At 31.6% G+C, this 122,385-nt stretch overlaps 9 protein-coding genes and 1 long non-coding RNA gene across 22 annotated transcripts; 8 read left to right on the forward strand and 2 right to left on the reverse strand.

Annotated features, from left to right (window-relative positions):
• The first annotated feature begins 2,232 nt into the window (after nucleotides 1-2,232).
• LOC123908946 (LRR receptor-like serine/threonine-protein kinase RGI1) lies at nucleotides 2,233-6,820 on the forward strand. Its single transcript, XM_045959696.1, has 2 exons — nucleotides 2,233-5,668; nucleotides 5,993-6,820. The coding sequence occupies exons 1-2, from the start codon at nucleotides 2,755-2,757 to the stop codon at nucleotides 6,481-6,483; spliced, it is 3,405 nt and encodes a 1,134-aa protein (XP_045815652.1). The 5' UTR covers nucleotides 2,233-2,754; the 3' UTR covers nucleotides 6,484-6,820.
• Nucleotides 6,821-10,058: 3,238 nt separating this feature from the next.
• Nucleotides 10,059-14,567, forward strand: LOC123908947 (39S ribosomal protein L41-A, mitochondrial-like). The gene is made up of 4 exons (XM_045959697.1): nucleotides 10,059-10,195; nucleotides 11,028-11,191; nucleotides 13,370-13,434; nucleotides 14,305-14,567. The coding sequence occupies exons 2-4, from the start codon at nucleotides 11,047-11,049 to the stop codon at nucleotides 14,341-14,343; spliced, it is 249 nt and encodes an 82-aa protein (XP_045815653.1). The 5' UTR covers nucleotides 10,059-10,195; nucleotides 11,028-11,046; the 3' UTR covers nucleotides 14,344-14,567.
• A 4,851-nt stretch (nucleotides 14,568-19,418) lies between these two features.
• LOC123908524 (GATA zinc finger domain-containing protein 8-like) lies at nucleotides 19,419-21,382 on the reverse strand. 2 transcript variants are annotated; one of them, XM_045959192.1, is made up of 2 exons: nucleotides 19,760-21,382; nucleotides 19,419-19,708 (listed from the first exon to the last, which is right to left on the reverse strand). In XM_045959192.1, the coding sequence occupies exons 1-2, from the start codon at nucleotides 20,955-20,957 to the stop codon at nucleotides 19,620-19,622; spliced, it is 1,287 nt and encodes a 428-aa protein (XP_045815148.1). In that variant the 5' UTR covers nucleotides 20,958-21,382; the 3' UTR covers nucleotides 19,419-19,619. The 2 variants fall into 2 exon arrangements, with proteins under 2 accessions (XP_045815148.1, XP_045815147.1); XM_045959191.1 differs by having other exon boundaries at nucleotides 19,419-21,382.
• Nucleotides 21,383-25,670: 4,288 nt separating this feature from the next.
• On the forward strand, nucleotides 25,671-29,869 carry LOC123909023 (protein spinster homolog 3-like). The gene is made up of 3 exons (XM_045959794.1): nucleotides 25,671-27,504; nucleotides 27,599-28,356; nucleotides 29,016-29,869. Exons 1-3 carry the CDS (start codon nucleotides 27,217-27,219, stop codon nucleotides 29,488-29,490), a joined length of 1,521 nt encoding a protein of 506 aa, XP_045815750.1. The 5' UTR covers nucleotides 25,671-27,216; the 3' UTR covers nucleotides 29,491-29,869.
• A 3,055-nt stretch (nucleotides 29,870-32,924) lies between these two features.
• LOC123904497 (pumilio homology domain family member 4-like) lies at nucleotides 32,925-36,851 on the forward strand. Its single transcript, XM_045954156.1, has 5 exons — nucleotides 32,925-34,495; nucleotides 34,937-35,099; nucleotides 35,626-35,789; nucleotides 36,153-36,408; nucleotides 36,747-36,851. Exons 1-5 carry the CDS (start codon nucleotides 32,925-32,927, stop codon nucleotides 36,849-36,851), a joined length of 2,259 nt encoding a protein of 752 aa, XP_045810112.1.
• A 1,950-nt stretch (nucleotides 36,852-38,801) lies between these two features.
• On the reverse strand, nucleotides 38,802-41,689 carry LOC123909865. Its single transcript, XM_045960793.1, has 4 exons — nucleotides 41,668-41,689; nucleotides 40,177-40,700; nucleotides 39,357-39,670; nucleotides 38,802-38,992 (listed from the first exon to the last, which is right to left on the reverse strand). Exons 2-4 carry the CDS (start codon nucleotides 40,675-40,677, stop codon nucleotides 38,863-38,865), a joined length of 945 nt encoding a protein of 314 aa, XP_045816749.1. The 5' UTR covers nucleotides 40,678-40,700; nucleotides 41,668-41,689; the 3' UTR covers nucleotides 38,802-38,862.
• A 1,526-nt stretch (nucleotides 41,690-43,215) lies between these two features.
• On the forward strand, nucleotides 43,216-61,325 carry LOC123906911 (uncharacterized ATP-dependent helicase YprA). Of its 9 annotated transcripts, none has more exons than XR_006809052.1 (29): nucleotides 43,217-43,353; nucleotides 43,423-43,698; nucleotides 43,830-44,540; nucleotides 44,787-44,892; nucleotides 44,998-45,095; nucleotides 45,772-45,927; nucleotides 46,394-46,462; nucleotides 47,114-47,236; nucleotides 47,314-47,463; nucleotides 47,600-47,731; nucleotides 47,817-47,896; nucleotides 48,007-48,101; nucleotides 48,199-48,266; nucleotides 50,132-50,233; nucleotides 50,336-50,409; nucleotides 51,750-51,857; nucleotides 52,727-52,802; nucleotides 54,075-54,211; nucleotides 54,317-54,476; nucleotides 54,568-54,741; nucleotides 56,929-57,045; nucleotides 57,134-57,289; nucleotides 57,963-58,127; nucleotides 58,232-58,344; nucleotides 58,994-59,117; nucleotides 59,700-59,795; nucleotides 59,959-60,021; nucleotides 60,116-60,201; nucleotides 61,029-61,325. XR_006809052.1 is itself a non-coding variant. In XM_045956930.1 (29 exons), exons 2-28 carry the CDS (start codon nucleotides 43,531-43,533, stop codon nucleotides 60,177-60,179), a joined length of 3,675 nt encoding a protein of 1,224 aa, XP_045812886.1. In that variant the 5' UTR covers nucleotides 43,217-43,353; nucleotides 43,423-43,530; the 3' UTR covers nucleotides 60,180-60,201; nucleotides 61,029-61,325. The 9 variants fall into 9 exon arrangements, 6 of the variants coding, with proteins under 6 accessions (XP_045812890.1, XP_045812886.1, XP_045812887.1 ...); XM_045956930.1 differs by having other exon boundaries at nucleotides 60,126-60,201; XM_045956931.1 differs by lacking the exon at nucleotides 61,029-61,325 and having other exon boundaries at nucleotides 60,116-60,431.
• A 13,370-nt stretch (nucleotides 61,326-74,695) lies between these two features.
• On the forward strand, nucleotides 74,696-78,494 carry LOC123908740 (hexosyltransferase GAUT11-like). 2 transcript variants are annotated; one of them, XM_045959458.1, is made up of 2 exons: nucleotides 74,696-75,118; nucleotides 76,965-78,494. In XM_045959458.1, exons 1-2 carry the CDS (start codon nucleotides 74,960-74,962, stop codon nucleotides 78,417-78,419), a joined length of 1,614 nt encoding a protein of 537 aa, XP_045815414.1. In that variant the 5' UTR covers nucleotides 74,696-74,959; the 3' UTR covers nucleotides 78,420-78,494. The 2 variants fall into 2 exon arrangements, with proteins under 2 accessions (XP_045815414.1, XP_045815415.1); XM_045959459.1 differs by having other exon boundaries at nucleotides 74,696-75,114; nucleotides 76,964-78,494.
• An 8,635-nt stretch (nucleotides 78,495-87,129) lies between these two features.
• Nucleotides 87,130-89,233, forward strand: LOC123909203. The gene is made up of 3 exons (XR_006809849.1): nucleotides 87,130-87,717; nucleotides 88,686-88,780; nucleotides 88,956-89,233. It is a non-coding gene; the product is annotated as an uncharacterized LOC123909203 (long non-coding RNA).
• A 22,152-nt stretch (nucleotides 89,234-111,385) lies between these two features.
• Nucleotides 111,386-115,491, forward strand: LOC123905497 (squamosa promoter-binding-like protein 13A). 3 transcript variants are annotated; one of them, XM_045955121.1, is made up of 6 exons: nucleotides 111,386-111,495; nucleotides 111,874-111,990; nucleotides 112,174-112,563; nucleotides 113,141-113,277; nucleotides 114,248-115,079; nucleotides 115,245-115,491. In XM_045955121.1, exons 2-5 carry the CDS (start codon nucleotides 111,953-111,955, stop codon nucleotides 115,063-115,065), a joined length of 1,383 nt encoding a protein of 460 aa, XP_045811077.1. In that variant the 5' UTR covers nucleotides 111,386-111,495; nucleotides 111,874-111,952; the 3' UTR covers nucleotides 115,066-115,079; nucleotides 115,245-115,491. The 3 variants fall into 3 exon arrangements, with proteins under 3 accessions (XP_045811077.1, XP_045811075.1, XP_045811078.1); XM_045955119.1 differs by having other exon boundaries at nucleotides 111,417-111,495; nucleotides 111,874-112,563; XM_045955122.1 differs by lacking the exon at nucleotides 111,386-111,495 and having other exon boundaries at nucleotides 111,800-111,990.
• The last annotated feature ends 6,894 nt before the right edge of the window (nucleotides 115,492-122,385 follow it).

The following is a 122,385-nucleotide window of genomic DNA, read 5'->3' on the forward strand; positions in this document are numbered from 1 at the left end:
GAGTTGTAACGTTACGATGATATTTTTTTAAATTATAGTTTTGAATTTTTAAATTGGTTGCAATTTAAATTGAAAGAAACAATTAGATAGAAACATATTTATATAGAACAATTTAAGTTATAGTTTTGAATTTTTACATTGGTTGCAATTTAAGTTATAGTTTTGAATTATAAATATTTAAATGGAAAGAAACAATTACATAGAAAATATTTATATACCGGTTAGAATTTACCCCGCGTAAAAACTTGTCTTGCATATCATAATTATTTTGTATTTTTAATCGGTGATAATTTATACCGTATATGATAGTTAAAATTTATATATCAGTTAGAATTTACCCCCGTGTATTTTTTGAAATTTTTATTAGTAAGAACTTCTGTCACATATGATAATTATTTTGAATTTTTTATCAGTGAAAATTTATCCCGTATATGATAGTTAGAATTTATATATGAGTTAGAATTAACCCCGTGTAAAATAGTTTTTTGTGAAATTTTTATTAGTAGAAAATTGTGTCACATATGATAATTATTTTGAATTTTTTATCAGTTAAAATTTATCATGTATATGATAGTTAAAATTTATATATTAGAATTAACCCAAAATAGATTTTTTTTTTTGAAATTTTTATTAGTTAGAACTTGTCTCATAACTATTTCAAATTTTTATCGGTGATAATTTGTCTTGTATGTGATAGTTAAAATTTATATATTAGTTAAAATTTACCCGTGTAAAATAGTTTTTTTTTAAAATTTTTATTAGTAAGAACTTGTCACACATATAATAATTATTTTAAATTTTTTATTGGTGATAATTTGTCTCATACATGATGGTTAAAATTTATATTAGTAAGAATGATCAATTTTAAAAAATATTTTACATACTGGTTTTTTTACGGACTATATTTGTAAATAAAAAAATATTGACTTTTTACATACAATTTTATGTATTTTTATTTATAAAAAAAATAGTATGATTTTATTTCTAATTAAAAAATGCAAAAAAAAACTATTTAAAAAGATTTTTTTAGGTTGCCTAATGACTAGAAATGCAACCCTTAACACATAAGAATAGTTTCTAGGTCATTTCAATGTGAGATTCTTACACTCGAAATATCAACAATCTCCTCCTAAAGTGAGTATCCATTAATTCTTTATGTGTATGCTCCTCTCAAACCGAAGTTTTTCTATCTACTTACACCGCCGTTGGGGATACATCAATGAAACACACACCTGACTACCATTGTCATGAATAATTTTGACACAAGGAGTTGGTTTGCCATCGACTCTAATACCACAGTTGAATCATGAAGGGAAGAAAGAATCTTGAGATTATCACAATGAACTTTTATAAGTGACTTGCACACCACATATCCAAACTCTTAAAGTATAATCATTGACCGAGAGTATGTTTATATTTTTGTCAATGTGCACAAAGAGATTTTGTTCTTTCATGCTATGCTATGCTATGCTTCCATATTTTTGGAAAATAAATTTCCACTTAATAAACTAAGATTTACAAAAAGTTTGGATATATTTATGTATAGGTCGGGGGATTTAAGGATAAACAATTGTTCATAAGAATTTTGAGCGAGACTTTGTTATCATCTTATAATTGAGAGTTAGGTTTAATACAACTCTATAAAATCAGCTTATAAGATAAAAGTTATACTCACTTATAAACATATTTTCATGTCTAAGAACATATATTACCAATATTCGGGGACAAGAGGCGGAACGACCTCTCGATCTGCTTACTGCAGCCTAGGAAGAAAAACATCATCTAGACATTCCTTGTTGCTCTAATATCCTCGATGCCTAGGATGTTGTCCGGACCAAAAACTATCTCACAACCGATGTGAGACGATGAGAAATTTATTAATTAACTATATATATGTACTAGCATTTATGAAGTTTGGACTCAACAGTTGAATTACTGTGTCAATAAATGCCAAACACCAAAAAAGAAGTTCTGCTGATCACAAATTAATTTTGCATGACCAAATATCAAATCAAACAGATGATACATACATGAAATAAAAGTATCTCTAAATCTTATGACATACATAGCAATTGAAAATATTTTCCTCTACAAAATTTTGTTAAACATTAAATATGAGAAAGGGGGCCAAGAAAGTACTAAACTGAGCAATAAACAATCACAAAAAAAATCATATTCATACACAATGCATTGCAGAGAAAATTAAAATAAGATACCTCTCTTAAGTGCAAGAAACACCACCTGGCAAAGTTTCATTATTCTAATGTTTTTGCTTAGCCACAAAGAAGCATCTTTAGGTGTGGTGGTGTAGTGCTATTTCTGCAGGTTTTCAAATCTCTAGGCAATTAATTTTATTTTAGTTTACTCTCAACCAACTTCATGTGGTCTTTTTTTTAATCAGAATCACATTGGCTGCATTTTAATGGATCACACATTAATTAATCTCAACCGTTTAATCTAAATCAGTGGTCCAGATCAGTTAAAATTAATACATTAATACAATGAATCTATAATCTAAATCGTCTGACTTCAAATCAATAGTCGAGATTCAAAACCATACGAAAGTATGTTGAATAATTACCGCAACCGATCCGAGTCCTTTTTTTAAGCTTTGTTTAGAAAAAGAGACTAAACTAATTGCTATTCTGAGTTTGAGTTCAAACAAAGAAAGCTCACTACTGAGAACACAAGTGAAAGAGTGCACCAAAACCCAATGACACAAACCCAAGAAGAAAAGTTTGGAATTTGAGGCAAATGTTTTCATTGTTTTCAATGCTTAACTCATCTTCTTCTTCTTCTTCTTCTCCTTCTTCATTCTTTAGTATCATTATTCTCATCCAAACAACACTTCTTTTTAGTTTCTCTTTCTCTTCTTCTAACAATGAAGCCACAATTCTCTTCACATGGCTTCATAGTTCATCTTCACAACCACCTTCATCATTCTCTAACTGGAACATTCATGATACTAATCCATGCAAATGGACCTCCATAACATGTTCATCACTCTCTTTTGTAACTGAAATCAATATTCAATCCATTCCTCTTCAACTTCCTATACCTTCTAATCTTTCATCATTTCCTTATCTTAACAAACTTGTCATTTCGGATTCGAATCTCACTGGAACTATTCCTTTTGACATTGGTGATTGTTCTTCACTCACTGTTATTGATCTTAGCTTTAACAATCTTGTTGGTTCTATTCCTTCAAGTATTGGAAAGTTAGAGAGTCTAGTGAACTTGTCTTTGAATTCTAACCAACTTACCGGAAAAATTCCCGATGAGATAAGTACTTGCATTAGTCTCAGAAATCTTCACCTTTTTGATAATCAGTTAAGTGGAATCATCCCGAATTCGCTTGGAAAGTTGTCGAAACTCGAAGTCCTTAGAGCAGGTGGAAACAAAGATATAATTGGGAAGATTCCAGAAGAGATTGGAGAATGTAGTAATTTGACAGTTTTAGGTCTTGCTGATACAAGAATATCAGGTTCTTTACCTGTTTCTTTTGGTAAACTTCAAAAGCTTAAAACTTTGTCAATTTATACAACAATGTTATCAGGTGAAATTCCTAAAGAGTTAGGTAACTGTTCTGAACTTATTGATTTGTTTCTATATGAAAATAGCTTATCAGGATCTATACCATCAGAGATTGGTAAGCTAAAGAAGCTTGAACAGTTGTTTTTATGGCAGAATGGTCTTGTTGGTGCTATTCCAAATGAGATTGGTAATTGTTCAAGTTTGAGAAACATTGATCTAAGTTTGAATTCTTTATCTGGTACTATACCTTTATCTTTAGGAGGTCTTTTAGAGCTTGAAGAGTTTATGATTAGTGATAATAATGTATCTGGTTCTATTCCTTCAACTCTTTCAAATGCTGAAAAGCTTCAACAGTTGCAAGTTGATACAAATCAGCTTTCAGGTTTGATTCCACCTGAGATTGGAAAGTTGTCAAATCTTTTATTGTTTTTTGCTTGGCAGAATCAGCTTGAAGGAAGCATTCCTTCAAGTTTAGGAAACTGTAGTAAGCTTCAAGCACTTGATTTGTCTAGAAATACACTCACTGGTAGTATTCCTTCTGGATTATTTCAGCTTCAAAACCTCACAAAACTGCTTCTGATTTCAAATGATATATCTGGTTCTATACCATTAGAAATTGGTAGTTGCATGTCACTTATAAGGTTGAGGCTTGGAAACAATAGGATTACTGGAAGCATTCCTAAGACCATAGGAAGTCTTAAGAATTTAAACTTTTTAGATCTCTCTGGGAACCGGCTTTCTGGGCCGGTTCCCGATGAAATAAGAAGCTGCATACAACTCCAAATGATTGACTTCAGTACTAACAACTTGGAAGGCTCACTTCCTAATTCCTTGTCGTCATTATCGTCGCTTCAGGTATTGGATGTTTCTTTTAACAAGTTTTCAGGTCCGTTGCCGGCGAGTTTAGGTCGTCTTGTTTCTCTGAGTAAGTTAATCTTAGGGAATAACTTGTTTTCTGGGCCAATTCCTTCATCGGTAAGCTTATGTTCAAATCTCCAACTTCTTGATCTTAGTAGCAATCAGCTCACTGGAAGCATACCGGCCGAATTAGGCCAAATCGAAGCTCTAGAAATCGCTCTCAATCTTAGTTGCAATTTACTAAGTGGAACAATACCACCTCAGATATCTGCTCTTAACAAGCTTTCCATTTTAGACATTTCACATAACCAGTTAGAAGGAGATTTGCAAACTCTTGCAGAGCTAGATAACCTTGTTTCCCTCAATGTTTCTTACAACAAGTTCACAGGATATCTTCCAGATAACAAGCTTTTCAGACAGTTAACAACGAAAGACCTTACCGGAAATCAAGGACTTTGCACTTCAGGTCAGGAACTATGTTTTGTAAAGGATTCTAGCAAGACCGATATGGCGTTGAATGAGCACGAGGTAAGGAAATCGCGAAGGATTAAGCTAGCAATTGGACTGCTGATAGCATTAACAGTTGTAATGATACTTATGGGGATAACTGCTGTGGTCAAAGCAAGAAGAACCATTCGAGATGATGATTCGGAATTAGGAGACTCATGGCCATGGCAATTCATACCATTCCAGAAGCTAAACTTTTCAGTTGAACAAGTACTGAGATGTTTGATTGATAGGAATATAATCGGCAGGGGATGTTCCGGTGTTGTTTATCGAGGTGAAATGGATAACGGCGAATTCATTGCAGTGAAGAAACTGTGGCCTATAACAGTTGATGAAGGAGAGACATTGAAGGATTACAAAAGTGGAGTTCGAGATTCATTCTCGGCTGAAGTCAAGTGTCTTGGCTCGATTCGTCATAAGAACATTGTTAGGTTCTTAGGTTGTTGTTGGAACAAGAAAACAAGATTGCTTATTTTTGATTATATGCCAAATGGAAGTTTAAGCAGTGTACTTCATGAGAGGACTGGAAATTCTCTGGATTGGGAACTTAGGTTCCGAATTCTGTTAGGTTCTGCAGAAGGACTCGCGTATCTACATCATGACTGTGTTCCTCCAATAGTCCACAGAGATATTAAAGCCAATAACATCTTAATTGGCCTTGAATTTGAACCTTATATTGCGGATTTTGGCTTAGCTAAGCTTGTTGATGATGGTGATGTTGGTCGTTCTTCCAATACCGTTGCTGGTTCATATGGATACATTGCTCCAGGTTAGTGTGACTAACTCGATATCTTTGTGATTTCTACTTGTTTGTTACTAAGAGGAATCACGGTTCTATATTGCGGTTCTAGTTACACTGCAAATCTTTATTTTGCTGCAAAATGTGGCCAGTTCGGCCGTAGTTGCAATTGTGATGCCGTTGTGTAGACCTCACGAACCATTATATTACAGCTGCAACTGCGGTTGCGGACCACAAATTTAAACAATTTGTTTTAAAAAGATTCATATAGTTGCCTGCACATGATTGAAATCTCATTTGACAACTTCCAACACATTTTAGATAATTTTTTTTAACATATTGAATTTGTTTCAGAATATGGTTATATGATGAAGATCACGGAGAAGAGCGACGTTTATAGCTACGGTGTAGTTTTGCTAGAAGTCTTGACTGGCAAGCAACCAATAGATCCAACAATACCAGATGGTTTACATGTTGTTGATTGGGTGAGACAGAAAAGAGGTCTTGAAGTACTTGATCCTACCTTACTTTCAAGACCGGAATCGGAAATAGAAGAAATGATCCAAGCATTAGGAATAGCCCTATTGTGTGTAAATTCATCTCCTGATGAAAGACCAACAATGAGAGATATAGCAGCAATGCTCAAAGAGATAAAGCATGAAAGAGAAGAATATGCAAAATTTGATGTGCTTTTAAAAGGGTCTCCAGCAAATGATGCAAAAGTTCTTGCAACATCTTCAAATGCATCAGTGATGCAAACTTTGAATACAAAAAGCAATAATACAAGTTTCTCTGTGTCTTCACTGCTTCATTCATCTTCAAGTTCCAAGCTGAGTTTCAAATGATGAATTAGTGATATGATATGTTTTTCTAGCTAGCTAAGAATAGTATAAGCTTCTTGTTCTTCTTATTATTATTACTTTCTTTCTCAATGATCCTTCTGTTATAGCTTATATGTGTATGTAAATTTTGTTATAGTTGAATTAAATTCAACAAATAGATCCAGAAACTACAAATGTGTGGCTTTTGGGAGTGTGAGTGATGTATGATCATATCTAAATAGTTTGAACTTACCAATGTAAAAGTTCAAATTATGATCATGTTAGCATAGCAATGAAATGTAACCAATGTTGTGCTATTATTATTGATTTCAAATAATGAGTTTGATACTTGTTTGTAGTATCCATTGTCTCTTAAATTGGACTACTGACTTTACAGTAGTCAGTCGATCTAATGTGTTTGGCTATAGTATAGTTGTTATTCTTCCACACAACTCACAAGAATTCTCTCACTTTTCCATAATCTAGACTTTAGTTTATGAACTTTTTGTTAGAACATGCAATATTTTGTTATATTTTGGTATATGGGCTTGCATGAGTTTTTTTTATAGAGAATTACTTTTGCCACCCTACCAGTTACTCGCGCGTCCTACGACTTTCTAATTTTTCGATACTTTAAGTAGCGGATGTTATAAAAATAATTTTTTTTTGAAAAATAACGTCCGCTACTTAAGTAGCGGACTCTATGAAGCACGGACACCTGACACGACACGGACATTGACACGTCGACACCGATAAAAATTTGAAAAAATGACATAATTTAGTGTAATCATAAGTGTCGGTGTCGGACACGTGTCCGACACGGACACGCTTAATCTGAGGAGTGTCGATGCTTCCTAGAGCGGATGTTATAAAGGTATGGTGTTTTGAGGGGTGTCCGCTACCTAAGTAGCGTCCGCCTCCTAAGTAGCGGACAAGAATATTTTGGTAATTTCCTAGGATTGACTGATTTTGGGATTCCTTATAAAAATTGATTTTCAATACATTAATAAAAAAATATTGGATTTCGGTTTTCTCTTGGGATAAATCAATGGATTGGCTTCATTGATTATTTTTTTCTTGTAATGGACGTGTAGGAATTTGTTTCTTGTTATTGAGTGGAATTAGTTAGATGTAGAGATACATATAAATCCAACTCCTTTTCTGTAAGGGGTGAATTCAGACCCTTAACATTTTCTTTGTCCTCCAGGTCTGAATTTATTAAAAATTACTGGTTTGAGCTAAGGGTAAAAGGAGTTAAGGAGTTAAGGAGTAAAGGTTCAGGGTTCAAGTCCCGGTGAGGTGAAAAAAAACTAACACTAACAACTAATTAATAACTTTGGCCGTTTCAAAAAAAATTAATTTTCTGTAAAATAACCATAGATTATCTTTCTATTTTATCTTCAGTTGTTGTATACTTTTTCAAACTTTCCCTATTTATAAATTAATGCATAGTGCATAAATAACAAGTGTTCCTACTTCTTGAAGTAATGTATTTAGCTGGTTAGCATGTTTATGGACATGTGTGGATAGACAACTATTGACATCTTAGTTGATCTTGTTTGATTTTGGCATTTTTGTTAATTAGTAGACGTTCTTTCTTTTAGATCAATTCTTTTTCTTTCTATAAAAAATCTCAGGTTCCTTTCCTTAGTCTTTTCTACTCTTTTCTTTATTAGCTTCAGGCTCCTTAGCTCCTTATTTCCAAGTTCAAATTATGATCATGCTAGCATAGCAATGAAATGTAACCAATGTTGTACTATTATTATTGATTTTAAATAATGAGTTTATACTGAACAGAACAGTACAGGACAGTACAAGACAGAACAGCACAAGACAAACGTTTAAGGTATTGTACAAACTTTGTGTTGTACGATGTTTGGTGGACAAAAGGTTATTTTGGTATTTTAGACAACTTGTGCTGAGGACAAAAAGGTGTCTCGCGGTTCTGTGGGGGACAAGAATTTCAAGTTTTGTCCTGTCCCTTGGCCACCAGTTTGTCCAGTACCAGGAACAGTTTTAAAATCAAACACAGTACAACATGAGTTGTCCTGTCTAGTCCCTTATTTTTTAGCAAATCAAGCGCACCCGTAATATCCAATGTCTCTTAAATTGGATTATTGACTTGACAATAGTCAATCTAATGTGTTTCTGAGATAATTTTCACACCATTGCTATATATATATATATATATATATATATATATATATATATATATATATATATATATATATATATATATATATATATATAGTTGTTATTCTTCAACACAACTCACCAGATTTCTCCCACTTTTCCATAATCTAGACTTAGTTTATGAATTCTCTGGTTCATTTTCTTATTGGAGAAAAAAATCTTTTGTTAGAAGTTAGAACATACAATATTTTGTTAGCATTTGTGAAAAAAGGTACTCGGAAACTGCGTAACTCAACTTAGTTATAAGGTCTTTTACCTAAGTTAAGTACATATATAGTAGACCATTCTCCTTCTAATTCTTTCTAAGTAAAATTATCCCCTCGTCTGTCTAACAAGATAGAAGTTAAAATGGAGTTTCCTTTTCATTAGAAGTGTGGAATGAGTATTTGTGTAGTTTATTATCTCCGGTCTTAATTTTAAACAAATATTCATTTTTTAAATTCATTGAATAACGGATGAATTTGGTTTATAAAGACGAGATATATCAGTTTATTCAATGAATATAAAAATAGAATATTTACTTATAATTAAGGCTGAAAGAAATACTAATGCAATAAAATAAAAAGGTCAAAAGGCTCAAACAAATGGCTACGGGGGCAAACTCCGAAACATCTTTAACTATGGACAAGAGTGGTGGGGACTCAAGCCCTACTTGTTACCTGTAAGTCCAATTTCATCCTTAATTCATAGCTCTCTATAAATTTATACTCTATCAATTAGCTTATCTGATATTAAATATATATTTGATATCACAGTTAGTATGTGAAATTTTTCATGTTAAGTGTTTTTACCAAATAGAGTTTTAGTAGAAGTGACAAACTTAAAACACGTGAACACAAATAACCATTGACAACACTATTATTGAATGAAATAAAAAATCTTTAGAATTTAATAAGAAACTTTATTAAAAAAAATGATAGTTTTGTAAACGAGTGTTTCTTGTAGCGCCCCAAAGTTTCTGGTGCGCCGTAAACAGTGTCAGCTGTTTAAGTAGCAGACGATGTTTTTTTTTCTTTTCTTTTCTCATTTTATAACTTATGCTCCTTAAATAATTGACTAGTAAAAAATGAAAAAGAGCTGGGCATGCGAGAAATGATGTTTTCTCTCCCCACCCCCCGTGAATTTTTTATCCCCTGAATTTCCAATTTTGTCCTTGAAAAAACTTCGGTTCGTAGAAACCAAAGTTTTTATTTGCCTTAAAAACAAATTTCGGTTTCTAAAAACCGAAATTTACTCTGAATTTGCACTTATTAAAAATTCGGTTTCTGCGAACCGAATTTTTCTGCAAGGGCAAAATTAAAATATTGGGAAAATAAAAGATTCACGGGAGGTGGGAAGAGAAAACATTGCGAGAAATACTCTCTTTGAAAATTGTAATGCGAAGCCCAACCTTTTGAAGAGGCCCATTACTCAACTGAGAAGGTCCATCAAAACAACCACTGAACTCGTTGCCTTTTTTCTTCCAGAATCAAAACCCACTGAACTCATACAACTCGCCGGAAAACGCAGACTTGTTGGTCCCCGTAGGAAGAAGAAACTTCAGGTTTTCCTTCTTTTCTTCCTCTCCTTTTTTGTCTTCGCGAAAATGCTATTCCATCGATATCGTGATTGACTGAACTCATTCATGTATGCTTCAATTTTAATATCATTTACCATCTCTGTTGTCTCCTTTCCTTGTTCCACCACCAACTTCCATAATGTTCAATCCTTCATCTCTATTATGCATTGTTTTTATCTGTTTTGTATTGTGTGTTTAAGTTTAGTCTATTTTAAGTTTGCTCTCATGGTGTTTGATGTAAAGCCCCAAAGATGTCTGAATGTAATGGAAAATGTTTTGAGCACGGATCTAATAGTGGCTGCACCAAACCAGTCTCTCTTCTTTTCCACTCAACAAATGAATCATTCACATGTGGCGAGTTTACCAAATTTCGAGAACCCGTATAGTGGACCTGTGCGTCCACAAGCCAAAGAAACGATCCATAATTGGATAGATTTATTGAAGACTGTGGTTCCTCAACCCACTTATCACTTGTGGAAGAAATTTGCTTGGGTGCTTGGATTAAGTTATTGGCTTGTTATTGCTCTTATGGTTTCTATTTTCTCAGTTTATTGATACTCAAATCTTAGTTGGCTTAATTGTTTGTGTTATTTTTAGAATGTGGATGGGGAATGTCCTAACACATTGTGTCTCTATGTGTGTACTTCATTTATCTTATCTAATGCTAAATATTATTTCTGTAAAAAAAAAAAAAAACACGTTTAGGATGAATGAGTTTTGATTGTATTTTCATAAACTAATTTTATTATATTCTGTCATATCATATGTTACTTGATTGCGCTGTGTCTGTGCTCGCTGATGGTGATGGTATTTTCAGTCTCTCATAGAAGAAGAAGATGCCTCTGGGGCTAATTTTAGGAATAGGAAGGGCATTTCGAAGGAAGCGAACATCTTCACTTGATATTCTATCACCAAAACGCGCTCCTCGAGGTTATTACAAGGGAAAGAACTGCAAGCCCACTGGTTTCAACACTCGCAAAGGTTTGTTTCTTCAATTGAATTCGTTTCATCTGTTTTTAAATTCTTTTAGGAGCATTTAAGATTGAACTATAGAACATGCTTTTGTACTAGTCCAACATTTTATTACTATCTCTAAACTCTATGTCTTAGGCTTACTTGATTGTATGACATACTTGTTTTTGAACAAATGGGGCAGATTTGTTCATTTGTTGATTGTGCATACTGGTCACCAATTTTTATTAGGAAAATGCTTAATCTCCCGAGAGTTAATATCACGAGAGAGTTGCAAATGAGTTGGCAGTGCAACTTGCGTTTCTTGCTCCTGCGTTTTACATTCCAATTGATTTCATTTTCTTCTTCCAAAATCGATACTTCCAAAACTATGATCACCTCATCTTCCATGGTAGTACCAGCACAGAAATTACATGAAGATATAACATCATGATGAGAAGCAAAGTAGTTAAAATAAAGCATATTCTTGCAGAAATGTAGTTAAAATAAAACTCATTTTAATTCCTCTGGTGAGGTGAATGAACTTTTGTTTGGGCATATGACTTTCTTCCTTCCTGGACATTTACATGAAATCTTTTTATTAAAACTTCACCTCATTTGGAGAATCATTTTTCTTATTTGGTTTCTGAATTCCTCCACCGCTTGACCGATTTTGTTGACATGTCCACTAAATCACTCACTCTATTTGTGGAAGGAGGGTCTTTAATTGTGTCAGACATAAACAAAACGTGGTTTATTTTATTTTTGTGAATCATTTTAGGAAATAAGTATAAAATATAGTGTTTCGTGAAAATTCGTGAACAATTGTCTCGCGAGATATAGCATCGCTGTTTTTATTATTATCCTCTTCCTCACAAGTAGAGAATCGAAATGGTAAATGGCTTCTGGAAGGGGCGTTGTCTTCATTGACGATGTTTGCTGATTAGATTAGCCAAAGTAGTGACTTCAGTGTTAAAACTTGGTGCTAGAGATTGTTGAGATCTTGATCTGCTGGCTTACATCTTTTTTATTGTTGTAATTATAAGGTGGAGGGGTTCACTGTTCAATAAATATTATACATGTTTTCCGGTGGAATTTGTGTCTTTTTCAGGGTTCAAATGCATTTTACCCCTCGATATATGGAGATTGCAATTTTCATTGTAATTTTCTAAATTAAGCATATTACTACCTAAACACCATTTGTGTTGTAACTTTCCCCCTTAATAAATCTAGTGTAATTTAAAGATAAAGGAATAAATTAAAAACTTAATGCAATATAATGATAAAAAAGATATATTTTTCAAAAACTTTCAAATTCCAGTGCTGTTATTATTGTAATAATCTTATATTTATTTGTTGCATATGAATATCTTTGAGGAGTTAGAATATGGCAATTTGTTAGTCAAGGGAAAAACTATTTGACTCTGGTTCCCATCTCTTTAGTGGAGGAAAGCCAGATGAAGTGTTGCTGAAGTGGCCAAAGTTCAAACATAAGGGGTATAAATAACTAGGCTAATAATTTTTTTTTTTGAACGGCATAACTAGGCTAATATTGTTGAAAATTTATATCAGAAAAAATTAATTAGCTATTTTAATATATACACAAAAATACATTATCAATGAACTCGGCTACCCATCAACCTTCATTGCAAAGCTAATTAGACTTGCTTTTGATCTCGCTCTAAAATAGATAAATTCAATCTCTGACTTCAATAACCCATGAACTAAAGGTATTTCCTGAGAGCTAAAGGACTAAAGATGCTTACTTGCGTTTCACTCTATCTTACTGAGGAATGATAGTCCTTTTTATTTTTTTTTTGAAGAAGCCAAAATAGGATTGATAGTCCTTACCCTTACCCTTACCCTTATCATAATTTTGGTTTTGTTTTATCATAATTTTGGTTTTGTTGAAAGAAATTACTTGCATTTCTATCTCAAACTTTAGGAAGTTGCAGACCTTGAAAGCTGTAATAATTTACGTTGCTTCTCATGTTCTGGATGTCCATAGTTAGTAAATGCGACTTTATTAAACAGTAGAATCATTATTTAAGGCTTATCTAGAAAACTCAGCATTGCTTTTCTATGCTGTTTTGTTGAACCACGAATCACTTTAGGTATTGTTATAAAATAATTTGCTAAGTTACATGTTTGTTATGTTAAAGTGTTTTTATACTATTAATTCAAATGCAATCCTGCATATTGTTGCAGGTGGGTATGTGATATTGCAGGAAAAGTTACCAAACTATGTAGTTCCTGATTTGACTGATTTTAAGGTTTGCATCTTCCACTTATTTAATTTATCACTATGTTGCCTTGTTTTCTTTCTACTTATTTACCGTATCAACATTTACACGGATAACCATTGGTATTTGGGGTTTCTGCTTCCTTGATAATATAATTTGACAATGTTCCTTTAATTCCTCTCCCTCTTGTGTAAACTTTATAACTTAGTTTTAATTCAGTTATGACTTCTAATTTTCTCTTCAGCTTCCTTTTTTGACAGTCGAATAGCAAGAATCTAGATGTTCGATTCTCGTTGTGTTATTCTGTTTCATTGCATTGTATCATCTCTTTTCACGCACTTGTTTTTGCTTTTGTTGGCTCAGTCTAACTTAAAATGTCTGCTATAGTGATCTGAAAATTGAGTCATTGTTCTTTGCCACAGTACCCTATATAATTTAAAGTATAGGAATTAACTAATTTTTTTACACAATACTCAGAATTTAAATTATCTTTTGTTGTTAGAATAATAGGAATCAACTAATTTTGAAAGTCTTTGTGAATATCTACTCTGCTTAATAACTCACAATAATCATTTAATGTCAATGAAAGAGTTCATATAATATAACACACAAGATCATTCCTATTGGTTAGGAGGCAAAGAAAGCGTTCATCTCAATATAAATTACTATGAGCTATGTACAAGATCATTTGCTTTTACAAATGCTTATGTGTTTAGGATTTTTGTGAATTTGGAGATGAGGGTAGCAAAGGGTTTTGGGAGTTTGGAGGGGAAGGGTTTTGGGGGAAGAGGAGGGAAAGCAAAAGAGAGGAGAGTTTCTCAAACAATAAGATTAAAAACTATCATGACTGTAGTATATATGTTTGCTATTACTGATTTGTACTATTCGTCGTTTTTGCAGCTCAAACCATATGTATCCCAATGTCCCATAGAAGCGTAGACCTCTGAGGCTTCATAGCTAAATCCAGTAGTTTAAAATACTTACCTGTTCTCCATGAATAATTTGACTTGCACAAACAGCTGATACTGTGATTGGATATAAACTTATCAATTCCGTATTTGTAACATGGTGAATGATTTTTGAACTATTCTTTTTTTTTTTTTGCTAATGATTTTAACTATTCTGATGTTAGTTTTCAATCATTTTGGTGGTTTGGGATAGCACATTCCTTTCTTTTCCCTGTGACATTTACATTTTAAGCTCGAGGAATCCCAACACATTTATCTTAGTAGGGCTTAATAAAATATTAAAATCATTGGATTTCACTTATTCAATTGTTAAATCTCGTAATTAGAAAAATGCTAACTAGTGCCATTGGGGCATTAGTTAAGAAATACAAATATAGTAAATACTAAATAGTGCGTTGAAATTTGTGTAGTGAAAAGTCTTAAAAATATCCAAAATACAGTGTTGTTGTCAATATAAAATAACTTTTTTTGTTATTTTAACTAGTGTTTTGCGTAAAAAAAAAAAAAAAAAAAAAAAAAAAAAAAAAAAAACTAGTGTTCCTTGATAAAAAAAAATTAGTGTTTCAGAAGAACTAATTAGCAAGATTACTTTTTTATTTGTGATCAAACACAGTTCATATGAGTTCTCGACAATTTTAGCTATGTGATTGTGTAATCAACAACATTTTATTTTGACCACATGTAACCAGCAATTATTATTTGTACTTTAAAGCATATACTCGAGGTTCTTTCTGCATATCAATTTTGTCTCAAGAAATTCAATTGAAGTTCTTCAATGAATTTTCAAATTTTATAAAATAATGTAGAGTAGTCTACAATAAGAACTTGAGTAAATTACACTCCTCTTTTTTTTTAAAGAGATATTTAAATTTCACTACAAACCCCTCTTTTGTGAAAATATTCACTACCCTATTGTTGATCAATATTTTTTTTGTTCTAGTAGTCTAGTAGCTAGAAATTCCACCATAAATATAAATAAGTGGAGTGTTCAGAATTCAAATATCAGTTTATGTATATATAATGTGATACCCCCATAGATTTGTCCCCGCTATGATATGTTAGAGCATCTTTGAAGTGTTGTTAGTCCAAAATGTATTTTTAGTAAGTAAATCTCACTTTACAAACTACTGTAGTTTCGTAAAGTTTAGCAAAGTTCACCCTAAATTCTAAGAGTCATCAATTGAGCATTTCCGTTAACCGATAAGCTAGCATTTATGATAAATAATCCATGACACATACTCCCTCCCTCCGTGATAATAATATATAAGCGAAAAATATTTTTCTAGGTTCATTGTATATTTAATGTATCTATCTTATGATATAGATCAGATACATTAAATATGCAATGAATCTAAAAAGTTAATTTTTTCTTATATATTGTCACGGAAGGTGTACCTACTTAGCTTAATAAACCATATCACGTAACCGATAGTACAATATTTACGGAAACTACTATCATTTATAAGTCTTAAATCAATAGCATGTTTGGATAAACAACTTATACGAATACTTATAGTATCATAACTTCACATACGAGAGCTTACGTCATAAGCTATTATGCTTAATACACTATTTACGTTTGGATATATTCGTTAAAAAGTATGTACATAAAATGAAGTATTTGGATGTCTCATCACATAAGCAATTATAAATTTAAGATTGACTTTGCATAAAAATAGATAAATTTAATATTGACTAAAAAAGATAAATTATAAAAAAAAAGTGGGATATCTTTAGAAAGATAAGTGTAAAGAAAAAAAATAACCTTAAAAAACAAGAACATAAGTTTAAGATTGACTCAAAAAATAAATTTTTAAAAATATGTTAATATTATGTAAAATGGAGCAGGCGAGATTTGAAGCGGGAACCATTTTCATAAGCTCCATGTCAAGCCCAACGATAAGAATATTATAAGAGTTTATTAAAATATGACATAAATAAGTTATAAAATTGTGATAAACATTTTTTTTATTAATTTACCCAAACATTAATATAAGTTTTTTTTTTTGACAAATCATTAATATAAGTTAAATAACGACTTAATTATATTTACATAAGCTTAAAATAAATCAATTTAAACCGCTCAAAGAATTCATCAAATAATTTAACCAAACATTCAACAATATTAGGCCATCATCATCAGTTCATGTTCCACGGCCATGGGTATGATAAAAAAAAGAGAATAACGAACAACAATAACAAATAAATTGTACTACCTTAATCTACAGTAAATAAATTAGTTACACATTTGGTGGTTTTTGGACAACAAAGACGGAAAATTAGCGTCAGACGAAGCCAAAAATAAAAGTATAAGAGCACGTGTTAACAAGACTCTACATAAATTTATTTAAATGATTGATTTTCTTGTTCTTATATATGTACACCCTCAGTAACATTTTATAAGTAAAAATATATTTTCTAAGTTTATTGTATATTTAATTTATTTGTTCCATAATATAGACAAAATACATTAAATATGCAATCAACATATTGATTAGTATATACTTAAGTACTTTTGTCCTTAGTTATCTATTAACCATGTCACACACCTTTAAATTTTTAAAGATGATTCTCTCCATAGTTGATGGCAGCGCTCGAACACTCACGGACTTATTTATTTATAAATAAATTTCCTTATTATACTTGATGAATGATGATATATAGCTGCTGTTCAATGTTTTTTCATACATAGCGATAGCATAGCAGGCATTCAGGCAAGCACTAGACAAGGGTTCGTACGAGGAACAAATTTTCCTATTTGTCGAAGATTTTAGCCGTAGATTCGCATTAAACCATTGGACATATCATGGTTCCCAATGAGTTTTGTCTATATAAAAATTCGTGGATTTGATCTACTCAATGAGATATTTGAATTCAACGGTTAGATTAAAAAAATATAATGCCGATATCAAGTTATTAAGCGGAATAAGTCAATGGGGACTTACTCCTTGAGTCAACGGATCCCTCCTCATATATATATATATGGGTCAGGATCAAATGACACCAACTAGTTTGACACCAAATGTTACACCTCTCAATAACGTTTTCACTTATATAAATTTTATAAAATTTACCGTTGGATCAAAAGTTTATATCATATAGATCATTTATGTAAAACTTTCAGACAAATCCAAAATCATTTGATATGCTATTGCGACACATAAAGGTTAACGACATATAAAAAAAACACAAACCGTTAATTTTGATGTATGTCAATAATATATCAAATGATTTTGGATCTGTCTGAAATTTTAAATAAATAATCTATACGATATAAACTTTCAATCCAGCGGTGAATTTTATAAAATTCATATCGATTAAAACGTTATTGAGAGGTGTAACATTTGATGTCAAATTAGTTTGTGTTATTTGATCCTGACCCTATATATATATATATATATATATATATATATATATATATATATATGCTCAACTAAAATCTTAATAGAATTCCGAAGAAGAAAGAGACTAAGAGTGTGTTTGACCGAGGGATTTTTATGAGGAAAAGTAATGTTTTGAAATAATTAAAATAATTTGAGTTAAAATTCATTGTTTGGATAAAATTAAATTTAAAGGATTTGTGAAATTCCAACTATTTTGAAAAGGATTTGTTCCTTTCAAAAATGAGAAATTTTAAAATGACACCTAATTAGAGAGAATTGACAATTCTCTTGTATTTCTAATTTGATTTAAATATAATATATTAATATTTTGGAAAAAAAAGAATTTTTAAATAATTTAATTAAAAAAAACTATAGTTTAAAAAAGTCAACGCCGGACCACCACAGTCAACGCCGAAGCTCCGAAATATGTCAAAAATCATAAAATCGGATACAAACCCTAAAATCGGCTGAAAATCCTAAAATCGACACTAAACTCGACTAGAACCCAATATAATCGGTAGAAAAATCTAAAATCGACCTGAAACACTAAAATTGACCCTAAACCCGGCCTGAACCTTAAAACCGGTCAAAAACTCAAAAATTGTATCAATTGAATTGCCTAGTATTTTAAAATACCTTGAATTTTCTAGAATTTCTCATTCAAACACACTTTAAGCTTTTAGAATCGGAGCTAATTCCATCTTTATCTTGTTTTGCCTTTGAACTTTAGTTTTTTCAAGATAAAGGGTATTTGAAGCAAAAAAAAAAAAAAAACTACAACACTACACGTGAGGGTAAGAATTTTGTTGGATATGAAATTCAATATTATTTACAATTATTTAAATTTTGAATTATTTTTTGTTTGTACTGACACTCAACAAAATTCTTGAGTATCAATAGGGTTGAACGAAAAAGCTCACACTAAAAGGATCAAGGAAAAAATATAATTTGAATTGATAACAATAAAATAAAATCTTGATTAAAAAAACAATAAAATAAAATCAATACAAAAAAATTTCTCTTATATAATCTGAACTTAAAATCTAATACAACACATATTACTCAAACAAAAGGGGATAAAAAATTACTGTATTAATTATAAGAGGAAAAAAAACTAGAAACATTGAATGATGCCATGTCGGGGGATCGAATCCGGCATTTTAATTAGTTAAATTATAAAAGACTATTTTTTTTTAATGGCAAATACATAAATATACAAAACGAATAAAACAGTTAAAATACACAGTAGGTGTACCAGAAATATTCAAAAACAAAATAGAAATTTACAAAAGAAACATAAGAAAATAAACTCGTATCATCTCATCTAAGCGTTCTTGTGTAATTTTCAATGAGTTTGGGCTCAATAATGAAAATAAACATGTTTTTCAAAAAATATAACAATTAATTAATAACACATGCAATAGAATTATCATCATACTTATTATAGTTAGTACTATATAGTTTTTTATTTTGACGGGAACTATGCTATATAATAACATTTCTGCAATAACATTAAAGATCATATGGTCATCAAGTATAAATTAAAAAGGAGTATTTTAATTTAATAATATACAAATCATCATATTGTACCAAAAAAAAAATTAATATACAAATCATCTATCTATCTATCTATCATACTACATGATTAATTAAATTGATTTCATGATTGACTAGTTATATATATTTAAAATAATAAAAATAAAGAAAGAGAAAAGTAATTTTGTTAGCTTGAAATTGTAACCAACAACAAACAGCACTATGATGAACATAATGATGATGATGATCTTAACATTCATTGAAGTATGATATTCCACCAAGTAATGATAACAAAGTTTTCTGTATCGGTTTAGTCTCATCATCGATCTTACAAAATATTCCTATCAGAAGAACAAATCCAAGAATCAACACCACCACCACCAGCAGCACCTTCTCCTCTATTATTATCATTATCATCATTATTATTATTATTATTATTATTATTATTATTATTATTATTATTATTATTATTATTATTATTATTCTCCATTGTCTTGTCATGGTTTAACGTGGTTGATACAGTACCTGAAAAGTTAACCTTACAATTACTACCTACACCCCCACCACCACCTGAAGAAGAAGAATCAACAATGATTTTACCACCATAACTATTCTCATGATCCAAACACCTTAACGCATCTCTTCTACTTCCACCATCCTCATCATCATGACCAAGATGTCCTTGATTCACACCAAGATCTTCAAGAGAATTTACTGATAAACTTCCATGCTGTGATTGTGACTTTGCACCAAAACCTCCTATGCTAAAAGGATGAAATTGTTGTGAAGAAGATGAAGGGTTGAATGCATGAATAGGTTGTTGATTTTGCATACTAAGCATGAAGTTATGTTGTTGATGATGATTTTGATGACTATAATAAGGTAAACCCAAATCAGATATTGGTAGTTGTTGATAATTACTATTATTAGCATCAACCATGTTATTATGTGATGATGATGATGAAGAAGATAAAAGCAATGGATTTGGATGATTATGATGATGATGAAGTTTTTGAGGTGAAGGACGAAGAGGGTAAAATAATGGACTTGTTGTATTATCAAAGTGAGATGAATTACTTGATCTTAAAGAAGATGAAGATGTGAGAAGATCAAGACGACGAGAGTAAGAAGAACCTGAAAAAGGCGGTGCAGGGATACCGGTAAATTCTTGAACCATAGCTCTGAAATTTGAAGTGTCGGTTGTTAGAACTGTTGTAGGTGCTCTTCTTGAAGCTCTTGTTCTCTTCTTTGTATTTCTTGATGATGACGGTGGTTGTGGTGATGAAAGAGTCGTTCTTGCATTGTTGTTAATGTTATCATCATCATCATGATGAAGTACTCCAAGAGTTTGATGAGGAGTTGTTAACAAACATTGATTGTTGGTATGTTGTGATGATGAAGAAACTCCTTGTGATGTTGGAAAGGTTATGTTTGGTGGTTGTGATTGAGAGAGATTTTGAAGGTAGTTTGGTGAAAGATCAAACAAAGAAATGGGGGAAGAGCCAGGATTAAATGATTGTAGTGGGTTGTGTGATATGGAGTTAAATTGGAGGAGGGTAGGTTGTTGATTGAACAAATTTGAAGGGAGAAGTGTTTGATTATGATTTCTTGAATCATATTCTTCATCACCACTTGAAGAAATACTTCCACTATTGCCAGAATCCATATATAGCTTGTAAATTAAGCAAAAGTAGGTAGGGAACAAAAGCTAAAAAACTAAAAAAAAAGTGATGAGAGGACCTTAGAGTTTGATAAAGAAGCTATGAATTTTTTTCTAATTCTGATGAGAAGAACCTTTTGTAAAGAGAACCATATCTTTTGAAGGAATCCCTTGATCTAGTGATTTGCAATGGAAGCACAGAGATCTTTTCCTAGCCTGTCTTTCAGTTGGAGGAAAAAGTGTTTTTTTCTATCAAAAGAAGAGAAAAAGAATACATACATAGGGAAATAGATCTTGTTTATGATTTAATAAAACTGGCTAGGTACCGTAGACGTAGAGGTTGAGGATGGGAAAGAAAGGGGAAAAAAAAATGAAAAGCCTTGAAGAGGTAAATTACAAAAAGGCCATGTGGGGTGTGTTTGGATTAGGGTTTCATTTGACAAGGAACAAGCAAAAGTTAATAACAAGAGAGAGAAAGACATGAAATGTTACTATATACACTTTTCGTCTTATAATTTACTTCCTCCGTTCCAAAAACAAGTGAACCATTTTGACTATATATACTATTTACATATCTTTTTTTAATCACATAAAAATAAATATTAGCATATAAGAGGTTGTTGGATTCATCTCGATGAGTATTTTTAAAATATCACATTTTTATAATTTTTTCTATTATACGATTGAAAATATTAATCGTCAAAGTTATGCATTGGCATGCGTGACGCGGTCAACTAGCTCACTCATTATGGGACGGAGAGAGTATTAAGGTTAAATACTCCCTCCGTCCCAAATTATGAGGGAAAAAAAACCAATTTTCTTGTCCTAAATTATAAGAGAAAAAATCATTTTCAATAATATTTTTTTCTTATTTTCATAAAATTAAATGCAAATTGCATTTAATTTCTTCTCTCTCATTTTCTCAATAAACAACAACCAATAAATTTTTTTTAAAACTTAAAAATTATATTTTTCATCTTATAAAATCACTAATAATATGTTTTTTGGAACTACGTTTATGTGCCTGTCAAAGACTCGAGCATATGAAATTAAACACTAAAATTTGTACACGAGTTTAAGGTGGAAATGCATTGGGATATAGAGAAATTCTTCTATAGGCACAAATACAAATAATATTTATTAGGCACACACATAAAATCAAAAATTAAAAGAAAAATAATATAGTCATATCAATCATTATGGTTTTAATTTTTTTTTTGTCATTTAAGTTAATGTTTGTGTGAGTGTGTCTAACACCTATTATTTATATTTGTGCCTATATTAACTTTTCCCTAAGTTAACATGTAGTTTTGAATGATTTTATAGAAGGCATGTTTAAAATATTTATAAAATTTACTTGGTTAAAACTTAAAAATGAGCAACTCACCAAAAAAAAAAAAAAACTTAAAAATGAGCTCAAAATTCAAGCTTTAGATTCAAATTTTCATTACTTTTATCTCAAATTTTTTTGTGTTTAAAAAATTCATATTTAATCCATTTCATGTTAAATATTTTAAATTTTGTAATATTTTATAATGTTCTAAATTACATGCAAGATAATTAAGTGTTGGTTTTAGCCAAGACTAAATTTAGTTTTCAAAAAAATAAAACTACATGCAAGAAATTTAAAAGTACGAGTCTTGCTAACATGTGTCCAAAAGTAGAAATATTTTCTTAAATTTTGTATAATTAATTTGTGATCAAGTTTAAAAAGTAAAGTAAATGCATTAATTATGATAAAAGTTTGAATCATTAACATGTGTTCTTATGACACATTTTAGCTTTTCCCTAAAAGGTATTGGCTTTAAAAGTGTTGGATTTAAAACTCTAAAAACATTACTACAAAATTTAAAAGTTTAAAAATAATTAAATTATTTTGGTTTTCGCTTAGACTAAAACTAGATGCAAGAAAAATTTGTGAACACTAAAAAAGATGAATTTTCATGGAGATGAAAAATGATTTTTTTTTTTTTTTATAATTGAAAAACGAAAGTTTGTGATCTTGTAGAGACGAAAACATAGATAACCAAAATTAAAAATATCACTTTAAATTTTTAATATAATTTTTTTTGGGTACAATAATTTTTTTTTAGTATAACATCTAATTAATATTATATGCATCATTAATTTTTAGTTTAGAAGATCGATCCTCTAAAGAGTGTAAGGTGGGGTAGGCATTGGAGTAGAGAGAAAAGTTTTGCCGGTGGCTGGCAACGGGTCAAACTCAAAGTGAATGGTGAGAGAGTGTTGTGAATGTGGGATCCGGATTCCATGCAATAGAAATTTCACGCATTATTAGATTATAGAGTTCCATTTTAGATCGGACGATTTTAATCTTACACACAGTTTTATACATCAAAATAATCTCAACCACCGATTCTAGATCGTACGACCCAGATCCATTATTGCGTGAAAACAGTGTGTAACTTTACAGCATCAAATCTAATTCCGTGAATGTGAAAGCGGTGAAAAGAATGTAAGTTATGAACTATTCAAACTTTTGTGATTGGATCATCTCCTTCACTCTCCTCTCCATTCTCTCTATCTCTCTTAATTTCAATCTCTCTCTCTTCACTAAAAAGTTTTAAAATAATAATAAGAGAGTGAGATTAAAAGAGAGATGAAGAGGAGAGTGAAGGAGAGAATCCAAATTAGGGATGACAATTTGACTCATACTAAGAGGGTACCCGCAAAAATTACTCACAACGGGTAGGGTAAAAACCCGCATTTTGGGTACGGGCACGGGTATGAGTAATTATCCGCAAAAATGAACGGGTATGGGTGCGGGTACGGGTACCTTAGTACCCGGCCACCCTGTCCCATACCCGCATAATATATATTTATTTATTTTATTTATATTATTATATAATAATATATGTAAATCAATTTAAAACAATACAACACTATTAAACTATTATATATTTTTAATAAAAATATTTATTTATAACATAATACAAAAATAATGTGAATATTTAACATAAATATGATCTTAACATAAGGTTAATACTATTTTTTTTAAAAAAAATTCACAAGTCAATATTAAAATCTTTGAAATTTTTTAAATTCTATTAAAATAATATGATATTTTATAATTGATCAATTTATTTTTAATAAAAATACGGGTAACGAGTATGAGTATGAGCACTTAAGTACCCATAGGGTATGGGACGGGGGTAAAAATTGTTATCCGCATGGATATGAGGATGAGTACAGATATTTTTTCAATCCGCGAATATGAGGATGAGTACTATAATACCTACCCATCGTCATCCCTAATCCAAATCCCAAACTTTTATCCGGCAAAAAAGATCTGGATCCTCTGCTTCCTTCACTCTCTCTCCTTCTCCAAATCTCAACCACTAGATTTAATCCAATGGAGAGAGGATGACTTCCCAAAACAAAATGTCCTATATCTTTTCACAGCAAATTTTTTCCTCTTCTTCCTCAACAAAATTTCCTGTATCTTTTCACAGCAAAATATCTCTCTTGTTCTGGATCAATTTACAAAATCTCTCAGTGCTCACTGTATAATTTCTGATCTTGCAACCTTTTATTTTTTAATTAAAAACAGTATACTGCCATTGTGAATTTTCCTGCTCTCGCGTTAATTAAAAACAGTATAATCTCTGGTTAGTCATTCACCTGCTCTGTCGAGTGTTCTGGATCTGCATCGTCAATAGCCGTATATCCCGCCGCGCCGATTGCTGCGTATCTCGGTTCTGTGTCGCCGGCGTATCCCATCGCTGTGTTACTAACCTCTGGGTATCCCGCTTCTGCCTCGCTGACCACCGCCATTGCATCGCCGGTAACCGTTAACTAGAGACTTCCACTTTAGTGGTGGTGGTGTCGTGGAAGGCAGATGCATCGAAGACTTTTCAAAGATTCAGAGTTAGGAATTTAAATATACATTTATTTAATTTTATTTTCTTTTAAATTTTGAACCATGTGATTGATCTAGTGGTTGAGATTTGGGGAAGGAGAGGATCCAGTTCCGGCAAAAAAGCTATTTGGAGATTATTATATTTGATTGTTATTGTTTTTTTTACAAGCAAAAATTAAATGATAAGGAGTACAAGGTGTACTCGATCCTTACAATTCAAGGAACACCATTAGATGTTTTTTTTTTTTGATCAACAACACCATTAGATGTTTTGAAAACACCTTAATGGATCATTACACCAATAAGAAAAAACAAGAGAAGAAGCATTCCTTATTATACTGATAAACCAAATCCAGGAAATATTGATAATCTAATTAACTATAGAGGACAAATTTGCAACTCCTCATCGGAACAAAATACTATTACATAGTCTCCAAATACTTCAAGTAATAGTTAACTAGATCAAATGACGAGCCTTCATTCCTTTCTTGTTCCTCACCAAATCACCAAATGAATTGGAAATGAATCCAAACTATCTCAAAAGAAATAAATTTCACGTTCAACCATTTATAATTACTCATCCAAACTCGAGTCGAAAAAGAGCAATTAAAAAATAAATGTTGAACGTCTTCGTCCTCCCAAAAGCAAAAAAGCACAACACATTTCGCGCGGATTAACAATGATACTCTTGCTTGGCAAGGCCATACTTGTTGGTAATCTAGCTAATAATAATCTCCAACCAAAAATACTTGCCTTTGATGGTACATCGTTCATCCATAAATTTTGTAACGTACTCACAACATTATCGTTTAAAACCATTGAGTCGTCTTGATTTTGAAGGAAGATGTATGCTGAATGCACCGAGAAAATGCCGGACGAATATGGAATCCATCTTCTTCTATCTTCCTTATCCTTCACTGGATGCACATTTGCCAACAACTCAAACAAACTCGCTACTGCTACTTCTTCTACAGGGAGCAATTCGGCAGGCAAAAGTAAATTCCATGACCATCTACCTTCATTCCATGTGCCCATATCCTCAATCATAGCAAGTGGCCTCAACGTTGAATTATACAGGGAAGGAAAAAGAATCTTCAAAGGAGTTGGTCCCAACCATTTTTCATTCCAAAACTAATACTATTCCCTTTACCCAAGACATTGCTTATGTTATGGCTGAACCAACAATTGTTCATCTCTCCCCCAACCTTCATGAGATCACGCCACCAGATTGATTGGCCACTTACTAAAATTTTCTCAGTGGACAGAAAGTTAGCAGTCATAGAACCATACCTATGGACAAGTAAATCCGACCACAAGGTATTTGCTTCACATAAACCTCTTCATTTCCATTTGCTAAGTAAGGCTAGGTAACCATGTAATTGAGATATCCGAATTCATGTATCATATTTTACTCATTTTTACATATTTGTTACCTCAAAAACTTAAATGAAATACAAGTACAAATGTATCCATAGGGTATGGAATACATAGGGTATGGAATACAAGTACAAATGTTGTTTATCCACGCAGATATGAGAATGGGTACGAGTAATTTTTTAAATTGCGGGTACGAGGATTGGTACTCATACCCTACACATTGTCATCTCTAAATCAATTAAAACATTGGGCCTCAATTTGCCAAACCAATTTCAAAGTGTGGATATCGTTTTAAATTGGGTTTTTTTTCTTAATTGGTGCGGCACGGTCTTTTTATAAAATAGATTTGGACAAGTAAAATTGGATATGATTTGGGAAAATTGTTTTTTAGGCCCTTATATTACTTTCAGGCCCCCCACCTTGACCATTTTGCCTTGAAACCAGTTCGGAAATTGTAATACGAATTTGTCTAAGTTCGTATCCTAACTACCGAAAGAACATGACATACAGAACATGCTATAATTACAGGAGTAAGGTACGTTCGGATCCTAAGTTACGAATTTGTCTAAGTTCGTATCCTAACTATGATTATTCAACACTACTACTAGTTTTAAATTAGGATTTTGAATCCGGCAAAAATGTAAGCACCTCTTTGAAACACTCCTTAATAAATCTTTTGTGATAATCCAAAGAAAATTGTTCCAAACCCAAGTCTTTCTCGAGCAATCTAAGAACTGCATTAACCAACGTGTTCTGTGTTCTTATGCGTAAAACACCAAACTTTTTGGATTTCGGAATATAGGATCCAAAGTGTCCTGGTCAAAAATTTGGGTATTTTGGTATTTTTTGGGGGGGGGGGGGGGGTGAGAGCAACTAAGGAGGCCTAAAAAGCAAATTTGATGATTTGGACCCCCAGGCATAAAAAGCATTGACATTTGACACAAAGTGGTGAGAGAGAGATTGATTCCCAAATCAAGCATTCAATTCAATTGAATTCCAATAAGAAAGATGAAAGCAGAGACGGTTACAATTGTGTTGGTGAACCTAGCTGGGATAATGGAAAAAGCAGACGAGTCATTACTTCCAGGTGTTTACAAAGAAGTTGGCGCTGCTCTACACACTGATCCAACAGGACTCGGTTCACTCACTCTTTTCCGATCCATCGTTCAATCTTCTTGTTACCCAATTGCAGCGTACCTTGCCACTCGTCATAATCGAGCTCATGTTATTGCTCTCGGTGCTTTTCTTTGGGCTGCCGCTACTTTCCTTGTTGCCTTCTCCTCCACTTTCTTTCAGGTTACCCTTCCTTTTTATATTGTTTAATGTTTATTCCTAATATTATACAACTGATTGAATTCAGTTTGAACTTTCAAGTCACTTGTATTTTTAGGTAGCAGTTTCGCGCGGATTAAATGGGATTGGTCTTGCACTTGTAACTCCTGCAATTCAGTCCCTAGTTGCAGACTCAACTGATGATAACAATCGTGGCATGGCTTTTGGATGGCTTCAACTAACTGGAAATCTTGGTTCTGTTGTTGGTGGCCTATTCTCAGTTATCATAGCTCCAATAACAGTTTTTGGTGTTGCTGGTTGGAGAATTTCATTTCATGTTGTTGGATTAATAAGCATTATAGTTGGTACTTTAGTTTACATTTTCGCTAAAGATCCACATTTCCAAGATAAGGGTAAAATTGCAAAGGATACCAATCATGTTCAAAAAGAAACATTTTGCTCTGGTGTAAGAGATTTGATTCAGGAAGCCAAGTCGGTTTCTAGGATTTCAACTTTTCAGATAATTGTTGCACAGGGTGTCACTGGCTCCTTTCCTTGGTCGGCTTTATCGTTTGCACCCATGTGGTTAGAGCTTATCGGCTTCTCCCATCAGAAAACTGCTTTCCTCATAGCTTTGTTTGTGGTTTCTAGTTCTGTTGGGGGTTTGTTTGGAGGTAAGATGGGGGATATCCTTTCCAGGATTCTTCCAAATTCTGGGAGGATAATCCTAGCACAGATAAGCTCTGGATCTGCAATCCCTCTGGCGGCGATTCTTTTGTTGGGTTTACCAGATGATCCATCTACAGCATTGTCACATGGTTTGATGCTCATCATTTTGGGGCTCTTTATATCTTGGAATGGTCCTGCCACAAATAAGTATGTATTTCAAAGTAATAAACTTTTTATCTGTTCCGTCGATCATTTTTCCAATTCATTATCCTTAATTTGTTTAGTAGTTGCCATGAACATATTTGAAATACTTTTTTCACCTTCCAAGTTTTATTTAGATGATTAATAACTGAGATTATATATCTATGAAGCACCGACACTCACACAATACTGACACGTCGACACCGGTAATAATTTGAGAAAATAGAATAATTCTAAGTAACCACGTATGTTGGTGTCATGTCGGTGTTGGACACTGATACGTGTCAGACACAGTAAATGCCTTCAATGTGTAAAATGCCTTCAATGTTAGGTGTCGGTGATACATAGTAATATATTGATCAATGCTTGTTGCAATACATAGGCAATCCCTTATTATGGAACACTTGTAATTACCAATGCGTAGTCTTTGCAAGGCTTGTGTTGAAAGGGACTTATAGAACTCTGTATATATGTTCCTTCAATTAGCTCTTTTTACACATTCATTTTATTCAATAGTTTTTGTTCACTTGGTGGCTTTGTACAAACAATTATGTGTGTGCGTATGACAGATAAAGTTGACTGGGACATCTCTTTCTGGTTGTAATAAAGCTTCTTCTAGTTATATGTTTCTGCATAATTTAGATTGACAACTGTTTGGACATTAGTCCCATTTTCGCAGAGATAGTTCCAGAGAGGTCCCGAACAAGTGTATACGCGTTGGACCGGTCATTCGAGTCTATACTATCATCATTTGCTCCTCCTGCAGTTGGGATTTTGGCGCAACATGTTTACGGGTATAAGCCTATTCCTGAAGGATCTAGCATGTCTCAAGAGATTTTAACAGACAGAGAGAATGCTGCATCATTGGCAAAGTCTCTTTACACAGCAATAGGAATTCCAATGGCTCTATGCTGTTTAATCTACTCATTTATTTATAAGACCTATCCGAGAGACAGGGAACGAGCTAGGATGGAGGTTTTAATAGAATCAGAGATGCAACATATTGAATCGGATGGCTTAGTCGTGGATAAGCCCGATGAGTTGTCTATTGGTGATTATGATGGTGATGATGTTGATCTTGACGATGAAGAGAATATATTGCTGCAGAGGCAGTTGACATTATGCAACTTAGGTGAATAGTTAATTCAAAAGTTTATAGAGAAGAGAAAGAAGTTTCAGGTTTTCTCAGTGGTGGAGAATTTGAGCAATATTGGGAATCAACCGAACATGAATAGAAATAGAACAATCTTTACACACCTTCATAGTTTTATCTTTAACTAAGCTGGAAGAAATGTTTTTGCTATATGCAATTTAATTATTATGTACACTGTAATACATATAGGATAGGATGATAATGAATGTAAATTTACATGGTCTGGCTAATTGTGTGCACTGTAAGTCTGTAATACATATTGGTATGTTCTGCAAACAAATAAATTTAGGTTAGGGGAGATGCATGTAAAGCCAAAGAAAACTACAGACTTTGACCATGATTTATTATAGAATTTTTGTACATAAACTAGATAATTTTGAACTTGATCTCTGGTCACAATCTAGTCACAATACAGAATAGGCCTTGCCAACTATTTGAATATGTTGCAAATAATACAAATATGAAGTTAGCGAATTTTGGTTTATCTTCTATAATAGTATATATTTTTCGATTACCCCGAAGTGTGAAAATTTTGTCATTTTAATCTCTCATTTCATTGCTACATTGTCAATTTGGAGTCACTTGCAAAATATATTAAAAATTGTCTTCTTACATCAACTTTGTGATTCTGATATTGCTAGTTAAGGCAGATGGTCATGGAGTTATACTTGTTGATAACATGATACGAATTCGGTAAGCCTATAAGCATTCAAACCCAGGCGGATTCTAACGTGGGTCAGTGAAACATGTCTCTCTTAGATGAACGAATTATGTGACTATGCTTTAGGATCTATCACTTGTTGGTTGGATTCTCCTTTGTTTATTTTTGACGGTTTGAAGAGGAACAAACTAGGCATGCCTAGTTTTAGATTTTGCTCTTCTTAATGGAGTTTTGGTTTGATCCCCTCCATTTGTGTTTATTCTTTAATCCTTTATTAATATATTTTCGGTGGCTAGCTCTCAGCTTAGTTCAGTTGGTATTGGTAGGGACATCAACAAAAATAGTTACTGTATTTAACATGTTATCTTACGTGTAGATCTTCAATATCAGATTCATTAACATTTTCTTGGTTCGAAATAGTTAACTACAAAAAAGGGATGTTACACTCGACCTCCAGTTTCTCTGTTTTCAAACACTTCTCCTATCCTACTCTCTGAATTTGTTGCTGCTATTGTTTTTTTGTTGAAATAGGTTTGGTAAAAATGGCGGAGATTGTTTAGAGATAGTTTCTTTAATGAAAATAAGAATGGGTTATTTACAGAGGATGGTGATATGTTTAAGGTTTCTCTAACTCTAAATTTTTGCTCTGTTTTGCCTTTTTCTCTCCTTCATTATTTCGGTTCTGCCTCTTCTTTCTAGCCTCCTCCTTACTCTGAAATTTTAGTCTTATTTATACTCAAAAATTAGGTTAAGAGATCTTTGATGATATTAATATGTTTCGTTGCTATTTTCATGAGTATAGATTGTTTTGTTTTGTTCTAATCTATAACCGGTTTAGTACTTATTTTATACTTCTTTACTTCTTTTTGAAACAAAAAAGAACTATAAAAGTAAAAAAATTGTGTTTGATCTTACTTCTCTCTTTATTTTCTATTTTTTACAATTACTTTATTTCTCTTATTATGTTAAGGAGAAGTAGGGTTAGGGATGAGAAAAAAATCAAACCCGAGAGACTCACCTGAACCCAAACTCAAGTCAACGGACGAAACCCGATTTGACTGGGTTTGGGTTTAGTTTCGGGTGACACCCGATAATATGGGTGTGAGTTTGGTATCAGTCAAACTCACACCTGAAACTCATACACCCACCCGAAAATTTTTATAATTACTTAATTATCCCCCTTAGTCTCCCTTAATTTCCTTGGAAGACCTTAATTTTAGTTGTAATTTATTTTTTTGAAAGTCTATGTTGTAATTTCTTGAAAGTCTATGTTTGAATTTCCTTGGAAGACCTTTAGTTGTAATTTAATTCAAAGTCTATGTTGGAATTTAATTTTTTGAATTTGCAAATTATTTTCAAATGTGCTGCGGGTTTGGGTGGAAAAAACCCGAACTCAATGGGTGTGAGCGTGGATGTTGTTTTGCCACCCGAACAGTCTTTGGGTTTGGGTTTGGGTGATGATTTCGGGTGTAGGTTTGGTAAGTGTCAAACCTGCACCCATGGACGCCCGTTGACATCCCTAAATAGAGTCAAACACAATTTTCTACTTCTCTATTTCTTTTAAGAAAGAGAAGTAGAAAATAAGTAGGTTAAACGGATACAAAGAATAGCCAAAAAAACTTAAGTGCATTATTAGGTTTTTTTTAAGCAACTACACAATACATTTTTTTAAGGAGTGCATTTTCTTTCTAAGAGCATCTCCAATGGTGCACCTATCACAAATGTATTTTGTGGGTTCCATTAGAGCCACATCACTTTGAAGCAACTCAGTCATTTTTTACTCCAACGGTGCAACCCTTAAAAACTCGTATTAGACCCCACCATTTTACCTCATATATTTATATTTTACTTCTATTTATTTAAAACAAAGAAAAACAATATTGTTTTATTGCCAAAGATAGACAACACTGTGTAGCTTCAGCATGCAACCAAGTTACAGCTGGCGAAACTCATTTCATGTCAAAATAATGAATAGCGAGAATGAATTCTCTCAATTTATTTTCCTCAATTTCCTCATTTTCTTCAATGTCTACATTTTAATTCACCTTTTTTCTTTTTTTCTTTTCTCTCTTTTCACAAATCAATGGCTCAAAACTAATTGAGAGATATCTTCTCCTCGTGAATAACTATTTTTTCTTATAACATGTGGCAAAAACAATTCAAAATCACCTCCAACGGAGGTGCTCTAAGCAACTCCCGAATACATTAATAGTTTTTTTTTTACATTAATAGTTAGAAAAGTTAAAAGTTATTATTATAAAAAAAAAAATAAATAATAATAATAAAAAGGTATTGCGCAGGATTTGTTCATAGTTCCGAATAAGGAGTGGCAAAGAATATTGTTTTGACTGTAAAGATGATTTGTTGGGGCTATAGTTGCGCACCGGGAAACAACAACACACCCACATACTTACTCTACTCGATCAGTAGTAGCGCCACCTCTGCTGATTTTGTGGGATCCAAATCTGACATTTTCGTCCTTACACCCAAAACCAAAACCCTGCGTAACAAATTCATATTCATCCACACACATACACTTTCTTTTTTCATCTCTCTCTCTCTCCCAAATAAAAACAAAACAAATTCAATTCAATATTGCTTGTTACTCAAACACTAGCACACACACACTACTACTCAATACTGACACTTCCTATTCTCTTGCTATCAAATCGCACACTGTCACTCTCTCTCTCTCTTGCTTGTTACCTTATTTTGAATCGATCAAATATCATCAACCCACACAACAACAGAATCATCATCATGAACAACAACAGCAACAGCAACAGAAAAGATAATGAACTTGTTGGAAAAAGAACAAGGTTCATCATGAACAACAACAACAACAACGGGGTTTCTGATGATGATATCACTGTTCCATCATTACTCCATCAACAACAACAATCATCTCTCATGTCGTCTCATCAGGTTCAACAGCAGCAGCAGCATCAATCTTCTCCTTTTAACCCTCAACCTCAAGGAGGGTTTCCTATTTGGGGTGATGAAACAATGATCAACAATAACAACAGTAACAATAACTGGAATCATCATGATCATCATCAATTGTCTGTTGATCTTTCTGCAATGACCATTTTGGATGAAGATCATCATCAACCTAACAACAACAACAACAACATTACTAGAATCAGAGGTAATAACAATCTTACTGACTCAATCACAAACATGAGCATGAACATGCCTCCTTTTTGGGAATCTCATGCATACAACAACAACAACAACAGCAATAACAACAACATTGTTGAAGATGAAACTGTAACAGTAACAGGAACATACCCACGTTATCAAAACATGGGTACTCCAAAATCAACTTTTGGCGTTTCACCTTCACAAGGTTTAGTCTCTGATATGAAATGGGGTATGCAAAAAGGTCACGCCTTTGGTGGAGTTTCCCAAATGGGTTCTTCCATTGATCTTGGAAACAATGTTTCTTATGGTCATGGTCAAGGACATGCTGGACTTGGACATGGACTTTGTTATGGACATGGTAGAGGTAGAGTTGTTCCGGTTCAACTTCAAAACCCATCTTTCTATTCATCTTATAACCCTTATGAACAACGTCCTACTGTGTATCCTTCACCAAGAGGATCTTCTTTTGTTATGGAAAATGATTTAGGATGGGATGTTGCAACAAATAATCCTATCATGTACACTACTCCAAATGTAAACAATGCTGCAGCAGCAGCACCACCACCACCACCTCCTTCACCACAACAACTTTATTATCCTTCTAATAGGTATTTTCAACTTCCTCAATCTCTTTATCCTACTAGACCTATTGAGGAACCTGTGGCTTTTAAATGTGATAGTAGTTTTATCTTTCAAGAGAATGACATGAAGAATGAGTGCAATAACTCATCATTGTTGGGTGGTGCTAGAAAGTATCCATACTCACAAGAGGGAGTGATTCCTCAAATTTCTCATTTTCCTTGTAAAATTGAAAACAGTAGAAATTTTGTAACTGATAACGATGATGATGATCATGATGATGATGGTTATGATGATGTACAACAAAATTTGATGAATTTTGGTACTTCTAGTTTTCCTGAGCTACAAAGTTATATGCTTCATATGGCAAAGGATCAGAATGGTGGTCGTTTTCTGCAGGGGTTGGTTGAGAAAGGGAGAGTTGAAGATATGGAAGTGGTGTTTAATGGAGTTATTGATAATGTTGTTGAGCTTATGATGGACCCTTTTGGGAATTATCTTGTGCAGAAATTGCTTGAGTTTTGTAGGGATGAACAAAGGTTGCAAATTGTTCTTATGTTGACTAAAGAACCTGGTCAGCTAGTCAGAACCTCTTTTAACACACATGGGTAATTAATATATATATTAACATTTCAATTAAACACTATTCTTGTTATCTAATGTTATTAGTTTTACTTGAATTCATTTTAGAGTGGAGAATTGATTTTGCCACCGTAATTAATCTGAATTTGAAGTTAGAATTTAGAGCTTTTATCTTCAAAATTGATTTTTAGCTTTTGAATTTATTTTACATTTCCTTCACTTTTAGGCATTTTTTTATCACAATATAACTAAGATAGGTAGAATTTTGGACTTTTATATTAAGACCTTACAATTTATTGTTTAAGTCACTTTTACATTCAACTTACTTTTAGGAAAATGAATTTTACAAAATCAATTTCATGAAAATAAATTTTTGTGACTTAACATCCAAACAAACTAATATTATTATTTTATTCTGATTTTGGAGATTTTGAAACATTGAATTGATGAAATTGCATATGTTTCAGCACAAGAGTGGTTCAGAAGCTGATTTCTACTCTCAAATCAAGGAGGCAAATTGCATTAGTGAGGTCTGCAATTCAACCTAGTTTTCTTGATCTAGTTAAGGATCTGAATGGAAATCATGTCATACAACGCTGCTTGTCATCTTGGAGTGTTCAAGATAATGAGGTATACTACTTATTTTCTCTTTTGTTTCTTTTTAACATGTGTTATTGATGATTCCTTTACACTTAATAATTGAATAATTATAATTTTATATATATGGAAATTAATATTGATATGTGCTGTAGTATGGAAATTAATATTGATATGTGCTATAGTATAATGAAACATTTCCCATGTATGTCACACTCTAGTACCTCACACTTCAACTGTTTCCAAATGTCACTAATTTTTTAATTTGTATGAGTATTACCTTTATTTATTACTAGCAGAATAGTACTTTATATCCAAAGGTTGGATACTGATTAGGAATCATATAGTAGTTTGGTACAGGTGACCCTTTTAAGTTTTTCATACAATTGTCACAATTTTTTTTTTTTAAGTATTTGAATATTTGCCAGTTTATGCTAAGATTGTTCTGTTTTATTTATTAACCAATGTGGTGGAAAATATTTACATACTGCAAAGTGACTAAGATTGTTCTTAACTAAGAAGTTTGCTGATTTTTGTTTCCTTCTATGATATATGGCAGTTTATTTTTGATGCTGCAATAAAGTTCTTACTTGATGTTGCTACTCATCAACATGGCTGCTGTGTGCTTCAACGCTGCATTGATTTCTCAAAGGGGAAAAGTTTAGAAAAGCTTGTCAAAGAAATTTGCAAATATGGCTTTTCCCTAGCTCAAGATCCATATGGGTAATTTTAATTTTTTACCTACATCTCTGTTTGTGTGTCTTCATAGCAAACTAGTCTTAATATATTAAGGTCTATCTGGATAAGCAGCTTAATTTAATATTTATAGTATAAGTTATTTTTATAACAAAAAACTCTTAAGATGTTTTCACAAGCTATCTTAGAGAGCTTATGGAAATAAAATTAGTTGAAAATAGTTTATGGATATGTTATTTTCATAAGTCATCTTAAACAGTGTCATAAATACTTATGTAAGCAGATAATTGCAGTTAAAAAGTTTGAAAACATACCATAATAGTGTTTTGCAGAAACTATAAATTTGTATGCTAGCACTTGAAGATAACACATTCAATCATTGTTTTGCAGTAACTATGTTGTTCAGTACATTATCCAGATGCAAATTCCAAGTGCCATAGCCAAACTTACTCCTCAGTTCAAAGGGAACTATGTACTCCTCTCCACACAAAAATTTAGCAGCCATGTGGTTGAAAAGTGCCTCGAATTTATTGTAGAGGCTAGAGCAAGGATTGTACAAGAATTGCTTTCTGTTCCTCAATTTGAGCGTCTGCTGCAAGACCCTTATGGCAACTATGTCGTTCAACGTGCTCTCGAATTCACCAAGGTATGTTATACTTTACACAAGCGCACGCACACACAAATCACGCTAATAATCCACTTTTTTTGAAATACTCTTTAATGGGTTGATATTCACCTCAGGATCAGATAGATTCAATAAAATGAGAGATAGATACTACTAGAACTATTTAGAACTGGAGATAACCTTAACTCCTCTTGAACACAATCTTTCGTCCGTTTATGCACACACATATACACATATATTCCGATTAAATCGAAACATCCTTTATGTGGAACATATATACTATGACACAATGTTTAATTGTTATTAGTAATTTCTGAATTGTGATGCTTCTTTTTCTTGTACCTTTTGTTCTGATACAGGGCTCTTTGCATGCATCATTGGTTGAAGCAGTTAGAGCCCACAAAATGTTGCGTACAAGCCCATATTGCAAGAGGATTTTCTCAAAAACTCAGTTTAAGAAGTGATGCTCTAACAAGACACTATTTGTTGTTGTTCCTTATTATCATTCTCCTAATTACATCCAGTTTGTTTTCTATGTGTATCTTAGCTACTATAAGCCTAGCATAAAAAAAAAAAAACCTACCTACTACTACTACTACTACTACTAGTATATGTTGTTGTGTATGTGATCTTCAGAATCTGAGCTTCCACTACAAAAAAACAGGGGAATTGTGGCGTTCAACATGAGAAAATCGTGGTGAAACGGCGTCTTCTGATTAGCCACAGTTTCTTGTAGTGTTGCCAGAATCCAGTTTGCAAATTGCCTCACATTTTCCTGTCGGAGCTAGAGCCTGAAAGTTTAGAAGACTATGTTTAGTTTTCTTAGTGCTTGTTATGTTGTTGCTGTTGCATTTTGTATTATTCAGTTGCTGCCTTATGGATGTATTGTGTGTGATACATCCATGATGGTGTTGTTATGAAACTTTGTAGATTGTGTGTACATTTTCCTGGATGTTCTCTTTGATAGATAATAAAATTAGGAGATTTTATTGATATTTTTTGCAGTATAATTAGAGTTTAAGACTGTCAATTCAACAAGAATGATCTAATCATTCATGTCATATCAAGGATTATATGCACTTATTTATTATGTGCAATAATGCCTGAGGCAATTTGGCAACATTTTGGATGGTGGAACCTGATGAGGCTCATGTGCATGCCCAAAACCATTTTGCTGCTACTGTTTCTATTTTGCAGGTTTTGAGTGGAGAGCATGCTTTCCGTTTTCATGTTGTTTTGGAGCATATGAATAGATGATTGTAAATGCATATATAGTTCTCATATTACAAACTCGCGTGTTGAGGCATTTGAGTTTATTATGAGACAAGTCAATGAGGTCACCCTTTAGTAAGAGTGGCCACATCTATTGCTAGTTTCCGGTTGTTTATTGATTATTGGTACTCCCACATGTATTAGTGACATTATTGATGATGAAAATGCTTTTTTTTTCGTCAAAAAAAATTCTGAGATCAAAATTAATTAACTGGATCAAAATTAAATGTTGAGCATATCCAAAAAAAATAACAAATCTATATATAATAAATCGATTAATTAATTCATGTGACCATGTTGTGATTCTGATTTTTCATTTGCACTAGTGTAGAGATCTAGTGTTGTCTGAATTAGACATTAAAAAAGGTTGTATAGACAGACAAACATATAAGTATATTAAACTGAAATTATTATTATTTGTTATAAAAAAAAACTGAAATTATTTAAATTTAGAAATACAATATCTTAAAAGTAAATATAATAAATGAGTTGAATATTCGATGCAAAAAAAAAAATTATAACAAATAAATAGACAATAGATATACAAATTATACCCTAATGTAAATTCAAAATATTTAGAAGTAGTTGTTGAAACCGTAAAAGATTTAATATATATTTAGAAAATTAAAGTTTTTTTTGGTACATAATATAATATAATAAAGTTAGTTAGTATCAAACTTACTAAACTATCCTAAATATTCTTAATAAAATTCCAATTTTTGATTAAAAATATACACGGATCCATTATTTGTCACTGAAACAAAAAAAATTGAATAAATAAGTTTACAAGAAATAATTAACACTATAATTCCACTTATATTTTAACAATATTATATAACAAATTTTTAAATATTTAATCTTAAATAATTTTTTTTTTATGAAGATTTTAAATAAATTTTTTACATTAATATATTGACAAACTCAAATATCGAATAAAATTCAATGGACCTGTGCGAATTAAACTAGTTCTTTAAAAAAAAAAGTACAGTCCCATTATAAATCATTCACTCAAGTAATAGTACAATGAAATTTTATAAAAGTATGTTACTATTTTATAGTACATTCATTGTCCCCTCTCTCTATTGAAAAATTCAAGTCATTGGATAGGATTTCTCTCCCCTATATGAAGCTATGGAATCATTTTAATCACACACAAAAAATCCAGACCAAAGATTTGGATGAACTTTCCATTCCCAATGTATGCTAAACTGCAAAATTTTGGTCATCAAAATCACAGCATGGCATCAACATCTTCCTCCATCGATGCTTTCTTGATCGATTTTTATTAGCTTCCATCATTCTCACCGGACTTCCATTCCATTCCGCCGGTAATCTGTTATTCATTCCCAAGCTCAACTACTACTTATAAAAACGGCTTGTGAATTTATTTTAGGTTTCAATATGGTCTCATAAGTTTAAAAAGTTTCAAGTCGTTCCTTACGTTACTAACATTATAATAAGTTAGTCCATTTAGTCAAATTTCCGTTTAAATCATCCACGTGGGTAATAGAGTCGCATACGAGGTGCGACGTGGAAGTTTAGCCTGAATTAACTCAAAATTTGACGGAAAGGACAAACTTATGCGAACATCGGTAATGTAAGAGACGAACTTAAAACTTGTAGAAGACCAATCTGAAATCTAAAATAAACGTAAGAGACCAAACATGCAATTAAGCCATAAGAAAGTAGAAACTTACATGGGAAAAGCAAATGAGTTTGAACTGCCTATGCTATCATTAGATTTATGAGAGGCAATGCTAAAGGTGTTTGCATGACCAATACATGAATGAGGACCAGATAATGTCTCTTGAGGATAATCAACTTGTCTTTCTCTTGAACTTGCTGTTAAACTTTGTAAGTAACTTATATCAGGTCTATAAAAATTTGTGTCAGTCACTTGTACACTGTCTGTGGAATGTGGAAACTCCACTTTGCTTCCACTTGTTCCTAAAAATGAATTTCTTTGCAAATTCTCCACGCACCTAGAAATGTTTCTTTCCCTTTTGAAAGCCTGAAAATTTAAAAATAAAAAAATGGTTAAACAAATTTTATTGGTATTACTTGACATGGAAGCCTTAAAGTCTAAGTGGAAGTTGTGGAACTAATTGCTATGTCCTTCACCTTCTGTGATGGTGTAGATGGCTGGCAGGGGGCTAACTCCCTTTCCTGGTGTATATGTGTATTAAGGCCATGTTTGGACAAACAGATTAATTAAGGGCTTATCATATAAGTGATCATGTATAAACTCTTCTTATAACAAAAGATAAAATAAAGTCAAACTGGTTGAAGTTTTGTTTTCATAAGCTATCATATCATCTAAATAAGCTCAAAATAACTTAAGGACATACATATCATAAGTTGTTTGCTATACTCGCCCAAATAGCCTAGCAAGTACTAATTTTATGTAGCAGATAAACTCAAATAATTCAAATCTCATCTAAAACAGTTATTAAAAGATCATTAATATCACTTTAATGGATAATTAAGAGATAAAAATGTAGGGTTAAAATGTCTAACCTCTCTAAGTGTCTCTGCTGTCTTCTTTGTGAGGTGTAGATCATTTGAAATCTTGTTTCCTAAATCAAGCTCCATTTCACTTTTCATCAAGTTTCTGAACCCATGCACTTTCATAGCTTCCTTAAAGGAAAATTGCTGAGAGGAACATTCTGATAATGAATTATTTGACATGGTTTCCATAATTCCTAAATTTAAATCACTTTTTCTATTCATGTCACACTTTCTTTCTCCTTCTCTATCAATGCAAATGTCCTTCACATATTGCTGCTGCTGATGATGATCCTCTTGAATAAAAACAACCAGCTCAGGCATATCATAGTCTATAGAATAATTTTTTCCTTTAACAAAATTATTATCAGTACAATGATCTCCATTGAACAATTTCTTTATTGGAACCTCCCTTATCACAAAATTATTACTCTTCTTATTGTTTTGACTATTTTGATCTTCACATTGGAATAAATGTGTATGTTTCTTGTTGTATACTTTTGAACTCCTCATCTTGTCAGAATTATCACTTGACACTGCATTGAAAAAGAGTGATGTTAAGTTTTTAGGTTAGAATGAGATTTGGATTCCCTGCAGCAAGAAAAACACAGGTAGTAAAATGTCTCGGCCGTTATTTTGTGATCAAATAATTTAATTTAATTATATTACACAATAGCAAAATCAAGTCTAGACGACCTCAACCGTTAATTTGAGATAGAGAACTGTACGACGCAAGTATAATGCTTAACAAGATGAAAAAGAAATTTGGTTATCTATTGACTATTGTTCAAGAGACTTCTATATACCAATAACATACAAAATTGATGAAAATGCAGGTTGAACTAAAGATAAATTATTTTATAAAAAATGGATTAGGGATCGAACCGTTGAATTCTACCGATCATGGTTCAATTGATTCAATTAAGGTTGTACGGGATGAAAATTAAATAATAATTACAAAATATTTAAAAGTAAGAGAAAATACAAAAATTCATAAAAAAATTGAATGAACCAAACCTCGTCCATCTGGTTTAATCTAATTCAGTTTAGTTCAATTAGACTATAATAAAATCTAGATTAAACCAACCGGTGAAATATATACTACCTATTAGAGAATGATAAGCAATGTATTCAAGTATTGGAAGAAAATTGAAGATCTGAGCAAAGAAAAAGAACAATTGCAAATTGAATAAATTTAACTTACATGATTCAACATAAGATTTAGGGAGATGACGAAAAATTATAGTATCTCTCATTTCAATAAAAAATATAATTCTAGTATAATGTATGAATATTTAGTACATTAATTGAAGGATTAAGAAACGGTAAAAAAACACATTCCAAATCCCAAAAGAACAACATATGCACAAAGATTTTCAAAAGCACAAAAGCAAATAATAGAATAAAACAGTTAAAAAGAGATATTTAACTTCAATTTACTACCTTATATTGATAATTCCAAAGCACAATTCAAAAGTCAAAAACTAACTCTAAATTTCTCACCTGTTTAATCTTTGAATCACTTTGTAACAACAGCTTCTAGTAAATATCTGCAAGAAAAAACGCAATTTTTTTAGGCCAATGTAGTTTCAGATAGTACAGTACCAAAATGAAAAAGAAAAAAACAGTGTACAACATTAATTGGGCAGTTCAATCTAATTAATAACCTTAAAACATAATACCAAACAACAATGTGCAACACAAATGTTGATTCAGTTGTAAAAGAATAAAAAACACAAATTTTTCTTACACACTCTTTGATTTTTGACCAAGAAATTTGCATGACAATAACAAACACAAGACTCGTTTTTTATGTATATATATTAGGTGTGAAATTCTCATTAGGTGTGAAATTCTCATTAATCATTCATATATTAGGAGTATGTAGTTTGGAATTTAATTTAAAGCATTAAATGTCAAAAAGAAATGGATAAAAACATTAATTTAATACTAGTACTCCTATCTAATTTCATTGGAAAAAAAGTTGACTTTCTGTAAGAGGATTTGGGGACAAGATGAATGGTTACTTCAATAGATGCATCACTCTGTCTATATACCATCATCAACCTTAGGCATTGTTATCATGGTTTCTTATTTGGAAAGAAAAATAAAAAGGCTTTCGCTTTAAATTGGGATCCAACAATACTATTTTTTTTTTCTCAACTTCAAATTTCTATAATATTTTTCTTTTCAAATATGACAAGAAAAAAAAATGCTCAATTTTAAATGAGATATTAGAATGTTAACCAAAAAAATTAAACAATTAATTAAGGTTAAAATAGTGCTTAGCTCCGCAATGTTAATGAATTCTAATTTACTCCTCGTAATGTTAATATTTTGTCATTTTAACTTCTTATTGATGACGTGACTTTTAACTAATTTAGTAACGAATAATTATTTATCGAGAACATTAGTTAATTGAACGAGTTTAAGAGGCATTTATGAATATTGGGCTTTGAGGTTTAGGCTTCTACCCATTGGGCTTAGGTTTGTGAATTGGGAGAGGTATAAATAGATAAGTTAGAAGAGAGATAAATTACTTTTCACAAACTTGTGAACGAAGAGAGGAAAGTTAGGGCAAGGAAGGAGAAGAGATTCAAGATCAACTATAAAATTGATTTTTTTCCCAGTTTGGTTGGTTGGATCGTCCATTCAATTTGATTTTTTTTTGCCCCGTTTACACCGCTAACTAGACCAAATCTAATGACATATAACACTTAACTCTTATGTATTACTCCCTCCGGTCCTATATATAAGAAAAAGTTGAATTTTTAGATTCATTGTGAAATTAATGTATCTAGACAATAATATACATTTATTTTACAATGAATTTAAAAAGTGAAATGTTTCTTGTATATAGGACCGGAGGGAGTATTATCGGGAATTGATTGTCTCCATTGAATTTTTCACTGTATTCCCTCAAGCGGTAATCTCAACCATTAAATTTCTTCTCTCTTCAACTTTTTATTTTTTTTTATTTTTTTTGGATGGTTGTGATGTTATCTGATGATCCGGTGACAGTAGATAATCCATTTCCATTATTATCATGTGTGTAGAAACCCAAAGAAGGAAATTTGGAAGGCTTTCGTGTTTTTCGCCATTTTAACCTAACAAAAGTAACATAGAAAGATAAAGGGCACCTTGAAAAGGAAAGGACTTTGAAGTCCTAAGATTGTTTCCCCACAACAAGTAAATTGGGATGCCACGTGTTTTGTGAAGCTCTCGTGAAAGTACTTTTCGCGACCTTCAGCATTTCCCCTAACTAAATTCTCCAAAGTCGTCAGGGTGACGTTCCGGCGTTAACGTCACACAATCCTATCCTAGATAGAAAAGAAAACGAAGAGCGCCGAAAACATTTCAAATGAAATGGAAGAAAGCAACCAGAATGAAATCCAAATCCAAATCCGAACCCTAACCGGCGAATCTATCATTCTTCACATCACTCCCTCTGCCACCGTCCAACACCTCAAGCTTCTACTCAACAACTCTTTCCCTCCCGCCACCAATTCCCCCAATTTCCATCTCTTTTTCAAGGCACTCTCTCTCTCTCTCTACTTTTCCACTAAACTTCATATTGCATTTTCATTCTTCTTCATCAATTTCATAAGTTTGTAATTTTATCAACTATTGTACAAACAATAGTATTCATACATTTTTGGTTTCAGGGCAATAAATTGCAATTGCATGATGAAATTGGTTCTTATATAATTCAATCTGGGGAGTCTCTCGTCTTGATTCCATTTGCCAAGAAGGAACTAACTCAATCGGACAAACCGGATTCAGTTTTCTCTTCTCCAAATGTTGCTTGCAATGCTTCAACCTCTAATCTCGCGGATACAATGTGGTCTAGTATAATGGAAGATTTGTCTGAATTACGCGAAACCGCTGAAAAAATTGATGATAATAATGTATCCAATTTGGAAAGGAATAAAGAGAGAACTGCGGAGGTTGAAATCAAAAGGGGTTTGGGTTCTGAGAAAGAGATAGAGCTTCCTTATCATTTGATATTCAATACATTGGATTGCACTAATGAGAGTGCTCTTGGAGAGAGTAATTGTGAGGTTTTTTCTAAGGTTTTGGACTCAGTGAATTGTTTATCTGATTTGCCTCTTGGACATTGCAAGTTGTTCAAGAGAGCATGTTTGACGAAGCGAACTTCTGGCAATGATGGTGGTGGTGTTACTTGCTTGTGTCCACCGTGGTTGAAGACGGTTGTGAAGTCGTTTGCTTTCGTAAATATTTTTTCCGCATTTCTTCATTTGCAGGGTAGAAAGGTCACCACGAGTCTACTGGAAGAAGGACTTGACCAGTTTTCCAAGTTTGGAGTCAAACTTGGTCTCCATGAGATGAAGCATCTTTCCCTTCTTTGTCCTCATGTAATTTTATTGATATTATCTTAATGTTTTATTTAATTTTGATTTGTGAAAGTTTATTTCTTTTATTTAAAAGATTAAATGTTGTACATGCTTAGTCACCTTACGATTCATGTTATGATGTTGGTATGCCTAATATAGTATAAACGAAAGGTAAGGCTTTTGGAGTAATAACACTTGTTCTGTTAAATAACATTTTTTGAGGCTTCCGTTATGTGCTCTAATTTATTTGGTTTGAATCCATTGCAGCTAGTAAGTTTTGTAGATGACATAGAAAAGGCGAGTTTTGGTGATGTCATTATTGTAGTAAATCATTCAACTAGCAATGAAGATCAAATTGAAGATCCTAAAAGAGGTACATCTAAAATGTGTGCTGTTGTTGTTTAGGAAAGTTCAGTGGTATTCTTTCACGAGGGTGGTTTTTTTCTTTCTATTTTTCTTGACATGTGCTGTTTAATAGCTCGCAAGTCATTGTATATTTCAAAGATTGTCAGTACATTAAAGCGAAGGGACAGTTCTTTCCGAAAATATCTGGGGTGGGCTTTTGAGCAGATTCAGGTATTTTTTTCTTCAAAACTAGCATGAATGATCCATTGTAGACTCATTTATATTGACTGCAAGTTTGCATATAGTCTTATTGTAGTAATTTATTATAATAACTCAACAAATATAAATTTACAACTTTCACCAGCATAGAATTGGCTTTGTATAATCAGGTATTAACTTGCATCGGTAGGGTAGTTGATTTATGCAACTCCAGTTATTGGGTGATATATAACATTCTTTCTGGAGGAACTGATGCTGTAAAAGATGCTAGACAACACCTAAACCATGAAATTTGGGAAGTACCGAAGTAGGATAAATTGAAGTGGATCAATAAATAAAGAGTGGGTTCTTGGGTTTAAAACCACTTGGTTCTGAAATTGTGATATGGTATGACCGCCTAAAGGTGTTAAGTACATGTCCAGAGGACTAGGGTTATTTTATTTATACCAGGTTTATAAGTATTTACTAAACTTAGCCCAATTTTTGAAGGCTCGAAAGACTTACAGTATGTGCAAAGCTGAGTATAAAGTCACATGCTAGTTATGTGAGGGTGACCACTTTACCTAAAGAACATTGTGTTAAACTCAACTTTAACAGACCAAAATAAAAACATAACATCAAAGAAACTGCTCATGCCAGTGATATTGTGATGTTGAATAATGTGCATTGCTATCGATCTCATTTTCAGTTTGAAATTGGAGATGAGATGAACGTGAGAATTTCTTTCGAAGAACTGCTCGCAGCAGTCGAGGACTGTGATTTTACCAGAAAAGGAAACAAATCAAAACGTGTAAAGAGAAGCTCAACTTCCTCAAGACCTGACATGGATCACTTTGGGTGTCATGTGTGTATTCATCTTGTGACCTATTCATTTTAAATTGTTTAGTTCTAATGAAAGCTTATCATATATTAGAACATATAGATAAACAGCATTAGCGTAAAATAAAATGTTGGTTTTTATATTCTAAATCTAAAGCATTTTTTAATCTTTTACTAATTCAAAGGTTTTCCTTTTCATAATTCAAAGCATTTGTTTTTGTTAATTTACATTCAATGCAAAGTAATATGGCTAGGTAAGATTTCAAAATTCAAACCTCTCAAGTTCTTGCATGTTATTGCATGTCAAAATATATTGCTGGGAAGCTAGTTATTGATCATGAGAAAAATAAACCAACCATACTTTTTAGCTTCTTTTTGTTGGGTTGCTCAAGCTGTACATACTTTTCTGCTGCAACCCATAGATGGTTAATTTATGATGTTAGGATAGAATGTAGAGTATTGGTTTATATCAGTTATTCTTGGCTTGGCAGGACACAAAGTCATTAATGGCTGTGGACATGGTTGAACATCTTAAGAAAGGAATTGGATCTGAAGGACAGGTTTTTTCTTTTTTACTGTAATAATCAGTATTTCGTGCTTTTGGAAGTATAACACGTGAAATCCTTAATTTCATATGATTTGCCTGATCTGGCGCCAATAGTCAGTCTACTGTAAAATACACAACCAAATTATAATTTCCTAAATTTTTGTCGGATTTTTATAAATGCATAAATACGCTATTTACAAAAATTCTAAGACTCTTCCTTAAAATGGAGTGTATAAATTATATGCACCAACCTTGTTAGACATATAATCAATCCGTGGACCTCTCAATGACTTAGTGAGAACATTTTCTAGTTGGTTATTTGAATTTACAAAACTTCTCATTATGTCTCGCTAAGATCTACTCCTAAATGAAATGTCAATTTATCTAAATGTGTCCATTAGACCTGTCCTTTCATGGTTGTTGGGTTCACCGGGTGAGCACTTGGATTAGTGTTTCTCACCAGGCTTTAGATACCATATTAAGAAAGTGAAAACGAGAGAACACGAGTGAATCTGTTCGTCACAATTTGATTTCATTGGCCAGTTAAGCTACAAAGTCATGATTACAAGGACTCTAATGGCTCTAATTTTACTAATTACATAAGATGTATCAAGGCATGACTTACTTAGCTCAGTGCTAAATTATGAATGTGTGGTTAATGCAGATTGTGCATATTGAAGACATATGTGCCAGAAAAGCCATTTACAGTGAGATCCCAGCTGAACTATCAGAGAAAACGAGATCTGCACTAAAGTATATTGGAGTTTCCAAAATGTATAATCACCAGGTATGAGTTGAATATGAAAAAATGTGCCTTTGTAGATAATAGTTTCTAAAATATTTTCTATTGCATGGTTTACATAGGCAGAATCTATACAAGCCTCCCTTCTCGGGAAGAATGTTGTTGTGGCTACAATGACATCTAGTGGAAAATCTCTTTGCTACAACCTGCCTGTTCTAGAAGAGTTGTTTGAGAATTCATCATCATGTGCTTTGTACATATTTCCTACAAAGGTTTGTTTTCAGTCTTTTATTTAATTTCTCATTCTAAATTCTAAGTGCTTGGAGATAGTCATACACTCCCTCCCCCTCACTATTTTTCGCCTGGAGGTTGTTGTAATTAGAAAACTAAATTATTTCATGCTGGCAGGCATTAGCTCAAGATCAATTAAGATCTTTGTTACACATGACGAAAGAATTTGATGTTGACTTGAATATTGGTATATATGATGGTGACACTTCTCATAGTGAAAGGACTTGGCTACGTGATAATTCTAGACTGGTAATCTAATAAGTAATAAGTGTTTTCTTCTTTAGACCAAATATGGTGGTGAAAAATGCTTCATTTTGTATTATATATACTGCAGCTAATCACAAATCCAGATATGTTACACATATCAATCTTGCCCCACCATCGGCTATTTAGTCGGATTTTATCGAATCTAAGGTATTTTATATGGAATATTTAATCAGATTATCAAACCGTATAGTTTGGTTTTTATATCGAATGTTGCTTAATCGTATTGTGGAGAAGTTTACTCACTCTTAACCAATTAGGTTTCTGGTAATTGATGAAACTCATACCTACAAGGGAGCATTTGGATGTCATACCGCTCTTATATTAAGGAGGCTTAGGCGACTCTGCTCACATGGTTTGTGGAGCTTCAGGAAATGTCGTCAAAAAAAATAATATTATATTTAAATTTTAAATTGAAATGTGAATGCAGTTTGTCTCCATTCCAATTGCAGTATATGGAGCTGTTCCTTCGTTTATTTTTTCTACTGCAACTTCTGCGAATCCTCATGAGCATTCTATGGTAAATAAATATTTCTATGAAATAGTAACTTTTTATACAATTAGTTTATTGATAGAAACTAGTATCTAATATCTATGTGTTAGTAGACCTCCTATTAAAAAGGTGTATGTAAGGCATAAGTTCAAAGGCCCAAGCAATTAGGCCCAATTTAGGCGGATAGTTGTGTTTAAATAGAATAAGAGTGACATTTTACTGTCATTGGTTTTTGTTATTTTGGGTGTGGTTTGGGAGATTCTAGGTTCTCTAAGTCCTAGAGGTGTTCGAGTGAGTTTATTGGCAATTATTACTTTTGTTACTGTTGCTGTCTTTTGTATTCCAGAGTCTGTACCTGTTCTTGGTCTAGTGGTGTTGGCTTGGGTCCTTGGAGTATGCTCCTCTCAAGGTCTCAGGTTCGATTCCCGCTGGTGCCAATTTCGGTGGGCTAAGTCCATACAAAGCAAAACAAACTCTGGCTTTAAATGGGGCCCCCGCAAGTGGGCGGTTGGATTGGTCCCCTTGGATTAGTCGGTCCTAAGGCCGGATACCAAGTTTTCAAAAAAAAATAATAAAAGTTATTGGTCAGTTACAGTTTCTACCCTTTACAATTTCTACTAGTATCTATCACTATGTTGATAAATTTAAAAGAAAACAACAATTTTAATTGCAACAATCTCTCACTGCTGTTTCAGAGTTAGAACGAAAGATGAGTTCTTCACAATAAAAAACACTAGGAAATAACTAAAGTTTTTGCAATGAGATTCAAACTCGATACTAGCATTCTATTCCCATCATGCACGATGATCATACAATTTTTCTTTCTTCTTCTCCTTTTAATAGTTTTATGGCATCTCGCAGCATGATCACCAATTGATATGGGTATTCTATTCGTACCCTGTTAATACATGAAAATGCACCCAATTTTGTGAAAATCGAGGATCTACATAAGACCAGGAGGGGGTCGTAAGATGGTAACTCGAGGGTACTAGTTTAACCCACTATCCTCTAAAGTCACCACTTGTTTGAATTATTGCTCAACTATGTTAATCCATCAACAAGTACGGTCCCTAGAGAAAATCGAGACCCCTCTTCCTTCCTCCTTTGTCACATATTGTAGGGTGAGTCCCCCTCGAAGAACCCCCTTCCATATCTGGTTGGTGACACATGGTATTGAATGCGAGTTAGAAACTTGACTTGAAACCAGTTAGCTCCCTTGGCCCTCTCTTCGTCTCCTATTCTCACTCTACTCATCTCTATAGAAGTTTCTAATCTCTTTCAGTTTCATTTAAATTTTTGTTTCTGTATTGACCAAGTTCTTCTCCTATGCATCCATTTGTGATTACATTGCAGCCCGCATAGTGTCCACCCATAGTCTCTTTAATTGGTATATTTGATGCAGAATAATAGGTATCAGTTAAATAGCGAGAAATGAAATAAAAATTCATTATGTTAATGCTTGATTCTAGAGTCTAGACCTGTATCAAGGTGATAATAGGATTTGAATATGGAAAATGGACAGAAAAGAAATAGAATGCGGGGAAAGAAAAATATCCAAAGCTGTTAGAGAGTGCCTAGTATCTTGCAAAGGTTCTACGTGATTCCCACCCTGTTTTGTGCCCACCCCACTATCAGATCATATAACCAAAGAGAGTAGAATGCTCCCATTCTCTCCATCCCTTGCCAACTCAGCAATTAGTTACATACTTACCCATAGGTGGTGATATTAATAGCCTTCACTCTATCTCTCTCCTTTCTATCATTCCCTATACTTCCTTTGACTTCTCATATTACATACACCGTTGTTTATGTTGTCTTTTCTCTTGTTATAAGTTTGTGATCTTCTCAAAACTGCTGTACTGCTGCACTGACCATTCATTTTTATCTCCCAGGAACTTGCAAATTTACCCAAAGTGGAGTTATTTCAGAAAGATGGGAGTCCATCTGCAAGAAAACTTTTCATCCTTTGGAATCCTGTTTTGCGCCCAAAAACTGTGAGTTGAAGTTATGTTGTTTTAGTTAAGCAATATAGCTCTAGTAGTGCTAACTGAAAACATATTTTTAACAAACCAAATGCTGTTGCTACTTGATTGCAGATATTCAATAAAGCTCGGTTTGCTATGGATAATGATGAGTTGGCAGATGAAAGTGCTAATTTTGTTCGTTCAAGGTGATAATTCCCATATGTTTAACAATATGAAATTTTGCAACTACTGATTTGATGCATACATCCATATTACGTTCTTAACATAAGCAAAATATGTTTTACTTGTCGGGACCCATTTTGAATTTTAAGTTAACTCAAGTGTTTCCGGTATATTTAAATTATTTTCTTATATGATATTTTATATGTATATGTGTGTGTGTGTGTGTCTACATATATAGTTTTGAATTTTATGAATCTTACAATATGTTTTATGATCCCATGATTTACGATATTGTCTCCTCTTCCTGACTGTAGGTAGGATCTTGCACCTAACTATTCAATACTGTCCCATTTGTCATCCCACCGATCACCGTCACTCAGAGAAGCTCTGGCCAAGCACTCTCATGCCATTAACTTGTAAAAAAATTCAGTAGTGCATATAAGCTACATGCCACGCTCCCAACTGCTGTTTCAGTCTATTGTCGATTTCAACAAGTTTGTGGCACCCCTTTGTCAATTCTGGGGGATCAATAACCTGAATCATTCATCTTGTCAGTCACCCGCATCTCCTCTCCTCTTAGGTCTTTCATGAATTCACTGTTAGAGAAGCAGCACCTTTGGTGGTCCTACACCAACAACTAGAGATCCCACGTTGTTTTTATTCTATTTCCAATCCATCAAAATTTCCAGAGACTCAATGGCAAAATTACATGTTATGATTTTCAGAACTTGGTCTTTCTAATCACTTGACAAAGATAGAAGACATTACGAGATGGTGGAATAGGACTAGTTATCAGTTGGTTCCTCTCCTAGGGAAGTCCATTAACCCAAAACTATTGGTTCATTTTTGTTCTTATAAGACACATTATGTATGTTATAGAATGCTTGAAGTAGTCCACAAATGATGTATAACGTCTGCATTATGTCATATACAATGTTGTGATGGGTGACACTTAAACTGATGGACCATGACCTAGTATAGTCCACCATTGAAAAGTTAATCATGGCCACTGATGTTCTTTCAAAGATGCTAAACAAGCTTGATAACAACTCTATGATGCCTGTTTTTCGCGGTCTCAAAAAAGGACATGGATTTTTTTCAACCTTTCTAATTGTTTTATTTTTCATGTTACTGGACCAAGTCTCTTTCAGATTTTCATCTTCAACTTTAGAGTTAACCATGAGAGTCATGTATATTTTACAGTGTGCTCCAGATTAAATGTAGTGCTTACCATCAAATCGACTTAACATACAGTGAAAATTACAATTGTTGATACTGAATAAGTTTAACTTTTGTACACATTTCCTCAGTTTGTAGCATTCTTACGTATGTTTTAATGCATTGTTCCCTGGTCCTTATGCAGCCCAATCGTGGATGTTTCCCGCCTTCTTGCAGAAATGGTTCAGCACGGTCTTCGCTGCATTGCATTTTGTAAATCACGGAAACTTTGCGAGCTGGTTTTATCCTATGCGTATGTAAAATCTATTCCATCTACTTGTGTAGTTCGGTAGAATTGATGTTGGGATATAATTGTTTGTTTTTCCTAAATTCTGTTTGTTATCAGATATCCAACTTGGAATTCAAGTTAATGGCTATCAAGTTAATTTTTCTTTAATCTGACTTATCAAATCGACTTGTACACATTTCCTCAGTTTCAACTTTTTTTTACACTATGATGATATACTAATACTAATAAATTAGGCATATTAGACATGTGAATTCTTTATTAGCTTCTCCTATATACATACCTTCTTTTTACTCTTAAAAAGCCTTCTTTGATCACATAAAAAATCCTTTAGGATTGACACATTAAAACATTGAAAGATTACACTCATTTTTATCATAGATTTAATTTATATTTATGAATAGGGAAAATAATTTTTACACCGGCAACAATCATAATTGTTTGATTTTTAAAAGGTAAATTTTTTAGTGCCCATAATATTTAGTTAGGTACCAATATCTCATAGACAAAATTCATTTAAAAACGACAATTTAATATAAATTAATATAAAATAGACATGACATTGAATTTTGTCTATGAGGGTACCGGTACCCAAACTAAATTCCATGGCACCGGAGTTTTCACCTTATTAGAAACATTGTATCAAAAGGAATCTCTTTTTACTATAATTTTTATTTTCTCTTTTAAAGTTTTTTTTGTCTTTCAACGTAATATATTTCTTTGCACCGCTAAATTCTAAATTTAATTGAAAGGATCAAGTTTAAAGATGGTTAGGGAAGAAAAATTCACTTGTTTGATTTGCTTATAAATGCATAAATTAGTTGTATATACAGAGCACCTAAAATTTAAAACTTATTTTTTCTCTATGGACACAGACGTGAGATTCTTCAGGAGACAGCCCCACATCTCCTGGATTCCATATGTGCATATCGTGGTGGCTACATTGCAGAGGTCAATTATACTTAACTCTGTCTTTTCTGATAACAATAGTCTGCATTTAATGTGTTTGTGCATTTGCGTGCTTCTGTGCGCACATACAATTTGTTCGCATGTCATGTTCATGTAACTGGTACTTGAAACTGCAGAGGTAATTATTATTTACCCTAGGAACAGGTGTCTAATATGCTTTCCTCCAAATGATGTAGCACCTTTTCTAAACAATACTAAATGCCCATCAGATGCATTTCTTGCAATTAGTAAAGCTTATGACTGATGCAATATTTTCAACATTTCCTTAAGACTTCCTTATCTGCACACTTATACCAGGTGTGTTAAATACCTCAAGAACAATTGTTCCATCACAAATGACTTTATTATGTTAAAATATTAGAGAGCCAGACTTCATCATGTGTTTCGTTCTCCAACAAGTTCTAATATTTTGATGGAATACTTGTGTTTTGAGAGAAAGACTGAAACTGGTTCTGAATGTTAATTTATGCTAATATGTAAAACCGAAGATTAGGATAATAACTATCTCTGTTCTGATCAAAATATATTATATTTTGTTACAACAGAATATCTACAACAATAGTATCATCATCATATAATATGTCAAACTTAAATATCTCTACAATTAAAAATGCAGTGAGGAAAACATAGGTGGTTAATGAATATTTTTGGGGAAAAGGTTTAGACAACCTTAGTAGCTTGAAGGAGGAGTCATCTTTTTTATTCTCTAGATTTCTGCATATCTATCTTTCATACCCAGTTTTACAGAGGAACTATTTGTTTTTATGGAGCAAAGCTCCATTACTACCTATTTCTAGTATGGATATATCTGGTACCTATCAATTTCTTAATCGTGGAACTTGGCATTGTTTTTTAGATTCCAGGTTTACCGTTAATTCAATGTATTTTTAAAATCATTCTCCTCCATTCAAGTTAGATTCATGATTTGAACATTTCTCATTTCAATCCAATAGCAGTTCAGTGGTCATTCTTTTGTTTTGATATTGTTGAAAGGGAAAAAGTGAATACAAGAGGCATATGGAGAAAACCATGTGTGTAAGAACATCGCGGACATTCTATTATATAATTGATTCTACAATTAAGAGCATTAATTACAAAAGGAATGTGTATTATGGAATATGCTATGCTAAGAATAATCAAGGATATTCTAGAGTATATTCACAAAATATTAAATATCAAATATATATTAATCGGATGTTCAGTTTTAGTGATTAAATGGTTTGAAACTCAATACTGGCATCTTCACATTGACAGGAAAGAAGAAAAATAGAGAGTGCATTTTTTGGTGGTAAAATTTGTGGTGTTGCTGCAACTAATGCTCTTGAATTGGGCATTGATGTTGGAGAAATTGATGTCACTCTGCATCTAGGATTTCCTGGTAGTATTGCAAGGTGTTGCCCTTTTCTTTGATATCCTAACGTGTCTTTTTAATAGCTTCTTGTGTGCGGGGTTTTCTAATTTCCTTTTTATTTTCCAATAAATATTTTGTATTTTAGCTTGTGGCAACAAGCCGGTAGAGGTGGGAGGCGAGCTAGACCGTCTCTTGCTATCTATGTTGCATTTGGTGGACCACTTGATCAATACTTCATGAACAATCCTAGAAAACTTTTTGAAAGACCAATTGAATGCTGTCATATTGATTCTCAAAACAAGCAGGTTCTTAATTATTAGAAATAGTATTTTCAAGATTATTTAGAGTTTTTAACAAATGGAACGGTTTGTGCTAATTATGACAGACTCTCTTCAGGTTCTTGAACAGCATTTGGTCTGTGCAGCTCATGAACACCCTCTGAGTGTGCAGTATGATGAGCAGTATTTTGGTGCTTGCTTAGAGAGTTGTTTGAATTCTCTGAAAGATAGAGGATACTTATGTCCTGATCTGTCTGATTCTTCTAGAATTTGGAACTATATTGGTCCTGAGGTATGTGTTACGAACCAAAAGTATGCAGAAACAATTTAAACAATAAATAAAGACAAAACAGAGGAATCGAGCTTTATTATGATGATCAATTGTAAACAGATACAGAAAGAGGAATATGAATCCTAGATCTGACAAGAGCAGAGCTCCTAATATAGAGAGTCAATACTCTCTATCCATGCTAGAATATTACAATAATAATGAACTAAACTAGACCACAAAGACAAGAAAAACAATTGTTGTCCATCCGATTCCGGATGATAGGCAGTACTCATTTTAAGTTTGGTTCCCTGCATCCTAAACAATTCCTTCCAAAAACTACTAATAAAAATTGGATCTCTATCACTGACTATGGATAGAGGAATGCCATGAAGTCTGACTACTTCTTTGCAAAATACTCCAGCTATAGTCTTAGCCGTATAAGGGTGTTTAAGAGGAATAAAGTGAGAGTATTTTGATAACCTGTCCACCACCACTAAAATAGCTTCATATCCTTTTGATTTAGGCAGCCCTGTAATAAAATCAATGGATATATCTTCCCAAATCTGATTAGGTATTGATAATGGTTGTAGTAAACCTCCCGGAGATGCTGCCATATATTTCTGTCTTTGACAAACGTCACATTGTCTCACAAATTCTTGTATGGTGCCCTTCATGCCAATCCAATATACGTTAGCAGCTAATCTTCTATAAGTCTTGTAAAAACCTGAATGTCCTCCCTGTGGTGTGGAATGGAACTCTTCCAATAATTTGGGAATTAGCACTGATTTATTTGAAAGAACTAGCCTTCCTTCATATAACAAAACACCATGTTTGTACTCATAACTAGGCCATGTTTCTGGACTTTGCTGTATTTCTGCCATGATTTGTTGTAGCTTATCATCTTGTTGATTTTCTGTTTGAATTTGTTCCCCTTCAGGCCACCTCAAATGAGAACTTATGGTATTCATTTCCATTCCTTCATGAATTCTGGACAATGAATCTGCGCCTTTATTCAATTTCCCTTGCTTATACACAATTTCAAAGTCATAACCAAGCAATTTAGCAGTCCAATTCTACTGTTCCGCAGTGACTATCCTTTGCTGCAGCAATTGTTTAAGAGATTTCTGATCAGTAGACACCACAAACTTCCTTCCCAACAAATACGGACGCCAATGCTGAATTGCCAACACCACTGCCATCAGTTCCTTCTCATAAGCAGACTTAGTTAGATTCCTTACACCAAGGGCTTTGATGAAATATGCGATAGGTTTCTTTTCTTGCATCAAGATGGAAGTTCCACCTTCTTGGCGGATTGGCGAAATTCAGTCACCGTATCCACTTGTGAACCGTTCGATGTATTTCAAATCTCCTTCTCCGGCGTCTTCTGAATTACCGGTGCCGTTTTGGTGACGACACAGGTACTTCCTTCATCAACAGCCACCGATTTACCCAAACATCTCTCCATCATCGCGACAAGACTCGTGTGACTCTTTAATCGTCTTTTGAACATCAACCAGTGTTGATCGGATTTCCGTGATATCTCCTTCGAGATTTTCAACTCTCGCTTCCATTTTGGAAAACACTGCGGGTGTTACTTTCTTCGTAGGCATTCACTGGCTCCGCTGTCGTGAATCCGGTAGGTCGGACCACTTGTTACGATCCAAAAGTATGCAGAAGCAATTTAAACAATAAACAAAGACAAAACAGAGGAATCGAGCTTTATTATGATGATCAATTGTAAACAGATACAGAAAGAGGAATGTGAATCCTAGATCTGACAAGAGCAGAGCTCCTAATATAGAGAGTCAATACTCTCTATCCATGCTAGAATATTACAATAATAATGAAGATAAGATCTCATTCTCTTTCTGACTCCTTATATTGTGGAAGGGAAATGCAATGGTGCTCTCTCTCTCTTAGGCACGTCACTTCTTTTGTAACTAACTAGTCACCAATCTCCTTTCTACCCTTTCTTCTAGAATAAACCTGCAGAGGCTTGGGTCCACTTGCTCTCTTGTGAATCAGCTGCTCATGTGGCAATTCCTCTTCAACTAGCAGGGTCCTATCAGTATGAGATTCTTAAAAAAAAAAATTAGGTTTGATGTCTTTGTGGTCTAGTTTAGTTCTTTATTATTGAGCTCTTTGAACTATTTGGATATTACGATGACAATTTTTTCTTGTTTTTCATGGCACCTTATTTTTTTCCAGAAATTACCTTCACATGCAATCAATATCCGCGCAATAGAAACTGTTAGATATAGTGTCATAGATCAGAAAAAGAATGAAGTCCTTGAAGAGATAGAGGAAAGCAAGGCTTTCTTTCAGGTATTGACTTCTAGCTATGTGGACAAAGGACTATGCTACCTTTCTAGATTCATAGTATATTTATAGTTTTATACTGTACTCTATCCAGGTATACGAAGGTGCAGTGTACTTGCGTCAGGGAAAAACCTATTTGGTTGAAAAATTAGATCTATCTAGCAAAACTGCTTTCTGCAAAGAGGCTGATCTGAAGTATTATACAAAGACTCGAGACTACACCGATATCCATGTCATTGGGGGTAATATTGTATGTGATCTTCAGTTTTGTAGATATCCTTTGCAGTAGAGATCCTTTGCATTATCTTTCCAACCTATTTCTCTTGAAATACGTGACAACCAATTTTTACTTGACTGGTTGTTTCATGAAATAGGGGATTAAAGAATGTATGAATTGTTGTTTAATTATCAAAACAAAACTTCATTCATTTGTTGCATATCTCCAAATTTCAACTATTAAAGTTGTGTTGTGCAAATAATCTTACAAGTAATGCTAGCAAAACACACTGACAAATTTCATCAATTGAAATTCATGTGGGATCCTCTAACTAATTTCACCACTTCAAGTTGTGTTCTCCAAATAATCTCTTAAAATGGTAGTAAGACACTAACAAATGATCAGGAATTTGATCTTTGGACCTTATTTTACTTATTATACTAGCATTCATGCTTGACATATTCTGATAAAAAAATATATACTTATGAAACCAGTATCTCTCACAAAAACTTCTAAAATCAAAATCAAGCCGATTAAGGCTCGGTCATTTAACTGGAATCTATAAAATCTTCAGGTATATCATCCTTAAAGTCAGTGAAAAGTCTCTATATTCATAGGATTTAAAGCTTATACTTTCACCTTATATCTGATGGATAATGCTAGTGATATTAAGTTGTTTGAACACCTATTTTCCTCCTATTCTCAGGCTTATCCAGTAATTGATTCCACCATGTTTACAAAAACAAATGTCCGTGCTAATGCATGCCAAGTGGCAACTACTTGGTTTGGATTTTATCGTATTTGGAGAGGAAGCAATCAAATCATTGATGCAGTTGATCTAGCACTTCCTCAATATTCATACGAGTCCCAGGTAAAATTGGGAACTGTTAGTATTTTTTTATTTCAGGTTTCTTTTTATTATCCTTATTTGACATGTTTGATTTAATTTTGTTGTGTTCATTTTGCTGTTAAAAGGCAGTCTGGGTACCAGTGCCACAGTCAATAAAAGAAGCAGTAGTCAAGCAAAATTATGATTTCCGTGGAGGTTTGCATGCTGCTTCACATGCTGTTTTACACGTAGTGCCTTTGTAAGTTTCGTATAAATGTTAATCATAATGTACAGCTGTAGAGGAGATTTATATGTTGACAATTTTTGTGACAAAGGGGAATTAGTATAATTTTCCAACAGAGTGAGTGGATGCGATTTAAGTAAAATACAAGGATGTTTTCATTGTTGTTATCAGTATTGATAGTGTTAGTCTGTTATTCCAGCAGAAGACATACAGGTATTTGTAAAGCATTCCTCAGAGATAATGTTTGGGGATCTGCATGTAAAATATTCATTACAGTTAGCATCAGGAGTTTTAATGATCTGAATGTAACTTTTTATCCTAGCATGAAGTTTTGTTGCTCATAAATTTTCAGTTGGCACCTTGTGAGATGAACTATGTGTGGACATGCTTCCTTTTTTATTGTATTCATGCATGTGTTGTGGGGAAGGAGTGCGGCTGTAAATTTCTCTCCATTTTAAGATGTCAGTGAACTTAGTATATCTAACTTTTTCTGCATTCTGGACATACTGTCTTGTTATTTGAGCAGTCTGTACTCTGTATTACATACTGTCTTGCTACATGGTTTGACATTTTGACGAAGAAATTGAATATGTTCCTCTTTCCTGTTGACCAAACTGTTATCTTGTTCATCATGTCTAATATATCATGATGTCTGTGCTTGCAGACATATAGTGTGCAACTTGTCTGATCTGGCTCCTGAGTGTCCAAATCCTCATGACAGCCGATATTATCCTGAAAGAATCTTAATATATGATCAAAATCCTGGAGGGTCTGGAATTTCAGTACAGGTAGATAATATTAAAAGCCAGGCAATCAAATAATATTGTTTCCTTTCTCTCTTTTTTTTTGTTAATACCTATTTAATGCTGTTATATGGCACTAAATGTTGGGAGTTAGAGTCTACAAGAAAATTAACTGAATATTATGGAAATAAGAATATTACAATGATGAGTAAACCGATGTACAAAACAACATTGAAATATTGGGAGATGCAAACTATCTTTCAAGTGAGGTGGATGAAATGGAGGAGGATCTCGAGTGTTTGATGTGATAAAAACGTAATGCTCAAGCTAAAGGAGAAGTTTTATGTACAACTGTAAGACCAACGATTTTCTAATGCCAACTCGTGAGTAAACTCAGCGTAGCAGAGATGAGAGAGCTGCGTTGGTTGTGTGAACTAGACAAGATAGGACAAATGGTTTTCCTTTAGATTTAATGCATGATAATGTATCATGACACAATTGGTCATGGAGCAAGCTTATATGGGAAAAATCTTGTTGTATGTTGGAATACTTATATGGTGCTTGTGTTTTTGGATATCAATAACATGTTATAGAATACTTACTTAAATGTTTTTTATTGTTTGATAGGCTCAACCCCATTTCTCAAAGTTCCTGACAGCTGCTCTGGAAGTGCTCACATGTTGCCGCTGTTCGGCTGAAGTTGGTTGCCCTAATTGTGTTCAGGTTTGGATCAAACATTTTCTGAGATAGTTGATTTTAATCATTTGAAACATATGCTACTAATATATTAGTAAAATGTTGAGTCATGTTAATTTTTTATTTTTTATTTTTTGGAAATGAGCCAGTCTTTGGCATTCATTTTTCATAAAGTTCTTATATTTTGCAGAGCTTTGCTTGCCACGAGTATAACGAAGTTCTGCACAAGGATGCGGCCATTATGATCATCAAGGTGGTGACTTAATTCAATTCAAACTCATGATTTTCAGTTTATAATTGCATTTCCATTTTCATTTTCATTTTGGTAACCAGAGATGTTCTGACAGGGTATTCTAGATGCAGAGAACTAGTACTCTAAGGAATGTGCTGGTTATTTTCAAGTCTACATAAAGAAATTAATTTTCTTTTCAAAGTGAGTGCATAAGATATCTGCTTTTCTATTAATATCAATAGGCACCTAAAATTAATTTAAAAAGATGCATACTCTTATTTACATATTTAAGTTATTTTCAAATTCATTTTAGAAGACATCTGTATTTAAGAGACTTATTTTTGGTGAATCGGTTCTGTAAATATAAACATAAACAAAATGTTTCAGTGTACTTAATTATCCCTCTAAATAATCTACATTGAGTGCGAATATATCAATATGGTAATTCTTTGATATTGTATGTTTGGAAGATGTTTGAAACTCCTGCAGTCCTGTTTATGTATTATGTGCTTTAAGTTAGCAATCCCCAAATCATTCCATTCCAGAGATATTATTTATAGCAGAATGATTTCTACACTTAATCTTTTTTTGACATCTCTAATTTATTTATTATTTAAAAATTCTACTACTATCAGTGCTAATAATTATATTAGAAAAAAAAATTGCTCATTGCATAAATTGAAAAAAAGTTACTCAAACCTTATGAAATTCAAATAAATAGTAATTCATAGATGTAATACAAGTGATGATGGTCTTTGTATTTCTGAAGCTATTTATAATGATATGCAATGAGTTTATTATCTTAAAAATAAGATTTTAAGATTTTCCATACCGGGTGTCTTTCTAATTTTTTCCCTCGCATAAAACATCGAAACATTTTTGCCATTAAAAAATAATATGTTTGAACTAAGAAAACTTCGAAAAATACGTTCTTAAGTTTGGGTTGAAGGCCAAACTACCCTATTCAAACAATATGTTTTTGCTAGTCTAGTCCATGTGAAATGCTTACCAGTTTTTTTTTTTTTAAGATTCGGTATTTTGCGCAAGGACCGATACTCAACTCCAATTTCACCGTCCACTCTTTTGAGCCGCTGTTCAACATCAAACCTAAAGGATAACAAGCAAGATTGAAATCAATTACTGATATGGATTTGAAAGATGGAGCAGTAGAATTGTAACAACAGGTTAGGAGTCAACAATAAATAATATATATTATTTTAGTTCATAAATAAGTTAATTCAAATGGTCCTGAGTATAGTTTATTTTTATTTACTGTAATGTATAAATCACCCCCTTTTTCTAAAAGAATGTCCAGGTTCATCAAATTCAAACAAAAACTCCACCACCCCAATAGTCCTTTCAATTTTGCCACCTCAATTTTGTACATTACAACACACGTTAACATGCATGCCACACCATAGCCAATTGTTCATGCATGTTAATCACATAGCTTTCATTTCCATAGCTATAAATAATCTTTGAACTCAATACTGATCCATCATCTCATCATCCATAGCAAGTGACATTATAATTGAAATCAATATGGCAATCAAATCTCCATTTCAACTTTTGATGCTGCTGGGAATTATTTCCCTAGCCTCCTCTCTTCTAGATCCGATCAAGAGAACCCTTTTTTGTTTAAGTATAACCGTTTTCAAACTCTTTATGAAAACGAAAACAGTCACATCCGTCTCCTATAAAGATTCGATAAAGATTCTAAAATATTTGAGAATCTTCAAAACTACCGCCTTTTGAAATATAATTCTAAACCTCACGCACTCTTTCTTCCACAACAAAATGATGCCGACTTCATCCTTGCAATTCTAAGTGGTATAATTAAATATTTATTACAAGTAATTTATTTTATTTAATGTAGTAAAATTATTATGTAAGGTTTAAATCTTATACTATATTATATTCAATTGCATACGATTAAGAATTCAATTGCATAAACCGTTAATCTTGACGAGTCTCAATAACATATCAAACGATTTTAGATTTTTATAAAATTTAACATAAATGATCTTCACGATTTAAGCTTTCAATCTAACAGTGAATTTTGTAAAATTTGTATTCGTTAAAGCGTTATTGAGCGGTGTAACATTACTCAAATGTTACACTAGTGTAATCTGATCCCGCGAATACAAATTTTACAAAATCTACTGTTAGATTGAAAGCTTATATCGTTTAGATCATTTATGTTAAATTATACAAAAATCTAAAATCATTTGATATGTTATTAAGAACGATTAAGATTAACGGTATTTAATAAAAACGCATAAACCGTTAATCTTGACGAGTCTCAATAACATATCAAGCGATTTTAGGTTTTTGTAGAATTTAACATAAATGATCTCCACGATATAAACTTTTAATCTAACTGTGGATTTTGTAAAATTTGTATTCATTAAAGCGTTATTTAGCGGTGTAACATTACTCAAATGTTACCCCTGTGTAATTTGATCCATCCCCTTCAAAAAATGTAGGGTTTTATATATAAAAAAAGGAGTGTTCTAGGGCAATAGTTAAGGAAACATATATAAATGGAAATAAAAGCAAAATATTTAGCATTAAATGAATTACTTTTAAAAGTAAATTATCATTTTTGTTTGTTTAACGATTGTTCGGGGCATGGTTTAAGATTTCCCTATAAAAAAAGGAGTTGTGCTATTTCATACGAAAAGGTTATTCACGAATTACAAGAACACTTCCAATTTGTGTGCTGTGTCTCCAAAATGCATATGGCTATATGAGATTTACTTATTTTAACATTAAAATGTACAATTTGAAAAAAAATTGCTCCAAAACAAAATATGCAAAACCTTATTTAGGCATGTTTTAAGTGTAGTGCCACCTCAAGGAAACATAGCCTCACTCTCAGCATTGAGAAGCAGACGTACGTCCTGGAGAAGCGGTGAACATCTTCAGAATGCAAATGAGAAACAATCACGTCACCAAACTAGCTTTAAAAGGCCACAAAATCATTAAGCATCACCAACTAGCTTAATTCCAATTCCTACAACACAAAAAATCACACTTCGTGTTATTCTAAAAAAAGTTTACAAAGAACAAACATTTCTTACAAAAAAAAGCTTAATTAGTTCTTTGGTCTCTTAAAGACATTTTAGGTTTTACAATAGTTCCTTAAAGGAAAAAAAAGCTGGATTGGTCCTTAAAGACATCTTCGTTTGTCACATTGGTCCATTCCGTTAATTTATCAACCACAAATGTATTAGATGGATCAACATTGAAGGTGGTCCACCATATACACAATATATTTTTGGGTAAATGATCATTTACCCCCCTGCAAAATAAGCAAATTTTCATTTACCCCCCTGCACAGATTTTTTTTCTGTTTACCCCCTTGCAAAAAATAGATTCCCTCATTTCGCCCCCTGGGTGTACAGCAGGACAAGTGACTATGCAAACCTGTTGACGTGGCTTGTACATGTGGAAAAAATCATTTATATTTATTTTTTAAATTCCACGTCAGATAATATTTTTTTTTTTAAAAATAAAAAAAAAATTCCTACAAAATAAAAAAAAAATCTGTTTTTTTTCCCCAAAAATTTTTTAAAAAATTCCTACAAAAAAAATTAATTTTTTTTTCATACAAATGATTTTAAAAAACTTTCCAACAAAAAAAAATTTCCTCCCAAAATTAAAAAAAAATGAATTTTCTTATTTTTCTCCCAAAATAAAGATTTACTCCGAAATAAAGTTTATTTCCGAAATAAAAATTTTAAAGATTTATTTTCAAACTTTTTGAATTAAAAAAAACATAATCTTTATTTATTAAAAACAAAACTTTATTTTTTGTTATTCTCTTTGAATTAAAAAAAATAGAAAAAGATTTTCAAAAAAAAATATAAAATAGAAAAACAAGTTTTATTGGTGTTTTCCTCTTCTATCAAAACCATTTGCCCTAAAACTAGAAAATTATAAAGAAGCAGAAGACAATATAATGATGTAGAAGATGATTTCGGCGATTGAAGAAGACGATGACAAATACAATCATGACGGTGGAAGCAAACGATTACGGCGAAGATTCTGTTTTTTTTAATTCAAAAAGATTTGAAAATAAATCTTTATTTTTGGAGTCAAATAAGAAAATTCGTTTTTTATTTTATTTTAGGAAAAAAATAGTCAATAATTTTGTACGAAAAAAAAAGTTATTTCTGGGAATTTTTTTTTAAAATTTTGAAAGAAAAAAAAAACAAAATTCGTTTTTTAAATTTTGTAGGAAAAAATTTTTTTTATTTTTTTTTTTTGAAAAAAATTTTATCTGACGTGGAATTTAAAAATAAATATAAATGATTTTTTTCCATGTGTACAAGCCACGTCAGCAAATTTGCACAGTCACTTGTCCTGCTGTACACCCAGGGGGTGAAATGAGAGAATCTATTTTTTGCAAGGGGGTAAACAGAAAAAAAATCTGTGCAGGGGGGTAAACGAAAATTTCCTTATTTTGCAGGGGGGTAAATGATCATTTACCCTATATTTTTTAATCTTAATCATTTGATCTTTTTGAAAGAAAAATAACCATTAGATTTTGCATGTCCACGGGATCTAACAATGCCCCATCACAAACTAATTTTTGTTTCTATTTCTTCATCTTCTTCACTCATCTCCTTCTTCATCTTCATAATATTCATAAAAAAACCAGAATTTTTTCTTCAAATCCAGAATTTCATTATTGAATTTCAAAAGGTTGGATTTTTGTTCATCTTCATGATTCTTCATCTTCATCTCTCTCTTAATTCTCTAGTACAACAATTAAAAAGGGGCAAAATAAACCTAGTTCATTCAAAAGCAATACCATGGAAAAAAATTAAACACCGAGAACACCACCACCAACATGCTAATTCGAACAAAAACAACACTAAGAATTGGAAACAACAACATTCTACAACCCACAAATTAAAATCTAGGGTAAATAGGGTTATACCCCCTGCAAAATAGACGAGTTTTGTGTTACCCCTGCAAAAAAATTTTTTTTAGATTACCCCCTGCAATGTCAAGATTCCTTGCGTTACCTCCCTGGCTCAACAATTGGGCATATGACATGGACGAATCTTGAGGTGACATGACATGTGGAAATTAATTTATTTTTTATTTATTTTTAAAAGCCAACTCAGTAATTTGAACACGTATTTGAACCTAGGGTACGTGGTTCGATTCCCACGGAAGGCAAAAACTCCACTGGAGAGGGGGGTGGAGAAGCTCGTGAGGTGACAGCCGGGATTGCCTACTAAATACATAGAAAAGGGGCTTGGGCTGTTATATCCTAGGTTCGATCCACAGTTCATTGTAAACCAAAAAAACATAATTACACATTAATAATGATTGAAACAATTTGAAGCATACTGTATACTTATCACTTTAGTCCATATTTATAGTCACAATTAGAATGAAAAGGAAAAAAGAAAAAAAAAACTATTGATGTCAAAATTCTTTGGGCAGCATCACAGTTATATATCTTATCAAAGAATACCACTCATACTAACACCTTTTATTATAGAAGGAAATATAATATCAGGAGCAATATAGGCGAAAAAGTTTTTATTCTTAGATTATCCTTAACACCATATGAAATTAGAATCTCTTTCAAATTTCAACGTCGGCAGTTTCCTATCGTTGTTTCATTTGCCTTGACTATTAACAAGAGTCGGGGCCGGTCACTGAAAAATGTTGTAGTGTATCTTCCGCAATCAATATTTTTGCATGGTCAGTTATATGTTGTTGTGTCAAGAGTCACATCGAGAAATGGTTTGAAGATTTTAATCGTTGATGATGACGACAACCTTACAAATATCACTTCAAATGTCGTTTATAAAAAAAAAAATCGTAGTTTGTAGGATTGTTTGTACTTTCATATTTGCTTAAGTTGGTAGAAATAAATTGGACAATAAATATTTTTGATTTCTATGCGTATGAATTACTTTGTTTATTAGTCAAAATAGATATAATATTATTGATTATAATTATTAACACGTGCGAACGCACGGACATGGTGACTAATAATTAAAAACACTATAATCATATCCAAACTTATATCTTATATTGTAAGCTTGTTCCAAAAAGCAAGCATTACCCTAATTCTATTTTATCTCTCTCTTTTTTCTATGTGGTCTCCAACCTCTTCTTCTAATCTCAACCGTTTAAACTAAATAAATCATGTTCATACATTTTTATTTGATTTCTTTAACACATCAATATGAAACATATATAATAAAAATCTTTTACTATCTCTTTTTTTTTTTTTGAAAAGAATAAATACCGACTCAAAAATATATAATAAAAATCTAAGATTAAAATTTTAGTGTCGTTTTATAGACAGGATATTGTGTTCTAACTTCTAAGTTTAATTTTTTTTTTCATTAAAAAATTTAGTGTCGTTTTATAATAAAAATATGATAAAAAATGCAATCAAGTGTGTCGTTTTATAATATAATAATCAATAATATGATAAAAAAATGCAATCAAGGGCTCATTGATGGCGACAACAAAAACTTTAGCGGTATAATTGGTAATAATAATATGAATGATATTGGTAATGGTAAATCATAGGAAAGATTATACTATTATACTAGTATAAATTACCCGTGCAATGCACGGGTTAGTTTTTACTTATAAAAATATAAATTATTTTATATTATGATATCAATTTTTATAGTATTTTAATAATAATTAGATTAAAATATAACATTTTTTAGTAATAAATTTAAATCTACATTTGTTTATCCTATTTTTGAAAGTGTATATAATATTTGTTTTGTGTGTTAATCTTCCAGTTCATATGAGAAATAAAATAATTGTTCCACCAAAAAATTGAAAGTGTATATTAATCTCTATACACCCTAACCAAGGATCAAAGGACAAAATCTTGAAATTTTATTTTTCTACGTTCAAAATTAAATTTTTTAAATTTTAAACATATAAGTAATTTATATTAAACAGTCATTCATTCATATACTTGTAAAAGTTTAATAAAAAAAAATACTTGGAAAAGTTTCAACCCCGTGGTCTATGAATATAGTTGGTAAATTTTGACATTATTAGGGGGACCGAACTTCAAACCCTAAATTCTCTATTTCTCTACATTGAGTCTAGTCACTAATATAACCTATAGAAATTTCATCCCATGTATAAAAATTTGGATGTTCCACCCATCATAAATATATCAGAATTTGGATGAACCTTCATCCTAAAATATTTCTAGCAAAGTCATTGGTGACTATATTTCCTATTTTTTTGTGGATTCGAATTTTCATTGCCCATCTTAATGGTCTCTTAATTATTTTGTGCAACAATTTTAATGACAATATTTCACTCTTTTTTTTCTTTTATGAATTCATAATTGACTAATGTGTTTATTGACAACAATATGAATATTAACGAAAATATTTACTAATAAAAATTTAAACGCCATACATAAAGTGTTTAAAATATTTAGTTAATAATATTTATAAAAATTATTTCTTTTGAAAATTTAAATGTATTCATGTTAAAAAAATAGAATAAGATGTCAAAATATTTCCTAAAATATTTCTAGCAAAGACATTGGTGACAATATTTGCTTTTTTTTTATGGATTCAAATTTTCATTGACCATCTTAATGGTCTCTTAATTATTGCGTGGCAATTTTAATGACAATATTTCACTCTTTTTTTCCCTTTTATGAGCTCATATTTGCTTTGACTAATGTGTTTATTGACAAAATATGAATATCACGAAAATATTTACTAATAAAAAAACAAAGACACGTTTGCATGAGTTTGTTGCTACTCCTCTGATCACTCGTAATAAGTTAAATAAAAAATGAGAAAAAATACACGTTTGAGAAAAGAATTGAGACTCCTAAATCGAACCTTTTTAAATATGTAAATAAAACAAAGATAAATGTGTAATCTAAATAATCACGGGTAATGAAATCATAGATGAAATCTAAGACAAACTTACAACAATAGCAATGAGCCTATTTTATAGGGAGGTTGAGCTTAAAAATACAATATTTTTTGTTAGAATGTTTGTGAAACTTTTATCTATACCTTCAAACATATTATTTAGTATTAATAGAGTGTGGATTTTATGTAGACCTTGAAAAATATTATTTATTGGTTAGATTTAATTAGACCTTTAAACATATTATTTATTATTAATTTGTTATTAATATAATGTGTAATTCTACCAAAAATATTAATAATGTGTAATGCATTCATGAGAAAGGATGACCGTAAAACTAAAATAAAAAATGGACTCTCATACTCATTTTAGGATTAAAAAAATTAAGACAAAATCTCCACTTTTTCATTCTTGATATTTACATAGAGTAGAAGTACTATAGTAGTAAAATAACAATCCTTTATTGCAAAAAAAAAAAATAACAATCTTAAGAATGGAGATATCTCATATGAATCTTCTTCGCAAAATATTATTATGTTGCGATCTAATTGAATTGAAAGTAAAATAATTTGAACAAATCAAAATATACATCTCCAAAAAATTTACATATATAATAATTGAAAATTAACAAAATCATTAATAATTGAAAACAGTACGTAAAAAAAAATGTTTGGGAATGGAACGTTCCATATATCCTTGCTTTAAGAAATAATTAAAAAAAATTATCTGAGAACATGTAACGATGATTTCTATGTTCCAAAAGAGACTACACCCACCAAAACTATATTAATAGGATAAAATAATTACAATAAAATAGGGAGATTAAACCTAACTCTCTCAAAATGAATAGAACATATAACTTGACACAAATGAAGTTTGTTATTAACAAAGCTATTACATAAAAACAAAAGAACTAATGAAGAAAATAGTTGGAATCTAACCCTCTCAAGTAAATATATTTAATATTATTTTCGAAATTTAAATCAATTTGAAAATTCAAATGTATTCATGTTAAAAAAAAGATGAAAAAGATATGATATCAAAATATTTCTCGTAAAGGTCATTGGTGGATGAGAAATTCTTAAGTGAGTACTTACCTAACAATTAATGATTAGACTCATCCAATAAAATAATTACATATAATTACATGTAGTAAAACCATAATAATAAGCAAATATGTTAAAAAATGCAATACACATATGAGATCAACCACAAGAAAAGACATTTGTGTTTCCAACAACGTATAAATTCAATAATTAATACATATATTATCGTTTTCTTTCTTTCTTTTGTTAAGTTCAATACATATATTATTCTTTCTTTTTTTCTTGTTTTCTTTTTGGGTTAAGTTCAACATATATTTTTTTTTGTTGGTCAAGCATATATTTTTATTTTATCTAAAAAAAAAACATCGTGGTACATATTCTTTTGGTATTTTTTTCAATTGTGTATAAAAAGAGAACAAATATATAAGTGTGATTGAAATTGCCTGCTAAGAAATATAGATTTAATGATTTAAAAAAAATTGGAACAAAAAAATTACAGAAGAGCTTAATTGAATTTGAAACAAATAATAATAAAATAAGAGTTGTTGATTAGTAGTGAGTAGAGGTGGGAACAGGCCAGGCCGGCCTACATGGCCTTAAGGCCTAGCCTACATAGGCTCAGGCCAGGCCAGCCTATTTCTTTAAATAGAGCAGGCCAATGCTTTTTTATAAGCCTATTTAGCTAAAAAGGCCAGGCCGCAGGCCATTAAAAAAGCCTTTGAGGCCTACTAGGCCGGCCTATTTAAGTTAACATGAATAATATTTTTATTACGATTATTATTTATATATTAAAATTTATACTTTGATTAAATTATAAATCTATTAACTTTTTAAGTAATTTAAGTTTATTAATCTACATTAGTTTTTAACATATATAAATGTATTATTATAAACTAGAATTGAAATATGATGACATATATAGTTAAATTCTCTAAAATATCAAATGGAACATTATTTTATTAGTTCATAAGTATATTTCAAAATAAATATAATTATTTATTTAAATATGTTCATATAAAATAGACTTTTAAACAGGCTAACAGGCCACATCAGACTTTCAAAAGGCCAGGCTCAGGCCTAGAATTTAAGCCTATGATAGGCCACAGGCCAGGCTCAGACCTTCGATTTTTTGACAGGCCAGGCTCAGGCTTGGCAAAGCCTAGCTCGGCCTAGCCTATTCCCACCTCTAGTAGTGAGCTATTGGATAAAAAAGATAAACAATGCATTTATGTCTATTGTCTTTTTAATTTTAACATATTTGTTTATTATTATGGTTTTATTACATGTAATTATCTTATTGAATGTGCCTAACCATTAATTGTTGTAAGAATTTTTCTGGATGGATTCAAATTTTCATTGACCATCTTAATGATCTCTTAATTATTTTGTGCAATAATTTTAATGATAATTATTTCATTCTTTTTTTTTCCTTTTATGTGAATTCATATTTGCTTTGACTAATGTTTTATTGACACAATATGAATATTAACGAAAATGTTATCTTTTCTAGATTGTTTTTTTGGTGTTTTTTAGTTTTATTCTGCACATGTTGTATCTCTTTGATGTTCTGCTATCATATAAGGACATGACTGAGCTTATGAGCTCCATGCTTAAAGTTGAGCTTTGGTTTTTTTGAGGCTCTTATGTACCAAACTTTGCTTGTATTGTGTTTTAGCACTTCTTGTGCTCTTTTCTCTATTTAATTAAAACAATTGCTTTTCCAAAAAAAATTATGTTATATTTTCTAAAGAATTGAATTCATTTAAGTAGAAATATTTCAAAATTGCCATTAATATATTTTTTATTAAAATAAAATATTCTCTAATATATTTTTTATTAAAATAAAATATTCTCTCAATTTATTTTGAATTTAAAATTAAATTTCAAAATCATAGAATATTATTATTATCACATCACATATAATCATGATTCATTTTGGTTATGTCTTCAATGTATTTAATTTTTTTATAGCCATTGTACCCAAGAAAAAACCTAATAGGAAATAAATCATGGACCCTGTTAATATTAGATTGATACGTTTTATAATTAATATATTTAATCATTATGGTATTTAATTTGAATTCATTTAAGTGTATGTGTTTCAAAATTGGTATTAATATGTTTTCTAATTAATTGAAAATTTTCATTCTTGTAACAAAAAAACATTCTTTCCATTAACTTTGAATTTAAAATTTCAGAACCATAAAGTCAAAATAAATAATAATTCAGAACCATAGATGACTCATAGCGTGCCATTTTTCGATGTTCTTTTTTATCAAGTTTTTTCTATGTGAATAATAAACAGGTTTATTTTGCATGTAAATATAAAATAGACAGATTTATTTTGCTTATATTAATAGAACAATAACATTAGTTGATACTACTAAATTCTAATTTGTATAAGGAATATTGTCATTCTTCTACATGGATCTGCAAATAAAAAATTATATCTCAAAATTAGTACGATTATAATTATTTATAAACATCATTTAAGTACAAAACTTATATCAACAAAAAAATGTAGTAGAAAGATCTAAATTAAAGATATATACCAACACATTGCAATTTGGATCGTCGGCTTCACTACTACAAATAAAACAATGAAGAGTCACGAAATTATAAACATGTGTAATGTTCATCCAAAGACCTCTTATAGAATAACAAAGAGACATAACAAAGAGACATACCTGAAATCTGATTTGTAATGTTCATCAAAAGACCTCTTATATAGAATAATAAACATGGGTATATAAGTAATTTGCCCAAAATGTGTAGTTAAAACCATTACTAAAAAATAATTAAAAATATATTGATTCCTTTTTTGGAATATATCAATGTTTTACACAAAATAAAAATAAAAAGTTCACACAAATGAATTATTTGGACGTACATGAATAAAAAAATATTAAATTTGCATAACTAATTAATATAGAAATTAGACCAATCGTTAGTTGGTCAGTGGTGATTGACGTTGAACTTTTCTCGAACCAGATTAAATTGGTGGTGAAAACAAAAAAAATATAGAAATTAGTAATTTTTTGAAATTCATAAAAAATTGATTTTTTTTTAAATAATATATTATAATCTATAATTTTTTTTTTATTTTAACCATTTTGATCTAGCTAATGCAAAAACTTATATAGTAAGACAATAATTAATAATTAATTTTTTTTTAAATAAGCTAGGAATCTCGTAAAATTGGAATATATTGAATGCATGATCATCAACGGACGTGGTAATGCAACTTCAAATATAAAGAAACCACCAAAGTCTCAACCAAGTAAAATATTTCCTTTTAAAATTATTTTTAATAGGTGCATTAAATTCGATTAATAAACAATAATTGAAAAATGATTGAATTTCCAAATTAGCCAAAGATTCTAAGTAAAATGATATCATCATGTATTAGAGAAATTGCAAAGACCTTCATAGTTAGCCACATAGGAATTGGAGAAATATTAGAATGCCACATAAGACATGGATCAAGGAAATGGTGCCACATAGGAATAAGACCATGAGAGAGAAACTCCTAAATATATAAATAATAGATTAGGAAAACTTATTCATAACACGTAACATTTTTAATTTATTGCCTCTCACATTATTTGATTTCTATAACACATTAATATGAAACATATATAATAAAAATTGTTACGAACAATTTCTAAGCATGAACAATAATATGGAAGAATAGATGAAGGAGAGAAAGAGAAGAGAGAATAGACTATTGTATTGTTCTATTCAAGGTGTGTATTACATTGTAACAAAGGGGTCCTATTTATAGGACACAATTAGGAGACAAGAAAACCTACACAATAATGGACATTCATTACATATTATTCATAACAAAAATCTTTTATTATCTTTTTTTTTAAAAAAATAAAATAAATACTAGTTCAAAAATATATAATAAAAATCTAAGATTAAACTTTTAGTGACGTTTTATAGATTGGATATTGGTAATAATGAAAAAATTATACTATTATATTAGGAAAACTTATTCATAACACATAAACAGCTGATTCACAATCAAGTAATAACAAGAGGGATTTTTTTCTACTTTTTCACGCATGTAGTAATTAGATTTTTTATCTCAGAGTTTGAATTTTACATTTGGATAAAAAATGATGTTATAAGTTTTACATTGAGTCCTGAAACTGTTTTGTGCACTATTCTAACCACATTAATTAATTATTTAGATCTCTTATATTCTAAGCTTATTCCGATTCGCTAACCCTAAATCTAATTATTTTTCCGCTCATTTTTCCTCTCATTTTAACTATAATTTAATTCAAATAAAATGTTAAAAAATAGCTCAACAAGAATCAAACCTATGACCTTTAAGAATTACTTGGTGCATTTGCCACTAGGCTACATTAATCAATCTGATATAATTTGGTAATTCATATGCAATAAAATGAAATCAATGCTTAATTTTGTTTAAATAGAAATCAACTCCAATTTTTGTTATGTAATACACATTCAATTTATTTTTATACAATTTTTTTTGTTTAAATAGAATTCGGTTAATTTCTTTCCACTCATTTTTTCTTCCGATTTTTACATTAATTAATTTTCCATTGGACTCTTGCAATATTCAGTTCCAACTCAATTTAAATAAGATACGTTATAGATTTGCATTTGAGTTATATATCTCTTATATATATTATAAGCTTGCTAACATAAGCTAACCCTAAACCTAATTATTTTCCCTCTCATTTTCCATATCTCTTTATTGTAGCTTTATATTTAAAACAATATAAATTTGAAAATCGAATCTGCATTTGATTACAGTAAAGTATTTCAACCACTAAAGCATGTGCTTCAATCGTGATAAAAGTTATGAATTCTAATATGTTAACCTTGTTTTTAAATAAATTTGAACGACAACATCTCTTATCTCTTAAAAAACATAAGTTAACCATAAACCAATTATATAAAAAAAAAAGGATATGACGAAATGTGTATATAATTTTTACACGTTCGATTACAAAAAAATATTTACTCAATTTTTTTTTCTTCATTACCACTATTCTTTTATGCCAAACAAATCATAATTCAATTTAAGATCATGTGAACTTTTAATATTTAATGAAAATTTAAAATAAAGAGTAAAGACAATTCTCTTAATCATGTTAAGATATATTTTTCGTCGCCGGTGTTTTCACATGGTCAATTGTATGTTGCAACTTCAAGAGTTACTTTTAGAGGATGATTAAAGATTTTGATTATCGACAAATACGGTGAAGATGCAAATAAAATTTCTATTGTAGTTTTTAAGAAAATATTTCGTAATATATCATAATTTCCGTTATATGAAAATTTATCCAAATTTATTGTTAAACTAATGGTTAATGTTACTCCAATTTTTTATTTACCTTTTTATCCGACCCGTGCTTGTATGGATCGAAAGTTCTAGTTTAATTTAAAATGCGACCACCAAATTATCTTCCTAAATAATTTTGTTTTTATATAATTTTTGTTAATTTTTGTCAATTCTTCTCGGGTTCTTTTCCTTATTCATCATGACCAATCCAACGGTGGATATAAAGCAAACATTAGATATAACCTTCAAGTTTCAACTTTTTCTTTATTTGGTACTCTCTCATCCTACGTGTACATCTTGTCTTTAAACTCTCATTAATTAATTAAATAGAAAAAAGAAAAAACCACACTCTTTTATTTTACTCTCTTCCATTTGTCGGCTTCATTATTATTCTCCACTCTCACTAAATATACTCACAGAAATTTATGATCTCATCATCATCATTTAATTAATTAATTTTTTGAACTTTTTTGTTTTTTTTTTTTGCTCTCACTTCTTTCACAAGTAACGCTTACTGAAATTCAGAATCCTCAAAGTGAGTGAGTGAGTGAACATTGGTTGTTATATATAAAGGACATGATTTTATGCTTTGTTGATGAAATTAAAATCATGGGTTGTTGTTGATTTTGGATTTTGAGCTGAGTTGTTAGTGTGGAAAGAAGGAAGGAAGAAGTTGTTAGAAATGCGGCGTCGGGTTGCTGAGTTTCGGCGCCCGATTAGACGGAGGTTGTCTTATGGGATCTGTTTTCTTCTTGGAGCGTTCTCTGTTGTCGGTTTGGTTTTGTTTTTTGTTCAACATAATTACCATCAAGATCGGGTCCACCAACATCCTCTTCTGCTGGTAACAACAACATTACATTCTCGTATATCTTGTTTTTTTATTATTTTTTTGTTCTTTTGATTCTATTTTCGTATATTTTTTTTGTTGTTGTTCTTGGTGATGCTTTATTGGGGTTATACCTTGGAATGTTATCATGGTTCTAAATTGTGGTTGCAGTTACCTGCAAACTTTCATATTGCATAATTTTTTTTTTGAACAAGCCAAACTCATATTGCATAATTGCGGCTGTGACGCTGTTGAGACCATGGTTTTAAATTGTGGTTGCAGTGGCGGATGCGGTAACGGTTGCGGTCGTTGCAGTTGTTGAACATGCAATGCGATTGTTACATGTTACGGCATGAATTCATTTTGAAATTTCACAAACTATTTAAGTTGACACTACTATGCCACTATACTATTTATCTACATTGCAGAGTCTTAGCTTATTCCTTAAGCACTTATTCGAATGTGCTTAAAATACATGTTGGGAGACTGTTAAAGTAAGATTTTTCATTAGATCATTTGACGCCAATTAGGATTTAAGGTTCATAAATTTTATTAAAATTGTCTGATGCGGCTTCTGATATGGTTACAATACGGTCGTATTGATGGGTTGTCCTCTTTCCCAACACGTATGTGAATGAAAATCACACTGCAATTGCGGATGCAAACTGCAATTTAAAACCATGATTGAGACCTCTAAAACCTTGATATTGCAGGCGTAATTACCGTTGCAGACTGCAATTTAGAACTATAGATGTGATGTAGTTTGTTATGGTTTTGAAGTATTGTTTTGTGCAGGATTCTTTTTTGTATATGTTTTTTTTAATTAATGTTGTTCATCTTATGAATAATCGTTTTAAATCAATTCATTCATTTGGATGGTTTTGTTTGATGATTGTATTTGTTAGTGTTATTTGTGTTACTAATGTCAAATGTGTTTGATTCAAATTTGGGGAAAATACATTTGACTTTTATGTATGTTTAAGACAAAATGGAGTAAATGTATTTGTTGTTTTCATTTGCGTTGCTCTCTCTGGTCTTAGATATAAGCAAAATGTCAAATGTATTTGGTTCAAATTTGGAACAAATACATTTGACTTTTTGTTAAATGTATAATGAATGACTAATGATGCAATTAATAAAAACTAATCCATGTTTCTGAATCAAAATTCGAAGTTGAGTAAATGATCAATTGAGGCATACTTCATGAAGTAGGAAACACGGTTATGTGGAAGTTGAAAAATGGTTACACTATTTGCAATTCCATGAATCTGGCCATCGTTTCTGATTTTCTTATGTCTGCCGCACTTGTGAGCCATTCTGATTTTAAATACCAATCTATCACTTATTTAGTTCATTTGAAAAAATTTCCGGATATCTAGTTATGTTGCATAGAAAATCTACATTTCAAGATTGTGTTGTAACTGTAAAGCTTTTGTGTTTATTATTACTATGTCATATCATTGCCCTCATTATTAAGGAAGCTCTTTAGTTTTTTCCTTTTCAGTCTTCCAACTTCAATGAAAATATTTAAATATATGCCTTTTGAGAAATATTCTTCATGAATATAGTGTTAATTATACCAATTTGCTTCTATAACTGGTAAATGATAAATGATGCAATAAAAGAACTATCTATGCTTCTATATCAAAATTTGAAGTTGAGTAAATGGTCTTCTTAGCCATAAGTAATGAAATAGGAAACACGGTTAATTTGATAGTGATGCATGAGAAATTAATTCAGATATCTGTAATTGTAACTGTTAATTCTACAATTACATTGCTGTGGCGCGGCTATGCGCCTCTTATATGATATAACTATTTGCCGTGAAGCTATTTTTTACTGAGTAGGTGACTTATTGCAGGAGAGGAATACAAATGTTGAACATTTTTCAAAGAATAGAGTGAATTTAACCGAAGAAATTTTAACTGCAACATCTCTTTCAAGGCAATTATCAGAGGAAATGGTTCTGGCCAAGGCTTATGTGGTTATTGCCAAACAACACAATAATTTTCACCTAGCATGGGAGCTTAGCTCAAAGATTAGAAGTTCCCAGCTTTTGCTTTCAAAGGCCGCCATGAACGGAAAGCCTGTCACCAAGGAGGAAGCCGAACCTATTATTAAAAGCCTATCTTCTTTAATTTTCAAGGCACAAGATATCCATTATGACATTGCAACCACTATAGTTACAATGAAATTGCATATTCAAGCACTTGAAGAGCGAGCGACTTCGGCGACCGTTCAAAGCAATGTGTTTGCTCAAATATCAGCCGAAGCACTGCCGAAGAGTCTTCATTGCTTACATTTGAAACTTACAGGTGATTGGCTAAAGAAACCCTCCCTGCAAAAACTTGCAGATGAGGCGAGAAACTCCCTACGGCTCACGGATCAGCATCTATATCATTTCTGCATATTTTCGGATAATGTACTGGCAACATCAGTCGTTGTTAACTCAACCGTTCTTAATGCTGAATATCCAATGCAGTTTGTTTTTCATATTGTAACCGATGGTGTCAACTATGGAACGATGCAAGCGTGGTTTCTCAGTAATGACTTTAAAGGTGCAACCATAGAGGTGCAGAATGTCGAAGAGTTTCATTGGCTCAATGAATCTTATTCTCCGGTTGTGAAGCAGCTGCTCAATTCCGAATCTCGAGCCTTTTATTTCGGTGCATATCCAGACGTCAATGCTGAACCGAAATTGCGGAACTCCAAGTTTTTGTCTTTACTTAATCATCTTCGGTTTTACATCCCCGAAATTTATCCACAACTTGAAAAGATTGTCTTCCTTGACGACGATGTTGTAGTCCAGAAAGACCTAACACCACTTTTCTCACTTGAATTGAATGGAAATGTAATTGGTGCAGTCGAAACCTGTCTTGAAGCATTTCACCGTTACTACAAGTATCTCAACTTCTCAAGTTCAATCATAAGCTCAAAGTTCGACCCACAAGCATGCGCTTGGGCATTAGGTATGAATGTTTTTGATTTGGTTAAATGGAAGAAAGAAAATGTGACCGCAATATATCACTATTGGCAAGAGCAAAATGCTAATGGATCGCTCTGGAAGCTTGGTACACTTCCTGCTGCACTTCTTAGTTTTTATGGTTTGGCCGAACCACTTGACCGAAGATGGCATGTTTTAGGATTAGGTTATGACCTAAATATCGATAATCGGCTCATTGAAAGTGCGGCTGTTATTCACTTCAATGGCAACATGAAACCGTGGCTGCGATTATCTATAAGCCGATATAGGCCACTATGGCATAAGTACATAAATCAAAGTCACACTTATTTGCAAGAATGTGCTATAGGTTAAAATGCAGGGGCCTCTCCGACATTTTGGAGACTCTTGTGCAAAATATAAAAGTGGCATTTTAATAAAATAATATAATTTTAAAAAAAAATTGTCGATTTAAATTGTATATAATATAAAAAAACCATTCTTATTCTTGTAAATATATAAATTATCAATATTAAACCAATTGCATTAAATCAAATGAGACAAGAAATACAAAATAATTATCTTTGTATATAACGTCAAAAATGAACGTCCAAATCTAAGATTAAATTTTATGCAAAGATTAAAATGGACTAGAACTATATTTACGAGTATAGATAACTAATCTATTGATACTCATATGATATTTTATGAACATTAACAATATATAACTATTATTTTAGGGCCTAAAAATTAATCTATTAATATACATTTGATATTTTATAGGTATAAATAATATATAAGCAATATTATAGGACCTCAAAATTTTGAGGCCTGATACCGCCGCACATGCCGGACATGTGTTGAGGCCGCCACTGTTAAAATGCACAACTTCTTGATTGCTTTAGATAATTTTGACTTGAAATTACAATCTCTTGAAATAGACACTACTACAATTTTGGGTTATTATAGCGCCTATTTAATAGCGCTTTTTAAAAAACGCTATTAAAAGGTAAGACGGAACCCCTACAATAGCGTTTTAAGAAGAAACGCTATTAAAGCCTGGAATTTAAGGAAGATATAACAGCATTTTTGTTAAAAGCGCTATGAAAACTATGAATGCATAAGTTATTATTTGATTAAGGTTGAGGCTCATAGGACCTTTGTATTAGTATATCTTAGCATAAGTTAATTTGTTTTGTTGACGAGAGTTATGTACTCAGTTAGCTTCTTGAGGTCATAGGATCTTTGTATTAGCATAAGTTTGTTTTGTTGGTTAGAAATGTACTCAAATATTGTTTCAGATCTAGTATATTTTTCATGTTATATTGAAAAAGTACTTTTTATTCTCTATAAATTAGTTGATGTTATTTACTAGTTTTTAAATTTGAAATTAACTCCAGGTTTACATATTAAAAAATAACTCCAAGTCTACGTATTAGAACAAAAGCTCCAGGTTGAATAATAATTAAAAAAAACTCCAGGTTGAATAATAATAATAAAAAGCTCCAGGTTTGAATTAAAAAAAAAACGTAAGACTTACATTATAAACCGCTATAGAAGCTTTTGAACTTTATGACTTATAATAGCGCTTTATACACGGGCACTATTAAATCTGGAACTTTTAATAGCGCTTTTTCCGTAAACCGCTATTATAGCGTTTTATTACTTACAATAACTTTTTCTGAAAGCGCTATAATAGACAGCAGACCTATTATAGCGGAAACATCTATAGCGCTTTTAAGCGCTATAAAAGCTCAAAATAAACGCTATAAAATGCATTTTTTGTAGTAGTGTTAATTCGAATTCAAAATTCTATTTATAAAAAAAAAATATATACAATTATGAATTCAAATTTTTATTTTTTTACTCTTCCCCGACAAAGAATAAAGTTTTTGCCATTGTTGTTCTTATTTATTTTTTCCCTTTGATCTTGAAATAGTAAGAATCTAATAGGACATGTTTAGATTAGTTTTAAAGTATATCTCAAATTAAATAGGTATTTAGAGTTACATTTTCTTTTAACAATATTAACGATGATAATAAGTTAATATAACCATGCATAATCTAGTTTATTTTGGACATTATTAACTTATTTGCGCAAATTGGCCCTATATAACATATTTGTTATCATGTTGGAGTCTTAACACATCCATGTGAAACACGAGTTTATTTATCAGAGTTTGTTTTTTTATAGTAGAATTTTAAAAACCATGTTTCATATAGGAAAAAGCCTGGCCGACACAGAGAAACATGGAAACAGAACAGATTAATTATAGCAGCTTGGTTGTAGGGGTCTGCAGATGGAGTGATCTTCTTTTCCATAATTTTTGTGAATGATCAATGGATTATCCTCCGTTCCCGGTAGGTGTGAGCTAACGATAGAGAACTACTATCCATCTAGTAATTTAGTTAAGTTGCCTTAATTTTTTAAAGTCTTTTTAGAAAAGAAAAATGTTAATTACTACCTCTGAAAAACTAATTAAAAATTTTAATATAATAAAGGCTTAAATGCAGTTTTGCCCCCTTTGTTTTGATTAAATCGGAATTTTACCCCCCCTGTTTTAAAACGCAGACTTTTACCCCCCTGTTTTATAATTTGTTGGATTTTGCCCCCCCTAAAATTCTGCTTTCGAGTCACAACTTTAAAGCTTCGCACACAACTCAATTTTGATCAATAATTTACCAAAAGGATACCGAAATGACCGTAATCGAGTTATCTTTCCACATAATCAAACCCCACTGAATTTGGAGTTACAAAGAGAGATTAATTACCGTTTTAGTGAAGGTATGTCCCCCAAAATTCTGCAAAAAATTTGCTTTCGAGTCACAACTTCAAAGCTTCGCATACAACTCAATTTGGATCCATAATTCACCAAACGGCTACCGAAATGACCGTAATCGAGTTATCATTCCACATAATCAAACCCCACTGAATTTGGAGTTACAAAGAGAGATTAATTACCGTTTTAGTGAAGGTATGTCCCCAAAATTCTGCAAAAAATCTGCTTTCGAGTCACAACTTCAAAGCTTCGCATACAACTCAATTTGGATCCATAATTCACCAAATGGCTACCGAAATTACCGTAATCGAGTTAGATTTCCATAGAATCAAACCCCACTAATTTTGGAGTTACAGAGAGAGATTAATTACCGTTTTAGTGAAGGTCTGTCCAATTACTAATTCTGCAGAAATCTACTTGTGATCTTCAAATTCAACATCGTCTACCGAACACATCGTACCTCCAAATTCGACGAAATTGAAATGCCAACAAGGGTAATTTCGTTAGATTTCCATACATGTAAATAGTATTAAAAAATGAGCTACAGGGTGAGAGGAATGACGAGAATACCAGTAGTAGTTTCATACGATAATTAATTTGAATAGACCTTCACTAAAACAGTAATTAATCTCTCTCTGTAACTCCAAATTTAGTGGAGTTTGATTCTGTGGAAAACTAACTCGATTGCGGTCGTTTCGGTACCAGTTTGGTGAATTATTGATCCAAATTGAGTTCTGTGCGTAGCTTTGAACTTGAGGCTCAGAAGCAGATTTTGTGCAAAATTTTGGTGGGGGGGCAAAATCCAACAAATTATAAAATAGGGGGGGTAAAATTCCGCATTTTAAAATAGGTGGGGTAAAATTCCGCATTTTTCAAAATAGGGGGGGTAAAACTGCATTTAAGCCTATAATAAAATGATCTTGAAATTTATAGAATCGATTTTTTCAAAATATAAAAATATTTTTTTCAATCCAAACTTTACAAATTTTAGTTTCTTTATTTATTGGCTCGCATGTACTAATTAGCACGACTCTTTAGAAAATGACTAATATTTAAACACCGTTTATTCTCTTACACATTCAATAGACAGTAAAATTAGTAATTAAACTAGCCGATAAATGTAACATGGACTAAAAGGGTGTTCTTAGTGTTAGATAATAATATTATTAGGGCTTTAAGTATTGGGCTTTATATGTTAGTAGTTTAGTAGTCCATTAGGAATTATTATAAATTATTTTGTAATCCTTATTTTGTTAAGTAATGCTATTATAATATTATTGAAACCCTAGCCGTCACTTTGTGTTTCTCTCTGAACTTTAACATGGTATCTAGAGCAAGGTTCGATCCGCCTTGAACTATTCGTTGCTTCCGCTGCTTGTGTTCCCAAAAGTTTGGGAATAAAATCGTGTTTGGTTTGTGAATTTTGAGTTAAGGTCACTTTACTGATTTTCGTTTGATTTGCTAGAGGGTTATTCATTGGTTCGTTTGGTAGGTACCTCTGATTTGCTTCTCGTCGGTATTGTAGGTGCCTTTTTTGATTTGCTTGCTTTCATTAATGTTTGTGAGGCTTTGAATTATTTGATTATGTGAAGGATGATGTCTACAACTAGGACAAGGAAGTATTTGAATATGTCTGGATTTTTTATTTTTTTTTTTGTTGCTATTTATTCAATTGGTGTTTTGGTTTTGATTTGTTTAATCGGTTCAATTTAGTTAGGTTCCATTTGATTTGATCCTGTTTCGTTAGTTTAGTTTTTTGCGGTTTGTTTTGTTCCGGTTTTGTTTGGTTCTGTCTGGTGAGTTAAGATAGTACTCACAATCTGTCTGTCTGGTGAGCAACAGCTCGCAATCTGTCTGGTTGTCTGGTGAGGGAATACTCACAATTTGAAATTTGAATCCGGTGAGGGAATACTCACATTGAATCCGGTGAGGGAATACTCACATTGAATCCGGTGAGGGAATACTCACAATTTGAAATTTGAATCCGGTGAGGGAATACTCACATTGAATCCGGTGAGGGAATACTCACATTGAATCCGGTGAGGGAATACTCACAATTTGAAATTTGAATCCGGTGAGGGAATACTCACATTGAATCCGGTGAGGGAATACTCACATTGAATCCGGTGAGGGAATACTCACATTGAATCCGGTGAGGGAATACTCACATTGAATCCGGTGAGGGAATACTCACATTGAATCCGGTGAGGGAATACTCACAATTCGAAGTCTGAAATCTGAAGAACTTGAATTTGAAGCTATTAGTTAATTTAGTTTATTTTCGGGTTGATTTGTAACAAGCTCAAAGCTTAGTACGCTTTAGCTTGAGGGGTAGTATTAGAAATAAAATATTTAGTTGTAGTAGTTTGATTTTCGTTTTTTGTTTGACAAACTCTCGATGATTATCTGATAATGCATCGTGAGTTTGAGGGGAAGTGTTAGATAATAATATTATTAGGGCTTTAAGTATTGGGCTTTATATGTTAGTAGTTTAGTAGTCCATTAGGAATTATTATAAATTATTTTGTAATCCTTATTTTGTTAAGTAATGCTATTATAATATTATTGAAACCCTAGCCGTCACTTTGTGTTTCTCTCTGAACTTTAACACTTAGAATATAGTAATTTTAATTTATTTAATGTATTAAATTTATTGAATTAATATATATATATATATATATATATATATATATATATATATATATATATATATATATATATACACACTTTATATTTTTTTAAAGTAATTATATTTCATTTTAAAAATAAAAATTTAATCAACATGGTGTTGGGAGAGTTGCAACACAACTCTCTCCGATAAAAGAATTTGAATTTGAATTTGATTCTTGAAGTCACTTATTTTGAAAGTAACAGAACCCTAATAAAAAATTCAAATACTCCACTACCAACTTGAAGATTTAACTCTCACACTGTGGGTCTGGAGGACATATATTAGCTGAGAACACAGATTAGAGATGAAACATTCTAATCATGGTGGATTAGAACAAGAAGAAAATAAATCACCTTGTTTGTTCCACTGGTTCGTCGGTGGAGATTAATTTTCATTAACGGTGGTTGAAACTTTGTAACAATATTATGGTAATCTAATAAAAAAAATTAATGAGTTAAATATGAAGACATCCGGTGTGTTTGGTTGGAGAGAAAGAAAAAGAAAATAGAAAAAAACCATAGAAACCAATGAATGAATTTCAAAGTTCCCTATTTCTTTCTCTCCAACCAAACAAATGAGTTATTTGCTTTGGTAATAAGGCTTAAAGTCACCTAGTTTCTTCGTAAACTGAGACTATGAGTACATTTTCAATATCTCTATCAGTATCGGTTGGCTAATAACTGTACAGTTCATACAATACAAATATATTATTCTAAATGGTATTTCACTACGTATGCATGATTGGTATGAATGATGAAATGAGTCGTCTAAATAGGGTTATAAAAGGGCAGTTGAGATCTTCTCCATTTCCAATTATTTTCATTTCTTTCATTACTACATAGTTTTGGAAATATAAATGCAAAAGTCTGACATTAAATGAGGTGAAATTACTTTTATGCACCCAAAAATACTCCCTCTGTCTCCGTCCTGATTTATAAGGGAAAAAATGTCTTTTTTTGTCCCAAATTATAAGGGAATTTGTTGAAATTTGACCAATTTAATTTTGAAGTTCCAAAAATACCCCTTGTTATATTTTCCAAAGCAATTAATTACTAAGAGTGAGTAATTGTAGTGCTACAGTACCGATGCATAGAATGCAGTTTAAAGGTCATTGGTAATTTAAAGTTTCATAGAATGAGTTTCATAGTTGCAATTTAAAGGCTTGTTTGTAAGGTCATAGTTTCATAGTTTGCAATTTAAAGTTTCATAGAATGAGTTTGTGGACAATGAAAAATTAGGCCGGTAGTTAATAAGGGTCATTGGCAATGAAATTTTTAAACAAGGCGCCACAAAATTTTTACTTTGTCATTGATGAGTAGAAGTTGATGGGTCATTGGTGCTTTTAAATGGAGTAGTGTACGAGAAGCACTTAGAAATTAGGAGCAAGTTATTAAATTGTTTTGTTTTTTTATGGAGTAAGTTAATAAGGGTATTTTGGAAACAAAATTATGTTTTTTTTTTATAGATTTTAGAATATTAAATGGATTTCTTATTAAGTGTGTTTTTTTTTTTGCCTTATAAATCGGGATGGATGAAATATTTTAAAACTTTGATAATAGAAAAAATAAAAATAATTAAAAATGAAGAGGATCCCAACTCGGGACACTTGTTTGTTTTGTAAAAGAAAAAAGGCACTAGGAAGTGGTCCCATTGCCATAGTAACGAAAATAAAAGACAAGGCAATTTTGTGGACATTTCTCCTAACTTTGCGTCTAAATCCAAAACAAATAAAGATACAAGTGTTGTCGTGGTCAAGCCCATATGGTTTACGCCCTACTTTTGAATCAATGATGACACTAATGTATAACGAAAGTTGATTCATTTAGACCATCTTCAATGGTGTAGTATTTATTAGGTACTTATGGTACTTATTAGGTACTATTATTAGAGTACCATCCATTGGAGTACTTATTAGGTACTACTTCTAAAATAAGAATTCTCTCTCCTCTTAAACCCACCTTATTTTTCATTAAAATATTCTTTTCATGAGCCCACTTTATTTTATATATTCAATTTGAAATAATGGTACAAAAACACAATTTTTTTTGTACATCACAAAAACACAATTTTTGAATTGGCATGCCTCTAAAAAAATTTAATGCCAACCATATAGACATTGGTGCAATATTCGGTAAATAGAACCCAATATAATATGGAGTATTATTTAGCCGATGGTATTTATCCACAATGAGCTGCATTTGTCAAGACAATTCTAATGTCACAAGGAGATAAAAGAAAATTGTTTGTCCAACATCAAGAAGCAGCAAGAAAGGATGTAGAGCGTGCATTTGGAGTGCTTCAATCTCGATTCGCAATTGTATGTGGTCTGGTGCGTAATTGACATATGTATACAATTAAACATATATTATATGCATGCATTATATTGCATAGCATGATTGTGCAGCCCCCAACAATGATGTTTCAACAAGTGACACACATAATGGTCCTCATCCAAATCTCGCACCATACCTTCAAAGAAAAGCACAAATTCAAGATATGCGAGCTCATCTTCAACTTCAACATGATCTTGTCGAGCATATTTGGAAACGTTTTGGGCATAATGATCAACAAAATTAATTGTTTTTAAAATTATGTAATGTTATTTTAAATTATTTTTTAATTATGTAATTCTTAAAATTTGGCAATATTATTTTAAATTAAATTTTGAATTTTAATTATTTTTCGAATTATAAAAAAAATAGTACATACTAATTTTGTATTTTTATCATTCAATCAATTTATATTATAAAATATATAATTAAATAATAAGTTATTGTAATTATGTGAAATTATTGATGAGACCCATTTTAGAACTTTTTAAGAAGTGCTCCATTGGAGGGGTTGAGTACCTATTAGGTACTATTATTAAAAAATAATAAATTAATGATGTGTCAATGTGGGACTCATTTAAGTACTCAAAGTTGGAATGCTCCATTATGGATGCTCTAAAGAGTTGATTTAAATTATGTATAAGAAGTGCGTTTAATTCTTGTGGTGAGAATTTTGTTAGTAGGGAATGTTGGAGAATTCTCAAAATATATTTGAAAAGTTACGATTGTTAGTTTGAAATTCTAATTTACATATTTGAAAACTTTTCAAGGGTTGTATTCCCTTATCATTTGACATAATTTTTTCTATAAATAGAGACATTCGTGAGGCAGAAAAGACACACATCAGAAAATCATGAGTTTCATGAGTCAGAAATTATGCCCAAAATATTTAATACATTTCTTTATTTCTCTAGTGCACGAGAGGAATCGAAGGAACTTTATTTCGTAAACTATCATTGATCGACATGATTGATATAAGTGTGCAATTCATATCATCTTTCCAAAGTATCCTCAAGCAAATTTGTCGGTTAACCCAGTTGCATATGATTTGCATAAACTGGTAGGTGAGAATCGAACCTAAAGCTTAGTGTGATACACACGCTTTAGAATTTATGTGCAATGTTCATCATGTTCTTCATCATCTTCTTCTTCAAGTATTTAGAGCAGACCCCAACACAAGATCTAACAGGTAATTCTTATCTCTTCAAAATTACTAATTTTTTTTTTTCATATCTATAAAAAGTTGCACTTTTCGTTTGTATAGAAAATTTTTTGCATGGAGTTTTCGTCCTTGTTGTAAAATCAACATATTTTTGAATAATTTTTTTGAAAGTTTGTTTAAAATATTATACAAACATGTACAACTCCGAACTGCAATCAGGAAAATTGCTTTTTAGTTCCCATGTTGCTCTTAAACCCCTCAAAAATCCCAAAATACTCCTAATTTTGGACCCAATTTATTTTGGTTCTTACAATCCGAAAAGTCAAAAATTGCATATTCTAGGATCCGAACACGTTTCAGTTCGTTTCGTAAGTACCGAAGTAGTATCCTATGGCTACAACACGCGGTCGAAAATGGCAAAAACCAAGAAAACACATGGTTTCGTAAATTAAGACCCGTACTTGCTTTGTTTCGTATTGTACCTTGCAAAAATGTTGTTTTTCGTTTTTTAGGAACCGAAGTGGTGCGTTCATTATACCAGTGAAAACCACTTCATCACTTTGAAGAAATTTGAATTTTAGGGCTGTGAAGGACGATTTTTAGGGTTTCAATCGCAAACAAAAACGGCTAACAAGGGTTTCATTCATTCCCTTCTATTCGTCTCACTAAATCGCTACAAGAAAAAAGGTTTTGGGTTGAAAATTTCTGTCTGAATCTTTCACTCATACAAGTAAGATTTCAAAATAATCTCCCTCGTCTCTCATTTTCTTGCTTTGGATTATTTTTCGTGATTATGTTTTGAACAAGGGTTTTGAGTAGGTTTTGAATTCCATGAATTTGGGATGTTAATTAAATTTAGGGTATAGGGTTTGTATTTTTAGTTTGGTTTATGTGCACCAAATGTTTGAGAAAATGCTTGAATGAGAGGGAATAACATAATTTTATTTGTACATACATGTTGTAGTGTAGTTCAAGATTGAGTGTGTCTGAACTTTAGTTGAATGTGGGGTCTTTATGTTTGTGATGAAAATAGACTGAATGCGAAGATTTATCATTGAATGCCATGTATACTAGTAGTTTAAATTGTTAGGTAAATTGATTATAGTACATGCTTGATAAAATTGTCTGTAATTTGTCTAGTTAAAAAACTCTAGAATACAATTATATTGTTAGTAGTATCAATCAATTTGGCTTAAATGCATATGAAACTATGGTAGTTGTTTTTTCCACAAATGATGTTTAGATGCACTACACATTTATTATTGAGTCTGAATTGGTGCGAGTGTAAGTCATTGAATGAATCTGTGGAGATGCATCACGTTATCTATATTATAATGTTGTCCTTCTATTATGAACAAGTGTTATATATTCTCTAATTTCCTGTGCTGCAATAAGCTGAGATTTGAAAAGAAGAAGCATGTCAAACTTCCTGATTTCTAGTGTTATATATCGTCATTGCCTCTTATCTTCTTCCTCACACTTGAGTGACTTTTTGGTTTAAGATTGTGAGTTTTTTAGTTTAGTGTCTTGCAAGATTTTGTTGCTTTTTTAGTGCATTTTGTGGAGCAGACTTTGGTCTTATTAATCCTTTTACAAGTATGAACTCTCTCTTTTGTGGTCTTGCACTTTTGCTTAAGATACATACCAAATATTTCTTCCAATTATATAATCATTGGTCTGAGCTAGATACCTTTACAGGCTTCATTTGAATGAGCTTGGATATTCATTTTTCCCTTTCAAGTAGCATAAGTGACAAAAGAGAAGCAATTTCTAGTGAGAATAGGAAATACAATGTAAGTGTTCACTTTGTAGCTGTAAGGGAGGGAATTTTAATTTCAGGGACATATCTTGAAATTCATTTGTTAACATTTCAGTTTGTTGGACATTCATTGATTGTCTCTTATTAATATGAAGTGATGGAATTTGAGTTTGTGTAACTTATATTTATTTGTTTTTAATAAATTCCAGATGCTTCTAGTGCCCCTCACAAAATGAATTCTCCGAGTGGAGACGCTGATGAAGATTGAAGATAGAAGATAAAAGAGATGAAGATGTGAAGAGAGTAAATTTAAAAACTTAGTAGACATGATATGATTTGTTTTTTCTTTTGTAGCTTTTGATATTGTTATGAACTTGTATATTTTTAAATACATTATGATGTTCTTAGGTTCATATTTTTCACTATTTGTAGTTTGACATGCTTGTAAGACTTGTTCCTTTTTCAATATAATTGTGGTTTTCTTTTATTTTGTTCCATAATTATTGTGGGTGTATTAAAAAATAGTGTTTGGAGTATGAAAAAAATATTGGCAAACCTATTCCAACGGCAAAATGTGTGGGTAGATCAAATCAATATGTTTCACTGTGGGTATAGCACCCAGGTTTTGTCCAACCCCTAAAATTACCGTAAGTATAGTCTATTGTGACGGAAAACTTCCGTGGGTATAGCGAATTAAAGTCACTGAAGGTAATATAGCCTATGCCCACGGTTTTTCGATCTTTACCTACGGATGTCTGCCGTAACTATATGTCAAATTTGTTGTAGTCCATTTCGGTAGTTAGGTGCTAAAATGGTTTCAAACTGGTCATGACAGGGGCCCTGGAAGTATTATAGGGGCCTAAAAAGCAATTTTCCTGCAACCAGCTCCATCTGGGCTGGCCTCATGTGAGATACTAAATATTGTGGGCCCATATTCAATCTTTCACTATATGGTCCCCTTCCTATATGTGTTTCTTTATCTTTTTTTTCTTCTCCTTGTTTAGTTACATTCTTGAAGGTGACATATGCATGTATGAATAGATTAAGTCAGTGAGTAAACAAAGTGCTTTTGAGCATCTTTTTCACACGCACTATAAGATTGTTATTTGTAGTTGTAGATCTTGTGTTGTCTTGTATTATTTGTATGTCCCCCCTTACACTCACTTAGCTACTTGCTTGGTGGTATCCACCACCCTTGTTCCCCCCTCACCCATCAGGCCCCAATTTGGTTCTTTTTTCTTTGAAAGAATTTTTGTTACTTTTTAATACTTTTTTTACGGTATTTTTAAGTACTTATAAAAGTACATTTTACTTTACTTCCTTTAATTCCTCTTATTCGATACGTAAATACAAGATACAACAACCTATCTCATATAGAACCTTAAGAGTAAGGTTTGATTTATTGATGAGAGGTTCTGAATTCAATCATCATCCATATTGTAAACACAAAAAATAAAAAGTTAAATTAAAATATATTATTTGTACTAGAATGAGTAATCTTATTTTTTTCCCTCCTTTTATAGTCTTCATATCTTAACTTAATCGGCCTCTATTTGGATGTGCATGCAAGCCCATTGAGTTACATTAATGATCATTTCTCTCCCGACTCCCCTCATTTCTTTTCTACCCTTGAATTTCCGTTTTTGTCCTTGGGGGTACTGCGGTTTATACGAACCGAAGGAATTTGACATGCTGATAAACTTCGGTAACCACTTACCGAAATCTGGGACATTTCGGTTCGCAGGTACCGAAACAAGCTGACGTTCGGTTTCTGTGTACCGAAGATGCTAATGTTCGGTTCGCAGTTACCGAAATGGTCTAATATTTGGCTTCGATGAATATAAACCGAAGTTTTTTGGCAAAAAATTTTCAAGCCGCAAGGGGCAAAATGAGATTTTTGAGGGGTAAAAGAAATGTGGGGGTCGGGAGAGAAATGATCTACATTAATTGCTTTGCATGTGCACGCTCCAAACACGAACCTGGATTGCATGCATTCGTTTTTCGGTGCAGTTGTGCAGTCGGGCTACTTGTAGCCGTCCGATCAAGATCGGACAGTTATAATTTAAAAGCTTATTTATTAACTACATTTATTTAAACCATCCGATCGTGATCGAACGATTATAGAGTGACTGCACCAAAATTTCAACTGCACCTAATCCATTTCCCTCTAAACACACTGATTGTTTGTACAAGATGTGTGGCTGGATCACACATAGCTTGTGTCACTCCTCCATGCAGGATACATGGCAGGCCATGTTACATTCCTCAAGAGGACCAAAACTTTTCCTTAACAAACAGCTTGGTGCTAAACTGAATTATGTAGTTGAGATGACAAAGAGCTTGGTGTGATTGCTTAGGATGGAGTTGAACATGATCTGAGTGGTCAGGTTGAGTTAGGCTTGAGTTGAATATTAATAGTCATGTGTGTTGTGCTAAAAACGAGTTGAATGTTAGAGTTATGCTAGACAGGGGGGCTGAATAGTCAAAGTTGAGCTAAAATAAATAGTTTTTCCTAACTAAGGGTGTTGGAAGGAATGGATTTTTTGAATTCAAAACCTCTTAAATAACGTTCAGTTTTAGGTATCGTTTGATCTAGCTTTTATCAGATGTAGAATTTATTTTAACCATAAGCTCGAAGTAATAACTGTTGGATTTATCTCCTTTTATTTATTTATTAATTTGAATAAGGGATAATTACTGCTAAGTGCACATTGTGGTAATTATCCATTAAGCCTAAATTGTGGTCTTTATTCTTTCCCTAAAATATAGTAACCGCCCATAAAGATAGCGTGGCAGTTATGATTGCACTTAAGATATTTTTGTGATGGACAAAAATTATAAATAGAGTGCAACCCTTGTTTTGGTTCCCTAAGCCTCATATCTCTATTCAGTAACTTACACCATCTAAGGGAGATTGTAAAAGGTTTAGAAGAGCTTAAACATCCTTAAGCAAAGCAAGATCAATACTCAACAGAAACAAGCTAGCAATGGCGGGAGGTATTTCGGCTATTTAAATTCAATTTCGTTTTCGCTGTTTAAGGTTGAATTTCGTTTATGATTTCGTAGAAATTTCTTACATTTGGTATCAGAGCATGTTTACCTCTGCCTTGCAATTTTCGTGTTTTGCTTTGGGTTTTCATGAATCTGTAAAATTTTGTATTTCATATCGATTTTAACCGTTCAGTCAAAGAAATTTTTTAAACCATAAAGAATTAATTCCGGTTCATGTTCTGTGTTTAAATTCTGATTTAGAGTTAAAATCGGTATGAAATCGAAAGCTTTAAAACTCTGAGTTTTGCTTAAATTATTTTTAAAATTTCGATTTCAGATTACGAATGTTTTTGATGCAGTAAAATGTTGAATCATATAGAAACGTTGTTAGATTCACGATTCTGTGTTTAAAACATGAATTTTTGGTGTTAAAATAGTCTGAAATCGTGTTTTGAGTTTCGGGTCGCGTAGGTTGTTCAACCGGGTCAGAACGACCCGTTTGGAGGTTGAAGATGATGATGTTTATTTTAATCAATGCTTTCATTATAATTATTTAGTAACGCATGTTTTGTTTAAACATGATCATGTGTCGTAGCGTTAGATACATTAACCAACCATTCAGACAACGTGGGTTCGATTCCACTCCTCTCCATTTTTGAGAATTTTTTTTTTTTTAATTATGAACAGTGTTGATTAAAATAAAAATCACAAAAGTTTTACCCCGGAGTAGTATCGAACCCGGGACCTGGTTATTGCATCCACTCCGTGAAACCACTAGGCTGCGTTCAGCGTTTTTATATTTAATTGCATTTAAGTTATATTTATTCGAGTTTTAAGTTCTGTAACCATTGGATTTGGACCTATTCCATTCGGTTTTTAATTGCATTCATTTTAATGCACTTGATTGTTATTATTATTATATGGTTAATTTTTGTAACCAACCAGCATTTTTTAATCATGAAAATAATGTGCATTAAAAAATTAATTGGTTACATTTTATGCAATTGAATATTATGAATTAAATGTCAAAATAATTTATATGATTTTATTTGATTAAGGAGTAGCCACAGCATCTTTAATCGAGTGAAATTATATATTAAGAGTTTAAAATCATGTTAGTGACATTGGTTGTAATTGACTATATTGAACGTAGTAAATTTTATCCCACAGGAATTTTTATTATGTTTATGTATGGTTAATTTTAGGATAAAATATTAAATTATATTTTCTAATTTACCCACAGGGATTAGAAAAGGGAACATAATTTGATAGTTTTATCATTAAATTATATGAATCTAATTGAATAAAACTTTAGCCCACAAGTAAGTTTTATGTCACTAGGTTCATAGTTTGAAACATGATTTACATTGGTAAAACATGATACTATTTGTTTGGTAGTCTCAATTTAATTATAAGCATGTAAATTTAATTTTACAGTTATGCAGCCTATAAATTTCTCTCACTTTAAGTGTGAAATTCTCGAACTAAAGGATGAAAATAATAAGGTGTATAAGGAGAGAGTTCTTTTTCATTAAGGATGAATGAATATTTGATTATGCTATTCGGAAAGACGAACCATCTCCTATTATAGAGACTAGCCTTCAGGAAGATGTCGATCTTTATGAAATATGGGAGCGACCTAATCGTCTCAGAATGATGTTCATAAAGACCAACATTTTTTTTGCTAGCATTCGTGGTTGCGTTGATCAGCATAATAATGTTCAAGCATTGCTTAAGGTCATTGATGAACATTTTAAAAACATCAAATAAGACACTTGTTATCACCTTAATTATGAAGTTCTCATCAATGAAGCTCATCATTGTGAAAGGAGTGCGTCAGCACATCATGCGAATGAGGGATATAGCAGCACAACTAAAGACTCTTGAGATTAACATGTCCGAATCTTTCCTTGTGCATTATATTTTTAGCACTCTTCCATCCTCAAATCAGCCGTTCATAATTCCTTGTAACACACATAAGGATAAATGGTCAGTCAATGAACTCTTGACCATGCGTGTTCAAGAAGAAAGAAAGATTGATGATGGAAATGGATAAAGATGTTATAATGACAAATATGGAAAAGAGCAAGACCCTGAAAGGTAAATGAATTTCATTTGTCTGCTTTGAGTCTAATATGGTTGATGTTATTTATAACACATGGTGGATTGATTTTGGTTCTACAATCCATGATTATCGAATACCTTACATTGTATAATCAGCTTAAGAAAAACGCTTCCAAGTGAGCAAGGCATCCATTCAGGAAGTCAAGATGCGTTCACATATAGAGGCTGTTGAAACATGCAATTTAATTTTTTCAGTAGTGGCTTTGTTTTAAATTTGAAAAATACTTTTATTTATATTCCAAGTTTTTCTAGAAAATTAATTTCTATATAATGCTTGAACCATTGGGATAATCCTTTATTTTTATGAAACATGTTTCAGTTTGTTTTATAAATCTAAATTTGTTGGAAATGATGTATTATCCAATGGTCTCTTTTCTCAATTAATTTTTCAAATTGATGTCACTAATAATGTTATGCATGTTCAAGCTAAAACTAAATGATGTGTTATAAATAAGAAATCCTCTATTCTGTGGCACCGAAAATTAAGACATTTCTCCATTCAGAAAATCAAAAGACTAGCGAATGATGAAGTACTTGATACTTTGGATTTCACTAATTTTGAGACTTGTGTAAATTGCATTCAGGGAAAGCAAACTAACACACATAAGAAAGGTGCTAAGAGGAAATCTAAAATATTAGAAATCATACATTCAGATATATGTTTTACGTTCAGACATGGACATATAAGGTCTGGAATACTTCATCTCCTTCATTGATGATTAATCACGATATATGTATGTCTACTTGCTTCATAATAATTATGAAGCGTTGGAAGCCTATAAAGTTTTAAGGCTGAAGTAGAAAATAATGCGAAAAGCAAATTAAGATCGTGAGAAATTATAGAGGTGAAAAATATTATTATAGATATACTGATAATGGACATAGTTAGGAGTATGCGTAGCAACTTCAGACTTTCAACGTCATTGTGGAGCGAAACTCTTAAAACGGTAGTGTATATATTGAACCGTCTTCCAACTAAGGTTGTCCCAAAGACACCTTTTGAGTTATTTAAAGGTTGGATACCGAGTTTGTGTCATATACGCATTTGGGAATGCCCGTCTGAAGTAAGAGTTTACAACTCACAAGAAAAGAAACTAGACCCTATGATTATAGGTAGGTATTTCATTAGATATGCCGAAAAACCTAAAAGGGTATTAAGTTATATTGTCCATCTCATAGCACTAAAATTGTGGAATCAAGAAATGCAAAGTTTCTTGAAGATGACTTGATTAGTGGGAGCAATCAATTCCAGGACATTTGTTCTGATAAAAGTAATATTGATGTTGAACCCGTATTTCAAGTGATCAATTGATTGTTATTTGTATTGCCCCTCAAGCTCAAATGGGTATTAGACAGCCAGTTATTAAAGTTACACAAGCGGCTTATAATAATCTAGTAAATGAAGATGTTCAAGAATTTTTTGAAATTATTGAACAAAATGTTGAACCAACATTATGAAAGATTACTAGAGAAATAAAGTCAACTATAGCTAGTGATTATGTGGTATATTTACAAATGTCGGACTATAATATTGGTGTTAAAAATGATTCTGAAACGTTCTCACTTGGATGTGAAAACTGCATTCTGAATGGAAATCTAGAAGAAAAGGTTTACATGAAATAACCCGAAGGAATTTCTTCTGGTGGTGATGAGCTTTTGGTATGCAAGCTTAAGAAATCCATATATGGACTCAAACAAGCTTCCCTTCGGTGGTATTTGAAATTTTCATGGTGTAATCTCTTCATTTGGATTTGTAGAGAACATTATGGATCAATGTATATACCAGAAGGTCAGTGGGAGTATAATTTATTTCCTTATTTTGTTCGTGGATGATATTTTACTTGCTACTAATGATAAAAGTTGCTATATAAGGTGAAACAAATTCTCTCTAAGAGTTGTGATATATAGATATGAGTGACACTTCTTATGTCATTGGGCATTGAGATTCAAAGAGATAGAGTTCGTAGAATTCTAGATTTGTCATAATAGGCTCATATCAATAAAGTCTTAGAGATGTTTTAGATGAAATGTTGTTCACCACGTATAGCATCCATTGTGAAGGGTGATAGGTTCTATTTGGACCTATGCTGAATAACGATTTGAGAGGGAACAAATGCTTAATATTCTATATGCTTCCATCGGTGGAAGCCTAATGTATGCTCAGGTTCGCACACGGTCTGACATTGCATTTGCAATTGGAATATTAAACAAATATTAGAGAATCCAGATATGGAACACTGGAAAGTTGCAAATAAAGTAATTAGGTCCTTTCAAGGAACTAAAGACTACATGCTTATGTATATACGAACTAAAATTTTAGAGGTCAAAGGTTACTCTACTTAAGAGTTTGCAGGCTGCGTTGACTTAAGAAAATAAACATCCGATTACATTTTCATGTTAGTTAGTGGAGTTGTTTCTTGAAAAGACGCAAAACAGACCTTGACCGTCACTTCCACAATGGAAGCTGAGTTCGTATTTTGTTTGAGACTACATCACATGGTGTATGAATGAAGAGTTTCAATTGTGGGTTGAAAATTGTAGATTCAATCTTTTGACCGCCAAAGATGTATTGTGACAATTCAGTTGCGGTTTTATGGCTAAGAATACCAAAAGTGAAAGTCGAATTAAGTATATCGACATTAAGTACTTAGCCGTAGAAGTCGAATTAAATATATCGACATTAAGTATTTAACCGTAAGAGAGCGCATTAAGGATCAAATAATTGTTATTGGTCAATCATATTAGTACTGAATTGATGATTGTCGATCCTTTGACTAAAGGCATGCCATCGTAAAAATTTAAGGATCATGTAGAAAGAACGGGACTTGGTTCCTATATCTGATTTTCGTTATAATAACGATTTTTGTTTTATGAAACTCTATATATGATATATTCTCATGTTTTAAGTTCTAAAGTGTACGTACACATTTGATTTTGAGAAATATCGCTTAAGTTTGGAACCTGAATAAACATAAATGTTGTGAGTTTATTCATTAAGTTATATTTGGTTAGAGACTCGTTACATTGTGATACATAGAAGATAATACTCGATATTATAGAGGACCTATCGCTATGATCCATGTGTCTTGTTTCTTATTATTGTAAGTGAAAGAATATGTCGACCAAGTGGGAGAATGTTGGATTTATCTCCTTTTATTTATTTATTAATTTGAATAAGGGATAATTACTGTTAAGTGCACATTGTGGTAATTATCCATTAAGCCTAAATTGTGGTCTTTATTCTTTCCCTAAAATATAGTAACCGCCCATAAAGATAGTGTGACAGTTATGATTGCACTTAAGATATTTTTGTGATGGACAAAAATTATAAATAGAGTGCAACCCTTGTTTTGGTTCCCTAAGCCTCATATCTCTATTCAGTAACTTACATCATCTAAGGGAGATTGTAAAAGGTTTAGAAGAGCTTAAACATCCTTAAGCAAAGCAAGATCAATACTCAACAGAAACAAGCTAGCAATGGCGGGAGGTATTTCGGCTATTTAAATTCAATTTCGTTTCCGCTGTTTAAGGTTGAATTTCGTTTATGATTTCGTAGAAATTTCTTACAATAACTTTAAAACTAAAATGAAAGTTATTTGGTAAATCTTATTTTCTAATGTACCAAAAAAAAATCTTACTTTTCTAAAAAAAAAAAGTTAAATTTTTTTTTTATTATAATAAGGTTAAAAGTTATAATTTTTTTTTAAATATAGAAGCTGTTTTTTTTTCTTACTAGAGCTTTTCAGAATTGTTTACTTTTAGAAAAAAGAAAAAAAGAAAAAAAATTAGGTCAAACAGTCAAAGAGCTCAAGGTGGAATGTAGATATGGATGAGTTCAAAAAAACAAATTTGGCATGGAAATCATGTAAACAAATTTTGGTCAATAATATCCAATTTATATGACTTTCATAATCTATGTATTGACAGTATTGTACAAAAGTATTGGGAAGCCGTATAATATCCTTGTACATACAAAGGGAAAGAGAGGCAATAATTTGCATATCAAATACTATAATGAAAATTGGGACCATATAGAAACATGAGTGGTTGAATTGAGAAAGCTTTCACACATAAGGCCATGCGATTGAGATGGGGATGACCATGAATTAAATTTAGTTATTATGACTATAGTTTTCATGTTCACATCATCAAGAGCACTAGGTTGGTGGGTGCACAAGTTAGATATTCTTTCTCACAACTTTACCCCACCACATTATTATAAAAAAAAAAAAAAAACTTTACCCCACCGCATTTTTACTACACATAATTAAATTAAATAGACCACGTAGATACTCCCTCCGTCCCAAATTATAAGGAAAAATAAAAAAATCACACTTATTAAGAAAAAGTAAAACATGAGAATTTGAAGTATGTTTTTGTGAGTTTTCCTTGAAATAAGTTGCATAGGAAGATGTAAAAATAATTTTTATTGGTTGTTGTTTATTGAGAAAATGAGATAGAGAAGAAATTAAATGCAATTTGCATTAAATTTTATGAAAATAAGGAAAAAATATTCTTGAAAATGATTTTTTCTCTTATAATTTGGGACAAAAAAAATGAGCTTTTTTCCCTTATAATTTGGGACGGAGGGAGTACAATAACATTAATTGTTCTTTTTCTCAAAAAAAAAAAATAACATTAATTGTTCTATATGCCAAGTAAAACCTATCCCATGTTTGGGGTAGCACATCAACATTTTTAAGCTTCATTTCTTCAACATCAATCTTTTCGTCGTTGGAATTAATTTAATATTAAAATATATATGCTCTCAATAACAAAAATTAAAACTATAATCTTATTTTAGTGCGGAAGCCAAATAAATATATGACCATGTGTATAAAATAGGATCTACGACATGTTGATTTATTAGAGATAAGCATTAAGAATACCTGGATAGAATAGTATGAACAAACCGTTGATTTTAGGCTCTCAGCAGTAATCCTGAAACAAAGTTTTGGCGGCTTGTATGGTTCTTCCTCAATCGGTACCCTAATACCTTGAGTTCTTCTTTAGATGGGGAGAAAAGATTATTTGCTCATGTATGGTATATTGGGGACCATATTAGCCTATATATAAGGTGATGGCCCATTAGGGATCCCATTATGCCGAAATGGATCATCTTGACATCCACTCATATTGAGCTCATATCCAATTAATTAATTAATTCTAAATAGAAATCTAATTAGTCTTTTACTTTATTTGATCACTTAATCAATTAATGCTCATAATTGATAAATAGCTAATATAATTATAAATAAAGATATTTGTCCACATAATATTATTGGAATATCATAAAATATTCCAACAATCTCCCACTTGGGCTACATATCGTTATAATTATATCATTAATTCTTAGGCGCGCATCCGAATGCTATTTATCTTTAGATTTCAACCTTACAATCTGATTCATCTCATACACCGATAATGGGACCACCGCGGCTGTCGTCACTAATTTATAACGCGACGGAACCCCGACGACCACCACATCAATGTACTTGACGACATATATCTGATATGGATGAGTGGCGTGGAAATTTCATGTAATGTGATCTCTAAATCATGCATATTTCCAACTGGTCCAACTGAAAACTTTAGTGAGATCAAACTGAAGTTTGCAAATTCAATATTTGCACAATAGATATAGAACCGGTTATAATAATAATAACCTCAAACTTTATTTCTGTGGTAAACTTTAACAAAATCTGTATCAATATCAAAAACCAAAGTTAGAACATAACAAATGAGAGACTCTCACTAATCCAAGACATCCTTAGTGACAACAATAACATGAAAGACCTTAGGTGTCTCGTCTTTGATTAGTGAGGCAACTAGCATAAACTTTATCTCTATATGTTCTATCATTCAACAACAACTAATAAGTCAATGAACTTTATAAAATAGTTGTTGAAACTGACTTATGTCACAATATAACTTAAGTTGTCTTTCAAAACATTTTACTTTGTGCAAGCAAGTGACATAAATACTTACAGTCGTTTCTTGAGTTAAAATGTCCATTATATATAGACATCCAAAGGGATCGGAGTCGAACATCCTGATGTTCTCCAAATTGTTAGATCTTCGATAAGTGAGCATGAATTATTGTTCTCTATAACAATCCTTATGGTTGCCTCATTTCAACAATTCAAATTTTGAATTGTTCAGTATCTGCCAAATGATCTTATTATATACACTATTTTCGGATGCGTATAAGTAAGATCGTACATAAGTTTCTCAAAGCTGAAGCATATAGGAAAATACTTTATTTTCTAAATTTCCAAATTTTTTTTTGGAAAATGATTAAGACTAAATAGTCTCCCTTTATGATTAAGTCAATCTCTTAGTTTATTGACATTATGTCGAATTTACTTTCAACTTTGTTGATATAACTCTTTTGTGATAACCGAATGATACATTGAGAATTCTAAGTATCAAAATGCCTAATACAAAAGAGATGTGTCCAAGACCTTTTGTCACTAAACTTTTGTTAATGATTTCTTGATTTTGCATAATAATCATATATCACCATTGACTAAATAAAATAAAATCGACTGATTAAACTATAAGAAATATAAGCATACTCCCATTGAACTTGTATAGCCCACAACTCTCCAAAATATACATCTTAAAACAAAATGAGACAATCACTTTATGAGACTTTTGTGATATCAATAATGAGACAACTTTCTTAACAAATAAATGGATTTCTTTTGTTTGCACATTATCTACTTTGTGTCTATTGACATAAAGTTTCATCAGATTTCACTTTATTGTGTTTCTTAATGTTGTCATTAAGAAACACTATCTTGATATCCATCTTAATTAGCTCCAAAAAAAAACTATAATAAGTAACAAGTGTCGTAACTGTCCTAATAGAGTTTTCAAAACAAAATGAATAGTTATAAGATTAATTATGCAAATAGAATACTAAATGCTAAATTTCCGACCAAGTTACCTGATTGTCGAAACCACAACGCTTTAGCAAGATTAAGTTACATAATGGGCTCCTAATATTTTCTCTGCTTAATAATATGAATGAAATATTATCTCTCCAATGCGAGATTATTTTTTGCCTTATTGCTTTAGAAGCACTTTAATTTAAGCAAAGAAAAACATGACAAAAATTATGTTATCTCCAATAACAACTCAAATGTCTCTGGAATTCAAAACGTTTGACCATATGACATACATGGTTTGGAGTATACTCTCTTTATAAACTTGAGTCTCACTTTAAATTTACCAAATAGTGAGAGAGTTTGAGTTTCTCCATCTTTACATAAGTCTAGACCCAAGAACACAATGTTCTTCTTTTATTCTTAAGCGTTAGAATTTTAAGAATTAAAATTCTAACATGATTTTGCATATACATAAACTATATTAGTTCATAGAGAACCAAAAATTACTCACTAAAATACCTAGTGCATCATTGATGTCAAACCCTTAAAAAATCACATCAATTGCTGGTGTGGTACTTTGTGACAATGATCAAACAATGACGATCAATATTGTCAAACAATAAACCCTTATAATCGTCACATGTTTATCATTATAAGTGTGAATGTAATCCACTAAATACTTGTATGGATCTACACTAACATGACTTTATTAGGCACGTCAATAAATTAATATAGAGAAGTGCACTTCTTTATTTGTAAATTATAAGACAAACAAGATACCAGGCACACCATCAATCCTCAATCTTTGATTGTAAGAATTAACTGCAAGCGGTACTCTAACGTAATAGTCAAATGTTGGTAATAAATCCGGTCAGATAATGTGCGCCTTTGACACCAACCATACCCACATGGATAAATTTAATAATTACCACACATTTACCATCACATGTATGTATATTATTCGGCCAAACTGCACGTCTTCCTTTTGGTCGACTGTAACAGCTCGCATGAATAATCGCATACTACATCTTTTATAATTTCAATTGAATCTAGTCTACGCACTGGATGTCGCTTTAGACAACTGTTTTGTTTCAACCAACTCAATCAAAATTACTAGACAATTTAATAAATTGAATATATATATATATATATATATATATATATATGTAATTATTCGGCCGAACTGTATCTACCTTTTGGTAGACCAAAATAGTTCGCATGAATAATTTTATACATCCTTACGTGATTCTAACTGAATCAAATATATGCAACAGAGGTTACTTGTAACTTGTTGTTTCAACCAAGACAGTCAAAATCACCTGACAATTTATTAAATCAAATGGGAAAAGTCTTAAATTTACAAGGCATTACCCACAAAATGTAGACCATTTTTCCTTATGATGTCACCTGATAATCACAAGATTAAACGACATCCCTTAATGTGAGAATAAAATCACAAGCAACCAAATTGGCACGAAATATATCCAAAGAGCATGATAAAAAGAAAATTATTGTAGAAGTTTAATAACAATAAACTTAAATATCATAATCATGCTATAAACCAAATATTTAATTTTAATTAAAAATTAAATCTGTATATATACCAAAAACTTTCATGCTACAATTGATTCACAAACACCGAATACTCAATGATTTTTTAAATAAATAAACAAATAATTTTAGAATGGCATTTCTAAGACAAAAGGAATCAAAACTTTTTATATTCTATAAATAAATAAATAAATATAGAATCTATATTTTTTCCCAATATTCAAAGAATCAAAACTTTAACTTTTGTTATACATATCATATTTGACCAAAGTATTTTGAGAATCTTTACTAATTGTTATTTAACAGCAATTGATTTTCTACAAAAAGTATATAATAACCAAATATATATACCAAATTATTATGTGTCTTATTTCTCAAAATAAACTTTAAGTACAAAACTAACGAGAATCAATTTATCTAATTTTAAATCAAGTATAAATCCTTATTTTTGGCAACAAATTGTATAAACAAGTAATTCGAAAATTTGATTTAAAAAACCTAATCGCCAAAATTAACTCTAACTCCTTATTTTTTTGTTTTTTGGACAATAAACTTTATAAATAAGGAAAACCAAATATCTAATTTAGAAAAATTAGTCAAAAACCACTGGAAACTTTAATTTTATTTTTAGAATAAATCAAATCAACTTTAAATCTTTATTTGCTATAACAATAGCAACTTTATAGAAAAATTAAATTGAAAGAATTGATTTTAACGATGAACCAGAATGAAGCAAAGGCAATATCACGTTCCAAAACCGAATGAACGTTCCACTAGCCTTAATTTTCTTAATTTGCATAATTATATAATGATGATCCTTAATTACCAGTTCAAGTTCCGTATTCATATTCCAACTGAATAAAAAATGCAGAAACATTATAACATATGTGTTTTTATGCGCATACATACAATATAACAAATCATGATACACATACGTTTCCAGCAAAAAAAAATTAGAAAGCATTAATTCTTTTAAATTATTAACACACAGCCCATTGATTTTGATTTTACTTGTTAAAAATATAATCTTTTACTAGTAAAAGGAAGGTTGAATTGCTCCTAGGCCTTCATTGTGATGATGTGGCATGCTTTAGAGAGCTCTCATATCTATTTAAAATTTGTCCCACAATTTATTTTGTATGTCCATTCATCCTCCAAAGTAATTATCTATATGTTACAATAATAATGGCTCTCAATATTTTTTTTGCAAAGAACAAAAAAAAATGCTATATTGATGTTGATAATTATACATGTGAAGTTCAAGTGACAAGTAATTTAAATTAGTAGCAAGTGTAACATATAACATAAATAATAGTAATAATGAAAAAAAGACAAAAAAAAAAATCAAATTATAAAAGAAAAAATGAATAGATATATGCTCTTTCATATTTTACACTACCAAACATAAAATATAAACTATGCATGCATAAATATAATTTGCACTTTGCAAAAAATTACTTTAAATAAATAAACCAAATAAAAAAATTACTACTCAAAAAATTTTCATACTTGACAAAATAAATAAATTTTATGAAGAAAATAATTTAGTTATATTGTTTATTAATTAATTATTATTGTGCTATTATTTTTAAAAAAATAACTTTGTCATACCAACTTTTAAACTACCATTCTTTCATATTCCTTAACTCTTATTCCTTAACTATGACAAATAAATTTATCATTCAATCCTTTGAACCTTCATCTTTTCCCATTCCTAACCATTGTGTGTATAAATATATGATTTTGTGCACAAATGCTAAATGTTTGTAATGCAAATTTGAGTTTTCATCATCATTTTTCTCCAACCAACTTTTGGATAGATGCTTTTCAATAGGTTCTTCATCTTTTTCACAATTTATTAGTTTCTATATATATAACAACTTATTAATTATGTTACTCTTACATTGTGTGAAAATTTTAGAAATCCTTATTTTTATTGATATAATGTTTGTTAGCCTACTTTTCTAACTTTTTTTTTTTAATTTTTTCTATTTCTTAACATAGATTTGACAATTTTTTCATGTGAATTAGGATAAGAGAATAAAAGAGAGACCTCTATTTTTGTCATTGTTGCATCTTTGATGCTCAAGAAGTCTATGAAAAGTGACAATTTATGTAAGTATATATCTTTGAGTGCATTTCCACTATATATGTTATTATTCATAATACCATATTTTTACTTACTACCCTACAACAATATTGCTTATTTTTTCAAGGAAAATATCACTAAAATTATTAAAACAACAAAACCATCATTTTAATTGTAACAAAAAAAAAAACATCATTTTAATTTTGATATTACTTATTCTTTGTGATAAAGCAATTATTATATTCAATTAAATTTGTCTTTTTAAGTAATCGTGAAAATAAAACCACAAATCCACCTTCATTTGTAAATTAGTTACAATAAGAAAAATAAATGTATGAGAAAATCAAGTTTCTTATAACGATAATAAATTATTAAAAAGTTTGTAAATTACAGTTACTGGGTGGCGCATATGCATAGACTACACGAGGTTGAATCAAGCAACAAGGAAGGATCACTTTCCTTTACCTTATATGGATCAAATGTTAGAGAGGCTGGCTGGTCAAGCCTTTTATTGCTTCTTAGACGACTACTCTTTCTACAATCAAATAGTTGTAGACCTGGCAGATCAAGAGAAAACAACTTTCACATGTCCATACGGAGTATTTGCATCGTTGTTTCAAATTATTTATGTGATATAGTAAATAAGAGAAATGGAAAGAAAGATTCAAAAGAGTATTATAAAATTACGCACCTTTTTATTTTTTCGATAAAAGCTGGAAGAAAGCAAACTCAAACAAATATATTGCCAATTTTCACACAAATCAAGCAAAACAAATTAACAAAAACTCAATATGTGATTCCTTTTGTAGTAAACATAAACACAATATATATATAGACTATATATATATATATATATATAATGAATAATAATAAATAAAACTAAGCTCAACAAAGTCAATATATCAGCACAAGGCAATCATGACTACCTCTAACATACAAAAGTAAAAAAACAACGGTAAGAAAAAAAAAAGTAAAAAAGCAAAGCAAGTTGCGACTATACTACCACGATGCATAAAAAGAAAATTAAGTTCTCATACTATTACACTATTAGAATAAAATATAATGCACCTCTTCAAACTTATGAATATTAACAGATATTCACTAAAAATTATATTAGTTGTCCTTAATATACACAAATCTACTATGTAGGTTAATATTAAACAAAATCTTTTTTTTTTTAAATAAACTTCTTATTTTTAATATAGATTTATATTAAATATAAGTATAACCATGTTACTATATTTAAAATATTAACAATCATATAATTATATATGATTATACTTATCATAATTATTATTTTTATTGATAAAAAGTATTTTAAATGTGTGTTTTAATCAAACCCATGAAATGAAAGAAAAAAACAAATCATTTATAAAAAAAGAGTACTGCATTTTAATAAGCACTACTAAATTAAATTGAAAATCCGAATAAAAATTATTAAATAAAAAAATTGAAAGCAAAATGAGCGGAGAAAAACCCCATAGAAAAAAAAAACCAAACAATAGACAAAAAAAATCGAGACTAATAAAATCGGGATAAAATTTCACCAAGTGAATAATTGATAAGAAACTTCAAGAGAACGAGAGGGAGGTAAGTTGATAAGTTATTTGGCATCTTAAATTGTATAGAAAGGAGTAAGCAGTAACGTTGTTATTTGATAGGTAATTTTCAGAATACGAGATCACGTGATAAAAAATGTCAAAACCACCATACTTCTTAGTTCAACATTACTCATGAGCAATATTTTCACCAAGTATAAGTATGTATGACCTCCAACTCTTATTGAAAAAAAATAAATAAGTGATACATTAAAAATAAAAAAGCAAAGTGATTTGTGACTAAAATTGTAACTCATATAATGAAAACTAAGATTTTATACGATGACACAATTAAAATAAAATATGATACACCATTTCAATAAAAATTATTTTAATTCTGAACAACTTTTTTTGTTTTTACACATATATAATATTAAATATAATCATATCGTGAAAAGTATTTAACAATATATTTTAATCGAATGTGTGATTATACTTATCACAATTATTATTTTTAATTTATAAAAATATTTTAATTATGTATTTTAATCGAACCCGTGCAACGCACGGGTTTACCCCTAGGAAGTAATGAAAGGAAAAGTCACTGTAATCCTATTAAATGGTGTGTCGCAGTAAACTATATAAATCTGTGTATGAATAACAAATAAGTATATGATCGCCCAAATATATACAAAGCCACCGAAACATTATATTACCAAATTCAAACCAATACTTTAAGTAATCCCAATAAATTAAACATGAAGATATGCTCTGATACCACTTGTTGAAATTAATTTAATATTAATAATATACATGCTCTCAATAACAAAGATTAAAATTATAATCTTACTTTAGTGCGGAAGAAATAAACACATGAGCAGATATATAAAACAGGATCTACGACATGTTGATTTATTAGAGATAAACATTAAGAATACCTGGATATAAGAGTATGAACAAACCGTTGATTTTAGGTTCTCAGCAGTAATCCTGAAACAAAGGTTTGGCGGCTTGTATGATTCTTCCTCAACCAGTACCCTAATGCCTTGAGTTGAGTTCTTTCAGACGCGGAGAAAAGATTATTTGCTCATGTACGATATATTGGGGACCATAACCCATATATATAAGGTGATGATAACCCATTAGGGTTTCCATTATGCCGAAATGAGTCATCTTGACATCCACTCATATTGAGCCCATATCAAATTAATTAATTCTAAATAAAAATCTAATTAGTCTTTTACTTTATTTGATCATTTAATTAATTAAGGCTCCTAATTGATAAATAGTTAATATAATTATAAATAAAGATATTTTTGCCCACATAATATTATTGGAATAATCAAGTTAGATATTCTTTCTCACAACTTTACCCCACCACATTATTATAAAACAAAAAATAAAAAAAAATAAAAAACTTTACCCCACCACATTTTTACTACACATATTTAAATAGACCACGTAGATACAATAACATTAATTGTTCTATATGCCAAGTAAAACCTATCCCATGTTTGGGGTAGCACATCCACATTTTTAAGCTTCGTTTCTTCAACATCAATCTTTTCGTCGTATATATTCATTGTCTTGTCGTGTTAACTCAATGGATTTGTATAGTTTGTAAGTTACCTGTCCTCAACCTGTGTGCCATTTTGTGCTTAAAAACTTTGATGGAGAAATCCCCATGTGTACGATTTTTTGTTAAGTAAATATTGAATCTATTGGGACGTACTATATAATTTCTGAGTATTAATTAATTTTATTTTGGGTACAAATAGAGTGATCAATTTTTTTTTCCTCACGGTTCTGGATCGGCTAAAAGTCCAACTCACGGTTCTGAGTATTAATACGAGATTTATTTTATTGTAATTTCAATGGGAACATATATCTATATATATAATTCCTAGATAGTTGTGCAACCATTAATCTAACCCTAATTCACAAACCAATTAAAACCTTTCATTTAGCCACATCATCCACTTACATCCATTTAATGTGGGGTACTAATTGTAATTATTATTATTATTATTATTATTATTGTTATTATTATTATTATTATTATTATTATTGTTTTGGGTTATTATTCATTTTAAATTTTTTTGTTCATTTTATTATTTTGTGTATTTTATTTTATTTTTTTTCAAAAAAGTTAATGTTTTGTTAATGATCTTTTGTTCAATCTTTGTAAATATAAGGAGTTGGTCGATTGTCAGCACTACTTTCTAATGTTGGTAACAAAAAATAGATAAAATAAAATTTACTAATGGTTGTTATGTCCTGTATGATTTTTATCATATTCGATATTTGAGTATGAGTTAAGTTGGTTTATCTTTGCTCCAATAAGTTTCAAATTAATATAAATGTCAAATTCGATAATACAGTAGTTTTTTGGTAAGAGATAATGAAGTAGTTTATCCAACTCAGAATCCTCCAATGAGATTTATAATATAAATAAAAACTTATGTTTGAACATCGATTGTTTTCCATTGTTAATTATATGTTGTCATTTCCATAGTTATTTTGAAGAATGAGTTAAAGATATTGCTAATCAATGTTAATGAAGAATATACCAAAGTAACTTCAAATGTGATGTATAAATAAGTTTTTTAAATGTATAAACATCTATATATATAATTCCTAGATAGTTGTGCAACCATTAATCTAACCCTAATTCACGTCAGCCACTTATATCCAATTAAACCACTCAATAATGTCACATCACTTTTACTTACATCTTTGTCATCTCTATACACTTTTTCATATGCCTACATTTATATACCTATGATTTTTCATTATACACTCACTTAACTAATAATAATATTTTTTACTAAATTATACGCAATAATTAATCTTTTATACTATATATTGAATTATAGCGTCCAATTAAGAATCAAATGCACAGTGTATGAGTATGACCACAAACCGTTTTCATAGTGGCATGACAATTTATGGATTACCAACTTATTTTGGTAGATGCAATAGGATCCATTGTAATCTTTTCGAAATGTATAAACACATTTTTAATATTTATCTTATATTTACATCACTGTTTTTATTATTATTATTTTGTTGTTGTTGATGTTGTTATTATAATTTTCATAATACTTATTGTTTCAATTTATACGAATGATTTTTCAAAATTATAATATAAAATACCGCATAACACCTGTGCATCGCACGGGTGTGGGACTAGTTTCTACTTATGCATTAATACATATGATTTTTTTTTATAATTTCTACTTAGATCTATATTTTTACGAAATCTATATTTTTTTTTTGACAAAACAAAATATATATTTTTAGTCATATATTTTTTTTAGAAAATTCCAACATTAATCTATATTTCTACTTAAATATTAATACGAGAATCAATTTTTTTATTATTTATATTGTAGTATATATTTCTACTCATATATTGATACACAAACTTTTTTTTTTGTAGTTCATTTTACCGTTATTTTAATTATTAAATTATATAAAGTTATAAATATTTATATAGTTGTCATTAATTATCTTCCATTATCAATTGAAATAAAATATATTGTTTATAAGTTAATAAATCTACAAACGTATTTGTACCCGTGCTTGGCACAAGCACGAGTCTGGATACTAGTTAATTTTATTTTGGGTACAAATAGAGTGATCAAATTTTAATTTTGGTACAAATAGAGTGATCAATTTAATTTAAGTAAAAAATTGTAAAAACTCTTTGTATAACTCGGATGACAAATTTGTAAAAAAAAAAAAAAACTCGGATGACAAAAGGAAGCGGAATATTTGATATGTTGGGACTTGAGTGTATTTTTTTCATCACCAGTATCTGGCTGGACCGCTTAATCTGGTTCGGAGGTCAATTCTAACATTTAATGGTTTCAGCCTCCTCCTGATCGCAGTTGTGGATGACTGAAATGTGATCCTTCCTACCAAGTGCAATGTTAATTACCACTGAACCAACTAACAATTGGTTTGAAGTATATTCTAACTCACATTTTCCTAAAGGATTTAATTGATATGCACCGACGGTGTAAAATAATTTTATACTGTCAACCAATACCAACCATGTTTTCCGCCACATCACCCCACTTCACCCCACTTTCTTGACATGACATGGCAAAATGATGGTTATTTATTGGACGATGGTGTAAAAATATTTTACACTGTCGGTGCATATCAATTAAACTCTTTCCTAAAACTCAACATGAAAGGCATGTTTAATGTTTGTACAAAAAAAAGGCATGTTTAATTATTATTTTTTTGGTACATAAAAAAGGCATGTTTAATGTACAAGATATGATAGACATTATATGATAAGCAGGGTTGAGCAAAGTTTGATTATCAATAAAAAAAATTGATTATCGAAAAAATTAATCCACCCACAGTGAATTGTTATAACTGGATATTCAAACCAATTTTTATAATCAGTTTGTTTTCACAAAACTGATTTTGTAACTAGACAATATTCATAATCATTTTTATAACCAGTTTTGAATTTTTAAAATTATTTCAAATCAGTTTTTGGTTTATTAACCAGTTTAAGTTTTAAAAAACCAATTTTTTAGTGCAAAAAATCTAAAAAATCAGCAGCTGCAGTATCAAAGATTTAATAGTCTAATTCTAAAAATGAACAATTGTTAATTCATTTTTATTTATTTTTCAAAACTAATAGTTATTATTTTTTTAATATATAACACGCACTGTTATTTCAAGTCTTTTACTCTTCCACTCTTCTCTTTCTTCAGAATACCAAATATTGGTACTGTACTTGTTCCTTTTTCTTTTAGCTTGTTCCTCTATCATCAATATTACAGATTTACAGTCTTCATCAATTTTTTTTTTTTACTTTTTCTATTTCCTTCAATCACCAGATCTGAATAACCAAAAAAAAAATCACCAGATCTGTCATGCTTTTCCGGCCACCACAACATCCATCACTGGGAACCACCATCATTCGTGGCCATGAAAATGGCGGTTTCGCGCGGTGGTGCTCCTCCGCCCAGAGTGGCAAGCACGGTTGGTGGGAGATTAGGGCGGTTTCGTCTGAGAAACAAGGTGATGGTGAGGTGACTGAGGTCGGCGACGATGGATGCTGGTGGTGGTGAGGTCGGAAACAATGGTTGTGGTGGTGAAATCCGATCAGATTGCATTGGATGGGTAAAGAGAGAGAAGGAAGTAAAAACCACTTAAATCGTTAAAATTCGTATTTGTTATAATGTTATTCATAATTAGTCGACCACTTGAAGTGGTCCATATTAAAATTTACAGCTACCAGTGGGTCCCATTGGTATTTATTCTTCCTTATTTTTATTTTTTGTAAATGAGTGATTGTTACTACTATCAAGTTTCAACAAAATAAAAACTAAAAAAGCTCGTGTTAATTATTAATTAAGTTTCAACAAAGTAAAAACTAAAAAAGCTCGTGTTAATCCAATCATACAACAACCTTTTCTAGAAATAGTACCCACAAGAGTCATAAATTTCCATGGAGTTTGGGAACCACTTTGAGAGTTGCATCACCCTCAAACCCATTCCACTACTCTCCACCACTACTTCAAGTACAAAACTGGTAAAGTGTTTCACTGTTTCTCTTTCATGATTTAAGCAACTTTTTTATAATTTTCTTTTTCCAAAATGGCTTTTTTCACATTCATTATCTTCATTGTGTTTTTGCCTCAATTAAGTCCTCTGCTTCTGCTGACACACTCTTTCCATTAACCATATCTTTCTTCTTTCCACAAACTTTTCTTCATTCTCATCACGTGGGGTTCTGACATTTTTTCTAGCTTCTTCACTTTCTCTCTCTCAATCATCAATCTTTTTTTGGTTCAAGATTGTTGCTTTAGCTTAATACAAAGTTCAATTTCTTATCTTTTTTCCTTTTTCTTCCAAATTGTGTACTATTTTCAATGGCTGTTCTATATTTTGACCTTTCTTATCTTCTAAGGTTTATGCAAAGTTGAGATTTTTGTAACTGTTTTGAGGTACTATACTACTATTCCTGAAGCGGGGTCTTTGATCTTGTGATGGATTCATGGAGTTTTGTTCCCGAAGATAATAAAGGGTATGTTTCTAAAGCTTCAATCTTGGGTTGGGAACTTAAAACCCCATCTAGTTTTTTAGGTCAACAAAACATTGAAAATGACAATAATCAAGGTTTTGAGGAATTGGGTTTTCATGGAATGTTGGGAAAACAATTCTCTAATGTTATTGATGTTGATGATGATGTTGTTGATGATGTTCACAGAAGAAAGATTGATAATGATGTTGTTATGGCTGCACCAAATGCATTTTCTGGAAGAGAACTTTCAAACTCATTAGGAGACACTAATGGATGTAATTCAATCATTGATTTGAAGCTTGGTAGGTTTGGTGAGCATGGAGATGCAATTGGAACATCATTTTCAAAAGGGACTGCGATTTTATCCTCGTCTGGATCATCATCGACACCGCCTAAGAGAGTGCGGTCTTCAAGCGTTCATTCTCAGGTTGCTTACTGCCAAGTCTATGGTTGTAATAAGGATCTGAGTGGTTGTAAAGATTATCACAAAAAGCACAAAGTTTGTGATACTCATTCAAAGACTTCCAAAGTTATAGTCAATGGTATTGAACAAAGATTTTGTCAACAATGTAGTAGGTTGGTCAATTTTATTATAACCTATTGTTTTGTTTCACATCTTTTTGTTTGCAAGTCGATAGAATCTTGAAGTTTGTTCATTCCTAACAATGGAATAGTTTTGTTACCTTCTAAAAGATTTGCTTCATTTTAGATTTTATATTTATTAACATTTTTAGTAGTTCAAATTAATGAATATATGCTGTTGGATAAGCTTCTTGAACTAACAGATTTAGTCGATTTCTGGTGGTACCTCTCTTTTCTGAAATGGAAAAACAACCATTTTGTGAATATTCCTTTTTTCTATTAATTGTACTATTTTGGCTTTCTAATTATTTCAAACTTTTCTCTACTACTGTTGGGTTTATGTCACTTTAGGGAGGAAAATAAGAAATAATTTTTAATATTTACATGTGCAAAGAGAATAAATTATCGATTTGTTTAAATGTAATTAATCCTACTTTACTTACTTTATATGGGCCAAATTTTTTTATTTTTTTTGTTCTTCAATTCTTCTAAAATGGACAAGCTTGAAACAAAAAGCTATACTTTTATGGTATAAATATAGCGGTTCTGTAATGTTTAGATTGCTATCCAGGTTTCATTTGCTGGTTGAATTTGATGATGGTAAGCGTAGCTGTCGTAAACGCCTTGCAGGCCATAATGAACGCCGCAGAAAGCCACAAGTCGGTATTCACTCGGGAAGAGCTGGGAGATTGCTTCAGTCATATAGCGGTAATAATAATTTATTTAACATGATTTAATCCCTTGCTCCTTCTCAATGTTCCACCCTTCCTAACGACCTTTTTGTTGTATATTTAGTCTGTATTTGGACCAGATACATGTACATTTTTGCACAGGTTAAATTGTGTTCATATGTGCACGTGTTCTTACCCTGAAGAAGAGGAAAAATAGATGTGATGCTTTTCGAATTCTGATTGATTCTATGCATATAGATTTACAGTATGGTGATTATGTGCCATTTATTACAAATTATCTTTTTTGTTTCTGAATTATTCTCCCCACTTTTGTTGGTTTTGCACCATCCTTTATCATTTGTCATCTTTGGTGTAAAGCTAGCTTTAATTTGGATTCTTTAGTCACATGGTGGATGTGAACCATAATTGACTTGTTCAACCGTAATATTAGAGTCACATCTGAAACAAAACAAATTCATATAATTTAATCACTGTATACATATCGGTCATCTTCAAGTACTAGATTTTCTTCGATGGAAACTGTTTGGACAAATAACTTAAATAAGCACTTACAGATAAGTTATTCCTATTAGAAAGATAAAATAAACTCTTAACTGTTTTTATAAAATTATAAGTTGTTTTTATATGTTATATTGGAGAGTTTATGGAATAAGTTGAAAACAGCTTACGGACATGTCATAAGTAGTATCCATACGTTATTCCAAGCAGTCTCACTAGTGTTTATGCCAATAGTTAAACTCAAATAATCAAATCTAAACAGGCCCTAAAGCTATATGCTTATGATCGATAAGTATTGTTTGAACACTATGAAACTTGTGTAAATGACTTTTTTGACCTTGTGCCTAACAATTGTTGTAGTTTTTAATGTTCAAACCTCATTTCCCACCATTGTTCACAAAAAGTAATATTTTAACAGATACTAGTTTTATTTACTTATACATTCTTCTTATATTACTAAAATTCATCGATCTTTTGGTTTTTGGCAGATAGCAGATTCCAGGGAAGCATGCTAACATCGGCATCTTTTATATGCCAAGAGTTACTCCCCAGTGAGGTTTTGTCTTCTGAGAAATGTGGAACCAGTAACTGGTGGAGGCCTATAAAAGGCGAAGACGAAACTGGAACCGGTTTTCGGCCTCCTTCTTCTGTTCCAATTACCAATGCACATCCTCATTCACAAACTCTATTTCCTTCATACAGTAATAAGCAATTTCCCTTCCTTCATGAAAACGGAGCTGCATCTGCTACAGGAAGCATGTTCTGTGAAAACAATACTCAATATCCTCCTATCCTCGGAGGCTCGAGTTCTGGATCACAATCATTATTCCAAGATACTTCCTTAGGAAGTGAGGACTTCCACGTTTTTGAAACAGAATCAACTGTTCAAGGATTATCGGGAGTTTCAGACGGTGGTTGTGCTCTCTCTCTTCTGTCATCTCAATCCCAGAACTCTTCAAGCCAATCATCAGTAATCCCAATGCCTCGTCCTTTGGTCATTCCAAGCAGCCATTACAGCATGAGTGGAGTGTCGGATAGGTTTCCGTCTGAGCTAAATCCTACAGATGGAAGTCATCTTAGTCCTATATTGATATCCGACAATGATGAAATTGTACATTTCGAAATGGCTGATGGGATTTTCCAAGGGTCTGATTTTGGCAATGTGAAAGATCGTCTTTCATGTGAAGATGGCATGACCATTGACTTGCTTCAATTATCATCACAACTTCAGCGTGTCGAACATCAGAGACGAGCCTTGCAGGTGAAGCAAGAAAACGATTCTTCTTGCTCTCTTCGGATTACTTAACATGCTTTCAACAGGTATAATACTAACGATAAAAGTTAAAAGAGGAACTATTTAAACTGATTGAAAAAGAGGAACTATTCCATTTGCATCAAGCTTATATTCAGCTTTTCTTTCCATTTAATCACTTACAACATATCTCATTCCAAAGTTACAAAAGAATTCATTTTCCATTTTTGTAGGAAAGAACTTGTCCTTGTGCAGCATGTTGTGACAGACACCAATGGTATCCAACTCGTGAGATGCTAACTAGTTCGAGTAGTTCTCTTGCACCGATTTGGTTCGAGAATCTGATCGATGACCGGGACGCAATAGTCGCTCTTAATCTGCATAAAATCAATCTATGATGTAATAATGAAGAAATGTATCAAAGCGTGATATTCATTCAGGTTTTTATCATAAATACTTCAATATGGACAATTTAGTGAAGCTGATCTAATAATGTTCATATGTTGATAAATCTTAATTCTGTACTAATATATTATTTATTCCATCTTAGTGTTGTGGTGATTGTTTGTCATGAATCTAAACAGAGAGCTAAATTAGAGTTGTTCATATTTTGAAAATAGGTAAGAAAAATAGTTTTATGTAAATGAGACCAAAAAAGGGTCAATTTTAGGAGATGTATTTGTCAATGGGATTATGTTCCTGAGTATGCATGGCACATACTGGAAGAGAGCCTTCTTACCTTGATTGAGGGTTCATCGAGAGACAAGAGACTACAACTGGTAGCAAGTGTAACGCCCCAAAATTTAGAACTATTTATTTTATTTGAATTTAGCAAGTTAATTATTTGGTTAATATCTATTTAGAAAAGAATATATTTTTGGAATATATCAAAATAGTATCAATTAAGAGATATGCTCTAGAGATTAAAATAAAATACAAAAAACAAAAAAAAAAACTGTTAAAATTAACTATTTTTAGGGTTTTATGATAGAAACAAATCAGGATAGATATTTTACCTTGGAGAGAAAGTAACATAGAAAATGTTTCCTTATAAATAAAGAGACTTAGACACAAAATAGAATCAATTAAAAATTCATAAGAGAGCAGAGAAGGGAAAGGAGAGCAAAGTAAGCAAAGAGCAGCGAGGTTAGGAATTCGTTGAGCTTAAAGAAATTCTGCAAACACCTAAGGTAAGGGGTGAGTGAGTTCACATATAGGACTAGTGTCAACCGTAGTCGGCGTGTTGAGTTTACTTGAGTTGAGTTATAATTACTATATTTGGTTTAAATGACTCATAAGTTGAGACATTATGTTGATTTGAATGTTGAGTTTGCTGTGTTTTTATTGAGTTATTTGCTAATTTATGTGCTTGTGTATTTTATTCGGTGTCCTCATATATGTTAAATTGTGTTTTGGTCCCAGAGTGCCTTATGTGTTTATGTTTTCTTATTCCCTATTCTTGTTATGTTAATACACCGATAAACTAACATAATTGCCTAATGTTGAATAAATGCATGAAATGGTTACATAAGGAATGAAAGGTGGCTGCCATGATACATGGAAGATTACACTCTTAATTCCTCATTGGAGGAGCTGAATAAATGAATTTTATTTCCTTTGATAATAGGTAGCACCATTTTCTCTTTCCATTCAATGTTCTTTGATTGTTTGGCATTTCTCTTACATCTTATCATTATTTACCACGTCCTCCATTTCTAACTCATTTTACACCATTAAATAAGCCTAACTGGATCTTGATTTCAACATACGAATCGTAGAGAATTCAATATGCTTTCCAATGCCGATTTGGATCCCCAGCTGCAGAGCTCTCTACTGCTCTTTCTGCTGCACAATCCTCAACCATTAGATTCATCCAATGTCTGAGATATAAGGCCCAAAAACAATAACTTCCACATCCAATTCTTGTTAGCATAGTTTTTCTTTCTATATTTTGCTTATATCTGGGTATAACACTCACATGCAGTTAAAATTTCTTCTGCACAACAATTTTATAACAGGAACTAAACTCTGCTAAGAATTTATTTGATTGCTATCAAGTTCCCAACTTTGACACCAATTTTTAACATCAGCATTCACTTGTATTGTGTTAAGTTTAATAAGGTGTTCACTCACCCCTTTCCGAATCTTGTTGTAATTTTCTCATCACCATATATTGAAAGATCAATAGATGCCATTTTAGATGCCATTAAAATAAAATTGAACCCAAACAATTCGATTAGGGGCCAGTACACAAAGATTTAAAGTCATTTCTTGAATTTGTTCTCCATTTCTAATTTCGTAAGTTCGCAGCCTTCGCAGTAGCTTCATCGATATTACCTACTAAATAAAAGGCTTGTTCAGGTTAAAATTTGCAAGAGAAACACAACTATCAAACTCAAAAGAAAACTAGAATTAAAAATTGGAGTTGTAAACAAAGTTTTACAATTGTAAACTTTTGCTACTGGAGTTGATTTCCTCCATCATGAGTCAATCGCCGGACAACTACTCGGTCACGGTGTCTTTAAAATAGAGAATGAACTGAAATAACAAATACTACACATTTCAAAATAAAATTTTAAGTCAAGAAAATTTAATAGTACCATTTTAAAATTTCTTTGAAGGAATTTACAAACAAATTCCATGTAAATTAGAGAAATCATCGATATCTTCTACATGAGCACCCAAATACCAAACCTGATGAAAAAAAAAAGCAAAAAAGAAAAATCAAAACATAAGCATTGTCATGATAGAAACAATGAAAATAAAAAAGATGAATGAAATATTATAGTCAAATAGTAAAATATTAAAAATAGTAAAATATAAGTCCAAACTAAAACATATATTGGAAATCAAATGATATTAGAGTGTAAAGATTTTAACTACCTTGAGTTTTTATTATGTTTAGGACGATGGATACAACATTACGATTAAATATATTCTTTTTCTTTATCAGGATAATTATCGTTTCCTATCTGTCTACAAATTGATATAAACATATCAAAATACGTAAATGAACAAATCAAAGTAATCAAAGTAATTACTTTCAAGATGAACTCTCTGACTCTTTCCCTATATTATATTGGACAATGGACAGTTTATATTAAACAACATTATTACATATTTATCGTTAACAATTAATAATAATATTTATTTAATTTGTATAATATAAATTATCAGCTTTCGAACTTGTTAATAACAACACGGGTATGTGGAATCATGACCTTGTGCAGCAAATTTTCAATGAAAGAGACGTGGCTGCAATTTCCAAAATACCACTCAACTTGCTTACTCAAGATGATGAGCCAATATGGAGGTATAGTAAAAAATGCATTTACACGGTTCGGTCAGCGTATTACCAGCTTATGGAGAATATAATTGACAATAATCATCTCAAAGAACAAGGTAATTGGAGGCAACTTTGGAAAATACAAGTCCCGAACAAAGTAAAAATATTTATGTGGCATTTGCTGAGAGGCTGCTTGCCTGTTAGAAGTAGGCTAGTGAGAAAATGTGTGCCTTGTGATAATAAATGTCCCAATTGTGGTAGTTATGAAGAGAATAAGTGGCACTGTTTTTTTGGTTGTTTAGCAGCTGAAGAAGTATGGAGAGAAACATATTTGTGGGAACAAATAAATGATTATACATCGAAGGCAATTGGCATAGTTCCTATGATGTTTCAAATGATGGAAGAAATAAATGCTAATGATTTATCCTATATTGCTATGCTGGTATGGAATATATGGTGGCGGAGGAATCAAAAATGTTGGCACGAGAAATTACCAACGGTGTATGAGGTAATTAGAAGAACAAAAGACACCCTTTATGATTGGGAATTGGCGCAACAACTAAAGACAAACAACAGTAGTATTAACGCAGTCACGGAGAGGCATACGTGGACCAAACCCCCGATGGGAGCACTAAAATGTAATATAGATACAGCATGCTATGCGGAGCTGAACATATATTGTATAGGGGCATGTGTGCGCGATGATCAAGGGAAATTTGTGTGTGCATACACGAGAAGACTTAACGGAAAACCAAAGATAGCAGAGGCGGAAGCACTGAGTGTTCTGGAAGCACTTCAATGGTTACAAAATGCTAATATGTCAAATGTTCAAATTGAAACTGATTGCCTCCAAGTGGTACAAGCTATAAATAAGAAGTCTAGAAACAACACTGAGTTTGGTGTTATTATTGAGTCGTGTCGTAGATTATTAAATATGAGTCAAAACTGTAAGGTCAGTTATGTTATGAGACAAGCCAATCGATTAGCTCATTATCTTGCGCAGGCAACTCGTTTTAATGCTAGTCCCCAAATTTTTAATTATTGTACACCTTGTATTGAAACTACTATTATAAATGAAATGCACTAAGTTTGCTTGCTTAAAAAAAAAAAAATTATCAGCTTTCTTTTAAGTATTTAAATCCTATAGAGCAATGGGTGTAGAAAAAATTGAAAGCCTATTGCCGTAACTATGCGTAACAGAACCATCACCGATTGAATTCATAGTATGCCACCTGCAAGTGTGCAACCACTTCTATCCACATTTACCTTATCAAACACAATCAACATGTAACCACTGGTTTCAATTCAGGCTCAAACAAAAAGAAAAAAAAATAAAAATCCCTAAACGGTGAAACAAAGAGGGATAAATGGTGCTAGTGCTTTGAATCTATCAAGAGTTTCTCGGTGGCATATGTTTCAAATTCAGCACCACAACAATGGAGATGAGATCCATTAATGGTTATTGGAGGTTGGTGGCATGATATTCACAGAGGTGGTTTGTGTAGAACAGCGGAATCCCGACGCTTCCAACAACAGGGGTTAACATAGGAAGCTCCAAAACATTAGATAGAAAGTAAATGAAATACACATGTAATTATTTTATTGGAGAACAGTAGGAACAGTACATATGGTACTGTATCTAAGTTTTGTCCTAAAGATATTAAATATATAACAAATAGCGGGGAAGTAGTTGGCAAGTGGGAAGAATTTATTTTTAATATTTTAATTCAAAATAATGACATGGCAAAATGAAATGATATTATTTAATATATGTGTAATGATATATTATTTTGTATGTGCATTTCCTTTAATCTCATATTGTTTTTATTCTCTATGAATAAAATTCAATAACTTTTGGTAAATATTTTTTTATACATCTTTTGGTAAATTTCTTTAATCAACTCTCACGTACTTTATATTTTTGAATAATTTTTTATTCATGTATATAATATTAAAATATTATTTCCCACAAAAATTTAATTTTTTTAATATAATATATATTATTCCGCTGTTGCATGCCTCTGTTGTTCTATTTTGATACTCCTATTCTTATTTGCTATTTTCATCTGAGGAGCTATTGAAAGAAGCATTTGAAGATGTTCTACTTTACTTCATGACTGTGTGCTTATGTTGATTTGAAGAAAGGTAGTTTATGTATCTCTCTAGAACGGTTGAAATGATCTTAGGTTGTTTTAGCCAAAAATTGCCAAAGGGGGAGATTGTTGGCGTTTTATGTTGGCATCATTTTGCTAAAACAAATGACCAAACCAGATGTGGAACTACATGCTTCCAACATTCAGTACAAGCAAGATGTTGCATAGAATGCTTCAACATTGGACACCACATCCAGTGGGTCGGGCCTGTTACATTGTGATCTCGCGCCTTTTATATTTGTGGAATCCACGTGAATTTTACTTGTGCGCCAAGTAGCGCCGTTCCTTATGGTTCAGAAGGCGACCATGACCTAGTTTTGTTTGCTAATCAAATCACCCATTTAAGGAAACAAAACATTTGCTCGAAGAATATTCCTTGAAGGAGATAGTGTGAATTTAGGGTTTTAGTTTTGTGTCATTGTGTTCATACTCTTGTGTTAATTTTATGCAAGATTAAGAACTGGGTGTCTTTGTGTTGTAATATCTCTGGAGCTTCTAAGCAAGGAGATAGTGTGTGTAAACCATTCCAAAGCTTTGAAGCACGGAAGTGGTGAGTATTTTATGAAGTGTGTCTTTACTTGTTAAAAGTAATAGTGTACGATCACAGTGGTTGTGGTCAAGAGGAGGTGAGCGGAGGTTCTCATACCTAGGTGTCTCTTAGGTAGAATATAGCACGAGTGGTGATTAGGTGATAATGTTCATTTTACAATCGTCTCTGAGAAGATTTGAAACCTAATCAAGTAATTAAATTTATTTCTGCTCTGAACAGGCAGAACGAATAATTTCAATGGTATAAATTGATGGTTGATATGGTGGTCTTACCTTGTGTATGAGGGGAAAGGTACCTACAAAAATGTTAGCACTCCAACGTTCAAGTCAATATTTGAAAGAGCGGAAATGCTAAGCAAATTGGGTGAAGATTGCATACCTTAGGGTTTAGAGATATGTGTGTATTTATAAGCTAACTCTTGCATGAGTGTGTATGTAGAGTGACAATTCCACTATGTGGGTGGGCCGAGGATCATACAGTTTTAGTACTATAGTAGATGCTTATTAGTTGATCCCATGTGATAGGGATAAAGCTGTCAAATGGGTTGGCCGGCCTAGCCCGGCTCGGTGGGCCATGCAATATATATGGGCTACACATTTATGAGCCCGGTCCGGTCTGTATGGGCCATGTGGGTTAATGGGCCTAGCCCGACCCATTTCATTTTATTTTTTCTCATTTATTTGATCTTTTTTTAAATGACTTTGATGTATTAGTTCCTCATAATTATCAATTTTATTGAGATATAATTGGATGCAAGTTTAAATAATTTTAACATAGCATTAAATATCAATTAAACTCAAGTTTGATTCTTATAAAAGAAATTAAATCAAATTAATAAATTATAAACTTAAGTTTTTAAAGAATTTTAGGTAAATATGACCCTTTTTTTTGTACATAAAATATGACCTTTTTTATTATGCTTACACATTTAACTATATTTTTTAGAATAACTTTTCAAGTATATGATAATTTTTTATGTTTCAATTAATATTATTTTTACAAAAAATGTAATAAATATTTCGATAATGGGCCAGCCTGGAGCCCAATGTACAAGCTCGCGGGCTAATGGACCGACCCATTAGCCTGGCCCATTTTTGACAACTCTAGATAGGGAGGACGTGGTTGTCCTTGAGCCATTATCCCTTGTCGGGTGATGTGTATTAAAGCTTGAAATTTACTTTTGTCACTCTACCGGTTACTCGCACGCCCTACGCGTGTCCAATTTTACACTTCTGCTACTTAAGTAGCGGACGTTATAAAAATTTGAGGAAAAAACACCCTACCAAGATTTTACCGGTTCTCTACTTAAGTAGCGGACATAATCCGCTACTTAAGTAGTAAATGTTATAAAAATGAGTTTTTAAGAAAAAACACCCTCTACTTAA

This window comes from Trifolium pratense, linkage group LG2, assembly GCF_020283565.1.
Source record: "Trifolium pratense cultivar HEN17-A07 linkage group LG2, ARS_RC_1.1, whole genome shotgun sequence".
Classification (NCBI taxonomy): Eukaryota; Viridiplantae; Streptophyta; class Magnoliopsida; order Fabales; family Fabaceae; genus Trifolium; species Trifolium pratense.

What these genes read in the sequence shown, in the direction of transcription:
- LOC123908946 (XM_045959696.1), top strand. Translation starts at nt 2,755, where the DNA reads ATGTTTTCATTGTTTTCAATGCTTAACTCATCTTCTTCTTCTTCTTCT. An exon ending in ATATGGATACATTGCTCCAG is followed by an intron (nt 5,669 to 5,992) that starts GTTAGTGTGACT and finishes AATTTGTTTCAG; the next exon opens with AATATGGTTATATGATGAAG.
- LOC123908947 (XM_045959697.1), top strand. Translation starts at nt 11,047, where the DNA reads ATGCCTCTGGGGCTAATTTTAGGAATAGGAAGGGCATTTCGAAGGAAG. An exon ending in TGGTTTCAACACTCGCAAAG is followed by an intron (nt 11,192 to 13,369) that starts GTTTGTTTCTTC and finishes ATATTGTTGCAG; the next exon opens with GTGGGTATGTGATATTGCAG. An exon ending in CTGATTTGACTGATTTTAAG is followed by an intron (nt 13,435 to 14,304) that starts GTTTGCATCTTC and finishes TCGTTTTTGCAG; the next exon opens with CTCAAACCATATGTATCCCA.
- LOC123908524 (XM_045959191.1), bottom strand. Translation starts at nt 20,957, where the DNA reads ATGGATTCTGGCAATAGTGGAAGTATTTCTTCAAGTGGTGATGAAGAA.
- LOC123909023 (XM_045959794.1), top strand. Translation starts at nt 27,217, where the DNA reads ATGAAAGCAGAGACGGTTACAATTGTGTTGGTGAACCTAGCTGGGATA. An exon ending in TCTCCTCCACTTTCTTTCAG is followed by an intron (nt 27,505 to 27,598) that starts GTTACCCTTCCT and finishes TTGTATTTTTAG; the next exon opens with GTAGCAGTTTCGCGCGGATT. An exon ending in AATGGTCCTGCCACAAATAA is followed by an intron (nt 28,357 to 29,015) that starts GTATGTATTTCA and finishes TTTGGACATTAG; the next exon opens with TCCCATTTTCGCAGAGATAG.
- LOC123904497 (XM_045954156.1), top strand. Translation starts at nt 32,925, where the DNA reads ATGAACAACAACAGCAACAGCAACAGAAAAGATAATGAACTTGTTGGA. An exon ending in GGAGTGTTCAAGATAATGAG is followed by an intron (nt 35,100 to 35,625) that starts GTATACTACTTA and finishes GATATATGGCAG; the next exon opens with TTTATTTTTGATGCTGCAAT. An exon ending in CTAGCTCAAGATCCATATGG is followed by an intron (nt 35,790 to 36,152) that starts GTAATTTTAATT and finishes ATTGTTTTGCAG; the next exon opens with TAACTATGTTGTTCAGTACA.
- LOC123909865 (XM_045960793.1), bottom strand. Translation starts at nt 40,677, where the DNA reads ATGAGGAGTTCAAAAGTATACAACAAGAAACATACACATTTATTCCAA. An exon ending in CAGCAGAGACACTTAGAGAG is followed by an intron (nt 39,671 to 40,176) that starts GTTAGACATTTT and finishes TTAAATTTTCAG; the next exon opens with GCTTTCAAAAGGGAAAGAAA. An exon ending in AACTCATTTGCTTTTCCCAT is followed by an intron (nt 38,993 to 39,356) that starts GTAAGTTTCTAC and finishes AATGAATAACAG; the next exon opens with ATTACCGGCGGAATGGAATG.
- LOC123906911 (XM_045956930.1), top strand. Translation starts at nt 43,531, where the DNA reads ATGGAAGAAAGCAACCAGAATGAAATCCAAATCCAAATCCGAACCCTA. An exon ending in TGGATCACTTTGGGTGTCAT is followed by an intron (nt 45,928 to 46,393) that starts GTGTGTATTCAT and finishes TTGGCTTGGCAG; the next exon opens with GACACAAAGTCATTAATGGC. An exon ending in TTTCCTGGTAGTATTGCAAG is followed by an intron (nt 54,212 to 54,316) that starts GTGTTGCCCTTT and finishes TTTGTATTTTAG; the next exon opens with CTTGTGGCAACAAGCCGGTA.
- LOC123908740 (XM_045959458.1), top strand. Translation starts at nt 74,960, where the DNA reads ATGCGGCGTCGGGTTGCTGAGTTTCGGCGCCCGATTAGACGGAGGTTG. An exon ending in ACCAACATCCTCTTCTGCTG is followed by an intron (nt 75,119 to 76,964) that starts GTAACAACAACA and finishes GACTTATTGCAG; the next exon opens with GAGAGGAATACAAATGTTGA.
- LOC123905497 (XM_045955119.1), top strand. Translation starts at nt 111,953, where the DNA reads ATGGATTCATGGAGTTTTGTTCCCGAAGATAATAAAGGGTATGTTTCT. An exon ending in TTTTGTCAACAATGTAGTAG is followed by an intron (nt 112,564 to 113,140) that starts GTTGGTCAATTT and finishes ATTGCTATCCAG; the next exon opens with GTTTCATTTGCTGGTTGAAT. An exon ending in ATTGCTTCAGTCATATAGCG is followed by an intron (nt 113,278 to 114,247) that starts GTAATAATAATT and finishes GGTTTTTGGCAG; the next exon opens with ATAGCAGATTCCAGGGAAGC.